The sequence below is a fragment of the Rhinopithecus roxellana genome, chromosome 13 (assembly GCF_007565055.1).
Source record: "Rhinopithecus roxellana isolate Shanxi Qingling chromosome 13, ASM756505v1, whole genome shotgun sequence".
Taxonomy (NCBI): domain Eukaryota; kingdom Metazoa; phylum Chordata; class Mammalia; order Primates; family Cercopithecidae; genus Rhinopithecus; species Rhinopithecus roxellana.
In genome coordinates this window covers 95548291-95692469 of record NC_044561.1, presented here as the reverse complement: position 1 = coordinate 95692469, position 144179 = coordinate 95548291, and the positions used below count along the sequence as shown (strand labels likewise).

The window sequence follows — 144179 nt, the reverse complement described above, 5'->3', positions numbered from 1 at the left end:
CAAAATTGACAAATGGGATCTAATTAAACTAAAGAGCTTCTGCACAGCAAAAGAAACTACCACCAGAGTGAACAGGCAGCCTACAGAATGGGAGAACATTTTTGCAATCTACTCATCTGACAAAGGGCTAATATCCAGAATCTACAAAGAACTCAAACAAATTTACAAGAAAAAAACAAACAACCCCATCAAAAAGTGGGCAAAGGATATGAACAGACATTTCTCAAAAGAAGACATTCATACAGCCAACAGACACATGAAAAAATGCTCATTATCACTGGCCATCAGAGAGATGCAAATCAAAACCACAATGAGATACCACCTCACACCAGTTAGAATGGCAATCATTCAAAAGTCAGGAAACAGCAGGTGCTGGAGAGGATGTGGAGAAATAGGAACACTTTTACACTGTTGGTGGGATTGTAAACTAGTTCAACCATCATGGAAAACAGTATGGCAATTCCTCAAGGATCTAGAACTAAATGTACCATATGACCCAGCCATCCCACTACTGGGTATATACCCAAAGGATTATAAATCATGCTGCTATAAAGACACATGCACACGTATGTTTATTGCGGCACTATTCACAATCGCAAAGACTTGGAATCAACCCAAATGTCCATCTGTGACAGACTGGATTAAGAAAATGTGGCACATATACACCATGGAATATTATGCAGCCATAAAAAAGGATGAGTTTGCGTCCTTTGTAGGGACATGGATGCAACTGGAAACCATCATTCTTAGCAATCTATCACAAGAACAGAAAACCAAACACCGCATGTTCTCACTCATAGGTGGGAACTGAACAATGAGATCGCTTGGACTCGGCAAGGGGAACACCACACATCGGGGCCTATCATGGGGAGGGGGAAGGGGGGAGGGTTTGCATTGGGAGTTATACCTGATATAAATGACGAATTGATGGGTGCTGACGAGTTGATGGGTGCAGCACACCAACATGGCACAAGTATACATAGGTAACAAACCTGCACATTATGCACATGTACCCTAGAACTTAAAGTATAAAAAAAAAAAAAAAAAGAATTGGGATGAAGAAGAAATTTATAGGCCAGTTGCCCAAGTCTTTGATAAATGAAAGGAGTGACCAAGATCTGGTTAGAGGAGAAAATCAGAGGATGGAGAAGGTGCTATGCCCGGATAGCATAAGTTCAAAGTGGCAATGAGAAGTAAGGTGTATACCAACACACCTGCAAACTCAGAGGCACATAGAGCCAGAGAAACGAAATGTCACTGCTTTAAGAGGCTTACAAGGAAAGAAGTGCCCTCTGAGGAATTACAGGTTATATTCAAGGCAAGGAGGTGGAAGAAACTCCATAGTGAAAAAACATTTTCCAAACCTAAATAATGTTCTTCTCAGTGTTCCTGAGTGTTCATCTTTTCCAGCAACCCTATTCATATGTACCTCATTTAGTCCTTAGTCACCCTCTCTCACTCTCTCACATCCCTAACAATCACATATTAATCTCTGTGGGCTTCTTCATGATTGTTTTGTCTAATTTTATCTGGTATTAATATTTTTGCATCACATGCCCATCTGAAGACGTTGTCTTCTTTCTTGACCTGAGTGCAGAAATCAGATCATGCCCTCAACAGAGTGATTCCACTAGAATTGCTGCTGATGATCCAGCTGCCTTTTAATTTGATTTAGAAAAATATAATAAAATAAATAAAATAAATGCAGAGTCCAAACAAAGAGCAAAAAGAAACCCAAGACCCACTCTGACTTACACAGCTATTAGCATGTCCCTCAGAAAGGTCTGTTTGAACCAAATACCAAAACCCTGAGTTCTGTTGCACAGCTTGTAAGCAAATGTTAGCGTGTGGATTCGATTTACATCTTCCTTGCAAAGAAAGAAAATAGGTTGTGAGGCAGAGGAGAGAGAATAACAAAGATTTATTTTGTAGAAATGGAATCACCACTGCCTAGTTAGAGATGGACTTGACTGATGAGTTTTCCGTGATATCCTCCCAGCACTTAATCTTAGCCAAATATGAATGTGCTGAATTTATTACAGTTGAGTTCTGAAATTAAAAATGACCATCTGTGGCACATGTGTGTGGTACATAGAACAGTAATATATTGTAGGCCAGCCCAACACGAAGCAAAGGATATCATGATTGTGACAAGGTGGGAAACTCAGACACCAAGACAGCTCAGTGAATCTGGTGGACACTGGTGTTGGTCCTCTCTGCAGATATCTGCTTTCTGAAACAATGCACAACATATATGAGATATTTATTAATAATTCCTTCAACATACGTCTATAACAGATGGTGCACTCTAAATCTGGAAATGCAGTTTGTTTCACTGAAACAGAGCAATCCATTGAACAACACCAAATTCTAGAGGAAAAGATCACAAGTGTCAGACAAAAAAAAAGCAGTTTTTGTTGTTGTTTTGTTTTGTGGAGATCAACACTGTAATGAAGCTCAACATGGCAAAGTTGACCCTCTAGAATTTTCATGTGAATGTCAGGATCAAATTAGGAAGTGTGTATATACATTTTTGACATATATATAAATATATATGTGCACATATATACACACATAAATATAGAGCATCTTCATTAGGAAATAGAATGCACCTGAAATTAGCTCTTCCTACAAAAAGAACAGGATTTATATTTTAAGGCTAAAGATGAAAAATCTTAATAGAAAACTTATTTTGTGACTTTTTGTAGAGGAAACCCTTATAGGAAAATAAAAGAATGCATTTGACCAGAAGTGGGAACCACAAAGCATAGATAAACATATTTATTTTGAATGAGTTTATTCATACTTTGGATTATCTGGGTCCAGAGAATAGAAAACAATTAGCTTACAATTGATATCATTATGCCATGTCCTACGTATCATAACAGAAATTAGGCTATCATTTGTGTGGTTTTGGTTTGTGCATACATGACTGAGTTTAGTTCGTTTGGTGAACTGACAGCTAGACAAGATAGTTATTATCAGAGTTCTAAAGTATTAGTGACTTGATAATACCTTCACAGTCCAAATACTGTCCTATTAGTTACCTGGGTCTCCTCATGGGATTCTTAAAAACGTTCTGCAGAATGAAAATTAGTGGACTAGGAATAAAAATATTTCCTTATTACTAGCTGCTCAATACCTTTGATATTGTCAAGTTAGTGATTTTCACACTCAGAATGTTCTGGAAAAAGTCAGAAAGGAAGAGATACCCAGAAAGATGTGACACGCAGTATCCACAGAGCAGAACAAACCTGAATTGCTTCAGTATTTTACATTATTCAATACCCTTTCAATTATAAGTGATTTAAACCCAACTCAAATTGAGCAAAAAATATGAATAGGCTACAAGAAATATAAACGACAAATGAAGCAATAAAAATATTTCATACTTTGAAAGAAATTAAAATTAAAACAATAAGCAATGAGATCTTTTTATTTCTGAAATGTGCAAGCTATTGATACAGGTTAAGAGGAATGGTCATTTTCATGCAATATGGTATGAAATGTTTTCAGAGATCAATTTGTCTAGAAAATGATAAAACTTAGAAATGTGTCTTGATGTTTATTTATTCATTAAATACATAATTTATTGAGTGATTATTATGTGCCAAGCACTTTGTAAAATATCTACCTCTTACAGTGGTTATGATCTATAAGACAAGATACACATTATCAAAAAAAAAGGCGTACTAATAAAGTAAACAATGCAAAACTGCCATTTTGGCAAGCACTGAGAAAGATTTATGTGGACTTTAAAATGCCTATAATAAAGGTAAATTGGGCAGTCCCAGAGTTTTGGCAAAATTTCCTAAGGTGCAGTGAGCCTTAAAGAATTGAGTAAGTAAATATTTACTAGTAAATGAAGGGAAGTGGCAGACAAATGTAATAATATGTACAAACAACATAAAGAAGGAAAAGGAATGAAGCATATAAAGGTCAGTGTATCAGCAGGGTAAGCCATGCTATGTTGCAGTAACAAACAAGCCTAACAGCCTAACATTTCAGTGATTTAAACTACCAAAATTTCTTTCTTTCTTTCTCTCTTTTTTCTCTCTTCTTTCTTCCTTTCTTCCTTCCTTCCTTCTTTCCTTCATTCCTTTCTTTCTCTCTCTCTCTTTCTTTCTCTTCCTTCCTTCTTTTCTTTTCTTTTTTCTTTTTCCTTTCCTTTCCTTTCCTTTGAGAAAGAGTTTCCCTCTTGTCACCCAGGCTGGAGTGCAATGACACTATCTCAGGTCACTACAACCTCCACCTCCCAGGTTCAGTTGATTCTCCTGCCTCAGCCTTCGAGTAGCTGGGATTACAGGTGTGTGCCACCACACTCAGCTAATTTTTGTGGTTTTAGTAGAGACAGGGTTTTACCATGTTGGTCAGGCTGGTCTCGAACTCCTGACCTCAGGTGGTCTGCTCACCTAAGCCTCCCAAAGTGCTAGGATTATGGGCATGAACCACCATGTGTGGCCCAAAGTTTTATTTTGTACTCACATTTTATAGCAATTGTGAATTGACATTGCTCTAATCAGCTCTGCTGATCATTCCTCTCACTCTGGATCCATTTGATAAATCAGCCTTTGTCTGGAGTATTATCAGTCACCATAGTAAGACGAAAAGGCTAAAAGGCCTAAAGGTCATTATGTTAAGTGAAATAAACCAGGCACAGGCATACAAACCTTGCATATTTTCACTTATTTGAGATCTAAAAATTAAAACAATTGAGCTCATGGAGATAGAGAGTAGAAGAGTGGTTATTAGAGGCTTGGAAGGGTAGTGAGGGTGTGGGGGAAGTAGGAATGGTTAATGGATACAAAAAGGATTTAGAAAGAAAAAATAAGATCTAGCATTGAATAGTACAATGGTATGACTATAGTCAAAAATAATTTAATTGTGCATTTTAAAATAACTAAAAGAGCATAACTGGATTGTTTGTAATAGAAAAGATAAATACCTGAGAGGACAGATGCCCATTTACCATGAAGTGATTATTATGCATTGTGTGCCTGTATCAAACTATCTTATGTACTTCATAAATGAATACATCTACTATGTAACTAAAACAATAATTTTTAAAAAATCATAATAAGGCTAGTCATGGGACCTCAACAAAAGGGCCCAGGAAATGCATTCTTACTAGGTGCCCAGCTGGAGGAAAATCAAACTCTCAATGAATGTCCAGTGTGACTGGAACTGAGTGGAGGAAATATGAGCCCAAGTGAGAAAACCTGACTTTATTCTATAGCCAATGAGAAATCACTGAAGGCTTTACACTTTCAAGAATTCTTCCTGAGGAGAAAAATTACATAGTTATGTAACATTTAATTTACAAACTGGTTTGTCATAGTAGTGTTGATTAATTTTTTCGAATGGCCAATAAACCTAAGTATTCAACAGCAAGTTCTTACTCAAAAGTCAGTTGCTGTATCTTTATAATAAAATAGGATATAACCAGAAGTAGTGGGCTTAGAAAAATGTGACATGAAAAACATATACTAACTGAAAAAGTATGCATAAAATACAGTACAAAATAAGATCTACTTAATTTATCTACTCAATATTTTTAACACGTTAAATATATATTTAACATATGTGCATAAAAACTCTTAGAAGTACTATATAGATTAGATATATTTTATTAGTAATTATTTAAGCAAGAATCATGATGTGCTTGGGTTTTACTTTTGTTGTTGTTTTATTTGTTATTACCTGTGCTTTACTGATGTCTAATTTTCTACAAAGAATGTTATTCCTTATTGGTAGAAATTTTTTAACTGGCCAGGACTCTATTTGTCCTCATTACAAAATAAATACCTTTTTTTTTTTTTCTTTTTCCATTAGTAAACATGACTGCACTTTCCGTAATCACTTGTAAATTGCATAAAAGTTATCAACATGTTGTTTTTCTTCTTGTTTTAAGTCATCTGAACACTGAAAATTGTGCATACATTACCACTATTTCAGATGCAGTCTCTAGTAAGAGGAAGTTTAACATCTGTTCCCATCTTTTCAATTGCCTCTTGCCATGAGAGACCCCACAACTCAGGTTCCAGATCCATAATTGTTACTCTGAGATAATGAAATGGCAAGTTTTTACCCGTCCAAAGTAACCCAATATTTTTCGGTTCACAATTCTAGAGACCAGTCAAACATTCCAAATTTATCAAGCAATAACGACCTCAGGAGAATCTTCCCTGCCTTCTCTTTTTTGACATTCTTTTGATTATGCTAATAGTATGGTCGTAACCACCAGTAATGATTCAAGAATAATACAGGATATGAGTTCCTGATGCTTTAATAAGAGCATATATATTGCTGAAAAACAGACTGCCTTCTTGTATATTCTTACTCCATCACTGGACATTTTACAGCAGTAAAGTCTCTGATTTTTCAAGAAAACATTTGACGCAAAAACTCAAACCATATTTCAGCTCTTTTTCAGCTTCCAAAAAAGTAAATTATCTATTTAACCAGACTGTGCAGACATTGGCCAAATGTTGGCCTGAACTCTGAGCGTATACCTGGATGGGTTGATACATCTGACACAATTGGGTTACCACAAACCGGGCTGTACATGAAAGGTCTGAAGAAGTTTAAAATTAGCCTGGGGTGGAAATATTCCACCAGAAAGTGTATTGGTGAAGAAGATTTGCACTTCTTGCAGGGATTGTTTTGTAGCTTTGTTGCAAATGAGTATGTTTTTGTGCTTTAAAGGGGAAAAAAATAATGAGATAAGAGTCTCATTACAATCCTTGAAATCCAGCATGTTGTTTATCCAGATTACCTATTTGTGAGTTCCCATCCATGGGGGCATTGATAAGTGCCATTTAGCTCTCATGACTCTTCACAGCACTTTGTACACCAAGGGGAAGTCCTAATTAAGGCAGTATTTTATAATAAAAAATTGTTATTATTTGTTTCTTCTGTCAAGCTATAGCTGGTGCTTTTTCTCACCTAGAGGTCTATTTTGGTCTAGTAAATGGAAGTAGGATTTGAAATAAAATTACAGTCAAACTATGAAAATATGAAGAGTATTTACTGTGCAAGTGGCAGATTATACTTTTTCAACAAAATCATCTTTGAAAGTACGGCTAATACCTCTTTGAGAGGTACAAGTAAAGCAGCAGCCAGAAATTCTGGGAAATATTCTGCAAACTATGTCCAAAAAAGGGCCAATCAGTGTAAAAGAAGATAATTAAAATTTGAGTCAGTAAAAAAAAAAAAAAATGGTAGAAAAGGCAAGTCATTAATTACTATTTCTATTTTCTTCATCTTAAGAGAAGATAAAAAGAGCAAAGAAAAACACCAAGAAAGGATTCAAGTCCGATCAACTCCACCAAATATTTAGTTGTTTAGAGGCTACTCCATAAAAACATAGATGTTCCTCCCCAAGTGAGAAAAAAAAATCTATGAGAAACAAAGTCCTTTTACTAGAATCTCTAAAGGGTAATTAGAAATAGGTGAATCTCCGGTGACTCACGCCTGTAATCCCAGCACTTTGGGAGGCCGAGGTGAGCAGATCATGAAGTCTGGAGATCGAGACCATCCTGGCTATCACGGTGAAACCCCGTCTCTACTAAAAATACAAAAAAAATTAGCCGGGAGAGGTGGCGGGAGCCTGTAGTCCCAGCTACTCGAGAGGCTGAAGCAGGAGAATGGCATGAATTCGGGAGGTGGAGCTGGTAGTGAGCCAAGAACACGCCACTGCACTCCAGTCTGGGCGACAGAGCGAAACTCCGTCTCAAAAAAAAGAAAAAAAGAAAAAGAAAAAAAAAAGAAATAGGTGATTCTCAGCAATGTGATAAGGGTGGGGAGATCGTCAGCACCTCCTAGGGACATCAAGGCAAATCCAGGTTGGGCTGGTGTCAGATGCCATTAAGAAGTAGAAAAAGGGCTGAAATCTAGTTATAGTAGTAGAAGTAGTGTTAGGGTATGGCAGGGTCAGGTATCAGGAGAAACCAAGGTCACATCAAACTCTAGTGGGCAGATGAGAGCAACAGGTAGGTATGAATCAAGGCCCTTAGAAGTTATCAAGATGATGAGTACCGGAAGCCAGCACATATATACTGTCTTCCGTGGTTGTTGGAATTGAGATTCTGTTAAGAGTTAGGTCTCCATCTGGATGAGCACAACTTCATAAGGCACAACTCTCCAAGTTTATCTGTCACCGAACACCGTGATTAAATTTAAATTTGGGGGGCCAGGCACGGTGGCTCACGCCTGTAAATCCCAGCACTTTGGAGGCCGAGAGGGGCGATCACGAGGTCAGGAGATCCAGACCATCCTGGCTACCACGGTGAAACCCCGTCTCTACTAAAAATACAAAAAAAATTAGCCGGGAGAGGTGGCGGGAGCCTGTAGTCCCAGCTACTCGAGAGGCTGAAGCAGGAGAATGGCGTGAACCCAGGAGGCGGAGTTTGCAGTGAGCAGAGATCGTGCCACTGCACTCCAGCCTGGGCGACAGAGTGAGACTCTGTCTCAAAAAGAAAAAAAAATAAATTAAATTTTTATTTCCAATAGATATTTCTACCCAACAAGGTAAGTGTAGAAGCCTCCATTGTCTGAGCTTGTCAATTGTATGCCTGGTCTTATCATGGCCTTACCACTGGTCTAAACCAGCTGAACTCTCCTGATGTATGTATTTATATTCATAATTTCCAATAAATGACTTTAGTTTTGCACTTCTCATAACATCCTGTATACGTGTGTATAAAATTAAACTAAAAATCCTTTATGTGATAGTACCAATGAATAATGTCAAGAAAGCTCAGATATCAACCCCAAACTTTTAGAAGATAACATCTACATTACCTATTTCCCTAAAAAACCTTACCATCAGTAATTAACATAAAATCAGAGGCTTCAAGCTGGAAGTTAAGAGATCATCTGTGGCAGTATTTTTAAATGCCCACAAATTTTGAATACTCTTTCTATCAAAAGTGGGATTACATCCCTCTTTCATCCATCTATAAGGGCTTCGGACTCACTTGCAAATGGTCTGAAGATGTAGCACAATTTCTGAGGCTATATTATAGTGGGTAAAGCAGCTTCTGTCTTGAGCACTGGGACACATGCTGTTATTTATATCCATGAGCTTAAATGTAAGAACCCCAAATATCTTGAAGAAACTATAATGTGCAGAAGTTGAGGACACAGAAAAAAAAATCACATATACATGCTCCAGTGGCAGCCCCAGCTAAGCTCTCAGCCAAGTGCCAGGAAAACCTGAGTGAGGTACCTTGGACATTCAGTTCAGTAAGCCTTCTTTATATGGTTGCAACTACTGTCAATACACAGCTGCAACTGCATGAGACACGCCAAGTGAGAACTACCCAGACAAACCCTTCTGAATTCCCGACCCATAAAAGCTAAGGCAAAATAAATTTTTAAGCCTATAAATTTAGAAGTAATTTGCTATGCAGTGATAGATAACTAACTGATTTACCATCTAATCCAAGTCCCTACTCTGGGATGAATCTTTTGGATTAAATGACTCTAGTGCAAGGTATCTTCCTTCACATTAGCCACAAACCAATAGTTTTGGACAACACGATTTTGCTCCTCATGTTAGATCAAAATTTTCATTTCTCTAACTTTAAACCAATATTCTAGATTAGCATTATATGACTTCTTAAACATGAAAGCTTGCCACGTAGACAAAAGCACTCTGTAAATATCTCCTTGGTCTTTTCTCCTGAAGGAAAACAATACCCTTTTACTTCTGGCCTTGCCTCAAAAGAGAATTTTCAAAATTCTGTGTGTCTTTTTCTGAACATATTCCAATTGGAGAAGTCTTAAAATATAATGTAACGAGTTTGGCACTTTGTCCCATAAATCATCTCACAGAATTTGGTGAAATTGTCTTTTCTATTGCCTCTATTGTACTACACACAATATTTCATTAATGCAACCCAAGATTGTGCTAGTCTGTTTTTTGAACAGCCACATCATACCATTGGCTTATTTTATGGTTGTCATCAAATGGAAATCCCAGACCTCTGCCATCTGTACTGTGGCCAAACAAGCTCACTCCATGCAGCTGACTTTCTGAACCTAAACAGAACTTGAAACTTGTTTCTGCTTAATCTCATTTCAACAGTTTTGGCTCAGTGTGTTGCTGTCAGTTGACTACTTTTATTCTTGAGTCTGTCACTTATAGTTTTAGCCATCTAAGCATCCTCACTTCTAAAGCTCTATCAAAATTATCCATAGAAATACTGAGTCAACAGGGCTAAGAGTACAGTCAGTCAAACTCCAATAGAAAACTACAAAGCCATTTGCCAACACATAGCAGACATATATTTAGACACTAAATATCAACACTTCTATCATTCAATCTACTATTTACGTATGACGTTCTTGCAAAAAATACTGTCACCTGCATTGATGTAATTGAAACAATTGATACGCATTTTATGCATGGAATTTTCTGTTCTCTAGAGGTTCTAACAAAATGAGAAATCATGTGAATTTGGCATGATTTGTCTTGAACAAATGTATGCTAGCTCCTAGAGATTAGCTATATTGTTTTTCAAAGGTTCATAAATCACATGCATGATGATCTATTCTAGAATATTATATTAAGCTGAAAAAGAAAAGACAGTAATCCGATGATAAGTCATCATCACCGTTTTTGAAAGCCAATGCATAATTTTTATAGTTCAGACTTCTATCAGAAATCTTCTCTGATACTTCTTTAAAATTAGCATGTAGTTATCTTATACTATTAGATAATACATATTTATTGAATGAATGAACTAATTAATAAGTGAGTGAAAACATACATGAATCATTCCATTATCCTGCTTTATTTTCTTCATTTCAACATATCACCCTATGGAGGTAATATTTTGTTCACTTTATCTGGAATTCTCTATCTACCCCTTCTCATGAGTATAGACCTTGATCTATCTCAATAATGTATTCACAGTGCCTAAAATATAGTCTAAGGCATACCATACTCACTGCATGGAGACATGTTAAATTAAGGAAAAATATTTAATCCAGCTAGGGCTTAGGTCTCAAACTCTCTCATCACTCAGTAGTTTTTTGCTGCCATATTCATTTTACTTCTTCCAGTTAGAAAAAAAATCTTTTCCTTAATGAAGAAGACTAATTCACAATAGGAGTTCCATTTTCTGTCTGTCATTTGTTAATGTATTTCCAAGAAACACTTAATTTATTCTTATTCTTATGCCAAATATTTTTTCAAAACTAGATGCTTTACTTTAAGTTCCCATGCAAGCAATTTATTTTGGAGGTGACCCGAGGCAGGAAACACTGGGAAGGAAGTTCAGGAACAAGACAGGCAAAAGAAGAATGAAGAGTTTAACTCTTCCATCCAGAACATTCAAGAATGCCTCCTTGAATCTTCAGAATTGAAGTAGTCATTCAGGTAGACCTCAAGAGGTTGGTGGCATGACAAATGTTTCAGTGACTTCACATTCAAGCATTTTCCCCACTTTTCCAAACCAAAGTTATGACTGACTTCTCCTCAGCAGATTGACATACATTAAAGTGAAACATCTGTATACATCTGACTCTTATTTCAAATAGAAAGATTCTCATTGTAACCTTTTACATCTATTATTTTCCCCATTTTGCCATTGACTCATTATTTCTCAAAGAAATTCTTCTAGAATTAGTATGCTAAAATTAGAATATTAATATATGATAAATCTGTATCAAATGTTCTAAAAACTTCATAATCATAAGTAACTATGTCACTATTGTGTAAAATAAGCATCAGACATTTAATGGCATGAAATATAATTACTTTTTTTATTTTAAATGAAGAATAATTTCAAGGTAGTATTATAATATATGCATATTCTAATAAAAGTGTGTGTGTGCATATGTGAGTGTATGTGTGTGTAAACATAATGGTATAGATGGTAGAATTTCGAGTGTTTTTTTCTACTTTTTTATGATACTAAGAAAGTTATTTATTCACTATACACGGAACATGCTCATGTCCCCTATAAAATGTACATGTAAATCACTAAAAAGTATAATTTGGTCAACATTTTCTCAAATACAATACATACTAAACCAGTTGAGATAACAGCTCTTCCTCAAAATAATCTAATTACAGCACCCAGTCTTCTTTATATCTAATGCAAAGTTAAGTACTTATTTGGGGGGTTATCTCCTAGTTTATGTTTGGTGAGGCAGAGTAAGCAATATTTTTTTTTTTTTTTTTTTTTTTGAGACGGAGTCTCGCTCTGTCACCCGGGCTGGAGTGCAGTGGCCGGATCTCAGCTCACTGCAAGCTCCGCCTCCCGGGTTTACGCCATTCTCCTGCCTCAGCCTCCCGAGTAGCTGGGACTACAGGCGCCCACCACCTCGCCCGGCTAGTTTTTTCTGTATTTTTTTAGTAGAGACGGGGTTTCACCATGTTAGCCAGGATGGTCTCGATCTCCTGACCTCGTGATCCACCTGTCTCGGCCTCCCAAAGTGCTGGGATTACAGGCTTGACAGAGTAAACAATTTAACTCTAATATATTGCAGTCACTGCACAATGAACCAGATTATTACAGATTAAAACAAATCATTTTTTCATTATTTATAATAATGGGATCAAAGAAATATGGGATACTTTTAAATGGCAGATAACCACACAATTGCTTATCTTTGATAGTATATTGGGTTCTATAATTATATTAGGATATGAGTGATGAAAACTATTGTTATGAATAATACACCTCAAACAAAACAACCGTGCCACACTGTAATAATTCTCTAGACTGTGCTCAGTAGACATTTACTGATTAAGGGAATTATCTATTTTTCTCAATTATCCAGTACAATGTTTTGCCCACAGTAAGGGCTCAATAAATATTTGCTGGACATAGTGACCAGGAAAGAGGTGAGAAGAGATGGGCCCTCTTAGCTGGATATCAAATATAGTTGGAATTTACCTGGGAAGGAGAGTAGTTAGGAAGATGTAAACTGCATGTGGTATACAAGTAAATAAACGCAGGTGCCAACACAGCAAATGATTAAACAGAAAACACTGGCACCAAAATAAACAAAAGCAAGATTTGCCAATAATGGTGGAAATGGAACTTTTATATTGGACCATTCAATTCATTGGACCCACTCAATTCAGTTTGAGACAGACCAATAGAGGCACTGAAAGACACTATGGCTATCTTCCTTGATATTGAGACATCCTAGTTTCCAAAAATTTATTATGGACCTGTTACCCATGAATCAATATAAACCTATTCATATTGAGGGAAAAGATTCCACAAGTACAAACTTGAATTTCCTTTTATTTGTCCTAAAATGCTTACTTTCAAATTTGAAGGGACTTCAATTATTCCATGTAGTTTTTGATAACATTTTTGTATCTTTTCTGACTAGAGTCAAAATATCCATACAGTATTCATACTGCAGCACCTTCCACCCACCCTTTGGTCACTTGAACCGCCCTTCTTTTGTTCTTTTTCCATTTCAGATCTTTCTTGAAGTGTAGTAAGCAGAACCTACTGGGTATTCCAGCTGCAGTTTGGTCTATCATTGCCGGAATGACTTCTGTTATGCCGTGGTCTTCCAGTCGATCTATTTCTAGATCTAAACTGTTATCAAATGACTGACTTCTTGATCTCCTTCTTTCATAACTTCAGCTTCTAGAACATCTGTATCTGTCATAATCATCATAGTGTGAAGACTGTGCTTCAATCTGCCATCCACAAATCCACTTTCCGTCTAAATTATGTAAAGCGTTTTCAGCATTGCAAACATCCTCAAGTTGAACATAAGCAAATTCTCTTGGACGGCGAGTGCAGAAATCAAGTGGAACATACACATCAACTATAGGACCATAGTGACCAAATTCACTCTGTAAATCTTAAGACCTGGGGTCGCGGCCACATTTCTGATGAGCAGAGATGTGTTGAGGGAACACAAGTAGTGAGACACGGTGACAGCGTGTCTCAGCCAGGTGCACTAATGGGCTCAGCAAACTGACCGCGGCTCTGGCGGCCAAGCGTCAGACACACACAGTCCAGAAGGCTCTGCCACAGCCATCCACCTCTTTTCATGAGACTTCACTCCCCACTCCTACCTCCACGCAAAGCCCATTTTTTTCTACTTTTAATTATCTGTATGTCTGATTTTTTTTCTAAAATAAAATCAAATTATTTTGTAATAAGCAAAAAATATTGGCAATTGGTATAAGCAAATGTCCGAAACAAGAAAGCCGATCAAGTAAAAGATGTTATTCATAGAAGCCTATTGGCAGCAAAATCCTTACTTTATCAAAGAACATGCCACTTACTACTAATTACATTAGCAATACATTCTTACCATTTTTCTTATTAAAATAACATTAGAGGATCGTAAACTCGTGTCCAGAATTGGTTCCTTCTGGTGGGTTCTTGGTCTTGTTGACTTCAAGAATGAAGGTGCAGACCCTCGCGGTGAATGCTACAGTTTTTAAAGATGGGGTGTCCAGAGTTTGTTCCTTCAGATGTTCAGATGTATCTGGAGTTTCCTCCTTCCAGTGGGTTTGTGGTCTCACTTGACTTCAGGAGTGAAGCCACAGACCTTTGCAGTGAGTGTTACAGCTCTTAAAGGTGGCGTGTGGGGAATCGTTTGTTCCTTCTGATGGGTTTGTGGTCTCACTGACTTCAGGAGTCAAGTTGCAGATCTTTGCAGTGAGTGTTACAGCTCATAAAGGTAGTGCAGACCCAAAGAGTGAGCAGCAGCAAGATTTATTGTGAAGAGCAAAAGAACAAAGCTTTCACAGAGTGGAAGGGTACCCAAGTGGGTTGCTGCTGCTGGCTGGAGTGGCCAGCTTTTATTCCCTTATTTGGCCCCGCCCACATCCTGCTGATTGGTCCATTTTACAGAGCACTGATTGGTCCATTTTACAGAGCTTTGATTGGTCCATTTTAACAGCGTGTCGATTGGTGCATTTATAAACCTTTAGTTAGACACAGAGCACTGATTGGTGTGCTTACAATCCTTTAGCTAGACAGAAAAGTTCTCCAAGTCCCCACTCAACCCAGGAAGTCCAGCTGGCTTCCTCTCAATCCCCCGCTTTAAACAGGACACCCCAACTGCTGTTGGGAATTGGGCGATGACTTCTTTAGCTACTTGCTGCTGGAAAGGAGCGAAGAAGGGGCCCTGTAATTGTAGTGTCCTCCAGAGGAGAACTCTTTAGGTCAGTGAAAGGGCCAGGCAGATTGGTCCAGGGGTCCTTAGTAGAAGTTGTTAGTTGAGCTCATTGGGGTAAGACCATCTGTAGCTTGATGGCCTCGATCCTAGAGGAAACAAATTTGACAAGGAGGTTAAAAATACAGGGCCAGAAGGCAAGCAATAGCAAGATGGCTGCCATGGGACCTAGAAAGGAGAGAAGCCATGTTGCCCAACTCCAGAGGTTGGTATAAGAGTTTGAAAGGTGTTATCTGATTTCAGAAGCCTTTTCCTGTAAATGCAGGGCAGCATCTTGTACTATCCCTGACTGGTTAGTGTAAAAACAACACTCTTCCCCTGTGAAGGTGCAGAGTCCTCCTTTCTCAGCAGTGAGGAGGTCTAGGCATCGGTGGTTTTGGAGAGTCACTGTTTCCAAAGAGTCTATTTGGGATTGCAGAGTAAGGATAGATATCATTATTTCTTGTAAACTGTCTGAGAAATCCTTTGAGAGTGTGTGGTAGTAGGATAATGAAGTAGATAAACTGGCTATTTCGGTTCCTGTAGTAGTAACCATTCCTAACCCTGTAAGTAGGGGTATTAGTCGCATGGCTCTGCACTGACAGACTTGAACTTTGAGGGGTACTGATAGGGCCTGATTTCCTGGGGCAGTGTTAATGTTGGAACTTAGAAAGACTAAGATGCAGGTACCTGTCCAGTTAGTGGGGAGGCAGATATAGGTCGATGTTCCACATAAGAATATGCCTTGACTGGTAGACAGAATTGGTTGTGTATATTAAAAAGGTGTGTGAGTTTGTTGTTTTCATTTTCCCCTACTCCTAGAGTACTTGCCAAGGTAGCTCCGGTGAGCAGCTGGAAAGGGGTATTGGGAGCAAACTGAATGGCTCCTTATGTTCTATTTTCCCACTGGAGAAAAAAATCATTTTGTGTCTACTAGGCACCATTCGAGAGAGTGATTGAAAGAGGCGATGAGAAGGCATTAACTAGTGGTGGGGGCACTGCTGCAGGGAGTCCAGGGGTGAATGGTCATACAGGGAGAATGTTTGTCATTACAAAACCTGGACTGTTTGTTAAGTAGGGAGGAGGTGATAATTTTGGGGGGCCCTGAGAAGCAGACAAACCATCTGAATGGAGCTGTTTGGGTGACTCAGAAGTTACTATGATCAGTTGGGGCTTGAAGCTATAGGGTGTAATTACACTGATAGGGTAGCAGGTGCCCCAGGGGCAGGCCTGATAACAGGTTGCGTTGGATGCATAAAGGGGCTTGGAAAGTTAAGATGGTATTCGTAGTTACAGGGCCGTGTATGGGCTTTTCATTGCTTGTGTAATAGGTGAGGTTGGAAATGTAAGAACGTAAAAGTTGGATTGCACATCCTGTTAGGGTATTCTTGGTCCTATCAGCGATGGGGAAGTCAGCTAATGATTGCATATTTAGAAGTCAGAAAGAGTCTTTTCCTTCATAACGAGGGTGGTAGGTTAATTTGGTAAAGACCCAATTTTTTGCTGGAATGGGAGTGGCAACATAAGCAGAGGTTGATAGAAAGATACAAAGCCAACAGTCATTTGCCAGAGAAGGAGTGGACTGGTTTAACAGAGAGTGGGTTAAGTTGAGAGTCTTGTAGAGGTAATTAGGAGCTAGTGGAAGGGGAGGGATGATTGTATGAGGTATCCAAGGAAACAGGAGGAATAGATAGGCAAAGAGTAAATAGGAAGGTAAAGAGGGTGCTCTGGAAGACGAGATCATTTTATTCAGGCTGAGTTAAAGGTAGGAGTAAATTGTGGTAAGAAGGAAAGAAGATAGAAAGAAGGCTGATGTGATTAGGATTTTTGTCCTGGCAGGAGCTACAGTATATAGTCCTATTGCAAAGAGTATGGTTAGAATGCTGCTCAATAATATGATGAAATAGTAAAAAGATTCCATTAAAGGGGCAAAGAGAGGTGTTAAAGATAAAGATTATGTAGGTTTTCCCTTATCTTTTTTAAGGAGGAAGGGGTTTGTCTTCAGTATCAGTGGTAGGAGCCTTTTTAGTCTGGGATGTTTCCTTCCGAAATAGGAGATGCAAGTCCTCCAGTGGTTCGCAGGTGTATCGAGGCTGGTATGGCTGATCTTGGGACTCCTGAATTGATGGTCCCACAGGTTCCTCAGGGGGTGTCCAAAATTTAACTCAGGTGTGGTGAATCCAGGATTCCACTCCTGCCACCTTAACTGCAGTGGGGATAGAGAGGATTACCGAGTATGGTACTTCCCACAAAGAGTCCATAGATGGGGAGGTAGAGGGGAGAGATTTGACCAACACTAGATCTCCTGGTTGAAACAACTCTGTTCCCTTTTCTCTGTGATATTCTTCAGGTAGGTTTTTAAGGTTTTGTTGATATTTTGCCAAAGAAGTTATATCTTTGACCAAGTTGGCCATTTCCTGATCAAGTAGGAGGTCATTTGTGAGAAAATATCGTCCATACAGCATTTCATATGGGCTTGGACTGAGCCCCATGTGGGGCTCCTTAAGTGCCTCTTGAGTGTTTCATTTGCCTTCTCTATCTTGCCTGAGGATTGTGGCTTCCAGGTGCAATGAAGGTGATATTTTATCCCTAGCACCCTGGAAATTCCCTGAGTTATCGTGGCTGTAAAAGCCGGACCATTGTTGCTCTGTAAGCTTTGGGGAAGCCCAAATCTAGGAATAATTTCATGAATTAGGACTTTAATCACTTCCTGAGCCTTCTGTGTCTTGCAGGGAAAAGTTGCTACCCAATTTGTAAAGGTATCAACACAGACCAACAAGTATTGAAATCCCTTTGACTTAGGCATGTGGGTGAAGTCTAACTGCCAGTCCTCTCCAGAATAGTGACCTAGTCTTTGTTCCCCCAACGGGGCCTTATGATGGACCAAGGGATTATTCCTGTGGCACACATCACAGGCTTCGACTACCTGTCAGATGGTCCGGAGGCTATTTGGCCCTGTAAATAGGGATTTGGCCATTTGATGAGTGTTTTCAATACCCATATGAAAAGCTTGGTGGGGGGTTTTAAGTATTTTCCACTGGCTGGCTCTGGGTATAAGTGCCTTTCCTTCTTCTGTCATTAACCACCCCGAGGGGAGAAAACAACTCCCCATGAAAGTCCCCATTCTGTTTCAGTTGGGGAATACTGAGGCTTAATCTCTTGGAGGGGGTTGTTCCATACCGAGAGTCCTTCCTTCCATAGGTATTTCTAATAGGAGATTCTGCCTAGCAGCAATTTTGGCCTCAGCATCTGCCTGACGGTTTCCTTCTGCCTTTTCTCCTTCACCTTTCTGATGGCTTTGGCAGTGTAACACTGCCACCTCCTTGGGTTTTTGCGCTGCGTGCAGTAACTCCATAATTTCCTTGTGGTATTTAATGGGAGTTCCTTCAGAGGTTAGGAACTCCCTTCCTTTCCATATTACAGCATGGGCATGTAGGATTAGGTAAGCATACTTGTTATCTGTAACATTTATTCTTTTTCCCTCTCCCAGTTCTAAGGCTCAGGTAAGTTAGCTAGTTATGCTAACTGGACACTGGTCCCTGGGGGAAGAGGCTTACTTTCAAGTACAGTTACATCACTAACTATGACATAACCTGCCCGTTGTATCCCATTCTCCACAAATGAACTTCCATTGGTATATAGCTTAACGTCAGGATTAGCTAAGGGGACTTCTAAGAAATCATCTCGGGCAGCATAAGTCTGGACTATAATCTGTTGGTAGTCATGCTCAATTGGTTCCCCATCCTCTGGGAGAAAAGTGGCAGGGTTGACGGCCACACACGTACATATTTGAAGCACTGGTCCCTCAAGGAATAGCGCCTGGTATCTAGGTAGGCAGCTGTCTGATAGTCATAAACTTCCTTTGGCCCCTAGTATGCCATTTACATCATGAGTAGTCCAGACAGTGAAATGCTTTCCCTGTATTATTTTGATAGCCTCTGACACTAAGACGGCCACTGCCGCAACTATCCGTAAACAGTGAGGCCAGCCTTTTGCTAGTACATCAATTTCCTTACTTAGGTATGCTACTATTTGTGGGGTTGTCCCACAAATCTGAGTAAGGACTTCAAGAGCTATCCCTGCTCCCACTGTGACATATAAAGAGAACTTTTGTCCTGTGGGAAGGCTTAAAGCTGGAGCTTGTACTAGGGCCTGCTTTAAGGTTTTGAAGGCTGTTTCTGCCCCCTGGTTCCTATTCTACTAGATGAGCATCTGCCCTCTGGGTCTCCTTGATTAGAGTACACAGGGGCCTGGCCATCTCGCTGTATCCAGGCATCCATAGTTGGCAAAAGCTGGTGATTCCAAGGAACCCCCACAACTGTTTTAATGTCTTAGGGTGAGGAAAAGCCAGTATAGGCTGTATTCATTCCTTGCTGAGGGCCCTGGTCCCTCTGGCTAAGATTAGGCCTAGATATTTGACCTGCTCTAGGCAAAGCTGGGCCTTCGACCTAGACACCTTGTACCTTTGATGAGCTAGAAAGTTCAAGAGATCTAGAGTAACCTGCTGGCATGAGGCTTCTGAACTGGTAGCCAAAAGTAAATCATCCACATGCTGAAGGACCAGAGTGCCTGGACTTGAGAAGTGACCTAGATTTCGGACCAGTGCCTGACCAAACAGATGAGGGCTATCCCTAAACCCTTGGGGCAAGACCTTCCATGTAGGTTGGGACATGTGGTCTGTGGGATCCTCAAAGGCAAAGAGAAACTGGGAGTCAGAGTGCAGGGGAATACAGAAAAAGGCATCCTTGAGGTCCAGAACCGTGAACGAGTCTGCTTCCTCTAGTATTTGAGAGAGCAGGATATACGGGTTGGGTACAACTGGATACAGAGGAATTACTGCCTCATTGATGAGTCTAAGATCTTGCACTAGTCTCCACTGACCATTTGGATTTTGTACTCCTAGAATTGGGGTGTTGCAGGGACTGCTGTATTTCCTTACTAAGCCTTGAGCTTTTAAATGTTTAACAATATCCTGTAATCCTTTAGGAGCTTCAGGCCTTAAGGGATATTGCTTTTGATAAGGAAAAGTGGTGGGATTTTTTAGCCTGATTTGGACTGGGAGGGCATTTTTCGCCCTTCCAAATTGTCCTTCCAATGCCCAGACTTCAAGGTTTATTCCCTCCTCAAGTAGGGAACAACAAATGGGTAACTTGTTCCCCATATTCATGTAGATAATAGCTCCAGCCTTGGTTAATACATCCCTCCCTAATAAGGGTGTGGGACTTTCAGGTATAACAAGAAAGGCATGTGAAAGAGCAAAGTCTCCCAATTACAACTGAAGAGGTGGCTGAAATATTTGGTTACAGGCTGTCCCAGGATTCCTCAGATGGTAATAGACCTTCAGGACAGTCGTCCAGGACAGGAGATTAACACTGAGAAGGCCACACCAGTGTCCAGGAGGAAGTCAATTTCCTGGCCCTCAATGGTTAAACGTACCCAGGGCTCAGTGAGGGTGATGACATGAGCTGGCACTTGCCCCAGGCACCCTCAGTCCTGTTGTTGGATCATCTGGTTGGGGGCTTCAGGCCCAGAGAACCATTGCACTCTGGAGCAGTGCACCTTCCAGTGATTGCCTCGGCATAGTGGACATGGACAAGGGGTGGCTTGTTTCTTGTTGGACAATTTGATAATGATCCCTATCGGGTGACTGGCCTGCTCCATTTTCTGTCCTCTCTGAACCACCAAGGTTTGTTTGTCTGAGGGCCATGACTGAGGCTGCAGCCTTTCTCTGATCTTGCTTTTCCTTTTGGGCCTGTTCCTCTTGGTCCCTATTATAGAATACCAAGGTTGACAGGCTTAATAATGCCTCCAGATTTTGTTCAGGGCCCAGGCCTCACTTTTGGAGCTTTCTCCTGATATCTGTGGCTGATTGCATAATAAACTTATCTTTTAGGATCAATTGACCCTCAAGTGAGTCAGGTAACAGGGCAGTGTATTTTCTTAAGGCCTCCCGTAGCCGCTTGAGGAAGACAAAAGAATTCTCTTCCTTTCCCTGAGTTATGCTAGACATCATTGAATAATTCATGGGCTTTTTCTTAATTCTCCTTAGTCCTTCTAGGACACAGGTCAACAGATGTTTGCGACTCCAGTCCCCATGATCTGAGTCAAGGTCCCAGTGGGGATCCATACTGGAGATGGCTTGCTGACTGGTAGGGAATGTGTCCCTTTCCTCGGCTGTCATTCTATCATTTACTTGACTAAGATACCAGGTATCTCCAAACTCTCGGGCTGCAGCTAAAGCTGCATTCTTTTCATTAAAGACCAGGGTTTGATCTAACAATAGCATGACATCTCTCCAAGTGAGATCAAAGATTTGCCCTAGACCCTGTAGGACATCTATGTACCTATCAGGATCATCTGAAAACTCCCCCAGGTCTGCCTTGTTCTGCTTTAAATCAGAGAGGGAGAAAGGGACATGTATGCGGTTTGGATCAAATTCCCCTCCCCCTACAGCTTGAAGGGCACATAACCGATAGCCTGGGGAGTTTTGTGGTCCTTTGGAGATTTCTTTGCTTGTTTCCTTCTGGGCGGGGAAGATTAGAGGAGGCTTATCATTAATAGGAAGGGGAGCTATAGGGAGGCTAGGATATGGGGGTAAGCTGAGAGGTCCTCCGTGTGGGATGTAAATTGTAAGTTTTGCATAGTTGTGGATTCTCCTTCAGTGAAAAGAAAGCTTGGACATAAGGTATTTCACTCCATTTGCCTTCCCTCTTACGGAAAAGGTCAAGCTGCGGGACAGTATTGTAATTTATATTTCCCTCAGGTGGCCATTTTTCCCCATCAGAGAGAGAATACTGGGGCCAGGCCATAGTGCAGAAAAAAATGAGCCACCTCTTTTTCAGGGTTTGTCAATCAAATTGGTCCCAATGGCTTAGGATGCATTTCAAGGGTGAGCCTGTTGATGCCTGAGTGTTTCCCATCTGAAAGACAAAACTGCCTGAGGTTTTGGTTTGTTTCTCCCCATGCCCAAGAACCCACGAGGGTCCCTGGACCCTGCTGATCAGAATAATTGCACTCACCAACGCAGCAGCAGAAACACCTCTTGCCCAAGAACCCGCAATGGTCCCTGGACCCTGCTGATTGGAATAGTTGCGCTCACCAACGCAGCAGCACAAACACTAGTTTTCCTCCTAGACCACAAGGAGGACTGAGGAATGTCGGATTTAGTGGCCCTTACCAATGCATTCTCGAAAACCTGCACCCTTGCCTGTCCTCCTAGACCACAAACAGAACCAAGAAAAATCCGATTTAGTGGCCCTTATCGATGCATTCTCAAAAACCTGTTAGAGTCCTAAGCATTCTTCTGTTAGTATTGGGACTTTACTCATGTCCTATAAAGATGTTATGCTCCAAAACTGAAGTGGAGGGCCATATCCTGAGGGAGGGAAGCGATCTCCAGAGTTGGAAGAGTGATGCCTTTTGTGCTCACTTATATGAATAGGAAGGAAACAATTTCTAAGCTCCCCGTATCCTAGCTTCAGGAATAGCTTTTGTTAGGTCTGCTTGTCTGAGGAGGGATCCTAAAATTCCAGATAGTCCCCACTAAGACGGGGCTTTTGGCAAAAATTATGTGTTTCTGATTTGTGAGCCTGGGTGCCTAAAGAAGGGAATCGAGTCCTGAAGTTTATACTAGAAATCATTCTTACAGGAGAAACTAGAAAAGCACCAGAGACAAGGAGTGGTTTTTAGAAGCGGGACTAAACTCGGAGAAGAGAGGCGAGAAGAAGTTTGTCTGACAGGCATCAGGACCCAGGAGGCAAGGGTCAGGATAGATAGGATAGATGGGCAAGTCTTGCTTGGGCGACATGACTCTGAGAGTTCCGCTAATTGTTGCAGGGTCAACCAACTTGTTGTCGGGACTCCAGAGCTGAATGGCTTTCCTCTCTGTCAACCCTCGGCTCAGCCCAGAAGTACAAGAAAAGCAGAAGCTGGTTCCAGGCAAACCAACGCTCCCAACTCTGAAGAATCGGGGGTTGTTACAGAGCCGTTTCCCAGAAAACCTGACACCCATGTCTTTAGTCCAGTGGCCGTGCTAGTTGTTTTTAGCTGGCCGACAGGTACCCAGTATTTTGCCCTTGAATTCTAAGGAAAAGTAGGACAGAATAGCAAGTGAAAGGGGTCTGATGGTGCTTACCGCTTAGCGATAGTTAATAGTCCCTTCATGGTTGGCAAAATGTGTCCAGAATTGGTTCCCGGTGGTTTCTTGGTCTCGCTGACTTCAAGAATGAAGCCGCAGACTCTCACGGTGAGTGTCACAGTTGTTAAAGACAGTGTGTCCAGAGTTTGTTCCTTCAGATGTTCAGATGTGTCTGGAGATTATTCCTTCTGGTGGGTTTGTGGTCTCGCTTGACATCAGGAGTGAAGACGCAGACCTTCGCAGTGAGTGTTACAGCTCTTGAAGGTGGCACGTCTGGAGTAATTTGCTCCTCCCAGTGGGTTCATGGTCTCGCTGACTTCAGGAGTGAAGCTGCAGACCTTCACAGTGAGTGTTTCAGCTCATAAAGGTAATGCGGACCCAAAGAGCTAGCAGCAACAAGATTTATTATGAAGAGTGAAAGAACAAAGCTTCCACAGTGTGGAAGGGGACCCAAGCGGGTTGCAGCTGCTGGCTGGAGTGGCCAGCTTTTTTTCCCTTATTTGGCCCTGCCCACGTCCTGCTGATTGGTCCATTTTACAGAGTGCTGACAGGTCCATTTTACAGAGTGCTGATTGGTCCGTTTTTGCAGAGTGCTGATTGGCATGTTTACAAACCTTTAGCTAGACACAGAGTGCTGATTGGTGCGTTTACAATCCTTTAGCTAGACAGAAATGTTCTCCAAGTCCCCACTCGACCCAAGAAGTCCAGCTGGCTTCACCTCTCAAACTAGCACTATTTCATGTCCATTTTAAGTAAAATTTAGGTTGCAATATTTAGTTTATCCCCAATTTTTCATAGATGTTCTACATCTCTAGAATAAGGTAGAGAACAAAAAAGGTGTCAGGAATTTGTATTACCTTATTTCTGTACCCTAATTTTGAGCATTTGTGCTGATTAAATACAAAAATATTACAGATTAAGTAAACCTAATAAATTCACTTGATTCAAAAATAATAATTGATTTTAATAGTTATCAGTGTTTTTATTATCATTATCATCCCACCATCATAAGTAAGTGACAATAAAATATTAGAAATTATAAACAGATTATGTAGGTGGTAGATTATGTAGAAATCTTCCTGAGCATATCTTATAGTAGTATCTAGTCAATTTTTATAAAATGAGCAAAAGAAATAAGATGCAAGCCAGCAAGGAAAAAACTTTTGAAAAGCACCTCATCAAGTACCTGCCACAGAGATAATTGTGCTTTGACAATATCTTAAAGTTCCTCTCAAATTCTAGTACAAAAGTTTTTGTTGTTACAGAGCCTGAATTCAGTTACGTCTTGGATATACACAATACTTTGTGATCTGTTTCTTTGTTTTTATCATTCATCACTCCAAATGACACATATTTGGGGGTAAAATAGAAAGAATTTTAATTCACTATTCCACAGATAAATTGTTCCCCTTACTGAGTTTTCCACTTCTCAGTTCATAACTTTACAAACTAGAGCAGAATATTTTTGTTATCTCTATATTCATCCCCAAAAATGTACAGAATTTTGCTATCAATATAGTAGCTGTAGTTTCAAATTAAATAAAATTAAAATTTCAGTCTAGCAATTGCACTAGCCAGATTTCCAGTGCTCAATAGCCAACTATAGCTAGTGGCTATCATAATTGGGGGAACATTTTTATAATTCAGCGAGTTCTATTGGATAGTGCTGAATCATATATCAAATGCTGTCCAGTTACTTGTTAAAACCTAATTTAAAGCTAAGATTTTAATAACAGTGTAGTTTTGCCATAACCTTTAATATTTGGCTTACAAGGTAGCTGATGTAATTTAAGGTAGAATTAAATGCAACTTGTTGCTAAAATATTCCACTCTGTTGCCACACTCTAGAAGTTATCTACAAATATACTCACAAACAGGCTGCTTTACTGGGTAACCAGGGTTTTGAATTAGCCATGCCGCATTATTTATTGCTGTGTAAGGAATCATTCCAAAATTTAATAGTATGAAAAGGCAATAGTCATTAATTATCTCCTATGAGCTCTATAGGCCAAGAATTCAGAAGCATCTAAATTGAGCAGTTCTGGCTCAGAATCTCTCATGAGGTTGCAGTCAGATGCCAGCTGGGGTTTAGCCATCTGAAGACTCAGTGGTGCTGGATGATCCATTTCTAAGGTAGCTCTCACAAATGGCAAATTGTTTTCTCTCCATGGGACTTCTTGAGTGTTTTCACAACATGGCTAGCTTCTGGAAGAGCTAGCAATCCCAAATTTAAAGCAAAAGCTGTTGTACCTTCTATGACCTAGCTTTGGATGTCTTATACCATCACTTCTACCATATTCTATCGGTCACAAAGGTCAGCCCCAAGTGATTCATTGTGGCGAGAAGCACACAAGGACATGAGTATCAGGGCACAATTGTCAATGGAGGCCATCTTGGAGGCCAACTACTACCCTACACTCAGCCCACAGTGTTTCTTGCTAGAGTATAGGGGTTAAGCACAAAAAGTGAAAAACATTACCAAGGAATTTAGTCACACTGTCTTCTGTCTGAACATAGATTTGTCTAGTGATTCCCCAAAGGAATGTTTCATTCACCCTTTGAGCTTTCCTCAAATGATCAAGATACCGGAACACTTCCTACTCACCAGCCTTCCCCACAAGAAACACATATACCACCTAAGGGCAGGAAACTTTACAAAATCGGACCATTAATTGTTTTGACCTTAGCTGCAAAATGGAATGTCTCGGAGGTCTTTTTTAAAAAATTACTGATACCTAGGTTTCACCAGAGATTATAATATAATTTGTCTGCATGCAACCCAAGAATTAGAAATCTGAAAAAGCTCCCCAGGTGATTCCAATGTTCAGTGACAATTGAGAACCACCAATTAGAGGAAGACCCTTCTGAATGTTCTCTTCTGTGACTCCTCTCCTTCTTTAAGAGCTTCATCATACTTCGCAACCCTTAGTTTCCAAATTCTGGCCCTTGTTTTTCAACACAATCCCTGCGGAAACTCTTGACTTCCCACAAAAGTTGGAGAATATCTTTGTCCCTTTCAGCATCTAGTTACCTCCATTAACCCAAGATGCAACTCATCCTTACAGAATCCCAAGGGGCAAAAGCTTGTTCTAGTTTTAAGACCAGAGAAGAAAGCAGAATGTTTGAATCCACTTCAGGCCTTGAATGCAGGATGCTGCAAATAATTTTCTCACTATTTACCTAAGAAATAACCACACCTTGTCAGAGGTAAAATTAATATTTACCTGAAACAACACAGTTCTAGCTAACATAAGAAAACAAGTTCATCCTGTTAACGAGACCTTAACCCTGCTCCTTGTGAAATAATAAATAAATCACTTCAAGATGATGATGTTAAGGCACATCTGATCCTTTCAAGACCTGGCTTGTTTTGCAAGAGAAACAACAGTAGTAGAAGAAGACTTCTATTTTGGTCATCTGGACTAGCGCTAGCAGTTCTATCTATGTGGTTTCAAACCTTCATAATCTGCTCTTATAAACAGAAGAGAGGTGTCTCACTTTATTACACCATCTCATCAAGCAGAGACACTCCATATGTCTATCTTCATAGGTATTTATGGAAAAAAAATGTCTAGCTACCAGCAATTCTCACAATTTTAGCTTGCGTATGAATTACCTGGGATCTTGTGAAAATGCAAATTCTGAGTCACGAGTGGAACCGAATTCTGCATTTTTAACAAGCTCCAGGAGACATCACGTTGCCAGTTCACAGACCACACTCAAGTATCAAGGATCTAGATATTATAGATAAATAAGAATAATGACTACAAAACACTTTTCATCTCTTCCCTTTGATCTCATGCTTGTCCACAGAATTAAAATGGTTTTATCTCACTCTTTCTCCCACTTTTTTATTCACAAAATCTATAATATTTAGAGAATTCTATTACTCTTACACTTTTCATTTCATCTTTTTTTTTATTATGGCAAAACGTCTTCTGAACTTCTTTGTGTTGTAAGAGTACAGATGAATTTGTGAAAGAAAGACTGATAGGAAACAAATCCAAGATCCCACAAAAAGGAACTAAATCTTTTTTACCAACCAGACTAAATATTTCACAAATATGTGTTCTTCTAGAATTGCTATCACAAAACATACAGAACATAATACTTACAAAATGACTCATGCCTGGGAATATTATGGTTACATGTTAGTCGGTAGTGTACTGGTTGTATTGCTTTGTTTTATTTTAGTAGCCAACCTATTATTCAGGTCTTTAGGACATAGGAAAAAAAAAATGCCATTAGAAACATAGTACCTCTTAGCTTTGGGGCGAGGAATCTATATGTAGTCTAATTAGCTATAAGAGATAGAAATTATATTCATTGTTCTAATATTTCTTTGAAGCATCCTTTGTCATTACGATCCTTGGCCATTCCAGTGTATTATCTTCAATGATAAAACCAACTAAAGTATCTTCTTGACCTTCTTTGTACCAGTTCAAGAAATTACTGAAATGTTTTCAATAGTAAATTATTGAGTTAATCACAAGACAGTGAATAAAATTTATACCTTTCTTTTGTCTTTTATAATTATAAAGAAAAAGTCGGCCGGGCGCAGTGGCTCAAGCCTGTAATCCCAGCACTTTGGGAGGCCGAGGTGGGCGGATCACGAGGTCAGGAGATCGAGACCATCCTGGCGAACACGGTGAAACCCCGTCTCTACTAAAAAAATACAAAAAACTAGCCGAACGTGGTGGCGGGCGCCTGTAGTCCCAGCTACTCCGGAGGCTGAAGCAGGAGAATGGCGTAAACCCGGGAGGTGGCGCTTGCAGTGAGCTGAGATCTGGCCACTGCACTCCAGCCTGGGTGGAAGAGCGAGACTCCATCTCAAAAAAAAAAGAAAAGAAAAGAAAAGAAAAAGAAAAAGTCTACTGAAAGAAAGAGCAGAACAAAAAGTTGAAAACAACTGAGAAGACACAAAATGTATCTTCGTAATCTTGGCTACTTACTACAACCAGGTTAAGCTTTTTAAAAATCCACTTTTATTCCAAACTTATTTTAAGTATAAAAAGGCACCGAGCAAACATAACTCAGTATTTAACAAATTATATCATTCTTAGCACTGTTAGGTTAAAGTCACTCCAAAGCATTTCCAATTAAAGTTTCTATAATTGATTCATATTTGAGCACATAGAGAAAACTTTACCCCCAAATTGCTCTAAAAGTAGTTCGGTACACAATGTATCACCCTGGAGGAAAAAAAAAAAAGTGACTGTTTCTTTTGCCTCCATGGTATCAGTCAGTCTAATCCTACAATATTTCCAAACCTCACCCATCCCAGAATAAATAAATGTATGAGATGACATTGCAAATTGGATGCCCAATGTTCACAAAAGCTGACTCTTTCATAAGAGTCACCCTTACCACAGTCTTTACCTTGGAAATTACATCTGAAGTGGCTGGATCAATCCGTTCAAGCAGCATATGTTGAAATTTTAGTCTAACTCCATGGTAACTATAGCAATGTTTATTTCATTACGAACTACAATAATCAACATAAAGAACTTTGGACATAAATATTTGGTAACAATAGTGAAATTTCCTAAATCTGGTGACTATTGTTCTGTTGGCTCCCGGAAGGCCATGAAGAAACACAAAGAACAAGTAATGACATCCCCAGTTAGACTCCAGAATTGAAAAATGACTTAATAGGATTCTTCCCATTTGCCTAGAAGTTAGAAGATGTGAACTCTTGTCCCACTTTCTCACTGACCATTCTTTTGAATTTGAGCAACACAATCAACATAAATGAGCCTTAGTAAATGTATTTATGAAATAACAAATGGTTAGTTTCAATATATCTGAAGTCCTCTACATCAAGAAAAATATAAATTGTTTAATTGCATTTTTTTTTTTTTTTTTTTGAGACGGAGTCTTGCTCCATCATCCAGGCTGGAGTGCAGTGGTGCGATCTTGGCTCACCGCAAGCTCCGCCGCCCAGGTTCACACCATTCTCCTGCCTCAGTCTCCTGAGTAGCTGGGACTACAGGTGCCCACCACCACTCCTGGCTAATTTTTTGTATTTTGTTAGTAGAGACAGGGTTTCACCATGTTAGCCAGGATGGTCTCGATCTCCTGACCTCGTGATCCACCTGCCTCCGCCTCCCAAAGTGCTGGGATTACAGGTGTGAGCCACCGCACCCAGCCGTTTAATTGTATTTTTAAAGCAAAATTATATTGTGTTCCTTACCCATTTCGCCTTCTCCAATGATCTCATTCTTGATCTGAAGTTTTTGGAAAATTTCAACCACTAACTCTGAATTATTAATTATACTCCTGGCCTTTTCCAGACAAGGGAATATACAATAGCCTACAAATGTGGTAAACAAATTATTAGTCAACAAATATTTACTGAGAAACTACTAGAGACAAAGTACTATATAAAACTGATTAGTATTAGAGCCTCACTGGAACCAACTATGGGGCATAACTGGTAATATTATTAAACAGTGAAGCTCCCAGGTAATGGATTAGAATAGAGATATACACCTTAAAGAGGCAGGAGAATCTCCATCTAAGCCTGGATAGTACCCAGAGGGGCAGTGTTAGCATACTTGAGAAAGAAATGCATTTGACAGCAACAGCATTGGTTAGCCTTGGAAGCGCAGAGATATAACCTTGAGAACCTGTCTCTAGCACAATTTAGATCCACTAGTACCCCTTTTGAAGAGTCCTCAAGGATAAAAGAGCTATAACTATCGGGATAACTTGTAACTAGAATTTAGTTCTTCCAACTAATTCCACTTTCATGGTATCCATGCCCACTAAACTACCCTCTGATTCTAATTTGACATCCCACATATCTGTCACTGTTAAGCATGGAAAATATGATCCCCCTAGAATAAAAATAATAGATTTTTCTGACTGGGATTAGCAGTCCTTGGTGCACTGATAAATCTGTATTCTGAGCTTCTTGAAATGTTGGCAGGAAGAAGGGACTGTCTATAATGAACTCCTTATAATAATGCCAGACTTTTCCAAGAAAATCAGAAAGCCCAGAAAACTGGGCTTCTTTCCCCTCAAACTTCAACACATTTATTTATTCTTTATCTCTGTTCGCTCTTATTTCTTCTTCTTCTTCTTGTCCTCTTCCATCTCCTTCAATTTGCCCCAACAAAGATAATGAACTGACGTGGGCTTGGGTTTTAAAAATATTTGGGATTAGATAGATGTTCGAAGAAGGCATTTCAAAGAGAGGGGCAATTAAATTGGGTTGGTGGATTAAGTAGACCAGTCCCAGCCAGTTTAAGGAGTGATGCTAAGTGAGGTGAGACTAGAAACTTAAGCCGTGTCCAGATCATAAAGATTTCCAAATGGCATTAAGGAATCTGGCCCCAGGCAGTTGACTATGAGAGTTCTTAGGATTTCTTGAAAAATAATGACATAGACAAAAGTTGAATTTTAGGAAGATTGTGTATATTAAAGACAACCATACATGAAGGAGTATGTGTGTAGTATTAACTATAAACTATACTTAACACAAAAGTACATAGGTCAGTACTTTGAACTTCAATCAAGGAGATTACACATTCCTCTTTAGTGAATGGAGGTAAGGAACTTGTAGAAAATGACTAATGTTTACTCACAAGGAGACAACTTTAAGGAGCTGGAGAGATGTGGGTATGTCCATGAGTAATGGAAGGAGGAAAGAAAAGAATAGAGATTTCTCTAATTCATCCAGTACCTTTCCTCAGGGGTAGAGTTTGGCTTTCAAATGACCAGCAAGTCAACGTTGGCAGCAACTCAGCCACCAGAGCAATATCCAGGAAGCCACTGGAATCACAGAGGATTTTGAAACACATGTGTCTGGATTTCAGTGTTATTCCTGAATAAATTTGTAGTCTTCCCTCAACACCTTCTATGAGAAATGGAAACTCTGGAGACACAAGGCAAGGAGGGACAACTGGACACACCAGCTGAATCACAACATCTGGTGAAGACTTCTCGGCTATCACAGAATGTGAGAGATGGCTAATACTCAGACCAGCTCCTAAGAGTAACTTTTCTACAGGAGGGTGAAACGACCTCAGGATTTCAGCTCAGGAGAAATATATCTGTAAGAGTATGGAGTTGTGTGTAAGCATATGCGTACGGTTTTCAAAGCAGAGGACAAACAAAAAATCACATAGCATCCTGGTCTGATGGGTTTCCCTGACTTGGATGTTTCAGTGATGCAGTTTGGCCCTAGAGCCTTCATCTGAGCTAAGGTTCCCTCCCTCCCTCCCTTTTTGCTTCAGCTCAGTGTTTTGCTTGAATCTGAGTCATAAGCTCCTTAAGCTGACAGGAAGCGGATAGTTGGGCTGGCAGCTTGCTCTCCCCCAAGCAGAGGGAGTGTCTTGGCTGACACCTAAGCAACCTTTTCCATCCCCAGACTCTGTAACAGAACCAATGAGCATTAGAAGAATGGAAGGCTGGGCTATACTCACAGAGTAGAAGAGAAAAACCATCCTATAGAAATCCAATAGCTCAAGCTATGGTTTTAAAAAAAAAATGGCTTACGGAATTTCCTCAGCCACTCGTGAGGTCCTTATAATATTTTGTGTTTATCCCACAAAGCTTGTCTATATACACTCTTAGTCTAGTTCCCACCCCAGCTCTACAGGTCCTTATTCTCCATCCAGTTTCTGAATGATCCCCCCAACTTATAAACTCCATCCTCCCCTGTACTTCTCCTAAACCACAGCCACTCTAACAGTTAAGTTCATACTCTCAAAGTTTTCCCTGTAGGGACTTAGAACAGAAAACTACCAAGTATGACACCTTGGCATACTTTGAAATGGTGGAGATAGAAAAGGCCTCTGCAACAAGGTCTCTCCAACCTTTTCCCTCTTCCTTCTCTCACCTAAGACATGTCATAGAAGCCAGATTCCTCTCCCAAAGGTGGGTCATAGAAATTAGAACTCCTCTATCTCAAAGCAAACCATAAAACTTAGAAAGGCCACTCTCTGAATTACCTCCCCTGAAAGTAGGCCATAAGACCTTCATTCCAGAGGGTCCTGCCCCATATCCAGGGAGAAATAATGCTACACAGAGAGAAGAATTGCTCTGGAAGAATCTGAACAAATAGATCTTGCTAGGGTCTCCTCTTTCCTCAAGTTTATTACCATTAGATCATACCTTTTTTGTCCAATCGTGTTTCTCCACAACTATCCACTTCTTTCATTAGACTTAGCATAATAACACACAGCTTTCTCTGGGTCTTCAGCTCTTCATTTCTGAAGGCTCCTATGTCATGTATAACTTTCTTAAATAAATGTGTGATGTGTTGCTCTTGCTAACTCGCCTCTTGTTATAGGAGTGTTAATCATGACCCTTGTGATGGATGAGGGAAAGGTACTTTTTTTATCCTTTCAGGCCCCATTCATGGGCAAAGTAATAAGCTGCAATCTGAAGGAATTAAGGAAAGGCCTCTCTCCTGCCCAGTTCCAGAATTCCCGCTTTACTGCATGATGAAGAGTACAGATGTGATCAGAGAGGAAGGAAACACTGAGATATTATCACTCATTGATACTCCAACTCCCATCAGTTGTCAAATTAACTTCAACAAAGATCAAGGGCACAAGCAAAGAAGGAACCAGATTTTGGGGAAGCAGAAAAACTAGGAGAGAAAAATCTGGCATATGAAGCTTATCATACCTAATGATTACTGCAATGTGGGTGACCTTGGAAGCTGTAGTTCAGGAAAAGGGAGGGTAGGGGTCTGAACACCTGGATGGAGAGAATCTGCCAAAAGAGCCAAGGGGTGTTGAAAAGTCATGGCAGAATGTTGGCAGCTATCCTTACCTCCTTCATAGTTTTTCCTTCCACCAATCTGGTTCCTTAAGTTTAGGACTGAGACTTGGCAGGCTTTTTGCATGCAGACCCCAATCGAAAGTCTGTCTCACCCAAGACAATTCCAACACTCTGTATGCCCCTTTCCCAACTCCTTCTGACTCCCTTGCAACCTCCCACCATCATATGCCTTTCCCTGGCCCTCATCCCAGCCTACTCAGACCTCACTTCTGACATGGGGTAAGACTTCAAGCCCAGGGCTCCTGGCCTTTTTTCTACCTGATGATTCTCTGCTTCTTCCTGTCTGCACCATCACCTGATACCTTCTGATTGCTCAGACCAGAGCTCTACCGTCAATCAAGTGTTTGACCTCCAGAAGGCAGTCTTCAGTCTTTGGCTTTCCAATTTAAGGAAAGTAAAAACAAAACAGAACAAAAAGTATCCCTAAAATATGTGAAACAGGTTCTGTTTGGAAAGTTAAAGCTGGTGAATGCTGAATGTGTAAAATAACGTCTCTCACTGTCCTAGAGAGAACTTTGCAAAGCAGCTATAGTTCCTATATTAGAAATATATGCAGTTTTGTTATGAATTGAGCTCTTTCTTTTTACAGACACTGGCTCTTTGTTTATTTCAGATATGAGCAGCTACACAGCTGCTCCCCCGTTCAATATTTGCAGCATATTAGTTATGAGAGATAACATTGAATTATTAATATAAATAATGTGTTAATACTGACCCACCTGCATGTGAAAAGAGTCTTGGAAAATAGTTTCTATGCTTATTTAAAAATGATATTCAGAATGAGATTTTCATAGGGGAGAAGAGGACACACATTCATTAGCACCAGGTTCAAGAAAGTCCATCTCTTTTTTTCAAATTTGTTCAGATGAGATTTGCTCTTTCAGTCTTTCCCCACATGTCCATTCTGAACATTTGAATGCCAGTCTCCTTGCAGACAGATTGATCTTAGAGGAACTCAACCAAACTAAGTTTTGTGGCTTGGTGTTGGGGCATTGCAGACCTTATCTGACAGTCTGGGTTTAGAAATAAAAGGAATAGAAGCAATCAATCAGAGAGCAAGAAACTTAATAACAAAATCTGGTAGGAAACAGAAGTGATTGCAAGAAAACTTCATTCATTCAAAGAGTTGAAGAAAGACTAAAATGATGAAATGTGACTTACAGAGGAAAGAGTTATGTGAGAATCTAAATTCTTACAATAATTCTGTCTCTAATGAGATATGTCACCTGAAGCAGAACTACTTATATCTAAAGTCTCTTAATATAATATCCCATGGATGATGTACTGTTCTATGTTCTTTTCTGAGTTCAGCCTCAGAGAGGGGATGCAGTCAAAGGGACATCATTTATACAAAAATAAGACTCCTCAAAATACATTCTTTATTTGCATTTTTTTGAAATTCTTGAAGAGAACAGAGAATCTCCAATAATACTTTTTAAAAAATCCTCTTTACTTGTATCCACTGAAAGACATAGAAGAGACTTCCAAGATACTTTCTTCAAAACAGCAAAAGAGTATTTCCCTCTGAACCTCCTGCCTTCCAGAAACTGACTCCTACTTTTGGCCCTTCACCACTTCACCACTTTATTATGACAATTGGTTGGCTGCTTTTTGCTAATCCTTTCCCCTTCTCCTCTCACCTCTCAGATCCCATCCTTTTACGGTCATGCTCTGGTTCCCCATCGCAAATGCCAGAAGGACTGGTCAGACCCTCCTCAGATGACAGAACCCAAGGGGGCCAGAGTCCTATTTGTCCTGCAGTGGATGTGAGAGAGTGAACATGCATAGAGGAATGCTTTGTATTGGCATGCCAGACCTCTACTGATTCCAATAGGGATGGCACCATGTATGAGAGGCTGAAGAAAAGACCGAGTCAGAAAATGAGACGTAAAATTTACTAGGGGAACTTACATACAGAGACAGTCCAGTGGCAATGACTGTACAAGAGAACTGCTATCATTTGTAAAAAGCATGCAGGTTGTATAGCATTTTCACATAGCAACTTCTGCCTAGCAACCTCCATTTAAGCCAAACAAAGGCCCTCTGTTCCCTGTATGGCCTGCATTCCAAGGGATGGATTGGGGATTCAGATGTCCTTCATAGATAAGGAGTGGATCTTCAGGTTGGCCATTGCTGGGTTCCCTAGTCTGGGACTCTGAACACACTTTCTTCTTAGACCATAGGGTCGTTCTCCTAAGCAGGACTCCTAAGAATATGCTTAAGTTATTACTGTCAGGTGCATCTGTCATTCACATGTCTGTTTTGACAATGGCTCATGCATGATCTTAAACGGAAATGATATTTTAAAATATATAGTATATTCCAAAGGATTTTCCAAATAGAAGCCCTAAACTTTGATGAGTTATTGTGAAGTATTCTATCTTGAAGTAGACTATATGGCATTCAATGAAAATTAATGCATTAGAGCAACATGCATTTGTGTGGATGATTCTCATGCATATCTTCCTCTCCTCCAGTACCCTGTTCTTTGAATACCTTGGTTTCCCCAGACTTTCAGCTATCTCTCCTCTACCCAAGTTGCCCACCAACCCCTGCCTTGGTTCTCTCCTCGTGAGCCTGGAAACTTTCTCAAGGCAGTAAGCTGTGGCAATTATAGGACTTACCACATTTTAATTTGCTATCACTTAAGAATCATTGTTCTGTGGCACTTGATGACCAATGTCTTAAAAACTTTTTTACCCACATATTTTTTCTGATTGTTTGTTTGTTTGTTTTTGAGATGGAGTCTCACTCTGTTGCCCAGGCTGGAGTGTAGTGGCATGATCTCGGCTCACTGCAACCTCCGCCTCCCAGGTTCAAGCAATTCTTCTGCCTCAGACTCCTGAGTAGCTGGGATTACAGGAGTGCACCACCACGCCCAGATAATTTTTTGTATTTTTAGTAGAGATGGGCTCTCACCAGGTTGGCCAGCCTGGTCTGGAACTCCTGACTTCAGGTGATCCACCTGCCTCAGCTTCCCAAATTGTTGGGATTATAGGCGTGAGCCACCGCGCCTGGCTGTCTGATTGTTCTGATTATTTCCGTTAAACAGGTAAATACAGTTCTTAATCCATCTCAACCAGAAGGAAAATTCCCACCAGCTATGGATGTAACAGAAACTCAGGCTGTATTTGAACTCAGTTGCTAAAGATCCACAGGTTCAGATACAAAACAGCCCTTCTGCCACCAAAACCAGATCTCAAAGAAAATCCCATAACCTTCACTATGATTTGTGCATCTGTGCTTTCATCACAGTGCACAGCCTTGCTCAGGGAGAGTGACCTCGTCTTGGGTGTGTTAGTTTCCAAGGGATGCTATCACAAATTTCCAGAAACAACAAAATTTCATTCTTTCACAGTTCTGAAGGCTAGAAGTCCAAAAGTATGGTGTCAATTTATAATTACCTGGAGGCAATTCGAATGTCTTCATTTTATTCTAACACACAGCATCCAGCATTGTACTTTGCTCCTCAAATAAGCTCTACAGCGTTTATATAATGTTTAATTTAATTGTAACAGCTAAAAGTCTTTTCTATGAAGGTGATTTCAGCCTCTAGTTTTCAATTTAGGAATTCCTAAAAAATAGCACCAGGTGTACCATTCTAACATACCTGTAAGGAACGCCTGACTAGGCAACAAACTATTTTTCCCACCTGTGTGGAAGTTACTGGAATGCTCAGCTGGAGAAATTTCACTATCTTGTAAGCCACAGAGAAAGAAAAAGTGGTCTGTATAAAACTATTAGCTAAAGCTAAGACAGAGTCAATCATAAAATGCATTCTTGACTTCTAAGATAATTAAAAAGTGGAAGACAGTGGATTCAGATTCAAACACATACAGTGTAGAAACATGCTTTGTTTGTGAGCAAATGGAGATTGCTATCTTGCAAGTGACTTTCACCCTGTCCAGAAAGTTTCCCCAACTTTCTACACTATAAGATTTGCCCATCTTCCAACCTCCTCACTCCCAGACATCCAGCTATACTACATCTCACAGGTCCAACCTAGCTTGGCCAGTCTTATTTAAAATTTAAAACAGAAATACTGAGGCTGGGATTCTTTGTAGCCAAGTCACATTAATGGCAATTGTCTGACACGTGGTGCTAGGGTGTCTCATAACTTTCCTTTAGACTACTCTTTCCAAAGGCTAAGGGGTTTAATCCTCCCTTGATTCTGCAAAATACCCCAACATCATTCCAGTAAACTCTTTTTTGTGGCTTAAGTCAGCCAGAGTTTATTTTTTGTGGCCTGAAACCCAGAGAACCTTAACTAACACAACGCCCTAAGAACATTTTCGGAAAGATATGCAAGAAATTAACCTTAATTATCTCTGAAAAATGAACTAGGTGTCCTAATGGTGTAGAAGGCAACTTCTGCTGTTACTTCATAATAATGTGTATGACTGGATGTTGCATTGTTATGGTTTGGAGCAAAGGGTTGTTGGAGCAAAGGCTTTCCAGTTCAGAGTTTAGTCTGATTTGGGGTGTTCATTTTTACACAGTGAGCATGTATTACTTGCATAAATTTTTCAGCTAGGTTTAGTGTGTGTGTGTGTGTGTGTGTGTATGTGTGTGTGTACTGTCATATTTGAAAAGGAATGATACAATGGTAGCTTTCTGATTTTTCATGGCTTGCGTTTGTTCCTATCCTGGTCCAGCTCCCTTATTTCACAGACATACAAATTGATCCTAGAGTAGTTAGGACACAGTCAACTATCTTACAGCTACCATGAGATCATTGCTTTAGACCAGCCTAGAATTAATCTTATTGATAATGTTCCTGTCTTAAAAATAATGATCTTATTTTTAAATGCAGTAGATACTAAGTGATCAAACATCTTCCTGTGAAGTTGCCTTACATGTTCTCCTTCTACGTCATACTCCAAATTTACTCAGCTTGAAGTTTTTGCTGGTTAATAATCTCCTACTTTGAAAAGAAAGTCAAGCTTAGATGGATTTGTTATTGAACACACTTGAATGTGAATTGTCTTAATTGGGGTAAATGTAGGCAGACACTTGGATAAAATCCCTCTCAGTGAATGAGCTGAGTGTTCTGATGGAACTGTGATAAATTTAGACTATTGGACGTCACGTAGGAATACTCTTGTAGCTCCTTCCTTCATCTTTCCCTGCCACTACCACCTAAAAAGAAAAAAATTAATACGGTCAGAAAAAAATTTATCCCCGGAAGGAAATTAGCACAAGACAAGACAAATAGACTAAATTAGCCATTTGTGGAAATAGTTCATTCTGGGAGTTGGCCTGCAAATGCCTTGTCATTGGAGCAAAGGGTTTCCAGTTCAGAGAGGGCTCAGGAAAATTGGACGGCATGTCATAATTATAAAGCAGTAAACTCTGCAGTTGTATTTTACCTTGCTTAGGATGATGTCATGGTGCTTTAGCAACTGAGTTTAAAATAAGAGAGTGTAATAATGTATTATTGTTCGTCCAGGACTGTCTTGAGAATCAGAGAACTACCCAGGATCACTCTGATTCTACACGAGGGATCACAGTAATTTAAACAGGCAACAGGTGCTTCCTAGACCACTAAACTTAGTGGAAATGGGGTCACAATGAGAGAGAAAGGAAGGAGGGAGAAATGAGTGAAAGGATGGAAAAAGGAAGTGACAAATGAAAGGAGGGCAGAGGGGGAAAGAGTAATGGCAAAGAAATGAGGCAAAAAGGAAGGAAAAGCCCCCTCTCCAAAAACAAACCTAATTCTGCCCCTCAACGTGTTAGAATGTTGAGGCAGGGTAATGATCCCCTCTTCTGGTATACTGTAATAATGTTTTTAAACAATTTTCCTGATACAAATTTACATTATTTTGTAGTGTGAATCTAAATATGGAAGTTATCAGCTCACTCCACCTCCTTTAGGACAATGGGGTTTTTCAGTTAAGTTTGCCATCCTGTCTCAGAACTTCACCTCCCAGCCATGACCCTTCATGGTGCCCTGGATTTTTGTTGGTATGTGCAGTATGCCTTGCTTTTTTATACCCTTGAGGTTTTTGGTATTCTATTCGCTCTAGGTAGAATGAAAAGTCTGCCTTTCAACCCCCCGCAACCATCACCCCTTTTGTCTTGCTGTCTCAACCAGTGAGACGCTGTTCAAACAATATTTCTTCTGTAGAACCACATACGCCTCTTCATAAGAGAATGATTCATTAAGATTCTATTGGCGTATATCAAATAAACTGTGGTTGTCTGAGTGAATCTCTCTCTCTTTGTAAATATTGAGCTCCTAAGGAACAAGCACCTTCTCATATTTACCAGCATGTATATATACCAGTCTCCCATGTATACTCATAAGTTTATCCTTAAAAGTACTTGAATTAATGAAGAAGGCAACAGAAACTATTTTCTGGAAAATGCACTCAAGACTTGAAAGTGACATAAAAAATTTCTTGGCTATTTTAAAATTATTTAGGGGTGACTGTTAATTTGCAGAAAATGAATAGCAATGTGAATGATTCCTGCCCATAGCAATGCAAATGAATTACACAAATCCCTGCAAGTCAAATTTTCATTTGAACCAGGGAAGATCTTACTGGTCCCCATGGCCGGGTGCGGTTGCTCACACCTGTAATCCCAACACTCTGGGAGGGCAAGCTGGGTGGATCACCTGAGGTCAGGAGTTCGAGACCAGCCTGGCCATGGTAAAACCTCCTCTCTACTAAAAATACAAAAAAAAAAAAATTAGCCTGACATGGTGGTGCATGCCTGTAATCCCAGCTACCTGGGAGGTTAAGGCAGGAGAATCACTTGAGCCCAGGAGACGGAGGTTGCAGTGAGCCAAGATCGTGTCATTATACTCCAGCCTGGGCAACAAGAGTGAAACTCCTTCTCAAAAAGAAAAAAAATAGATCTCACTGGTCTCCTCATTTATTAATGAGCCAAATAAAATCTTTGACATGCATTTGTTTTATATTTGGATGAGAGTCATGATTTTACTATTTTTGAAAATTATGCTTTAACACTGTAATAGAACATTTTTATTGAATATGTCTGTGCATAAACTACCAGATAGCATAGGTTGAGTGTGTATTAATAGAATATAGAGAATGTTTTCTATTAAACTTAACATAATAGCTGTAAAGCAATGTGGAAGTGAAATTAATGTATCTGTTAAAATCATAATACTACATTAGAACACCAACAGAATAATATAATAAGGCCCTTTAAAGCAAATGGTTTCCAGGTTTACATACACACACTCACACATGCACACACTACATATATACCTACAAATAAATACATGCATGTATATGTGTTAAAATGTAACTGATACGTTGAAGTCAATATGTTTTCCATAAAGTAATTACAAGTTTACAGGTTTCTGCATCACAAGTATGTATCACACTCTATTAAACATGTGGTCATGAGGGCACAATGTTAACTCTATTGCTTAACTCTTTTAATCACTCTTACTCATACTTCCCTGTTATTTGCTTTTCCATCATTTTCCTTAACTAAAGCCTATGTATCATCCTCCTGCCAGACATCCCCCTTCCACTTATTTGAGTGGAAATAGGAACTTTCCCAATAAAGGCAGCTGAACAGACGGCATTAAGCAAAAATGTTTCAAATCTAATGGCCCATTAGTCACATTCAACCGATGATCCACTGAAATGACTGACCAGGTAACTAGGTCAGCTAGCTCAAGGGAAGCATTTATGATTCAGCTCTCACTTTTCCAAACCCAAGGACCACAGCTTCAGCCTCCATTCACAAAAACAGGATATGGACCCAGGAGCCATGTGGCTCATTACCTGTGTGGTGGGAGTTTCTCATGGACACACGCATGCTTCAGAGGACTGGGAATACACCTTTCTCTAAGACTGAAGTTTAGATTCTCTCTAACTTTAAGAGAAGGGTACCGCAAGGTCAGCCTGGCAGTCTAGCACTTTGGTGTTTTGTTTTGTTTTGTTTTGTTTTGTTTGTTTTGTTTAAAGCACTACATCATTTCTTAAGATACATATTACATGTGATTAAAACTTTATCTTATTTTTCTCCCTCTCTTAGCTGACATTCCTTGGGAGTGGAAAAAAAAAAATCAAAGGCATTCCCACACAAAGGTCCACATTGAAGTATGTTTAAGTGTCAGATTAAAACTAACAAAAGGCAGGAAATAAGCAGTTAGACTTTAACTCAGTCCTGAACTCACCCTATTGTGCCTAGGTACCAAGGGGTCAGGAAAAAACCTCTAGGTTCAGAATTAGCTGCTTCTGTTTCCTTTCACTGCTGAGATATTATACTTCAAAAAAATATTAAATTGACAAGAAGCCCCCAAGTGCCTATAACCCCCACAGGGTGGTAATCTGTGCATATCTCTAGTTTTAAAAGGCATGATTCAACCTTACACCTCTTCAAAAGTACAAAAACATCTGTTACGTTGGTAAATCCCCTTTCCTATGTATCTATTTTCTGGATGTACTGAGTTATTTCCCTTTCAAAAAAATAAGTACATCAGAAAAAGAAAAGATGCCAGAAGTAGGAAAAAGCAATGATTTCTTAGCAGATGGCAACCAGCAGCTTATTTATTTCTGGGTTTCTCTGCTAAGGAAAGCACTTTATTCATATTCAAACTTAATTTTCTAATCTAGGATGACTTCCAGTACCAGGTATGATTCTGACTCTTCCTGGTCATTTTTCAAATTCATCCTATGGTAATAATTGCAACTGCCTCCAGCTTATTCTCACTTGGAGAGTGCACCTCCTCTACAAATGTAGACTGCCTTTGGGACCTAGAGCATATTTGCCTAGAGTTCTCTCACAGAAGTACTGGCATAGACACTACTCAGGTATGCGTGGAAGTCTGCTGACTGGAACTGGGAATGCATTTTGTATTTTGCATAATGGTAAACCAGAGTTAGCCTTCCATGATCCACAGTATTGCTGAGGAAATTGGCAAGGGTTAAGACTCCAGGTACCACGAGTAGCAGAGGACATCCTTGGGGAGAAATAGTCAGGGTTCTAACAACTCAGGGTCTGTGACACTCTTGTCCTTGGATGCTCTTCATCTCATGCTCCACAACTTGAGACAGATAGATGTTCTAGCAGATTCTCTCCAGATACTGAAAACTGCAGATGACTGGAATTTCCTGCTAGTAAAAATCTCCCAGATGAATTTGCAGAGCAAACCTGCACTTCCCACCGAAGAGGACAAGAAAACTTATCCTCTTTTCTCATTATGTCTGTCAGTTTATATCCTTCTTCAACCCCCCCAAAGAAGGGAGCAAATCATCATTCTTCCTTTGACCAAGAAAAATAATGCCTTTCTTTACTTCTAATAGTAGGAGCAACATTATGAGATAAAAATGAAAAACATCCAACCAGTCACAATGTTCAAATAAGAATTGTTGATGCACTGTCTCCATCAGTTGGGTAAAAGTTTAAAATTGTTTCCTGCTTGCCAGTTCACACCTCTCACCCCCTTTTCTCCACATGCAAACACACATCTTTCATTTTCACTTAAATCTTATAAGAGGGATTTCAGTGTAAGTGCCTCCAGTAAATAAATAACTCAGTACTTTCAGAGAATAATAAAGGCTATAAAAAAGGAAATAGTTAAAAGCGTCATGTAATTTATCATCCCAGCTGGTTAAGTTTTGAGAGAGACAGAGGTCAGAACAAATGCTAAACTGGACTGGGCACCAGGACAAGAGCCTCGATCTGGGACTCTCCCAGACAAATCTGAAGGTGGGAGGTCTCTCTCCAGGTAAAGTGATAATAATTTCTGGAGTGACTTTCAGAACTTTGTACTTAGAGAGGCAGTGGGAGACAGAGGATTGAGCCCAGTCTTGCCTGGCTGAAGTGAGCTTTGGAAAGAGCCACACAAAATTCAAATGCAGGCTGGATTTGAAGGGCCAGAGAAAATAGGTAGATATTTAGTTTATTGCACTAGACATTTGAGACGTAATAGAGGCTTATACTGGCTGGTACCAATAGGATGAATGTGAGGGATTATTGATGTGAAATGAATAGATCTCAAAACCTCATGTCTATAAACAGGGTGAATCAGAGGTGATTTTTCTGAGTAACTGAGTGATGTCTTTAGCAGTATTTTGGGAAAAACTAAGGCCAAAAGGTTGAGTAATATACACAGTTTTGCCAACTAATAATGTGACCTCCAGATCTACTTTTTAGTAAAAAGATGACTCTATTTCAATGTGATAAGGGCCATGAAGGGGACATGAACAAGAAACTCTGAGGTCGTAAGAATTGATTCTACTTTTGCAAGGTATGGTGAGACCCTGGACTACAATCTAAAGATGGACCCTGCTCGTTCAATCTCTAGTTTTATTACCTTTGGTGAATACTTGCCCATTTCTGGGCCTCAGTTATAAATCTGAAGCTCTCACATAGGTATGTTCCTTCATTGCTCTGTACCTTGGAATATGCAGCTCTCTCTAGCAGAGTGCCCTTTTCCATCTTGTCTACCCGAGAAGCCCTTTGTCATGCCCAAAGTTACCACCTCTATGAGAATTTCTCTGAAAAATCATCCTTTGGAAACATAGCCTACCAATCACCTGTCTGTTGATTTCTTGTGGCAGATACAACTTCCGCCTTCCCAGACAGCTTCCAGCCAAGGGATAGCCATGTAACATGGCTTAGCCCAATGACACATAATCAGAAATCTTTTGAAATGGGGATTCAAGAAGACCTTTTACTTCTCTGGTTAAAAGTAACAGCCATCACACTCTTTTGCCCTTTTTCCTTCTTTCTTCAAACCACCTTGAACACCATTATAATTTTGGAGATAAATCAGCCATCTGGCAACCATGTTGCTACCAATGACAGAATGAAATCCAGCAAACTAAATTGTGGAAGATGTGATCAGTAGATTCATTAATGTCATTCTGAAGCACTGAACCTGCCCTGTACCTAATTTTATTCTTCCTATTATAAAGACAAATAAGTCCCTGCTTTCCAACCCCTGTGAGCAAGTCTTTTCTTGAAACTGAAAGCATACATAATTGACACACTATCAGTTAGCTATTGCTGAGTAACAACCCCCAAATCTGCAGGTCACCTAGGTAGTCCTGTTGATCTGGTCCATGTTTCTGTTGAGCTGTCCAAACATCTGGAGGCCACATTGCCAGGCTGGCTAGACTAGGAAGGCCTCAGCTGGAACAGCTGATCTCTACTCCATGTTCTCTGTCATCTCCCACCTGGCTAGCCTAGGCTTTCGCACATGGGAGCAGAAGAGTTTAAAGAGAATGTGGAGCATGCAAGTCTCCACCATCACATCTACCATGTTATTGGCCAAAATGAGTAACTAGGCCAGCCAGATGCAAGGGGAGCCGTGGAGTATTGGAGGCATGACTGCTTGCACTCAATCTGTCAAACAATTGTAAAGTGTGAGAGTTTGAGAACAAGGATTGTGAGATATTTGTAACTCCTATATAGTAAGCCTTCCCTAACCTTATTTTTAGCCAAATGTTTGCTCTGCTTAGTTCACAGGGCTATTGAAAAAACCCTTTATTTCTGAGTCCACAGTAGATCAAGTGGGAGGCCTTTCAAGATGCAAGGAAACAGATTACCACACACTAAATTACTGCTAGTATAATTAGATTTTTGAATGCATACTTGCAGAGCAAGGTTTTCATCCATCTCCAGGGACTTTGGAAGAAGATAAAAAAGGAAACCAATACATAGAAGAGCTTTAGCTCCTGGATGAATTTGAAAGTTGAGTTAACATAGAGTGATTCTTATCCTTGCCATCCAGTTATGATTACTTGTTACCAGTGGATAGCATGTTGTACTTCAATCACCTATTTGAGATAATACTTATTTTTTTCCTGGGAGCAAACTCTCCCACCTGGTCTACATAGGATTCTTCAAGACCACTTTCAGCAAACCATCCTCATTGTTCTCCAGAATAAAGGATACAGAAGCTTAGAAAACTTGTGGGATCATGTCTTCTACAGGAAAATTTTTGACCTCGAGCAAGTTGGAAGTAGAGAACAGTGCGTCCACCATCTGGGAAATAATCAATGAACATCCTACCCCTAATATATGATGCATCAGAGGCAGGCTAAATTCTCACCAGTTTCTTAGGCACACAGCCACAATACATTCCCCTGACACTCTGCATCTGGGTGGGAACATATGACTGTTTTTTGCCAATGGAATGTGATTGGAAGACACACCTTTTGGTATAACGCAGGAGTCTGCAAACTATAGCCTACAGGGCAAATGTGGCCAATCACCTGTCTTTGTAAATAAAGTTTCATTGGAACATAGCCACCCTACTCATTTACATATTGTCTAAGGCTCCTTTCACACTATATCGGCAGAACTGTGTAGTTTTTAACAAAGATTAGGTGGCTCTCAGAGCCTAAAATATGTACTATCCTTTACAGAAAAAATTAGTTGACTCTTGGTTTAAGGCATATTAAAGTGAGTGCCTATTCCATTTGCTTCTCTTCTGCTATCTGAAAGATGTCAGGCCAGTTTTTGAAGCCACGACAGGATCTTGCAGAGCCCCATTACAAAAATAATTGTGTCTCTGAATGGATGCACAAAGCAGAGGCTCCTGTCCAAACAACAGACCCATCCCCATTCTCTTGGAATTCACATTGGACCAGGACCATGATACCAGCAAAAAAATAAAACTTTATTGTGTTGACGTACTGAGACCTGGGGGTTGTGTGTTATAGCAGCAAACACTACTTACCTTGACTAATATAAATGAACAAAGCACAATGCTCTACACAAATATGATATTTAAAAATTGAGTAATTGCAGCATGGAAAAACAAAGGCATTGGTCTAAGACCTATAGCAAAGCTTGGAAGCGACAAGAGTGGTTATCATTTCCCCCAGCATTGTGATGAATTGGTAGAGAATTACTGCAGATCAATTCTAGCACCAACCTTAAGGTCCTTCTCATGTGATGTGACTCAAGGAAAATTGAAGATTCAAACCCAAAAGAATATCTCCTTGCTGGCTTGTCACTGATACCTGCCTCATTTTTTTTATTGTTAAAGGTTGCCTTGTTGTTGAAATGTGAACACCCCAGAAAATCATTAGCTACTCAGTATTAGAAAGGATCTCATTATACTCTTTTTAAAGGAGAGTCAGACAAATAAGCCAGAAATATATTTTTATTCTCTCAAGATAGTTAAAATCCCAGACACCTGGAAGAGAGGGCTATAAAAAGAAAGGTAGGAAGGTCTTGCAAAAATAGATGGCCGTCTAACTTTGCCCCCTTCATTGGTTGGTATAAGGCATGACTCAGGAACCTGGCAATCATCTTGAACTCAGAGGCCAAGATGTTTTCCTAACTACAGTGCCCTATATTCCTTACCTGCTGTGTCACTTCCTCTTCAACATGAGTCACTTCCTCTGAGAATTCTTCAGATCCATTTCAGATCTATTCTTCTTTTGTCTTTCACAACCCCTGCAATTAATAAATGCCTGGGGAAAGCACTTATTATACTACATGGCAAGTGTAGTTTTACTCATCTCTCTCTCCTACCAGACTTCAGTGCAGGGCCATTTCCTGGCATAATTTCTGTAATACAGAATATATCCCATAAACATTTGTTGAGTTAAAGGTAAACTGTTCTCTAGACGAAAGGGCCTCCAGATCTGGATAAGATTTAAAATTTCTTGAGGAATACATAAATATGGACTCCCAGACCTGCTGAGTCAGGATCTAGAATTTAGACGATGAAACTGTTATTTTTCACAAAGTGATGGTGGAGCATCGAGTTTTACTCTGCCAGAATCTAGTCAAGCATTAGTCTTTCTTTGGTGGTTGGTACTTGCAAAGCCTCACACATACCATGAAAACAAGGTGGAGAATCCATTCATTTACGTATTTAGTCATAGTTATTGAGTGTTTCTTTTGTGTCAAGCACTCCTCTGGGCTTTGGAAGTAGAGTAATGAATAAAATAGACAAGAATCCCTGCCCTCATGAAATTCATATTCTAGAAAGTTAAGCAAGACAAATTAAGTGCAGATTATATTGTAATAAGTGCTGAAGAAAAAATTAAGCTAGGAAAGGATCAGAAAGCATTAGAGAGGGTCCAATTTTAGGTAGAACAGCCAGGGAAGGCCACAGTAAGAAGGCGTCATTGATTCAAGATCTGAAGGAAATGAGAGTGAGAATCATATTTGGGGGAGGAGCATTCAAAGATAAAGAACAAGTAAATAGATCCTAGGAGAGCAGCACCCCTGGAACGTCTAAGGAAGACTCAGGAGAATAGGAGTGAGTAAGAGAGGGTCAGTGATAGGAAATAGGATCCCAAAGCATGGAAGAGGTCACATCACACAGGACTGTGTAGGCCACTGTAAGGTCTTTGCATTTCCTCAATGTGAGATGAAAAGCCTTTAAAGGGTTCTGGGCCAAGACTTGACAAGGTCCAATTTACCTATTAACAGCATTTCTATGGCTACTGTGCCTAAATTAAAGTGGGGACAGGGGCTAAGGCAGGGAAATCTATTAGAAAACGTTTGTCCTAAATCATGTAAGTGATGATAGTGGAATAGACCAGGGTATACCCATGGAGGTGCTGAGAAGTTTTTGGATTCTAAATACATTGTATTTTAAAGGCAATTCCAATAGGTTTTGCTTGTAACTCAGGTGTAGAATAAGAAACAGGAGAATCAAAGGCAACTCCAAAACTTGGGGGCTGAACAAACGAAAGGATGGCATTTTCATGTATCCAGATGGAGGAGATAGGAAATTGAGTGGCTAGGGGGATGGATGTAGAAGCTCAGTTGTGTTAATTTGAAACACTCAATTGGAGACCTAAATGAGAATAGAAGTCATCAGTAACCTATGTGTTTCTTCCTCACTGATCTTCTCTGGCTTTGACCTCCAATGCCCTAATTCAAATATCTACTTTCTAAGCAAAAGCATAATTGCATATGTTGGTAAAATTACTTTTCAAAACCATAAAGCACTATCAAATGAACATTATTATTATTTATACATGGAAATACTAGGATGATGCCATAAACCCCAAGAAGGGCCTTTCATTTGGTATTTTGAAAATCAGGCTCTAAGAAACATGAGTTCACTGTACCTCAGGGTTTCTGGGCCAGAGGAATACAGACTAGATTTTTGCAGCAAATATAGCGCCCTTTATGGAAACCTTCACAGTTTGCTAAACTTTTGGAAAATTAAACACCCATCATTAAATTGTAACCTAAGGGGACATGAAGAAACAACTAACCGTGCACACCCACCTCTTCTCTCCTGGGAAGTAAAAGCATTATGTGCAACTAAAGGAACTACAAGTTCAATTGAGAATATGTAAAAACCCATGGGTTTCCTTTTTAAAGAAACCAGAGTCCATACTTGCAATCCATCTCCCACTTCCATCCCATCTCGCAACCACCAGCTCTGCCCTCATTCCCACTCGTCAAATCTTGGTAGAAACAGCTGTCACCACAAAAGTCATACTGGGCCAGGACAGACAGCTGGCTCTGTGATTCACAAACAAATTAACCTTGGGATTTTATTTTGAGCAAAGGGGCTTCCTATCCTATGTCCTTCATGGCCATCCATTTTTTGGCCTTTGGGTAAACACACACCAACTCAAATGTCACACACGGCTGAAGGACATTTGGAGTTTTCAGGGTCACTACCCACTATTGCTTTTAAAAAATATTTCTTCTTAATCAAAGGCCTTTATCTCTTGACAAATTTTCCAGTGAAGAAGTGTACCTAGTTTAAGTAGCCAGACTCATGCCTGGGGTTTCGCTTCTCAAAGAGGGAGGGGTGTGAACATCGTTGTACCATTAACAATTTAAGGATCAGTTCTCAAAGTGTAGTCATAAGGCATAGAATTAACAGATGACATAATGTGATATTTAAAAGTTTTAAGAAACCAGCAAATATATGTCTTGCAGCACAGCACCATCTACTGACCAGACAGAGAAAGAATATGGGGGTAGGAGGAGAAGGGAGAGAGAAAGAAAGGGTGAGAAGGACTGAGAAGGCTGAAGGGAAGAGGAAAGGGAAAAGAATGGAAGAGGAAAAGAAAGAAAAAACAGGACTTTAGATTTCTGTTAATGCAATTCCACATTCCACAGATAAAGAAACAGAGCTCAGAAAGTTTAGCTGAATTCGCCAAGGATACAAAAGGCTCTCAGTTCTCCTATTTATAAGGAAAATTATTTTCACATCTTTGAGGTTTAAAAAAGAGCTATCCTGATGTAGAATTTGAGAAATTAACCAACATATATCAATGGAACTCATTAGAGAGTGCAGATATAGACCCATACGTTGAATCCATTATTTTTCTACCTTTGTACAAAGGGAATTCAATAGAGAATCCTTGATAATCTTTACAGCAAACTTTATTGAAACAGTTTTGCAAAACACACGTAACCTCAACTCATAGTTCACATCTTGTGTGAAATTTTTATACACCTTGTATAAAAATTCAATATGTATTATAAACCCAGACAAAAAGTATAGAACCTTTGCCGGGTGTGGTGACCCATGCCTGTAATCCCAGCTACTTGGGAGGCTGAGGCAGGAGAATTGCTTGAACCCAGGAGGCAGAAGTTGCAATGAACTGAGATTGCGCCATTGCACTCCAGCTTGGGCAACAAGAGTGAAACTCCGACTCAGAAAAAAAAAAAAAATAATAACCCATAGAGCTGTAAAACTTCCAGTAGAAAACATAAGTGGAAAAATTCATGATCTTGAGTTAGGCAAAGAAATCTTGGATATAACATCAAAGAGAAAATCTTGGATGTAAGATCATTAAAGAAAAAATTATAGACACTATCAAAGATTAAGAATTTCTGCTCTTTAGCAGGCACTGTGAAGAGAATGAAGACAAGCTATGAACTAGGAAAAATATTTATAAATCATGCGTCTGATAAATAACTTGTATCCCCAACATATATTCAACTTTTAAAACACAGTAATGAGAAAGTCAACAACTGAATTAAAAATTGTTAAAAGGCTTGAATAGACAAAATGTTCAATAGCAGTAGTAAAGAGGAAAGTGAAAATTAAAACCACAATGGGATGCCACTACCTACCAGTAAGAAGGTTTAAATGTTTAATGTCCTTACAATATTAAAGTATTCAAAGTGATTGGAAATATTTTATATTGCTGTTGGTAATAAAAAATAGCACAAACATGGTGATCATTAAAAAGTTAGGAAACAATAGATGCTAGAGAGGATGTGGAGAAATAGGGATACTTTTACACTGTTGGTGGGAGTGTAAATTAGTTCAATCATTGTGGAAGACAGTGTGGCGATTCCTCAAGGATCTAGAACCAGAAATACCATTTGACCCAGCATTCCCATAGTAGCTCCAGTAATAAAGTTAGGAATAACTTCCTTCCACTTCTGAGTTCTGGAAGTAACTGAAGGGACTCCTCTGACATCCGGCATGCTCCTCCTCACATGACAAAAACTAGCCCCTATTTCAATTACATATCAAAATTTTTCATCGATAAATACAAACATTCTTCTTACTCTTTCAATCCTGTTAGGAAAGGATTATAAATCCCAAAGGATTATAAATATACCCAAAGGATTATAAATCATTCTACTATAAAGACACATGCACAGGTATGTTTATCGCAGCACTGTTTACAATAGCAAAGACTTGGAACCAACCCAAAGGCCCATCAGTATTAGATTGGATAAAGAAAATGTGGACATATACATCATGGAATACTATGTAGCCATAAAAAAGATGAATTCATGTCCTTTGCAGGGACGTGGATAAAGTTGGAAACCATCATTCTCAGCAAACTAACACAAGAACAGAAAACCAAACACCACATGTTCTCACCTATATGTGGGAGTTGAACAATGAGAACTCATGAACATAGGGCAGGGAACATCACACCATGGGGCCTGTCGGGGATGGGAGGCTAGGGGAGGGATAGCATTAAGAGAAATACCTAACGCACACGACGGGTTGATGGGTGAAGCAAATCACCATGGTATATATATACCTATGTAACAAGCCTGCACCTTCTGCCCATGTATCCCAGAACTTAAAGTATAATAAAAAAAAAATGGCACAACCACTTTAGAAAAGTCTGATAATTTCTTTATACAGCTAAATATACATTTACTATATGACACAGCAATCCTACTTCTAGGTATTTACACAAAAGCGATGAAAATTTATGTTTTTTAAAAAAACTCTGGGCCAAGTGGTGGCTCATACCTGTAACCCCAGCACTTTGAGAGGATGAGGCAGGAGGATTGTTCGAGCCCAGGAGTTCGAGAGCAGCCAGGGAAACATAGCTAGATCCCACTGTACAAAAAAAAAATTAAGAAATAGATAGTGGTGGTGTGCACCTGTAGTCCCAGCTACTTGGGGCACTGAGATGGGACGATCACTTGAGCCCAAGAGGCCAAGGCTGCAGTGAGCTGTGATCATACCACTGCACTTCAGCCTGAGCAACAGAGAGAAACCCTGTCTCAAAAAACAAAACAGAACAAAATAAAATTGTGTATGACCATTTATAATTCCTTTAGGTGTGATCACCAAAACCTTGTCTCTCAATAAGTAAAGAGATAAATAAACTATGGCATAAGGAATACTACTCAACAATAAAAAATGAAGGGACTAGTGACTCACCTAACAACATGGATGACTCTCAAAGGCACTACGATGTTACGTGAAAGAAGTCAGTCTCAAAGGGCTATATACTGTATTATCCCATTTAATGGCATTCTGGAAAAGGGACATCTTATAGGGATAAAAAACAGATCAGTGGTGGGTGGGGCTGGAGTGGGAGGAGACGTTGGCCACAAAAGGACATGTGGGAATTTAGGTGACTAGGGGGTGAGAAAACTGTTCCATATCTTGATTGAGATGATGATTACACAGCTGTAGGCATTAGAAAAAACTCTCAGAGCTGTACAACAGAAAGAGTAAATTTTGCTGTATGTAGATTACAACAAAAAAATGTTGAAAATGGTCTGTAGTCTGGAATACATTTTTCAAAAACATGGAATTAAAAGTATATTCTACTCTCATACACTATTTGTTTATATAAATAAATTTGTTCAAAAAAAAGAAATAAAGAAAATAAAATGAATAGTGATTCATGCCTCAAATATCCTATAGTTTTAAATAATGGAAACTTAATTGGTAAGTTTTTAGTGCAATATGCATAGTTGGTTACATTATGAATATTTTAAGAATCAAAATTTGTTATAAAGAGTAAGGCTAGGCACAGTGGCTTATGCCTATAATCTCACCACTTCAGGAAGCCAAGACAGGAGATTCACTTGAGGCCAGGAGTTTCAGACCAGGCTGGGCAACAAAGCAAGACCCCCATCTCTGCAAAAAATAAAAATTTTCCAGCCATGGTGGCTCATGCTTGTAGTCCCAGCTACTGCTTGGGATGCTGAAGCAGGAGGATTGCTAGAGCCCAGTAGTTCAAGGCTGCAGGGAGCTATGACCATTCTACTGCACTCTAGGCTATCTGACAGAGCAAGATCCTGTCTCAAAAAATTATGGACAGTGGATTGGGCTTACATTTGATGAAATCTTTGAAAATGCTTTTAACATGAATTTTTATCCATATGAAATGGCTCTAAAATTTTTTTCTGGTAGCTTACCTAATACAAATAAGTGAATATACAGTTCTGAGTGCTGTCTCTTTCTTTTCAAACTTAAAAATTACATTCCTATCAGCCTTCATGGAGCCATACATTTGTTTTTACAACCTATGTGACATCTCTGCTCCAAAGAGTTCAAGTGTTGCCCCATATAGGCAGAACATTTATTGACTTTAATTTAGGATGCCAGGAGTGATAGTAAACCAACGAGAAGTGGGAGAAAAACTGTTAAAAACTCTCACAACAATGAAAGCCAGTTTGCCACATTAATATTTATCTTATCAGTGGTTTCCTTGCTGCTTCCCAAGGTCTCTAGTCCACTATTAAAGTTTGCCTATTTCACAATTATTTTCTGCATATCTGTTATGTAAGGTATTGTGCTAAAAATAAACTCAGGATATTGTGGCAAATCGAAAGACAAAGGAACTATCCTAAAACAGCTCACCATCCTATGGAGGATACGTAGATACATAAATTCAGAAAGTATGGCACAATAGTATCAGAATGATGATGGGAAGCTTCAGGAGCACAAGAGAGGAAGTCAGGGTCACCAAAGGGAGGGGTATAGAACACGGTCAGTAGGAAAAAAACAATTATGAGGGTATAAGCATTAACCTGGTTTATGTCCACTAACTATCTATTCACCAGGTTGATTGAGGAAAACGGGCAGTAAGAGAAGAAAACATGAGTAAAGACTTAAAGGCTTAGAAGTCTTTGGCTTGCTGTAATCTTGTAATTAAAGCTTTGCCACATGATAAAGATTATGCTTGGAAAATATAAAAACTCAGTAAAACTTTTAAAAATTCAAAGCTTGGTTTAATTGATCTGTAGCTATCCATTTGAAGTCATCCAATTGGTGTTAACTGAAAACAGAGAGGCCAAGCTTTATCTAGAGAAAACGCTATCCCTAAATGATATAATTACTTGGTCTTTAATTGGGGAAAATACTTTGGTATTAGAGTGACAGTCTAGAAAACTGAATTTTCACAGAATGTTGTCAGTGGAGTAAAAAGCAAAGTGTGATAGTCTTCATAACATTTCTAGTTCTGACATTGTACATTTGAAGCTAGAATCTGACCAGACTGATTTCTGATAGATGTTGTTTTAGAAATAGATAGTTACTCTCTTACTTTTTATGAATTTCCTGCAACAGAAATATCTTGAACATTTAGACATGCCATTTCTTTACATTGAAGTTCATCATTGGTAGAAAAAATATCCATTCATTCAGAAAGTCTTTATTTACTGCCTACAATGCGCTGTAATTCAAAATCCTCATATGTATTATATACTTGAGTAATAACTCTCATCAGTCACATAAAGTCTTAAGATGTACACAAAATTTCTTAACCAGTAGCTTAATTGCTTAGATAAGCTCTCCCTCAGACCTCAAAAGCTATAATAAAACGAGAACTAAAATGTCGCAAAGCTAGCCGTATTTTTGATCTGTGCCATTTTTAAGATGGCGTTTCAATAAATATTATTATTTTATCATGCCGTAAATTCACCTCTCTATAACTTTAATAGCTTAGTCATAATTTTATCATTCTCAATTTTAGTGAATTTGTATGTCTTCAACCATCAGTATTTGCCCTTCCAAAATATTCATAATAAGTAATTCAGAAATAGAGTCTCCACACCTACAACAATCTGGTCTTCAACAAAGTCGACAAAAATAAACAATGGGGAAAAGGCACGTCAACAAGAAAAAAAAAATCCCATTAAAAAGTGAGTTAATGCCATGAATAGACACTTCTCAAAAGAAGACATGCAAGCAGCAAGAAACATGAAAAAAATGTTCAACATCGCTAATCATCGGAAGGATGAGAATCAAAACCACAATAGGATACCACCTCAAACCAATCAGGATAGCTATTATCAAAAAGTCAAAAAAATAACAGATGTTGGCAAGGTTGCAGAGAAAAGAGAATGCTTATATACTTGGGTGGAAATGCAAATTAGTTTATGCACTGTGGAAAGCAGCTTGGAGATTTCTGAAAGAATGAAAAATAGAATTGCTACTTGACCTAGCAATCCCGCTACTGGGTATACACCCAAAAGAAAATAAGTTCTTCTACCAAAAAGACACCTACACTTGCATCTTCGTCACATCTCTATTCACCATAGCAAACATCTCTATTCACATGGAATCACCCATGTCTTTGCCCATCATTGGTGGATGCCCATCATTGGTGGATTGGACAAAAGAAATGTGTGGTACATATATGCCATGGAATACTACACAGCCATAAAAAAGAACAAAATCATGTCCTTTGCACCAACGTGGATGCAGCTGGAGGCCGTTATCCTAAGTGAATTAACACAGAAACAGCCAAATACTGCAAGTTCTCACTTTTAAGTGGGCGCTAAATATTGTGTACACAGAGGCACAAAGATGAGAACAATAAACATGGAAGATTCCAAAAGGGAGGAGGGAAAGGCGGGGGAAATAATTGAAAAACTATGTACTGGGTACGATGTTTACTGTTTGGGCAATTCTTCTACAGCTTTTTAGCTAGAAACCATTTATTCGGGTCCTCATTTCTCCTCTGCAGTGACGCAGCATGGGGCTGTGTGAGATATCCTTTCATGTGGATAATGTATTGCTTTGGCAGAAGAAAGCACTCCTACAATAAATCCTCTACGTGAGCTCCTCCATAAGGAACTTGAAAAACTGGGCAAAATAATGCAAGAAGCAAGCATGAAACTTGAGGCCGTTATCACTGCCAACACACAGTTAAATACATGAAATCACTACCAAGTATGTCTGCCCAAGCCAGCCAATGGACCAACTTCTCACTCACTGTCTTTTATTTGTATAAGCCAAGAGAAAAACACAAGAAAAAACATCTCACCTTTACGTTTATAAGGCAAGAACAGAGGACAAGTAAAAGGTAAATTTTGACAAATATTTGCTATTTATTTTGGGTAGTTATTGTTAACTCTTAGAAGTTAAATCAAAAGAAATGTGGGATTCCGCCTGTCTTGGGCAGGGCTAGGAAATGTTCATCCTCATTTTCATTATATCCTTTTTGAAGCTACACACCCCACGTCCTCAATTTTCATTACATATATGTCATGCAGCTCCAGAACTGAACCTTGCAGTAGCCAGAGAAGCAGCATGTTGCGAGAGACTCACTGATGGGCAATTGCTTCATTACCTCCTCCCCACTCAATAACTACAGAGATTTTGTTCAAGTCCACTCTGTAAATGTAACAGTTACAGATTGGTACACAACTTAATTCAGTGCTAACGCCCTCTACAAATCTGCTTGGAAATCTTGACTGGTTCTGAACCTGAACCTACATATGGTAGTCCTTAAGTCCCACTAGGACTACAAACTTGATGTACAGAATGAAATGTATTCCTCATCTGCAACTCCTGCCCTCATTTCCACATCTACAATAGTCTCCATCGATCCCATGTTGTTTCTTAGAAAACTGGGTAGAGGATAATGCCTGCTACAGGGAAGATGGCTGAGCTCCATTCAGAGGCTCTTGTCATGTTGTATGCCCATCCACAAGCTTCAGTGGACTTTGTTTCACATTGCTTGCACCTGTGACTCCATTCAGAAGACTGATCTTGGGCAACTGGAGCTACTTTGCTGCCCAGGAAGTCAGAAGCACCTGGGAACTTACAGCCTTCAAGGATGACCAACAATTCCAGTTTGTTTAAGACTAAAAGATTTCTCAAGATAATTGAGTACTGAAAGCAGAAAAGTGCCAAGAAGACCGGGACAACTGGTCACTCAATGCACCCCCACACCAAACTCCAAAAATAGACAGCCCTCACCCTCAAATGGGGACACACATTTGGGCAAAACTCTACCCCAGAGCTCCTTGCAGGACCCAGCTGAGGCTGGCATTTCCTTTGCTTGTCATCTTCCATTCTGTGTCTGGTTTCCTCCCTCTCATCTCCCCATGTCTTCCTTCATAAGTCTTAGGCACCCATTCTCATCACAGGGGAACATTTCTGGGGATCCCCACTGAGGACACCTGCCTCTCCATGAATGTTAGAAAATTGCATGATGTATCTACCACTGAAATCCATAAGGCAGTCACCAATTTGATTTCAGCCGAATTTTTGAGCCTCCTCCCCTGAAACAAAACTGATAATGGAAATATTGGCAAGTAGAAAAATCCCTCATCTTATTGATTGTTTTTGTGTTGTTTCCATAGCCTCAGGTCAACCTGGATGTGGCAGTGATGGCAGCAGAGAGTGAAAGCAGTACTGATGGGCCAAGAAAAAGTAAAAGGAGGAAAACAGAATTTAAATAACAAACTCCAAGTGATCAAGACGTGATTATTTCTTCTACAGTGGGGCTTGAGGGCTATTTTTCCTGAAATAAGACTAAAATCTAGAGTACATTTAAAAAATTTTTTTTGCTTTACTATGATATGTAGTAGAGTAATGTATTGATATTATTTATATAGACTTTAAAATATTTTTAGAAACTGTAACTCTGTAAAGTATTAAACTGAACTGGAATGGCCCTCTTTAAAAAATATATAATTTTTTTTTTAAACTCTCCTTCACTAACTTGCTCTTTCAATGAACCACTGAAGTCACTATATGGTGAGGAGCAATTTGCAATAATTTACCAAAATAATAATAAGGTAGCTCTATATCCTGTGTGTTTGATTTTTTTAAAAAAGAGTTTCCCTTTCAGGACCCCATGAATGTACAAGGTTCAAACAAAGTGCGGGACGCTAATGAACAGACGGTATTTTCCTGTGCCGGGCCCCTGTACAGAATGACTTCATTCAGGGCTACTGCTCGCGCATGGAAAGTGCTGGTAAAAAATCCCACAGAGTTCAGACGACCTTTTCCTAACTTTCGGTTTTTTGTTTTTTTTTTTCCCCCTTGTTTGTCTTTCGGGCCTAAGCCAGGGAAAACATAAATATTCATCAGCTGATATTTGCAGTAGCTGTGAAGTTATGAATGAGGCCATGCGGCTTTCCTCCTATCCCATCTACAGAATGGCAGCTTCTCCACTCAGCTCCCGGCCAAACGACACTTTCCGAAATCCCCAAAGTGTACTAGAAGTCTTTTCAAATTCAGTCTTTTTTTTCCCCTTTAATGCTCAAAGCAGAAATGCTGTCTGCTTAATGTTTACCCTAGGATTATAGAAGAAGAAAAAGAAAAACATTGCTTTGCCAAGTTTTAAACTTTCAGATGCCTTGACGTAACAGGCAAACGTGCTAGCAGCTCAAAATATTGGTAGTATATACCAATGGATATGATAGTGTCAGGGTTTTTTAATATCAAACACTAGACAGATACCTGAGGCATTTATTGTGTGAAGAGCAGAGGAGAAAAAAAAACAAAACAAAACATTCTTCTATCACTTTGTTCACTTCTGGACAGCTGTTAGAGAGAGATGTTGGAAAACACTTTTGAATAAGATTTCAGATAAGTCCTCAATGATGAGATATAAAAAGAATGAAAATTGTGCCTGCCATAGGGTCTGGGATGGAGCTGGTCTTTTTGTAGTCCAGATTCCTCACAAATTAATGCTTTAAAATCTGGAATCTTGTCATCTTCCGGGGTCTGTCACTCAAATAAAACTTTAGTAGAAGGTGAATTGTGAATGGAAGAGACTGTAGGGTAACAAACGCAAATAGCCATCAGTGTCTGGGAACAAACAAAACCTGTTCTGGGCTCAGCATAACCATATGTCTTTGAACTTCCTGGATCTGGTTCCTGTAACACAGAGGTCTGAAGAACCACCTTCAGACAGAGGAGGCATATTTGAAAGTGGTGGTAAAGACTTTGTCAACAACACTTCTGAAAATAGCATTGTGCCAAGAGGCAATAAGTGATGAGTAACAGTGAGAATGCAACTGTGGAACAAATTGATTCAAATAGTACTACAGCCTCCTCTCAAGCATTCATTTCTACAGATGACTGCTGGACTGCTTGGTGAATCCACAAGTAACCAGGATTGTGGCACAACTTTTGATACCAGGAAGAAGTTTGTGATTCTAATAGAAAATGACTTTCAAATAATATTTTTAAAATGTCTAATTGCAAAATTAAAAAAGGAACAGCAAAAATGTCAACAACACAACAGCTAATTAATCAATCTCCAATTATTAGTGAACATAAACAGTGAGACATGTTTTTATACATAAAGAATATACGTGTCAATGTCCAATATTCTCCTTTTGACTTTGCTCATCAGTATGTTTTATTCCAAGTTCAATATTTGGTCCCTCCATTTCTCTGTAGAAATGTTACCTACGTGATGGGTTTATTGGGTAACTTTAGGGTTGGAAGATTATTTGTAAGAAGTGTCACTAACTACAAGGTCTTACTTGGCGAAATATTCTTAGGCATATTCTCTAGTTTTGAATTTTACTTCACTATTGCAGATCAGGATCTCTTATAATCATTGTTCCGTATTTTTTATGGGGTTAGCCATATTACCTATACCTGACAGTGGAAATAATTCTCTAAACCACCAAACCAAAGAGATGAAGAAAAGGGTCTCAGGTGTTCAAATAAGGACCAGTTCCCAGACTGGCAAGAGAGCTGACTAGAACAAATGCTTGTGGCTTGGTTGCTGTATCTTTCTCCATTCTGGAGTAGCCTTGCCAGGGCCAGAATGGAAGCCAGAGGCCAGTGCTCAACTGGGTTCTCCTTGGCTCCAACCCTCACCAGAATAAGGCCTGATGAAGAGCTATGGGATAGTGTCAAAGGCCGTGACCTTCTGCAGGAAAAACTGGGCAACGTACAGGAGTGATGGATTGTCAAGCAAGTCCAGAGACATTTGGGAGGCCAGCTGAGTTAGCATAGGCAGGAAAATATCTCCTCTCCCTCTATTCCTTGCCCAGGACTGAGTATTTTGAGCTAGAAGTAGCAGAGAGCAGAATTAGTTGTCCATCCTTCTCTATGAAACTCATTTTGCAAATCACATCAGATCACAATGTCAAAAAGCATTCCAGTTTGATACTCATTACGCTTATGTTATCAGAGAAGAAAGTCACCTGGTTCAAAAGTGGCCCATAAAATCTTGTTTACAAGCAATTCTATGTTTTGATCTTGTACAGAAGTAAACAAAATCTCTCATTTGGTGATTTTTCTTTGTTTTGAAAGGGATATTTACATGTTAAAGACCACTACCTAAGTTATATATTTTTTTCATCCTTCTGCCTTCTCTGGAAATACTGCATTTTCCCCCATGAATACCTCCCCTGTTCAAATACACAGCTAGAGTCTTCAACAAGACAAGAGAACATTGGATACCCAGAATCAGATCATTTGATGCATACCACAAGTATAGCTCATCAATGTGGTCTATGTAATTTATAACCTAAATTGAGAGATTTTTGACAGTAAACAGGACATTATTAATTACTCTGGGAGAAAGAGTATAAAACCAAGATTGTTATGAACACACTGTAACATATGACCATCCTACACATGGAATCTTCTTGCTGATTCTCTCTACTTTTATCTTCAGTTGCCACTTCTGCTATCTAGATAATATGTTGCTTTTCTATGAGGAGATTTATTAACACCTTATTTGGCTGCATGATCACAGCTATACCAAGTCATCATCAATATGCTTCACTTAGCCTGCATCTTCCTGAGATTGTATGGGAAATGTTATCTTCCTTCTGTCTTCTCCTCAATGATTTTAGTGATTTCAAAAGTATATCACATAGCATATCACATAGACAGTTGTGTGTTCTGCCTATGTGTAGAACTGACACTAACTCAAGAAAAGTAGATTGTTTATTTCCATTGCTTCGGAGAGACTACTCAGTGGATTCAAGGTACAGTGTTGGCTCTCTATACTGAAGTATGCTTGGCTCCTGATAGAATCAAGATGATTAGCAAGGTACAAAAGGGTCTCAGATCATTTCCATGGGGTCAATGTTTACACCTGTTAGAAAAGGGCACCTTTGTAGAACAACCACTTTAACACATTGGGTTTGGATTTGAGGGTTCCATGATGCCTGAGGATTTCCAACTCCTCTGTGGTGAATTCCTTTTACTGTTTGTTCATCTTGAAGTGTCCCACTGTACCTTTTTTGCCTCATATAGTTCCTTCTGCAATGTAATGTGGAAAACAAAATTATACCACTTCAAAGTTGATAATTTTTTGAAGTAATAATTGACTGAAAGTTTACAGTCAATTTAAACTGATTAAGATAATTCCAACAGGAATTTGCATAAACAAACTTTTACTTTTCTTACCATTAAACCTTGATGAATTTTGTTATTAAAACTTTATCAATTATCTCCAGTTCTGTAACCATTAGTTGACTGGCCTTGGGTAAGTCATAACCTTTCTGGTCAGTTCCCCAAACTACAGATGAAAGGGCTAGATTTTTAACATTTCTCACACAGCATTCCACAGAAGTCTAGCTATTTCCCATATTAATTGTACACATTCACAAAGGACTAATGGGAAATCCCTGGTTTAACAAATTAGATTTTCTTACTATAAGACTTAAGACACGCTAATGGGCAGAGTGTCTTTCCAAACCACAAGACTCAACTTTAAGTTTACATGATTAATTTATGCACTTCAATAATAAAGTAACCAAGAAGTTAAATTTCCAAGAATAAACACATTAACTTTGGAGTAACATGTTAAATTCCCATCAAACATTCTTGGTCTTAAACTGACATTACAGTTCTGGATCACTGTGCAAACAAAATAAGACACTACTCATAGTGGGTCTCCAGGCCATTTCTTCCAAAGCATGTAACTTCCCAGTTGCAACGTGATGCTGTATCCATCAGGTGTTATAAGACTAAGGTCAAAGAATATACAGGGTGCCAAGTACATTTAAATTATAGAAAAACAGGTTTTTTTTTGTTTTGTTTTTTGTTTTTTTGAGACAGAGTCTCTCTCTGTTGCCCAGGCTGGAGTGCAATAGTGTGATCTCAGCTCACTGCAACCTCCTCCTCCCAGTTTCAAGCAACTGTCCTGCCTCAGTCTCCTGAGTAGCTGGGGCTACAGGCGCACACCACCATGCCTGGCTAATTTTTGTATTTTTAGTAGAGACGGGGTTTCACCATGTTGGCCAGGATGGTCTCAATCTCCTGACCTTGTGATCCACCTGCCTCGTCTCCCATAGAGCTGGGATTACAGGTGTGAGCCACCGCACCCGGTGAAAAAGAGATACTCTTTTAGGACAAGTATGTCCAAAATCTTGCCAATGTCCAAAACATTTTATACTAAAAAGTATTTGTTGTTTCTCTGGGAAACACCTATTGTTTTGTTTCCAATAAAACTTTCCTACTCTGGGAAAAACGGTACCGCCTCTCTTCCCTCTTCTTCACACTACAACATTTAGAACTCATAGGAGCCCCCAATTCACATAGTGCCCTTTCTTCCTGACCAAGTTTGATTGGTCAAGAGATCAGCAAGAGACTCAATTAGCGTTCTGCTCTCAGATAATATTGAACTGGAGCTGGAACAAGAGAGTGAATTATTCCTTGTGGCAGAACCAAGAGATAGGAATCTGGGGAGCTGCAGATGGCCATGTGCTTCACTAGGAGGAGGATGCCAACCTAGTGTGGAAAAGTATAAAGCCTACATTCTGAGGGAACTAACCTGGAGAAAAGCAAAAATAGTCCTTGTTGCTTTCAAACCCATGGTCCCAAGTTTCCCTGGGCCCAATCACACCCATGCTTTTCCTGTGGCTTGGTATTTCAACACTTCCTGTGATTGAGACACTAAACACTCCTCCTTTTCCTTCACCTGGTTCAAGTTGCATTTTGTTCTTTCCAACAAAAGATCATGAGTTATGAAATTGTAGTTGAACATTGTTTAGGATGCTTAGATAACAACGAGCTTTATCACAAAGACTAAAGGAGTGTTAATTACTCATCACTTTTTAGGAACTAACTCTTGCACAGTTGAGATGCAGCATGTACCTTCATCCAACTGATGTGCCCACAGAATTCTTTTCTGAAAGACTGGATTGTAAGACTGCTTCATGGAATACACATGAGTAACTTCTAGTCACATAATCTGATATATTTTAACTAACTTTAAAATTCTATGACTTTGTGACATTTCAATTATTTATTAATTTCAATTTGATAGTTGTTTGCTATAAGAATAGAATTAAATAAGTATTTAAATGCTGAAATCTATACTTGAGAAAATCATACTTTCATATTATAATATTCCCTGTTTATTTCTGTTATGAAAATTAAGCACATTTTTACAATAGCAGTTTATGATCATGAAAAATTCTTATAAAATCGGTGTTCTTAAAATTTTCCATTAAATATTGTGATTTTACATTTTCTCAATGGCATACTTCTAAGTCTTTGCTATACTTGATTCTAAGCATAGAATGTTAGAGTTAGTTCTTTAAAAAGTCAATAATATCCATGACAAATTAAGTTAACAAATATTTCCATATTAGTTAGTTAACAAATATTTACTGAGGCCAGGCGCGGTGGCTCAAGCCTGTAATCCCAGCACTTTGGGAGGCCGAGACGGGTGGATCACGAGGTCAGGAAATCCAGACCATCCTGGTTAACAAGGTGAAACCCCGTCTCTACTAAAAAATACAAAAAAACTAGCCGGGTGAGGTGGCGGGCGCCTGTAGTCCCAGCTACTCGGGAGGCTGAGGCAGGAGAATGGCGTAAACCTGGGAGGCGGAGCTTGCAGTGAGCTGAGATCCGGCCACTGCACTCCAGCCTGGGCTGGGCGACAGAGCGAGATTCTGTCTCCAAAAAACAAACAAACAAACAAACAAAAACAAATATTTACTGAATATCTATAATTTTTATGCAAGGTATTGGTAAGACAGCAAAAAAGATACATTTCCTCCCTTCATGAAAATGACAGTCTAGTTTCTAGCACTATTTCCTCGTCTTTTTTCTATATTGATGTTTCTTACGTTCTTAGGACAGCATTAAGTTTACTCATATGTCTACTTAAGAGCATGTAAGGAAGTAAAGATCATCACATGTCCACCCCAAGACTAGAATGCATTCTACAAGCATGACTTGATTTCCAGGCATCTTTCCCACATGCTTTCTCCCCTCTGAAAGCTTTCAGTGTGGCCAGAATTGGAGGCAATGCCACATAAGTAGACAGACACCACTGAAGGATGATCTTTCTATTGTTCCAGACACTGTATTTCTGTTACCAAAGTGCAGAGCAGAAAGCAATGTACCCTGACAGAAAGAGCTCTTTGTCAGGAGTCCAAAGACTTGGAAGGCAGCTCTTACCCCAATACTCATCAGGGAATGACCTCAGTGCTCAGAGAAATATCTAATGGCATCTGGACAACCTCTAGAAAATTATAGGTTGTGTCCAAAAACTTCCACCCTTGCAAACTTTCCTGTCACTCTCTATATGAAACTGCCTACAAGTTTTTAAAAATAGTATATTGCTTTAACAATTGACATCCTATCAGGCGATAGCAGAGGACAGGCATAATTATTGATTTTAGTAAATGCTTTACTAGTGTAGACAAATTCTGATTATGAACATTTTCTGATATGGGCCAATATGTCTGAGTTTCAAATGAATCTAGACTGGAAAATAATGTTGGCTTTTATATTGAATAGACTACTAAGAATACCTGATTTATGCTTTATTCCTGAACAAGAGTCAAAAAGACAGAATGGTCAGGAGTACATAAAATAAATTATAATTGATAGGAGAGTTAGATTCTTGCAGGATGTGAGTCCTATTTTGTTGTTATTTTTGTTGCAGCTGTATCATCTCTCATTTCCCCTTCTATTGGGCAAGGTAGAAGACATTAGAGGATCATGTAAACCTTCATCGTCAGGAAGGTTTGAATAAGCAATAGGAATGTAAATATTTGTGAAAACAACTAGAGACTGAATAGTTGTAATTGATTCATCATATATAATTTTAATTAACATTTAAAATATATGTTGTTATTTTATTAACCTGAAACCTTGAAGAATTTTGGAAGTGGGAGTGTTAACAAAGAGGACGTTTAGTAGAGGAGGGAGAGATTCTCATTCCTGAACTTCTGAAAAAAAGACATCTCTCCAATGGTGAGGCAGTTTGGACATTAACCTCCCATGTTCTTTTAACCACTCCCTTCCAGAGAAAGGCCCAAAACTGTGGGGAGTGCTTTGCTTTCTGCAGACTTTCTTTATGTGTTTATTTGCTTGCACTTGCATCATTTTCTCCATCATTTGCCTGCCCAATAAAGGATGGACAAGAGATGGCAAAAGAGTTCAAAGCTAAACAAATAATTCTGGATAAATTGTTAACAGACCTGGAATAAGATGAGCCAAGAAAAATTTAGCTAAAATAAGATTTTGGGGGAAAATCTGTGTATTTCATTTAGATTGTGTTTACATGACAACAACGTATCTGATTAACTCAGTGGAAAGTAGGCAAATTGTTTATGCAGTTATGTAGACACAGCAGTTGCGTCAGTGATTACCTTTTCAAGTTGTGGATTCTGGCTTTCTTATACACTGCCCTGCCCATAATGATGAATTTATAATAACTGCATAAACTAAATTTTTTGATAGATTAACATTTTACTAATTTCTGAGCCTTCCAATATTTTTTGTGGTTTTGTCCAGTTGGTGGTGGTGGTGCTTATTTATTTATTTATTTATTTAGTCATATATGTGGCTGGGAATCTTGGAAACAGTGAATGTTAGCTTTATTAAGTCAAATAATTGAAGAATTTTTAAAAAGAGTTTCTTCCTGACTACTTTTGTGGTATATTAAAACCAAAATATTACTACTTAAAACAGGGATGTTCACACCATGACACATATCATATAAAATTACTATTATTCAGAAATTCTCAAAAAAAACTTGAAAGATATTGCTCCTTAGTATTTCAACTAGATAGTATGGTTATAGTATCAAATAATATTCAAACTAAAGTTCAAACCAACCCCTCTGTTGGGTATTGATATGATTTGACTGTGTCCCCACCCAAATCTCATCTTGAATTCCCACATGTTGTGAGAGGGACCCAGTGGGGGCAATTGAATCATGGGGGTGGGTCTTTCCCATGCTGTTCTCATGATAGCGAGTAAGTCTCATGAGATCTGACAGTATTATAAGGAGAAGTTTCCCTGCCCAATCTCCCTCTTTGCCTGTGCCATCCACATAAGACATGACTTGCTCCTCCTTGCTTTCTGCCATGAGTGTGAGGCTTCCCCAGCCATGTGGAACTGTAAGTCCAATTAAACCTCTCTCTTTTGTAAATTGCCAAGTCTCAGGTATGTATTTATCAGCAGCGTGAAAACGGACCAATACAGGTATATACCCAAAAGAAAGGAAACCAGTACATCGAAGATATAGCTGCACTCCCAGGTTTGTTGCTGCACTGTTCACAATAGGCAAGATTTGGAAGCAACCAAAGTGTCCATCAACAGATGGATGGATAAAGAAAATGTGGTACATATATACAATAGAGTACCGTGCAACCTTAAAAACAATGAGATCCTGTCATTTGGAACAACATGGATGGGACTGGAGGGTCATTATGTTAAGTGAAATAGCCAGGCACAGAAATATGAGCATTACATGTTCTCATGTATCTGTGGGATGTAAAAATGAAAACAATTGAACTCATGGACATAGAGCATAGAACATTGTGTACCAGAGGCTGGGAGGGGTAGTAGGGGATGCAAGGGGAGTTGGGAATGTGTAATGGGTACCAAAAGAGTAGAAAAAACAAATAAGACCTAGTATTTGATAGCACAACAGGATGACTATAGTCGATAATAACTTAATTGCACATTTTAAAATAACCAAAAGAGTGTAATTGGATTGTTTTTAACACCAAGGATAAATGCCTAAGGGGATTAAAAAATGAAACAAAATTCAAATCAAAACTGTATTTTTGTATATGGGATAGCTATCATCTACTATTATTCAGAAAATTTTTTAAAAACTGAGTGGTTTGCACAATAATAAAACTAAATAACATAATATCAAAAAATAAAGAAAAATCAGAGCTGAAATATGTTATTGACTTTGGCAATGCTATTTGTTCATATGATAAAGAAACCTGTGCTCTTATGTCAAGGAGATGCCAACATTTCTTGAGAAAGACTTCTTATTGGTGCCAGTTTGCTGTTTAGGATACAGGGTTTCATACACTCTGCTGGGAATATTTCATTATATCTAAATGTTTTGTTCATTCTTTCCAGATTTCCAAGATATAAGTCATTACATTATATGCCAAATATTCTTATTACTATTATTTTCATAATAGCTTACAAGTGCATTATTTTTACTGTTTGAAAGCGTATCACTACTTGTCATTACATCTTACTGATTAGCTATATTGCTATTCCACCTAAAGGATGAAATGTAACATTCAAGATTATTTTCTCAAGATTTGTCAAGTTTGACTTGAGATTTCTCAAGTTTGTCCATTCAATAGCTGGGCTGTGCCATGAACTCTAAACTTTAGACAACATTATTGTGTTTTTCTAGGTTATCCTTACCAACAAGGTAATGGTAAACTGAATGGAAAGACTGATAAGAAAAACAAGCCAAAAATAATTCCACAAAGCAGCTTTAGATCAATATAGCATTTATCCAAATAATTTTACAATTTTATTACATTTGTTATTGCAATTAATTTATGTGCTATATAGAATAACATAAATTGTATTACATTTATCATTGCAGTTTATATGTTTACCATAAGGGTAAGAGCTACTATAAAATTTTATTTTTTTAATTGGAAAGCTACATCAAAAAGACTTTATACGACTTCCCCAGGATAATCATGTAGCAGGGCTGGTCAACTTAAAGTAGTCTTGAGTCTATTAGATTAAGTTTCCCCAGTGCCAAATTTTATTCATAACATCTAGATCTGTGCTATTCAATACACACCCACTAGGCACATATGACTACTTAAATTTAAATTAATTAATATTAAATAAAAAGAAGCATTTGAAACTAGACACATTTCAAGCACCCAATAGCCACATGTGACTGATGGCTACTATATTGGCAGTGCAAGTAACATTTTCATCCTCACAGCACATTCACCAGACAGCACTGGTCTGGATAACAAAAACCTCTAAGGAAGTTTGTTGTCAAGGAAAAAATGTTCAATAATTTATAATATGATAACCATTGCTGCTAATGTCATTATAATGTGGTTGGTAAGGATAGCATAGAAAAGTCGAGAACAATGTTGTAAAAATAAATGTCAATAATTGATATGAGACTTACACTGGTTGTTTTTTGTATATTCAAATTTAAAATAAAATACAGTGGGTTAGGCATAGGTCTGCTTCACAATGGTAAGTCGTGAGACATTTAGCTTTAACTTAGCTTAAGTCATTGAAATTCAAAGATAAAGAAATAATTTTTAGACATTGGGTTTGGGAAGTGGATGTGGGGAGATTATGTTAAAACATCGTGAGCAAAAGAGTAAGCCAGTTTTTATTTCTTCACATAAAATTCAATGCCAGAAAGCAATCCAAAATGTCTACAAACAGAAAACGTGATCCCGAGTAGTATACCTATCCATGGTGTCACTAAAATACAAAAACATCAAGTAGATTTTTAAACATGCACAAACTGAAGGAACACCAGCTATTTTTGAAATTACAGTTGGCCAGTGAAATCCAGGGAACCAGGGAATCAAAGTTAAGAACCAGAGAATGGAGAAGCTATGAGAATTATAAGTACCAAACCCATTTATATGAAAACCAGTATTAAACAATTTTGGAAATCAGTGATAGAGAAGACAATGATTTATACTTTGATAATTTAAAAATAATATATTAATGGCCAGGTGTGGTGACTCATTCCTGTAATCTCAGCACTTTGGGAGGCCGAGGTGGAGGCATCACCTGAGGTTAAGAGTTCGAGACCAGACTGGCCAACATGGTAAAACTCCATCTCTACTAAAAATACAAAAACTAGCCGGACGTGGTGGTACATGTCTGTAATCTCAGCTGCTCAGGAGGCTGAGGCAGAAGAATCACTTGAACTCGGGAGGTGGAAGTTACAGTGAGCCAAGATCATACCACTGTACTCCATCCTGGATGACAGAGCGAGACTTCATCTCAAAAAAAAAAAAAAAGTGTGTATATATATATACACACACACACATATACATACACACACATACACACACACACACACACACACACATATATATACACACACACACACACACTAAAGGGGAAGAGAAGAGGAAAAAAGGAGAGTAGATGTAAGAGACTAATTACTTCATATCATTACTAATTACTAACGAGTTAACTGGTGCTAAAATTAAAACATGTGTATGCCATAAATCAAAAATTACTTTAATCTTTTAAGTTTTCATAATTTTCCAAATACATTGTGCAGGCACTCTTAATCTACAATATCTCTTTTTGAAAAAAATTACCTTAATTTTAAATGTTTCCAACTTTACTTTTCCTTCTACAAATTCATGTAAAAATAAATTGAATATCTTACTTAAATATAACATTTATTGTATAGGCCTATTTTAGTAAAGCTGTAACCATCCAACAGGTTCCTTTTGCCCACTGCACAGATAGAGCCAAATTTTCAAGACACAAATTGGCAATACAAAACGAGTTTAATACACATAGAGCCATCTAAACAGGAGACCAGAGCTTTATTATTACTCAAATCAACTTCCTTGAAAATCCAGAGGCTAGGATTTTTCAAGGGTAGTCTGGCAGGCTGGGGAATGGGTAATGCTGACTGGCTATGGATGTAATCATAGGACTGTGGAAAATGGTCCTTGCACACTGAGTCTGCTTCTGGGTGGGGGCCACAGGACCAGCTGAGTCAAGAGTCATGGATCAGTGTAGGGCCGCCCAGTCCTCAGAAATGCCAAAGCCTGAAAAGACATCTCAAAAGGCCAATCTTAGGGCATACAATGGTGATGTTATCTGCAGGAGTAAGTGGAGAAGTTCCAAATTTTGTGACCACCAGCCCCAGATCATCCTTTAGGCCTACATCTTAGCAGAATTTAGGCTCCTCTCATCCTCCTAACGTGGTGATCCTTCATTAGCTTTACAAGGGCTGTTTAGTTTTTAAGAAAGGATGTTATCATTTAAACTATAAACTAAATATCTCCCAATGTTAGCTTGACCCAAGCCCAGGAATGACCATGGACAGTTAGGAGGTTAAAGGTAAGATGGAGGTTGATTAGATCAGGTCTTTTTCACTGTCATAATTTTCTCATTGTTACAATTTTTGCAAAGGTGACTTCAAAACCACTTCTATCTATCCAGTTGCTACTGATTATTCATACACAGCAAAGTCTGAGATGATATTCACCCAATATAAATAACAATTATCTCTCTGTGGTAAAATCTTTGGTGGTGTTTCTTTTACTCTGTAAAATATTTAACTTTTCTCTAAATAAATACTATAAAATAAAATACTTTTTGGAATGTCTTTTATTCTCTTTCCTGATAATAATTATTATTAAAATATTAATATAAAATAATATTTTCCTTTGTTGATTTACAGTTCATGATAAATTCTCACATATCTCACCATGCTATGTTCATAATGACCCAGAGAGGTAAGCAAATGCTGCCAGCCTAATTTCTCAGCTGAGCATCTGAGGGTCCTCAGATTAAGTAACAATTCACATTGCTAATCATTCAGATTCTCGGGATTCTAATCCAGTGCTTTTGAGCAGGTTAGTCTTGATCTTCATTGAGTAAGTTTAGTAAGAAAGCTCTAACATACAATGTAAAGAATCTTACCATAAAAGACTCTACCAATAAGAAGATTCCACTGTTAGAAACAGACTCAGGATGTTGACTGTAATTGAAAATAAATGAGCATTAAAGACAGGTGATCTAACCAGAAAAGACAGAAACCAAGCAAGGCTCTTTTCCCCTGTGATGCTGAATCAAAGGAACAAACAAAATCAAGCCTATTGCTCACTTGAATTCCAGCTCTTCTTTTGGCGTCATTCAGGGTAACACAATTCTTAATTTTTAGAAGGCCCTGGAAAACTTTCAATAGAACTTATACTCATTATCTAAGAGCATAAAGTATCCATGGAGAAGCAAACAGATAACTGGATTCAAAATAAAAAAAGTATCTTTTTATTTCCTCCAACAATGGGCAACCACATTAGAGAGGAAAGAAGACACCTATTGCTCAAGTTTGATTTGGGTAAGGACAGGAAATTGCATCTTTTAGAATAGATGAGATTTCCCATCACATAAACATATAATAATAGCCTTCTATCATTTGGGCTAACATTTACATTACCTAAAATAAACTCTCATCCTGATGTTGTTCTATAATTGGCATGTGACAGAATGCACGCTGAGGCAAATATAAGTTCAGAAAGCATCTTCCGTCTTTATGTTAAAAGAAATATTTGGACTTTCCCAAACAGGCAAACTTTATTTTGTTGCTATGCAACTGACATACAACATAGTCCATCAGACAGTAAATAAGTTATGAATTTTACAATGAAGAGAAAAGTCTTTTCTCTCTGTTTGAGAACAAGCCACAACTTCCTTTCATGCTTTCCTAATCCACCACAGCCCTCTAAAGCTGTTTCACAAACGCCAGGGTTTTGGCAAGATAAACAAGCAAATGAATAACACAGCAATGACCCAAATGCAGTCTGCAAACATCACGCTAAGAAGCATCAATACCATTCAATTCATTCCTACAGACCTGGGAACCTGGGCTCCCCAAGCATCGTTAAGAGAAGAAAGTTTATTTCACACCCACATTCTTCCAGGTAGCTGAACATAAATAAGCTTAAACAAAGGAGATTCTGGCAATTTCTGTTGGCAGGCACCCATCACTGCTACAGGTCTCAGGCATGATTCTGTGTCAGGGCATAAGAGTGATTTCAGCCATGAGGAAAACATCTGTGAGGAAAAATATGTTTCAGGGTTGAGACTTGTGGCTTGTGGGCCATGTCCATGTTTAACATGACCTGCTCAGTGTTCAAAATGTTAAATATTGTCCAACATTTAAAATTTTTTCCATAAAAATCTAAATGTCTTGCGTTTCTTGAAAAATTATAACAGTGAATTTGCATTTTTGCAAAAATCAGTTAGAATCAGCTTCCAGCAGAAAAGGAGAAGAGATAGATAAATTGTGGTACATTCCTACAATGAATTACTACAGAGCAATAATCAGAACTAATTGCTGATACACTCAACAACATGAATGAACTTCACATATGCCAAGCAAAAGAAACTAAACACAAAAGTGCACACTGCATGGTTCCACTTATGTAAAGTTTAAGGCCAGTGAAAATCAATCAATGGGCCGGGCGCGGTGGCTCAAGCCTGTAATCCCAGCACTTTGGGAGGCCGAGACGGGCGGATCACGAGGTCAGGAGATCGAGACCATCCTGGCTAACACGGTGAAACCCCGTCTCTACTGAAAAATACAAAAAAACTAGCCGGGCGAGGTGGCGGGCGCCTGTAGTCCCAGCTACTGGGGAGGCTGAGGCAGGAGAATGGCGTTAACCCGGGAGGCGGAGCTTGCAGTGAGCCAAGATCCGGCCACTGCACTCCAGCCTGGGCGACAGAGCGAGACACCGTCTCAAAAAAAAAAAAAAAGAAAGAAAGAAAGAAAGAAAATCAATCAATGGCATCGGAGATCAGCATAGGTTTATCTCTGGCAGAAGGAGTACGTTTGGAGATGATGGAAATGTTCTATATTTTGATCGGGGAGGTAGACATATAGGTGTAAATGTAAAGTGTAGCCACCAATACACTCAGGTTTCAGCACCTTACACACCTCGCTGTATGAATTTCATATGTCAATAAGAAATAAAATGTAATGAAAAAGTATCAATTGGCTAAGGAACAGCTGGCCTTTTAAGGTGAGGCTTGGCCTCTCTGCCTGGAGCCCACACCCAATAGCTGGTTCACTTAGATGGCTGCAACAGAATCCATGGTGTGGGGCCCAGCAATCTGTTTCAACGAGCCCTGAAGTCGATTCTGACGCACTATTAAAGCTTGAGAAACTGCTCTAGAGCACTATATACATAAAATAACATATATGAAAGGCAGAGGCGGCCCTTATGAAGCCCTGTTACCCCTCCCCCCAACATATTTCAAGAAACCTAGAAGAGAGGACTTTGTTGGCTTCCTCAAAGAACTCTATCTATCAAGCCTAAGTTTCAAAACTCTTGGAAGGGATTGTACAACCAACACACACTATTCCTCTTTTAACCATTAGACACTTTTTATTTCAGCACTGTTACAATTGGGTCCATATCACTCATTAAAAAAAAGTAAAAGCAAACAGCTGTATATCTTTGATTATGAAAAAATTATCAAACAAAAAGCATTCAGATATATTCCAACTTTGAAAAAATAAATGAAAATCTACATTCAAGGAGTTATTGTGGCTCAGGGAATCTTAAAAATTATGAGAAACTCACGAATTAAGACAAGTAATCCCCATTCTCACCGTTACTTGCATAAACCTTACATAAAACACTACTTGGAGATCTCTATTTTCTGGGAAGTTATCAACTTTTAAGCAGGCGCCCACACAATCACACAGTGTGATGTAGTCAAACTGGAAATTCTGTGCCAACAGAGAAGGCATTTTGAATCTGTCGAGGGAATCAGAGGTGCTTATTATACACTTATTCATTGATTAATATTAATTGGAAAAGCATAAAACAATTACATGATATGATAGAAATATTTATTCTGTGTATTTTGAGAAAAAGTTAAGGGATAACTTTTCTTTTTCATAAAGTTAAGTGATAATTTTTTACCAGACTGGTATATAATTTCAGAAAACAGTTTTTTGTGTGTTCATGCTAATATTTAGGAGTGTCCTAGCATTTAGAAGGAGAAAGGGAAAGAGAAAGAGTTCTGGGAATAATAAAGCATAATAATAATAATAAAACATAATATAATAATTATATTTTCAGTGGTGATTCTCTGAATTGTTTCATTCAGTACCTCACAGTGGTTGAACAACCAGAGAGATGATGAAAAACCAACTTCAAAATTACTTTGGCTACCTAGTTCACCTCCAATTTGTCAAATACTTGGTTTGGGAATGAATCTAAAAGTCACGTGATCAGGGCTTCATAGGGCTTCATGGGTGTGCTCCTAGTGCGGTGGACAGGGCTCCATGCTCAGAAAGGGGACTCAGGCTTAGGGCTTGATGCTCTGTGGTTATTGGCTTGAAATACTTAATAACGTAATCATTCAATTTGTGTTTTATAAGTGAAGCATGATGCAACAATGAAACTTGTGCTGGGGACACTGAGAGCCTAGCATCATACATTGTTCCATCTCCTGCCACCTCCCCATGTCTGCTAAGTGAGTTCTTGGTTGCTGGCTCAGGCAATCTGCTTAGTATTTTTGCCCTTCAGCCCCAGCAGGGTTCTGGGCATGGGCACAGGTAAGATCAAGGCAAGTTACAAGGCAATACTCCAGGCACCTGAAAGGCTCTACTACTTGCCATGTGGGTATCCCCAATCCCAAGGAAGCATGACATGAAACAGCAAATGTCTCCATGACAGCTTAAGAGAAAAACTGTGGAAGGAAGGAAAAGGTTTTTGTCTTGCTTTTTGAAGAAGGGGCCCCATTTTAATGTGGCATAGTCCTCACACATTATGTAGCAACCCTTGCACATGGCTATCAATGGTAAAGAATCAAAAGAGTAAAGCAAGGGAAGTAGGAGGTACAGGAGAACCAATGAGGTATGCAGAAAGGAAACGAGGAGATAATTAGGGTTCAGAAAATAAAATTAAAATTTCATATTGTTACAAATGGACTAGATATATTCTTCCCAAAAATGCTTTATTTCTCTCTGATTAAGAAGTAACATACATCCTAAAACATTTGGATATACTCAGACACTAAAGATGTGATTGGAAAGCTGCATTCAAAGAAGTATCACCAGTTACTGCCACCCATTCCAATTCTATCCAGGGCTGCCTTCTCAATGTTGTAAATCAGGCATTTCCAACACTTTGAACCTGAGCTTACAATTTAAGAACCACTGTTTTAAAGACATCTAAACAGAATACAGGTTAATAAACAATGAGATCATTATCTTTTCACCTTAGTGTTTGCTACCTCCAATTTTACTGAAGGATACAGCACTTTAGCCTGCCAGAGGATGACGTTGTCTAAACACATTTTCAATGTTTTCTTTTTAACAGTTAATATATTTCCAGGATGAAAGTCCATTTCTTTCTAAAAGGTTCCTAGGACACCCATTGAAAAGTCAAAAGCAATGAACTAAAAGGGATTGCTATTTTGTTGGAAAAGAACGACACCCTTTGTATTGAAGTGGGGAATTACAGACTGTGGTCACCCTCTGCACAGTGTCTCTTTGTCAAGTAATACATGCTGAAAAAAAAATAATACAGATGGGAAAATATTGTGCACTGTCAGATCTTGGAAACGGCCAAAGGATTTTTCCTCACCAATGTCTTGTCGATGACTTTCACATTCTGGCACCCTGAAAAAATAATGCATACATTTAATATGAACTGAATGCAATAATAATCAGGCAGGTAATCGTTTTCCCAAGGAATGTAAAATTTGACAAATGTAAGGTTTATGATTCAAGGTAGGCTTGCCAAATCTTATGTGGCATGAGACCATTTTTTATTACCTAAACAGTCCTTAACACAAAATGACTGGCACATATTTTTATTAACACAAAGAGTATATTCTTTCTGCCACATTTAATAGAGAGTCAGTGACTGAAAGCTCTCTTTTAGGATATGTCTGTAGCAAATTAAAATGCGTAGTGAGGATTCACAGAATGGCATTCTTCTTGTTGAGGCTCTATCTGCAGACTGAGTACAGTAGTGAGTAGACCATTTATCTGGGGAGTTCTATCTATGGGGACAATACAGATCATATGGATTACAGAAAAGGAAATCCTCTTTACCTTCAAACATAGGGTAGCTGATAGTTAACTCCCGGCCATTCTTTTTAGCTACAGGTTCTTTCTAAGCCAAATTTGAAATTGTCACTATTAATATTTTAATGCTTATTTATTTATTCATTCAGTCATTCATTCAGCAAATATGTATTGTTTGTGTGCCAGGCACTGCTCTACGCACTGAAAATACTGCAGTCAAGACAACAAAGCCCCCTGCCTCATGCATCTTATGTTCTAAAGGGGAAGCAGACAATATATAACACATATAATTTTAAAAGGAAATTCTATGATAGATGATATATAGGAAACAATAGGTGCTATGGAAAAAGCATGAAATAAAACTGGAAAAGAAAACTGAAAGTTGAATAGATCGGTGGAGGATAAATTGCTATGTTAAACACAGTAATCAGGATAGGCACCTTTAAGCAAGTGTAATTTATATGAACACACGAAAGATGAGAGGAAGTTTTTCATGTAACTATCTGGAGGAAGAGCATCCAGGCAGAGGGAACAATTGTTGCAAATACCCCAAGGCTAAAACATATCTCACACAGTCAAGGGACATCATGGAGGCAAATGTCACATGGGTAGAATAAGTAAGGGTGACATTATTAGAAGTTGGGATCAGAAAGATGATGGGAGTCAAACCATATGAGGCCTTGTAAACCACTATAAGGACTTTGGCATTTACTCTGAGTAAACCAAGAGCCATTGGGGGTTTTCTGATCAGAAAAGTAAGATGATCTTAATTAATGTTTAAAAGAACCGTTCTGGCTGCCATGATCAGAATAGACTGGGAGAGGGGAGGTACGTGAGGACAGACCTGCCCACTTGCAATGTCCACGGGATGAGACACAATGATGGCTCCAGCCAGGGCAGTGGCAGTGGAGATGACAGGGAGGTCAGAATCTGATTATATTTTGAAGATTGAGCCCCTGTGAGTAAGAAGGTGTGAGAGAAAAGAAGAGGCAAGAATGACTGAAGATTTTTGGACTCAGCAACTGAAACTATGGGATTAACATGAACTGATGGAGAAACTGCAGGTGGAGCAGGTTTAATGTGGAAAGTTAGCAGCTTAGTTTTGGACAGGTAAGAGTTTGGGATGCCACTTAGATGTCCAAAGGGAGCTGTTGACTATCTAGGTAGATGTATGTGTTCACGTGTTATGAGATGAGGAAGAGTATGATGTTGCAACCACCTTTAAGTAGTCGTACTCACCAAAATATTCCTAATAAAGCTGTGAAATATTGAGGTTAAGTAATTACTAGAGACTATGCACATGCAGAGTTCCTCAAAACTGTAGATATGGAGTCAACGTCAAATTTAACATACTCAATGATCCCACACTCTTCTCTTTCAAATTCACTTCTCTCCACCAAGGACCCTGACTTAAAGATCATAAAAGAAAAGAAAGTTGTAAACAAGAATGAGTCTTACCACTCAAAGCCATGGCCAACCGGAATTCTTCCGTTAGTATCTCAAGGACATCTTGAACACCTTTCTCCCCCTAACCGAGTGAAAAAAATACAGAACTATTGTGTAAATCAGTCTGACTTGTTTTATTCATTTGTTTTACTGTCAAATTGTCTATTTTATATATTTCTTTCTTTGTCCAATTACCTGGAAAGCTAAGCCCCAAATGATTGGTCTCCCCACAAACACAGCCTTGGCGCCAAGAGCCAGAGCTTTCAGAACATCAGTGCCTTTCCGCACACCCCCGTCCAGGAAGACTTCTACCTTCCCTTCCACGGCCTCCACAATTTCTGGCAGAACATCAATCTGAGGAAAGAAAAGTTCAATAATGTGACTCTATTAACACTGAATTGTCATTCAACTCCACCTCCAAAAACCATGGACACATCCAGCTAGGGCTTAGAGTGAAAGAAGCCAAGTAGGTTTGGGGTCAATGGTAAAATTATTTCCTCCTGAAAGAAGAGAGGTACAAATGCTAGTAACTAAAACACCAGCTAAATTTGGAAATGAGTAGCTTATTTTTCTTTTAAAGTGCAGGTTTGCTTTTTATCTGTTTCTTATATTCAAAGATTGTCATCAAAAAATTATAAACATAAAACACTTGATCTTCCATAACTTTTTTTGTTTTGTTTTTGAGACAGGGTCTTGCTCTGTCACCCAGGCTGGAGTGCAGTTTCATGACCTTGGCTCACTGCAGCCTCCATATTGAGAGTTCAAGTGAGTCTCCTGCCTCAGTCTCCCAAGTAGCTAGAATTACAGGTGCCCACCACCATGCCTGGCTAATTTTTGTATTTTTAGTAGAGATGGCGTTTCATCATGTTGGCCAGACTGATTTCGAACTCCTGACCTCAAGTGATCTGCCTGCCTCAGCCTCCCAAAGTGCTAGAATTATAAAATGTATAAAAGTAAATGAAGTATTTTATTGACATAAATTATTCTGAACATTACTCATTGCAAGTCAATTGTTAAAATTCATGCTCAGATAACAGTGCAAGCAGTGTGTAAAATGCAAATGCAACTAATAATAAAACAACTTAGTCTCTTATTTTCTCATCCAACATATTTTGCATCCAACTGTATATTAAAGAACACTGCGTGAAAACATTTTTCTTGCTTTTAAGGAATATGACCACTTGCACCATGAAGATCTTGGTCTTGATTGGCAATTGGTGATGATGGACATAGGTTGGCATCAAAGTGCACTTGCCTGCACCTTAGCCTTGGCCACTTTGGCTGATAACATGTGAGCAGAGCTGGCAGAATGTCATTTCTGAGCATAGGCCTTAAGCAACCTCATGTATTCCCACTTACTTTTTTGCACCTTGTCATTTGCCATGAGAAGACCATCCACCAGGTATTATTTCCCCTTCATCTTTGGCCCTAGGATAAATATTCAGGAAGCAGAGCCAGCACAGCCAAGCCCAGCTGGAGCTGACAATTGGATATCAGTCACCTAGCTAGTACCAAGCCTAGATCGGTAGACACTAGTCAACACAAACTTTCATGGAAATAAGTGATTGCTGATTTAAATCACTGAGTTTGGGATTGTTCATTTTACAGTGTCACATGGCAGTAGTTAAATAATACAATTGGCTACTTTAATGTGAATCTGCATTTGAGAATGAAAACAATTTACAAGGTGAGCTAGAGGTCGAAATCTGTAGAAATCACCTACATTCATCCCAAAATGTAAAAATCTAAATTAAGTACAGTTCCTATTTAAAATGTATGCTGAGGAAGCTGCCATACACTCAAGTCCACCTTTTCCAGAAATAATTGTGCTGAAATCACTCAGAGGTTATCCCATTTCTACCCTAAAATTTTAGAGGCTAAACTTAAAGAGAGTTTTATATATGAGGCTGAAGACCAAATAGGGCTACAGATTGGAAGGAAGTGAAGGTAACTCTTGGCATGTGGCCCCTAAATGTTTGGCAGGTAATGTGATTTTCCTCTTTTCCTTTTGGCTTTTCTGCCTTGCCAAACATGCTTTGGATCTATTTACATATGTCCCTTTTCCTATACATAGTCCTCTTTTTGCATTCAGGCAAGTTACATCAACATATAAATGCTACAATTTCCAAGTGATGATGCAAGCTATAATTAAGCATATTTCCCCATTTGAAACCAGAACCAAAGAAAAATATTAGCTAGCTTGGGTTCAATACACATTTTCAAAGTCAGTCAAATCAAGTGTGTTTAGGTAATTTCCAATGCCTACCCTGGCCTAAAAGTAAACTAATAAAGATATTTAAAAATGCGAATCCTGGGTTAAAAAACAGAGCCCAGATTGGTGTTTCATGTGTCTGTGAACAGCAATGTTCCATCTGTTGCTAGGCATTTCAATCCTCCCCTTTTTCTTTCAATAGCTGCAGTTTTTACTAGGTGTATATTACACAAAATAATTCTGATCAAACAGATTAGATAAATACAGTAGACAGACTCACTATGTTATGGCCCTGTTTATGTTTCCTTCTTTTCAGCTTTCTATACATCTGTGAGATCATTCATTTTAGCTTTTCCCTTAGTGCTTCTTCGGGCAAGTAATTGTGGGCTTAACTCCACTGGAGTTAATCTCCAGTAAAATATGGTAAGATCCCTGTATACTGTTACTCATTCATCCCTCTATTTGCTGTTTTGTCAAACACTTTATAAAGGACCTGGTATATTTAAGGCACTAATGTCAGGCAGAGTAGGGGATGCAGAAAGAAACCCACAGGGATCTGACTCGCAAAGAGAATAGTCTTTTTCATTTGTGTTCGAGTCACACTCTTCCAGAATGCTCCCTGCGCAACTTGCTCCCCCAACCCCTCCCCCAAACAGAACTTCTACTGGCAAGGAGCTCTCACCTTTCCATCTTCCTATTGCATCCATTGTTATACTCTTGATTTCTGACATTTTAGGTATGGAAACCTTTGTTCAAATCAAAATAGTTTAAAATAAACAAAAGCAGATGGAACCAGAGGTGCTTAGTTAAACGCAAAGGAGACAGAGTCCAAGTCACTGCCCATAACCTAAGCCCACTTACAAAATCACTGGTCCGTATACATTTTGCTGATTGCTTGCAATTGCAAAAATGGCTGCAATGATTTCCTCTTCATCTTCATTTCCTTGCAACATTATGGGACAGAGGGAAAGGAAGGAGGGTTCTGTTCCGCCACACCTTAGATCTGAATTGAGCTTGTGATTTGCTTTCACCAGTGGAATATGAGAGAAGTGACAGGATGTCCATTCTAAGCCTAGATCTCAGGAGGCCTTGCATGCTTACACTTACTCTCTAGGAGACCTGCCACTTCATGAGAATGCTGGAAGATGTGAGACAATGCAGAGCCATCCCTGCAGAGCTCATCCTATGCCAGCCTCCTAGTAGGCCTGGTAGCTGGCCACGGACACATGTGATTGAGTCCAGCCAAGACCAGAGAAACACTCAGCAGATCTCAACACAAATTGCCAAACCACAAAATTGTAGAATGTAATAATGATGATTGTGATTTATCCAGTAAGTTTCAGAGTGACTTGTTATGCAGCAAAAGCCAGCTGATACATTAAATGTTTCTCCAAGATGGAATTGCATGGACTGTTTATATAGAAGAAAATTCAAATCCCTTGTAGTACTTCACAGAACATCCCCAAGAACTTAACAACCCAGATGCTTATTCTATAAAAATGTTTTGCTGTTGATAATTTTCACTGTGAAAGAAAGTCGTATTTCTAAGCTTGAAGTAGTTTGTGTACAGACAGCATCAAAATGAAACTGCAAAATTGAAAAAAAATGCTCTTAGGAATCAAATATTCCAGAGAATCTAATTTGAGAAGATCTAATGCTATGTGTTTCAGAAATCAATTTGATTCCATCCTGTTATTCTCTAATTACTTCAAAGCCAATCTGGATCGCATTATAACCACGAGGTGATAAGTGTATTTTTAATACGATCTTATTTTTTAGTTTTCTGGGGTGTAGCAGAGGCCTGATAACTCTTCTCAGAAGCAACATATTAAGATGAACTGAAGTTAAATTACTGTTCTAGGACTCCTAGTGATATTAAGTATTTCTCCATATAAGCAAATTCTGTGATTTATATTAGCCTGGTGCAAAAGTAATTGCAGTTTTTGCCATTAAAAGTAATGGTGAAATGACTTTTGCATCAACCTAACAGAAATGTAGAATTCATATTGTTGTCCACTTTCTTTTTGTAAGCAACACAATACTGTGAAGATGTTTGGGCTAAAAGTCTCAGTGACTGACTCACTTAGCTCTTATCCCCTAAGAAAGGTGAGACAAGACTCCATTTCAGTGCTCTTCCCATGACATCATGCTGCCTCCGTGGCTCTGACTTATGACATAACAAAATCTGCAGTACAGCAAGTTCTTCTGTGCAAATACTGAGACCTGAACACCACAGCCTCCCCCAAGCCTTTTGCCGCTCACCACAAAACCCACACACTGAGAGAACTTTGTACTGTGCCATACACCGAATCCTTTCTCACATTTCTCTCATCATTATGAGCTTTAAATTTGCTCTAAAGTGTGAGGCAAAACTCAAGCAAGTATCTCCTCTCATGTATATGACATGCAAAGAGGAGGGTTATGGTTTGTTTTGTTTTGTTTTTGAGATGGAGCCTTGCTCTTGCTGCCCAGGCTGGAGTATGATGGTGCAATCTTGGCTCACTGCAACCTCCGTCTCCCAGGTTCAAGTAATTCTCCTGCCTCAGCCTCCCTAGTAGCTGGGATTACAGGTGCCCGCCACAACACCTGGCTAATTTTTGTATTTTTAGTAGAAGCAGAGTTTCACCATGTTGGCCAGACTTGTCTCAAACTCCTGACCTCAGGTGATCTGCCCGCCTCAGCCACCCAAAGTGCTGGGATTACAGGCGTGAGCCACCGCACCCAGCTCATTATCAGTTTTTGTTTGTTTTGTTTTTAATTTTAATTTTTTATTTTATTTTCCATAAGTTATTGGGGTACAGTTGGTATTTGGTTACATCAGTAAGTTCTTTAGTAGTGATTTTTGAGATTTTGGAGCACCCATCACCTGAGCAGTATACACCGCACCATATTTGTTGTCTTTTATCCCTTGCCCGCTCCCTCACTCTTTCCCCCAAGTCCCCAATGTCCATTATATCATTCTTATGCCTTTGCGACCTCATAGCTTAGCTCCCACATATCAGTGAGAACATACGATGTTTTCCATTCCTGAGTTACTTCACTTTGAATAATAGTCTCCAATGTCATCCAGGTCACTGCAAATGCTGTTAATTCATTCCTTTTATGACTGAGTAGTATTCCATAATATATGTGTACCACGGTTTCTTTGTCCAGTCATTGATTGATGGGCATTTGGGTTGGTTCCACGATTTTACAATTGTGAATTGTGCTTCTATAAATAGGCCTGCGCAAGTATCTTTTTCGAATAATGACTTATTTTCCTCTGGGTAGATACCCAGTAGTGGGATTGCTGGATCAAATGGTAGTTCTACTTTTAGTTCTTTAAGGAATCTCCACGTGGTTTTCCATAGTGTCTGTACTAGTTTACATTCCCACCAGCATTGTAGAAGTATTCTCTAATCATTGCATCCACACCAACACCTACTGTTTTTAGATTTTTTGATTATGGTCATTCTTGCAGGAGTAAGGTGGTATTGCATTGTGGTTTTGATTTGCATTTCCCTGATCATTAGTGATGTTGAGCATTTTTTCCTATGTTCGTTGGCCATTTGTATATCTTCTTTTGAGAATTGTCTATTCATGTTCTTAGCCCACTTTTTGATCAAATTGTTTGTTTTTTTCTTACTTATTTGTTCGAGTTCGTTGTAGATTCTGTATATTAGTTTTTTATCAGATATATAGATTGTAAAGATTTTCTCCCATTCCGTGGATTGTCTGTTTACTCTGCTGACTATTCATTTTGCTGTGCAATAAGCTCTTTAGTTTAATTAACTCCCAGCTACTTCTCTTTGTTTTTATTGCATTTGCTTTTGGGTTCTTGGTCATGAAATCCTTCCCTAAGCCAATGTCTAGAAGGATTTTTCCAATGTTATCTTCCAGAATTTTTATAGTTCCAGGTCTTAGGTTCAGTTGTTGTTTTTTAAAAAACAGTCTCAGGGAACACAACTCAAAAGTCCTTCTAGATGTGTCCATATTCTCTCAGCGAGAAGGAAACAAGCAACACCATTTGGCTATTTTTCCCTTAAAATCTAGTTAGATTTGATTTCCGTAGATTTATATTTTATTTTTAGAAAACAGTTTGGCCCACCCACTAAGTCTGCATATCCATATACAAGTGAGTCATAAATCTGAGAAAAAGCCTTGTGCTGTGACCAACCTCTCCACCCTACAAGGAGGAGGTCTTCACTTTCCACCTCTGTTTACCTGCAGCCAACATCTAATATCACCGAAAATGGTGTGTCTCTGGGAGCAAAACTGAGTTGCAAAGAGCTGACAACTTCCAGTTTCATTACTTTTCATCTTTTGTGTGTTTGTTTTGTTTTTTTGAGACAGAGCCTCACTCTGTCGCCCAGGCTTGAGTGCAGTGGCATGGATCTCGGCTCACTGAAACCTCCACCTCCCTGGTTCAAGCAATTCTCCTGCCTCAGCCTCTCAAGTAGCTGGGATTACAGGTGTATACCACCATGCCCAGCTGATTTTTGCATTTTTAGTAGAGACGGAGTTTCACACATTGACCAGGCTGCTCTTGAAATCCTAGCCTTAAGTGATCCCCTTGCCTTGGGTTCCCAAAGTGCTGGGATTACAGGCGTGAGTGTATAATCCTACAATGTACAAAGACTTACTTGGTTCCTACCATTAGTGCTTTAGGAAAAACTCAGTGCAAAATGCACACCCAATATTCCCTGCCATCATTTACTCCACCATCACAGCCACACAATTGGTCTATGAATGTCACTAAATCAACCTGCTAGTGTAATGAAACAACAGACCACTACTAGCTGGCTAAAGTATTTGTTCTACTCTTCTTCTGTGGATAAATTCAAATGGTCATCTCAATTCCAACTATCTATATAATAACTACCACTGAAGGGTTCCGATAAAAGGGAAAATATTTATATAAGCATCCAGTTCTGAGAGAGGTGGTGGTCTGGAAAGTTGACCCACATTACTTAGTAAATATGGGTAGATAGATAGATAGATAGATAGATAGATAGATAGATAGATAGGAAATATATATATATATTTAGTAAATATATTTAGATATATAAAGTTTTGTTATATGATGCAGTTACTTTGCCTATGTAAATCAAATTATAAAACATTACAGCTTAAAGGTTTAAATTTTAAAAGTTGAGGAAACCAAGGTAGGGAGCAGAAAGCAATTCCCTCTGTCCCTCTGCAGTTCAGGCCCTCCTTCTCTCTTTCCTTGGCTATGGTAATTATAAAGGCCACCTCATTGGCCTTTCTGCTTCTTGTCATGATAAAATCCACTTTGTAAGACTCATTGCTGCTAAGCCAAGGCTCTTCTAGTGCACACCCAATGACTCATAATAGTCAAGGATCTCCTTCCTTATCTATCCAGGCAGATGCATTTTCCAGAACTCTCCCACTCCCACTGAAACCGCCTTTGCAAAAATTACAACTGAGAAAATTATGTCAGTGAAAGAGATCTCACCTAACTGACGCCACCTTGATTCTAACTGCCAAGCTTTCCTTGTTCATTCCTGAGTGTAGACCAAACTAACTTTGGGAGAAACTTAGTTCATACTTTAATTTTAAAACAAAGATGATAACAGCCCTTTCCCAAAGCAAACTCCCTTCCTGCCTGGTGACTAGGTTGCCTTTGCAGGACTAACAAATTAGTCACAAGAATAGAAATTGTGGTTTAGGAGTCATGCAGCTGTAGGCTGCAAGATTCTGAACCTCCCCAAATTGCTCCTGGGGATAGCATCACCATTGTAAAACCGAAAATCAATGCCTGAGATATTTTGCAGACCCTGTACCTGAATCAGTTGGCACCACACAGACTGATAAACTGGCTCATCTGGTGGTGTGGCCTCCAACGAAGAACTGACTCAGAGCAAGAGGACAATTCGACTCTCTGTGATTTTATCTCCGACCTGACCAATCAGCACTCCCCAGTTTCCGACTCCCTCCCCATCAAATTATCCTTAAAAACCCTGAACCCCAGGTTTTCAGAGGGACTGATTTTAGTAATAATAAAACTCCAGGCTCCCAGTACAGCTGGCTCTGCGTGAATTAAACTCTTCCTCTATTGCAATTCCCCTGTCTTGATAAATGGGCTCTGTCTATACGGTGGACAAGGAGAGCTGGTTGGGCGGTTACAGCATCAGACACTGCAAACAAGATGGATTATTTAGTATTCCCTGAGCACATCTCACTCTTTGCCATTTTACACTTAGGCTTATCACACTGCAAAGAGGGGGCCACATGGGGCCAGAGCAGAAGCAAAAAGTATCTGCAACATCATTGCCCCATCTACAAGAGGCTTGGCCAGATCCCCACAAGTGGACAGCACGTGAGGGAACCACTTGATAGCACTCCACCAATGGCTCCTGGCCCCCATTCTGGATCACGGATCCATAAAATCCACCCCAGGAAATGTGTCCATCTCCATGGCTTTGCATCCATTTCTGGACTCCCAGTCCCTGATCTTAAAATCTGCTCTAAGAGTCTGTCAGTTTTCATGGTTTTAGGATCTTCAGGTTCTAATTGCTCTTCGATACAGTTCCATTCAGTCCCACACCTTTCAGGCCAGTTTGGTTCACTTTTATACCTAGATTTTGGATTCTGATTTGCCTACTCCAGTGCATAAAAACCAAAGATGCATGTTGGAAGCTCCTGATAGCTTTAAAAAAATACTAGTGCCTATACACTCCCAAGCCCCAACCAGAGATTCTGATAAATAGACCTGGGGAGCAGATCAGGAGTCTTTAAAGTTCCCAAATGATTCCAATATGCAGCCAAGGTGGTTCACAACCCAGCCAGAGTAGCCTGCTTACAGCTCACTTCCCCTTGCCTGGGCCTAAGCTTTTTTCTCCTTTTCCCAACTCGCCACCGTTTCTCTGCAGCTTTTCAACCGCCACCCCACAGGAAATTCCAATAGGTCCCTTCTCCTGATTTCTTGTCTCAGTTGTACCGATGATCTCAGATTCTACCACAGCCTTTGAATTCCCACAGTTCTCTGCTAGTTCATGTCTTTGGACATTCATGGCATAATCCTTTCTTTCACACTCCAGTTTACATAATTACTGGTGTATCTGTGAATTCCAGAATAATCCTTGCCCACAAATGTCTTATTATTTAATAGAGACTTTCATAGGTTACAAATAAATGCACTGGGCTAATTAAACATAAATATATTTGTTAATTTGGGTAGTTATGTGCCACTAAACTTAAAATCCAAGATCTCACATATTTGCACGTATTTCACCTTGACTGATCACACAAACTACACACAAAGAGGAGGCAGACATAGAGATAGTAACAGTGATGGAAATGGGAACTCCAAAAGGAAATTGCAGCATCTGCCAAAACTCACAGTGGCTGGCACCCCATCGAGTTGTCGAGCCCCATGATTCGACACCAAGATCCCATTCAAGCCATGTTTAACAGCCTCCCTGGCATCGTCACCTGGAGAGAGTAAAACAAGCATCTTAGGGAAACTGTAACTTAACATGCGGCTTGGGTTTAGAGGCCTCCACATTCCAGTCAAATGGAGGCTGACTCCCACCTGCATACCTGGGTCAATAATCTTAGCATAAAAGTATACCCTAGGGTTAGCGCTAGAATAGTAGTGGTAGTTTTCTAGGCCAAGAACAACAAAATGTTACCACTGACGGCAATTTAATTGTAAAATATATAAAAGTATCAATAGATAATACATTGACATAAAATGTATTTATCTTTATAAGGGTGTACTCTTGCTAAGTATTTTTAATAAATAAGATTATACCACTTTATCATTTAGCAAAATTATTCCTCAACAATTTGGATAGCAAAAAAGCACATAAAAATGGCAAGCACTGTTAATGTAACAGACAGTGGACAAACCTATTTCAAAAAACAATCTTTAATACAAAGTCGTAATAGCTTTAGTAACAATTTTAAGTAATATTGTTCTATAATTAAATATATGTTTGCTCATTTAAATGTATAAAAAATTGGCCAGGCACGGTGGCTCATGCCTGTAATCACAGCACTTTGGGAGGCCAAGGTGGGTGGATCACGAGGTCAGGAGTTCAAGACCAGCCTGACCAACATGGTGAAACCCTATCTCTACTAAAAATACAAAAAAAAAAAATTAACCAGGCTTGGTGGCAGGTGCCTGTAGTCCCAGCTACTCAGGAGTCTGAGGCAGGAGAATCGTTTGAACCTGGGAGGCGGAAGTTGCAGTGAGCCAAGATCACACCACTGCATTCCAGCCCGAAAGACAGATAATGACTCCATCCCAAAAAGAAAAAAAAAAAAGAAAAGAAAGAAAGATATAAAAAATGTAATATTAAATCTCTAATCATATTTTAAAATATATTAATTTCTGAAAGTTCGGTTTAAAATAGATTACTGTTCCCTTAAATCTATTTGCAACATTTAAAAACATATTTTATATTCTAAACTATTATTTTTAGCATGTCCTAGTAACAAACCATTTGCTAAAAGAATCATGAAAACAACACTGGTTCTCAGGTTTAACATTCAAAATGCAATACTAAGCAAAACCAATCGGTTCAAGAGTGTAGTAAAAATCAGGCCTTGGAAATTTAAGCAAATGGATATAGGTCATTGCTAATCTGTACAAATTCAGCAATGGAGATAATGGGCACACTTGACTAAGAATTATTTTAAAAGATAAGATAATTATTTTTTATATTATATGCTATCATTTTCCAAACTTTGTTTTATACAAGGCTATTTTTCAACTATTCTTACTTTTTTCGAATGATGATAGTGATATTTTTCTTCTAAAATTATAGGTATAGGAAACTGTTAAGCCTATATGTTATAGACTAAATAATTAAATCCTCTCAAAATTTTCATGTTGAAGGCCTTATCACCAATGTGATGGCATTTGGAGATAGGGTCTTTGGGAGGTGATTAGGATTAGATTAGATTTCTAATTGCCTTTCTTTTCTTTTTTCCATTTACTGTCAGACTTCAGAATATTATCAAGTTCTTCAAAATTTCAATTATTTGATCTGACCTATTAGGTCACTTTATTCTCCCCCTGGAGATAATCCCTGGAGCCCTCTGCCTTGCTGATCCATTCTGTTGTGGTTACTCACAAGACATAATGTCTGCCTTCAGCTTTGAATTTGCTCTTATTCTCACTGAGTTGAATATCTTGCAGTCTGAGTATGCCCTCATTTGGTTTATATTCTCATTTGTTTGTAGTAGATTCCTTTGTAACTTTCTTAAAAAGGACCCAAGGGAGGTAAACTTACAGACCACCTAAATAGCTTCTCTTGTGTGTGAATGACAATTGGATTGGGTATAATAATCTAGGTGGAAAAACGATTTTCCTCAGAACCTTAAAGACATCAGTCCATTGTCTTCTAGTACCCATTGCTGATGCAAGGACTGATGCCAGTCTGATTTGAATTATTTTATAAGTAAACAGTTTTATGTTTAGTTTATCTATACACATTATTTTTCTGAAATTTCATAACCAACGTGATAAGTTGTGATTTGTTTTCTCACTCTAATGACTTACAACAACAGCATTCAGAAATTGTTGGTCTTTAATAAATTCCTTTAGGCCTCTTTCTTTTACTTTTCTACCTGAAACTCCTATCAGTTGGATATTGTACATTTTAAAGTGGTCTTCATGTACATTCATGTAATAAGTTTTTCTTTCTATTTATCTTATTGTTCTCATTGTTGTTTTACCCTTTGGGAAATGTCATTGACTTTATTGTTCAGCCTTTCAGTTATTTCAGCAATCATGTTTTTAATCTTTGAGAGCTCTTTTATATATTCAATTTCCCCTTTTTAAAAAAAAATCAGAAGTCATTTTTCTAATCATTGGGAACTCTTCTTTATGTTCTAATTTTCTTTTCATGGCAGACTCTTCCTATTTATATTTTCAACTTTTTTGAGTCTCTCATTTGGATTTTTTAAAGTTCCTTTTCTTGTTTCATCTCTTTTTCCTGGAATAAGCTTTTCTATAGATTCATCTTGATTTTTTATGTTTTGGTGTTTCTGATATGCCTAGTGATGCTAAATTTTCCATTTATATTTAAGGAAGAAAGATTGAGGAACTGCCCTGTTTTGTAAATTAGTTTCATTCTTGCCAAGTCCTTGGCTGGAGTGGAAATTCTTTCTTGGAACTCTATGTAAGAAAATGCAGGGAATGTCAACTAAGAGGCAATTAGACTGTGAGCTCCTCAAGTGTCAGAATGAGGACAGCATCACGTCATATTGGAAATGTCACCCACCCACATTTCATCCCAGTCATTCATTCATTTCTTTAGAAAGGATCAGCTACTTTATTATTGAGAAGTCAGTGCCAAGTGTCCATTGTTGCATAAGAAGTAGACTGGGAGCAGGATTGCTGGCAGGCATGATCGCTTCCTATATTGATCTTCAGTCAGTCCCCTTGCATTTAGTCTTCACTACCCTCTCTGCCATCCTTGAAGACTATATACCTACAACCTCTCAAGCATTCTATTACATAATCAACCCCTACGTCCTCCAGGATTTCCTGAAAGCCTATTTCAAGGTACAGATTTCTGTATGTTTCCTGCTATCAACATGCTTTCAAAAGTTTCCTAAATTTTCTCTGCTGTTTCTGTCCCTCATCTTCCTTTGCTTTGCTGTCATTAGTGTATACATATTTGCATTTCCATTCTTTAATTTTAATGGGGTGTTGGCTTTAATGAGAGGATTCATATGTACTCAGTCCATCATTTGAAACTAGAAGCCCAATACATTTTCATCTCAAACATATTTCATAAATGATTCCCTAAAGATAGGGCCTCAATGAACTACCACAGAACTTTCTGTGATAATAAAAATGTTCTAGATCTGTGGACTTCCATCATACAGTACCACTAGTCATGTAGCCACTGACCAACTGAAATGTGGCAGTGTGACTAAGAAACTGGAATTTTGCCTTTATTTCATTTTAATTAACTTATATAGCCACATGTGGCTAGTGGCTGCCATATTGCACAGCTCACCTTCAATGTTTCCATGAGCTTACCTATCCTAATAGACATAGCATGGTATTTATTTTAAAAACCTAGGTGTAGTCATAAACAACCTTAGTAAACAGTGTAAAATTATATTCTGAATTGCCATGGTTTGCTCTGGTTATCTAGTTATGTACATGATACTAAACTTCAAGTCAAATTAAAAAAAAAAAAAACACTTAAAAAACATAGACAATGGTATTTTTTCAAACCTCATAATTGAGCATATGTATAGTTCTCCAGTTTATATTCCTATGTCTGCCACCATGTAGCTACAACCTGCATTATGAGAAGTCAAATATTACCAGTAAACAGATCCTGTACAGGAGGAAGAAGTGATTCACTGTTTAGACTAAGTCATCGGACCACCTGGACTTAAATCCCACATCTGCTGCTTGCTTGCTGTGTAAGTGGCAAGTTACTTAACTTCTCTGTGCATTATAGTCCTAAGCCACAAAATGAGGATAGCGATCCACATATGATGAGCTTGTGGATTTAATGAGTTGAATGTGTGTTTAGAAAGTGCCCGACACATGTCGAACACTCAGATAAATATTAACTATTATTACTCTTTTCCTCTGATGGTGTAGGGAGTATAAACTAAGATGATGACTAGGTGGAGAAAGATTTATTTGCAGGATGCATTTAGCAACTCTGTTTGAGTTGTGTTTATAACAGTTTCATCCTAGTTGGGATTACAATGATAAAGTGCCTCCCATTTGAATTAAATGTTTCTTAAGTAACAGTCTGTTATCTGCCATCATTTCAAGTGGTTTTTTATATTCTGCAGGTAGTATTGGGAATATAGGGAGAAATGACAGAATGATTTGCTCAGAGGATAGGACTGTGAATTTCTAGAGAAGCAAAGACAATAAGGAAAATTTATAACCAGATATAAGGCCCTTTTATTAGCTGCTTATGCAGCCTTGTCCACAGTTTTACATTTTATTTTAACACAGAGAGAAAAGCAATTTTGCCTTAATGAAAGGGCCAAAATATTCCCACTTAGCAAAATGTTCATGAATCTTGGATATTTTTATTAATTCTTAGAACTTAAGAGTGTGGCATTCCATATTTATGAATTTGCCATTAAGTACATTGATTGAGAAACACAGTCATCAATGGGCAGTGGCACTGTTTGCTATCTCACTAATATTTTATTTCCATATTTAATTTAAAATATAAAAGTGAAATGTAAGTACTCAAGATTTGAGCTCAGCCTTCACACCGTTGGAGATTTTGGTCTAGAAATCTGTTCTGACTTAGAGGAGAGTAGTAACTAAATCCCAGACACATGACAGCAATTTTAAACACAATCCAGGAACATTAAGTGAATTTTTTTTAAAGTATCTTGAACAATGTATACAGGCATACCTTGTTTTATTGCACTTTGCTTTATAGCAATTTGCAGCTACTGAGTTTTCTAGAAATTGAAAATCACCACCTTGATCAGTTAGCAGCCATCAACATCTAGGAAAGACCCTCCACCAGCAAAAAGACGACAACCCACTGAAGGCTCAGATAATAATTAGCATTTTTTAGGAGTAAGGTATTTTTAATTAAGGTATATACAATGCTCTAGTGGCGTTGTGGCAACCCTGCATCAAGCAAGTGTACCAGCACTATTTTTCTAACAGCATGTGCTTGCTTTGTATCCCTGTGTCACAGTTTGGTCATTCTCACCCTATTTCACACTTTTTCATTATTGTTACATCTGTTGCAGTGATCTGTGATTAGTGATCTTTGATGTTACTATTGTAATTGCTTGGGAGTACCATGAACCATCGCCTTTAAAATGTGGAACTTAATAAATATGTGTGTTCTGACTGCTCCACTCACTGGCCATTCACCCATCTCTCTCCCTGTCCTCAGGCCTCCCTATTCCCTGAGAAGCAACAATATTGAAATCAGGCCAATTAATAACTCTACAATGGCTTCTAAGTGCTCAAGGAAGAGTCACATACCTCTCACTTTAAATTAAAAACCAGAAATTATTAAGCTTAGTGAGAAAGGAATGTGAAAGGCCAAGACAGGACAAAAGCTAGGCTCCTTGTGCCAAACAGCTAAGTTGTGAATGCAAAGCAAAAGTTCTTAAAGGAAATTAAAGCTACTACGCTAATGAACACAGGAATGATAAGAAAGCAAAGCAGCCTTATTGCTAATAGGGAGGAAGTTTGAGTGGTCTGGATAGATGATCAAACCAGCCACCACACTCCCTTAAACCAAAGCCTAATCCAGAGCAACACCCTAACTCTCTTCAATTCTATAAAGACTGCGAGAGGTGAGGAACCTGCAGAAAAAAAGTATGAAGCCAGCAGAGGTTGATTTCTGAGGTTTAAAGAAAGGAGCCATCTCCATAACATAAAAGTGCAAAATGGAGCAGCTGAATGCTGATGGAAAAGCTGCAGCAAGTTATCCAGGCGATCTAGCTAGGAAAATGATGGAGGTGGCTACGTTGAACAATATATTTTCAGTGTAGATGAAACATGCTGTATGGCATCTTCTTCCAAACAAGCCTTCCTCATACTGGAAGAAGATGCCATCTAGGACTTTCATAGCTAGAGAGGAGAAGTCAATGCATGGCTTCAAAGTATAATCCAAAAATTTTACCAAATCTACTCTGCCCGTGCTCTATAAATAAGACAACAAAGTCTGGATGACAGCACATCTGTTTACAGCATGGTTTACTACATATGTTAAGCCCAGTGTTGAGACAGCTGCTCAGAAAAAAAAAAAAGATTTCTTTCAAAATATCACTGCTCACTGACAATGCACCTAGTGACTCATGAGCTCTGGTGGAAAAGCACAAAAAGATTAATGTTTTTATGCCTGTTAACACAACCTCCACTCCATAGCCCATGGATCAAGGAGTAATTTTGACTTTCAAGTCTTATTAGTTAAGAAATATATTTCATAAGATTATAGATACTATAGTTAATGATTCCTCTGATGAATCTGAGCAACATTAATTGAAAACTTTTTGGAAAGGATTCACCATCCTAGATGCCGTTAAGAACATTTGTGATTTGTGGGAGGAGGTCAAAATATCAACATTAACAGGAATTTGGACGATGTTGATTCCAGCCCTCATGGATGACTTTGAGGAGTTCAAGAGTATGGTGAAGAAAGTCACTGCTGATGTGGCAGAAACAGTAACAGAACTGAATTCGATGTGGAACCTGAAGCTGTGGCTAAATTGCTGCAATCATGTGATAAAACTTAAATGAATGAAGAGTTTCTTCTTATCAATGAGCAAAGAAAGTGGTTCTTGGGATGGAATCAACTCCTGGTGAAGATGCTGTGAACATTGCTGAAATAACAACAAAGGATTTAGATATCACATAAACTTCACATATAAAGCAGCGGCAGTTTGAGAGGACTGACTCCAATGTTGAAAAAGTTGTACTGTGGGTAAAATGCTATCAAATAGCTTCTCATGATACAGATAAATCTTTCCTAAAAGGAAAAGTTAATCAATGCATCAAACTTCCTTGACTTATTTTAAGAAGTTACCACAGCCACCCTAAACCTTCAGCAACCCCCACCCTGTTCAGTCAGCAGCCGTCGACACCGAGAAAAGACCCTCCACCAGCAAAAAGACTACAACTCGCTGAAGGCTCAGATGATGATTAGCATTTTTTAGGAGTAACTTATTTTTTAAGTAAGGTATATACATTTTTTTAGGCATAACGCTATTGCACAAAATAGATTACAGTATGGCAAAAACATAACTTTCATATGCACTGGGAAGACAAAAAATTTATGTGACTTGTTTTACCGTGGTGGTCCGGAACTGAATCCACAATGTCTCTGGGGTATGCCTGTATATGAAGAGCTGACTAGAGAAAAGTTTCTCAGAAACACAAAACCACAATGGAAGTGAGACAGCCTAATTCAAAAAAAATTAAAAGAAAAAGAAAAAAACTCTAAAAAGCACTATGCTTTTGCTCAAAAAAGCCATTTGTTTGCTAGTGTGAGTTCTGACAAAGACCAAATCCTGTCTCAAGTACATGTTAGGAGCTTGCATTGACGTTCTCTAAGGTCAGTTTAACCACACACAGTAAGAGATTACATCTTCCATTCCAATTTGCATTCATTAAAATATAATTCTTAAAATGGTGGGACAGTCAGATGTTTGGTCTAGATCTTCACAGTTGCTCATGGCTTCATGTTCCTGCAAATATAATCTGTACTTTTCTGAAAAAGGAAAATGAAAGAGGATGGGTGACTCTTAGTCAACCCATGTGATTTCTGGATGAGGACCTGTGAAATGGAGAAAATTGGATTTCCCAGAACTGGCCCCGCCACCGCTCCCTTCCGATCCAAATTGAGCATATGTGTTACTTGGTGCAATTGTTGTCATAGAGATGATTCTTGTTTGTTAAATAAAAAACCAAATGGTTACAGAAAACTAGACAATGTAAACTGTACATGTATAAATAAGTTATTTCCCTTTAAATGTCAAATGTCCCATCTCTCCTTTTTTTTTTTTTTTTTTGAGCTTTCTCTAATTAGATAGACTCATAGTTTTCATCAAGAAGTTCAGTAAATAAATATTTGGACTATCTACTATGTGTAAAATGTCACAAAAACATTTAGAAACAAGCAAGAAATCCATATGGATGAGAAGAAAAGAGAGGTGATGGTGATGGTGGTAGTGGTGGTGATGGTGGTGATGGGAGTGGTGGTGGTGGTAGTGGTGATAGTGGTGGTGGTGGTGGAGGTGGTGGTGATTGTCTTGGTAATGGTGGTGTTGATGGTGGTTGTGGTTATAGTGCTGGTCGTGGTGGTGGTCATGGTGGTGATGGGAGTAGTGGTGGTGGTGGTGGTGATAGTGGTGGTGGTTGTTCCTGGTAATGGTGGTGTTGATGGTGGCTGTGGTCATGGTGATAATGGGATTGGTGGTGGTGGTAGTGGCAGTGGTTGTCCTGGTAATGGTGGTGTTGATGGAGATTGTGGTTATGGTGGTGATGGTGGTGGTCATGGTGGTAATGGGAGTGGTGATGGTGGTGACGGGAGTGGTGATGGTGATAGCAGTGGTGGTGGTGGCAGTGTTGGTGGTTGTCCTGGTAATGGAGGTTGTGGTAGTGGTGGTGATGGTGGTGGTAGTGGCAGTGGTCCTAGCTAAAGTGATAGCAGAATGAAGTTCTAGAAACCAAAATATTTTTCAACATAACATGTGATGGTAAATCTGATTCAATTGTTTGCATCATATCTTAGGGGACAAAGTTGTAGAAAATGATATACACTGGAAATCCTAAATTGAAAAGGTGGTTAAAAAATAAAATGACTTCCTTCTTATCTTTGTTCCTTATTTGAAACAATTATGGAACAAGACTAAAATTTTATTCTTCCCTAGTGTTTTAAAGCCAGATCCCCTGGGCCTTCTCTGTGATTAACTGTCTTAATTTTCTAATTTAATTATACCTTCTCAGTCCCCTCCCTGCCATTACTCTAAGTCATCTCTACAATTATCTCTTTTCTGGACAACAACAGTTCCTAAATGTCTTCCCTGACCACAATTTTGCCACCTCCATCCATTAGGTCCATTGTGCAAAGCATGATTTCTGTAAAATGCTTATTTGATGAGGTTGTTTCTCTGATCAAGACACTTCAGTGGTTCTCAGCCACTTTAAAGCCTAAATTCTCTAAATGGTTTACATGTTTTATAAATTGTTATGCATAATTCCTTTATTCTGCCAGTACTTCAGTCTGAAATAGAGTCTATTGGCTTGATATCATGGTAAAATTCAAGCATCATCTTTCATTCTGAAAAGTGTTTTCTAACTCACTCTTATATTATTGTCCATATTCTTTTTTAAGCCATGCCCTTACATTGCACAGATTTCTATATAACATTTTATTCACCCAAAATGCTTGCTTATATATCTGTCTCCTACAAGAATAGACTGTCTTTTTATCCAAGGATCTAAGATTATTTTATTTTATAAAAATATTTTAGCACACAGTAATTATGATATTTATGGAATGAATGAGTGAGTGAATAAGAGAATGGATGAATGGATACATAAATGAATGGCACAGAACCTTCAGGTTAATATTATTTAGTCCCCACAGTTGAATGCGACCACAGTAAGTAGCACTAGTAATCATGGATGACAACACGGATGCAAGTAAAGGAAGTGAAACCATTGTTTAAAGGTGTCTGTAAACCAAACCAATACATATTCATTGAAGCATAATCCACAGAAATTTTGAACTAGTACAATGATCAGTAGGAAACAGTGAACAATTTTTTTAGAAGTACAGAATAATGTTTGAGATGATGGATATGCTAATTACCCTGATATGATTACTATACATTACAGGTATTGAAACATCACTATATGCTCTGCGCATATGTACAACTATTATATATCGATTTTTAAAACTACTTTAATTTGTTTGAGCACAGAATAAGAACATCTGGATTTAAACATATCTCCACTACTTAAATGCTGCACTGGGCTTATTTCTTTCACTTTTATAAGCTCATTTCTTCAGACATAAAATTAAATAGTCAAAGTAGGTAGAACTTTATAAATAGGGATCACATAACTCAGACACGTTCAAGTAAAATCTATGAAAAAGTTTTGATTCAAAGTCATTTAATAGACATACATTAATGGACAGACTCTCATCCCAAAGTCACTTACTCAAACATTTCAGTTAAAAAAAAAGAAAAAAGAAAAAAGTTTTTGGCAGTTATCTATATAAACACACTAAAAAAAAAGTGTTTTCAAACGCAAGAAAACATTTTTGTGGGTAAACACATTTACACTCCAAAATTATTATAGTCATTGGTACCTCCCTGTGGGATCTGAATATATGGGGATGCTGGAGGAAATAGTTAAGTTTCTTGTTACCCATGGCTTGATAATTGAGCATTTGACCATACTAGTCAGCCATTCTCTTCAGAGAGGTGATGTGGGTTTGACCACACTCAAAAATTAGTCCTAGCCATTTGTACTGGAGGGAGCACAAGGAAAAGAGGGAAAGCTCTTAAAACAAGTCTGTCTGTCAAAATATCTCCTTGGGGTTTCTCTTTGGTCTGAGAGCAGCTGTTGTAGCTTTCAGGCAAAGCAATGAACTCGTGATGTTCTACCAAGATCTTGCCAGGCTTTATGCTTCAGTAACAGCTCTGAAATAAGGCAATGGCATCCCAATTCTTTGACAAGGCTAACTTTCTACTTCATGAGAGTTTAGCTCTGCTTCAGAATATTACCTAAGAATGAAGAAATATTTACTCACTAACATGAAAAGAGAGAATTGAGAGTTGGAATGTCTCTCTCAATTTCCATGTTAATATTTCCTTGTTATTTTCCTTTAAGAATATGAAGACCATATCCACAAAGGATCATAACATCAGTACGAATTCAAGTAGAGAAATAAACGAACCTCTCAAAATGCCCTTTGCAACAATTGGCAATGACGTCAGTCTTCTCAGCCATTTGATATCTTCCCAGCTGATAGATGGGTCTATCGCTTTAGCCACATATGCAGCAAGTCCACTGTTGTCTCCAAAATTTTCCTCAGGAGAAAATGATAAAGTACTGGTTTCAAAATTTTTCATCCTAAAATAAGCAATGCATAAAACAAGAAATTTGCCAAAGTTAGAAATATCTTTCCAGTGATTCAATGAAAAATGTTACCCTTTTCAAATCAATTCGCTGTTCACTCCTCATTCATCTATAAGTCAATTGCATGCATATTTTCCATATTTTAATGTAGGACTCTAGACAATGTTATACGCTAGTGGTCTTAATCAGTGACGTAAATTTTATTTTACATCTTAGGCTGTGTTTATACAAACAAATGTGTTTCAAGGGAAAAAAATGTGTTCATATTCAAATATCCCTTTTTAAGCCAGTTTATAGGTATAGACAATAGAGTTGACACTATTTTTAGCCAGCAATGCAAATTAATCACAATTTTAAAAACAATTTTTATGGTGCACTATAATTTACAAAGGGTTTTGTATGCCAAAATTATCACAATTTTTCCTTAAAAGACTCTTAGAAAGTAACATTGATACTCTATGATTCCCATAGAAAATAAAAACAGCAGTACAAAATGAATTGCCTCAAATGAAGTCTAGTTAATAGCAGTATTTGAGTTCCAATCTGGGTCCCTTGACTTTATTCCTAATTATATTCTCTTGGCTCAGATCTCTGTTTGCTCCTGGCTATTGCACCTGACCTCATGAAACCTTCCAATGCCCTTGTAGAAAATTCTAGAAGAGGTTGCAACTGAGTAACAGGTGTTAGCATGACTGTCTGTTGCCCCTGTAGACTCCTTCTTGCCCTGCTATTGCAGTATTGATGGTGGTGGTGGGCATGGGAGAAGTGGGAACTGTTTCCCAGCAGATAAGTTGTCACCTCTTGCCTTTCCCTCCCCCTTTTAGTTGTTCTCTCTGAACCTCTCGGTCTGCTGACTCAAAACAAGTTTGACAAGGACATGAACTTTTCAATTATCAATACCTTCATTTCTCTGACAGTGGTTTTTTTTATTTGGTCCTGGGCCTGAGTCACCACCCACACAGCAGACTGGAAGCATTAGGGATGTTGAAGTGTAAATACCCCAGCTCCCTCACCCCTAGGTAGACTAACTCTGAGATAAATTCTGCCTAAGCTCCCAAAATTTGCCAGCAGGGTTGAGCTTCAGTTGCCCAAAACTGTAGCTGTCTTGGTATTATGCCCTTTGTTCAATGCCTTCCCTCCTTTGCCTCACTTTCCTACTCCTCTAGCAGTATTCCCTTCACCTTCCCTATAAACTACTTGCACTGAAATCACAGGCTCACAGCCTGCATCTAGGAGAACCCAAACTGAGACAAAGTACCACTGAGTTGCTTCCTTCCTGTATGTCTATTTTTGTTGACCCAGCTTAGCCCAGTATTTCTCTAACTCACCTCTAAGATTCTGCAGCTGGCTTCCCCTGTGCCTGAGGTCTTTTCTCTTGACCTAACATCCTGGCTAGACTTTGGCAGTTCCCCACTCTAGGGGCAATGTCTTTTCAGCCTGCAGCTGTGACTGCTAGCTGGATGGATGACTTCAGGATGCACAATAGAATCATTCCTGTGACTTATCTGCCCACAGCCCCAAATCCAGTTGTAAAATTCTTCTCCTGAAACATTGTTTTTGAATAATGACAGTGACCAGACTCACTTTGCTCTTCTGCATGCTATTAATTCCCCTACCAGTCAATCTCCTTTTTTTTTGGGTCAAAGCATAGTAGTATGTATATTGATCTCTGGCTTAGTCCTATCTCTTTCTTCCCCTCCACCAGCTCTGTCATTAAATGTAGAGAAGATCATGGAGCCACATAAAAATTTATATATCGGCCAGGCGCAGTGGCTCATGCCTATAGTCCCAGCACTTTGGGAGGCCAAGGTGGGCAGATCACCTGCGGTCAGGAGTTCAAGACCAGCCTGGACAACATGGTGAAACCCAGTCTCTACTAAAATTTCAAAAAAATTAGCCAAGTGTAGTGGTGCGCACCTGTAATCCCAGCTACTTGGGAGACTGAGGCATGAGAATCGCTTGAACTCAGGAGGCGGAGGTTGCCACTGCACTCCAGATTAGGCGACAAAGTGAGACTCCATCACAAAAAAATTAATAAAAATAGTATATCATACTAGAAGAATCTAGGCACAATCATGACTTCCTTTAATAGAAAACTATGATTTTTTACACTTTAGTGTATTTTAGCTAACATAACTGGTTATGTAGCTTGGGTGGCATATATTATCATAAAGATATGAACATTCATATCCCATATAACTCAATTCAAGCTATTAACAAAGTTTTCTCAATAAGGATTGAATAGTTAGTCCTATAGTTTCATGGACTCAAATGGCCATTTAAGATCATAGAAAATTTCAGTGAGTCATATGGATGCCCATCTAGTTGTTGGCCTTTGGTGGGGATTTTAGCTGAAATGCCTGGACTTCCTTTTTATTTAAATCAAACCACTTAGGGTTGTACGTTATGTTATAGTCCTTGGTCTTCTGTGGTCACCCTAATTTGAATAAAGCTAACTGCTGGTCAATAAACATATCCTTATCATGGAGACCTATTTCATTACTTACAAATGATTAAATGATAATAAATTCCAAACTTTTAAATAATATTAATAAGAAAAAGTCCGGTCTGTCTATCCCATAGCAAGACCAGGGAAAGAAAAAGAAAAACATCTGTATGTGTATATAGTCTGCATGGCACCCCACCCCCATCCCAAACAAGCTCCAGTGTTTCAGCAGGGGTGGGGTGAAAGGGTGAAATGGATAGGAAAAAACAGAAACATGGATAAAATTATATAAATAACTGTTGTTATTCTTGGATGGTGAAATGCGGATCAACACTTGAATGAATGTTGCCTTACAGAAATTTCAGTGCACAATGAAGCCTTGTTGTTACTCTGAAACTTTGTTCAAAGTCAGAAGCCAAGAAAAAGTTTTTGGATATCTTGACAGAGACCCACGATGGAGTGTTTTACCAAGAGCTCCGAAAGAAACCTCCATGAATGCTATTTTTATTCGGATTATGACATACATATATATAAATGCTTAAAGTGGCTTCTGATAACCAAAGTATTCCATTTTGTAAGAAAAAAGGGGCGAAATCAAAATAATAACATGATTACTTAGGGCTTAATTCTCCAAATCCTGATCTGTTTAATGACGCAAAGGTAAGAAACAAGATTTCTTCTTTGTAAGGTGCTCATTATCTCTTGAGTGACACTCAAATATACTTTTTAATATAGAAGTTGTTTTAGCTGTTAGTAATTTAGCATCATAAAAAAGTAACAACTGCTAATGTAAGTTAAACATTATTAAATAACCAACAGTAACACTAATAATCATGAATATTGAGTAATACATAATATTATGTATTATAAGTATTGATAATGCAGCATTAAAGATAAAGCCACATAATTCTGTCTTGGGAAACAAAAAATAAAACGACCAGTAGAGGCTACAGTATCAACACAATATGAAAAGAAAGAGATTGAAAGAGGGGCTCATAAATACAGACACTGATACATGGGCCACCAGCCTTTAATTCTGTGGTTAGGAGAATACTTGTGTTGAGAACACAGCCCTGGTAATTGCTTCCTCAATGTGGCCGCTAGAAGACGGTTCAGGGGGCCGGGTGCGGTGGCTCAAGCCTGTAATCCCAGCACTTTGGGAGGCCGAGACGGGCGGATCACGAGGTCAGGAGATCGAGACCATCCTGGCTAACACTGTGAAACGCCGTCTCTACTAAAAAATACAAAAAACTAGCCGAGCAAGGTGGCGGGCCCCTGTAGTCCCAGCTACTCAGGAGGCTGAGGCAGGAGAATGGCGTGAACCCGGGAGGCAGAGCTTGCAGTGAGCTGAGATCCGGCCACTGCACTCCAGCCCCAGCGACAGAGTGAGACTCTGTCTCAAAAAAAAAAAAAAAAAAAAAAAAAAGACGGTTCAGGGAATGAATTTTGAGTTCAAATCCTGGTTCAGCCTCTTGCTAGTTATGTTACATTGGGAAAATCTTGTATGCTCTAGTACATTTTGTTGGTTGAGTCAACAATTACTTATTGAGCATCTACTACGTGCCAGTGTTTTCAGTGTTTAAGATACATCAATAAATATCAAAACAGTTGAGAATCCCTGCCCATGGTAAACATCATCAATAAGTAAATTACAATAAGTAAATTACAAAGTGTATCAGAACATAAGCACTATACAAAGTCAAGAAAAAAGTAAAGCAGATTAAGAGGGATGTGAGTTGTCAGAGACTCAAAATGAAACTTTAAGTATGTTTGGTAACCAGTATTGGCAAAATTGAGAAGCTATCTTGAGGAGGAAATTAGTAGAACTGTGTTGTGGTTATTTGTTACAACAGCAATAAGAATAACATGAAGGCATTATATTACAGTTCCAAATGTCAGAAGTCTAAAATGAGTCTCACTGGACCAAACTCAAGATATCAACAGGGCTACATTTCTTCTGGAGAATCTAGGGGAAGCCCTATTCCCATGTATTTTCCAGCTTCTAGATACCCCCTGCTTTCCCTGGCTCCTGACCACATCATTCCAACCTCTACATCCGTCATTTCATCTCTTTCTCTGACTCTGACACTCTTGCTTCCTTCCCTGTTATAAAGACCCTTTTAATGACATCAAGCCTACTGAGATAAAACAGGAAAAATCCTCCCACCTCAAGCCCCTTATGTTAATTACATCTGCAAAGTCCATTTTGCCACATAAAGTAACAGGTTCCAGGGATTCATTTTCCTGCCATACTTATCGATGTGAATGATTTCCTAACCAAAAATTTAAGAGGCTATTATGCCATTTAAGAGGCTATTGTGCCAAGTCCTCCACTGACCTCTCTCCCTGCCCCTGCCCCTGCCCCCACCCTGTTATTCTGCTCATATTTGCATCTCTACCATCAGTTTTTATTGTGGCTTCCCAATATAGAGACATGTATATCCATTCCTAACATCAAGACTCAATGGAAGCCAGGCTATTAGTCATGCGTGGATGCTGGGAATTACTGTTACAGGCAGAGGGAACAGCCAGAGCAAAGGCTCCGGGGTTCCAGCATGCCTGGCATATTGAAGGAACGGCAGGGAAGCCAGAGTGGAAGAGTGGGTGAGGATGTGAGTGCTAGGCAGTGAGGCAGAGGTCATGGAGACCTATTCACATTGAGTCTACTTTAAGGCAGGCCACTTTCATCATGAGAGACCTGAGAAGACAGTGGCAGGCCAATCTATTTCAGTATGATATATTCTGGCTACTGTGATCAATAAATCACTTCTGGGCGCCCGGCGCAGTGGCTCACGCCTGTAATCCCAGCACTTTGGGAGGCCTCGGCAGGCGGATCACGAGGTCAGGAGATCGAGATCATCCTGGCTAACATGGTGAAACCCCGTCTCTACTAAAAATACCAAAAAATTAGCCAAGCGTGGTGGCGGGTGCCTATAGTCCCAGCTACTCGGGAGGCTGAGGCAGGAGAATGACATGAACCTGGGAGGCGGAGCTTGCAGTCAGCCGAGATCGCACCACTGCACTCCAGCCTGGGCGACAGAGCGAGACTCCGTCTCAAAATAAATAAATAAATAAATAAATAAATAAATAAATAAATAAATAAATCACTTCTGGGTTTAAGAAAACATGTCACTGGGCAAATCGTAGAAAGGGTAAGTGTCATGATTTACCTTGATCTTAGTCAATGATCAGAAATTACTTTTCTTCTCTTTAAACTGCGTTGGCACTGCACTGAAGGGTCAAATCTTAAATCAGGGTAAATGAACCATCTCTGTGGGGATATAGAGAAAGAAAAAGTTCCTGCCCCAAAGCCTCAGGAATCAGTCTACTGAACTAGTTTCATTCCTTGCTTCTTCCAAGAGCATATGAGAAGTCTCCTTACTCCCTCTCAGTTTCAGGAACCCCCGTGCCATTAATAATGTATACACATGCATGTGTTTTGCATATGGACCAAGCAGAGACTACCAAACCTCTGAACTCTTGCTGGGCCCAGATGCCAAGAGTCGGGACCCTCCCCTACACCCGGGCAGAGGAAGTAACAAGGGCTGGAAGGAGCCATGCTTTACAGGCTCATTCTCCTCTGGATTTCCTGCCTCCCTTGCCTGCCAAACCTCACTTATGAAAAGCCAGGCTTCACCTTCTGTGAGTCAGGTCAGTTGCGGAAAGAAACCGATTTCATATCAGGCTATAACAGATGAGCTTTTTGGGTGTATGTGGCCTCAGGCGGAAGCCTGGACCTCCCATTAGCATGCTCTGCCTTTGAGAGCTGAATGTGGACCACTGAGGAACTGACCAGAAGGCACTGGCCTACTCCGAAGTCCACTAGGACAAACAACGCCAATGTGCACTCTGAGGGGCTGGGGGTACACCCAGCTGTGGGTGTTTCCCGTGTTCCCTATAACCTGGATGTGTTGCTCATTATTTGATCATCTTCAGACCGGAGATGTGACAAGCTAGGAAGCCGCAGCCAGTTCCATGCACACCGACAGCTGAAAAGGGTCTTTGTTTCATGGCCCTTCACGTCATCTGGGAAGGAGCCCAGGAGCAAAAGAAAAGGGGGGAAAGCAAATCAAACTTCCCGCTACTCACTGAGTAGCCCCAGTCGTGAGGAAGCAAGAGGTACCAGCCAGAATTAACAACTGTGTCATCCCCAGTAGATGCCTCTGTGAAACACGTTTTGCTATCCAGAGCAAGAAAGCATGTCTTAAGTTAAAAACAAAACAAAAAACCCTACTGTACTTATTATTGTTGTTACTATTGTTAGTAGTACTAGTATTAAGAAATGCAGGAAAAGGAAGAACAAATTCCTTTTCAAATGGCCAAGGGGAAATAATGAGGAATGTTTCCTGTCAGAAACCTCGATAGTGGGAAACTATTTAGAAAGTCTTTAAAAAAAAAAAAAAAAAAAGTAATCAAAGTAGAGAAATAATGTAAACATGGGTTTCATATTGGGGGAATTTGAATCCATCAGCTTTCTGATGAATTTGGCAAGGAATAAGACTATGCCAGAGGCTTTTGTTTTTGTTCTCTTTACACACAGGGTGTTTAGGTAACCCTAAGTCTGGGATATGTGGAACACTTTTATTGGCAAGTTTGGCGGGGAGAGCACTTTCTTTTTCTGTCATTGGCCGAATCCTGGTGCCACATACAGAAATAATATCCTAAACTGGCCTGGTAGTAACAGGGAGGTAACACCACACAGCTAATTCACACATGGCTCAACAGCAAGATTTTACGCACAGTAGTTTATTCTCACATAGGCACATACACAGTAAAACTATGTGAGACTTACACAAGGCCGTGCTCCAACTTCCATGGTGAGATACACTCTGAAGTCACTGTAATAGATATGAAATTCCAGGCGAATATGAATTTGATTGTGGATCTTTTCATTTTTGAATATTGTAGAAGAGCAAACACAGTAAACCTGTGGCTTCTTTCGTCTTTTATCTTTTTTCAATCTTGCTAGCGCTAGGATTTTTTTTCTTTTTCTTTTTTTTCTTTTCAAATACAATTCAAACATAGAATAAGTAAGGGTCTCTGTGGCATGAGATCTGGGAACCCAGGAAGACATTCCTCATAATCTTACATATTCTGATGGATGCTGTAGAGTCCATCATAAAAATGTCCGCCGTTAAAACTAAGATTTTGATCCCTTTTCAAATACTTATAGGCCTGAGGGACATAATACGTCCATATGAAAAATCCAAGAGCACATTTTGGCAGAAACTAAAGGAAGGAAAACATGATGGGGAAAAGAGGTGTGTAGCTTAAGGAGGTTTGGGTCTTTCCCAGAGACTTCCGCTCGGTTTCCAGCTTTGACTCAAGATGATTGTAATCCTAGGCCGGGCGCGGGGGCTCAAGCCTGTAATCCCAGCACTTTGGGAGGCCGAGACGGGCGGATCGCAAGGTCAGGAGATCGAGACCATCCTGGCTAACACGGCGAAACCCCGTCTCTACTAAAAAAATACAAAAAACTAGCCGGGCGAGGTGGCGGGCGCCTGTGGTCCCAGCTGCTCGGGAGGCTGAGGCAGCAGAATGGCGTGAACCCGGGAGGCGGAGCTTGCAGTGAGCTGAGATCCGGCCACTGCACTCCAGCCTGGGCGACAGAGCGGGACTCCGTCTCAAAAAAAAAAAAAAAAAAAGATGATTGTAATCCTAAAATACTACCAGAAAAGAGATAATAATTCACTGCTTGTGAACAGGGTGAATGAATGACCTGATGAAACCATTATAGTTCAACATCAGATTATGTGATACATTGTTTTTGCTAAGATGAATGATTTGAGTGAATGAATGAATGAATCTTGACCTATGGACAAACCACAGTGAAAGGAATATTGCTGAAAGAAGAAGTAGACAATGAGGGATCAAAGATGTGGCTTTTTTTAAATCTCCATTATTTTTTCTTTCTTTAATCTTCTTAGCCTTAGCTGTTCCATGTACAATTAAAAATAAAATGTAAAGGTGGCTCTTTGACTTTAACAGAGAAATAGGGCACCAGGATGATCATAATAAACTGTTGCTTGGGCAGAATTAAGTATCTGCCATCTGTAGAACAATTCATATTTCCTAAAGCCAAAGGCCTTAATGCACTCTGGTCTGAAAACTTATTTGACTTTTGTAAGTATAGAGGCCATTTCTGTTTCTATTGTGTAGCTCAAAAAAGTGACATCTACAAAAGAGATTTGATTAGCTGAGGATTAACCAGATATTTAGCAATGATGGTATCAGTAGAATCCAGACCCTATCATTCCCAGACAAGATCCCTTTCAGCTCAGTTCAGGGCCCACATGTTCATGTTTACCTGAGTTGTGGTGGCAGCTTGAATCTGTTACGCACATCATCAAGACGGTTGCCCAGGTAAGGTGTATCCACTGTCACAAATATGGCCTTGTAGCCCGTCTTCTCTGCCCGCCGCACTAGCTTCTTGGTGACTTCTCGGTCCTTATAGATATACAGTTGCAACCAACGAAGTGCCTCAGGACCAGCTTCCGCCACTTCTTCAACTGAGGAGGTGGCCCAGGAACTCAACATCATGCCCGTTCCCAGGGACTGACAGGCTGAGAAAGAAAGGGGATAATCAAGCCAGGCCTGGCATTGCTCATCCAAGCCTTTGAATTGCAGTTGGATGGAGTAAAGACATCTAGAAGGGCAATTTGGCAATATGAAGTCAAATCTTTTAAAGAGAGAAGCAAGTCCAGTCCATACCATCTATTTCCTGATTCTACCTCCTCTGGTACAAATGGCTACTGGAGTTATTGCTGCTCAGTGTTTATTTTCCAATGATTAGAAATATACATTTCTTTCCACACTTTGTATATTGTTCCTGAAGAATAAAATGAGTCCAATAGTCAAAGGTGCCTGTAAATACAGGCAAAAAATATTAAGAACCTGAATGCCCAGCACTAGGGAATTGGTTAAACTGTAGTTCATATATAAAATGAAATGAACACACCCATTAAAATTAACATTATTGCTAGGCACGTTGGCTCACGCCTGTAATCCCAGCACTTTGGGAGGCTGAGGTGGGTGGATCACCTGAGGTCAGGAGTTCAAGACCAGCCTGAACTGTGTGGTGAAACCCTATCTCTACTAAAAAAATACAAAATTGCACATATACACCATGGAATACTATGCAGCCATAAAAAAGGATGAGTTCTTGTCCTTTGTAGGGACATGGATGCAGCTGGAAACCATCATTCTCAGCAAACTATCACAAGAACAGAAAACCAATACCACATGTTCTCACTCATAGGTAGGAATCGAACAATGAGATCACTTGGACACAGGAAGGGGAGCATCACACACCAGGTCCTATTGTTGTGGGGTGGGTAGGGGGGAGGGATAGCATTAGGAGATATACCTAATGTAAATGACGAGTTAATGGGTGCAGCACACCAACATGGCACATGTATACATATGTAACAAATCTGCATGTTGTGCACATGTACCCTAGAACTTAAAGTATAATAAAAGAAAAAAATACAAATTAACCGGGTGTGGTGGTGGGCGCCTATAGTCCCAGCTACTCAGGAGGCTGAGGCAGGAGATTCTCTTGAACCTAGGAGGCAGAGGTTGCAGTGAGCTGAGATCGTGCCATTGCGCTGCAGCCTGGGCGACAAGAGTGAAACTACATCTCAAAAAAATAATAATTAATATTATGATAATCAATTGTCTGTGTCAATATGCTAAACCATAGTGCCCAGACATTTGGTGAAACATGTCTGAATGCTGCCACGAAGGTGTTTTTTAGATGAGATTAACATTTTAATTAGTAGACTATGAGTAAAGCAGATTATCCCTCATAATGTGAGTGGGTCTTATCTATTCAGCTCAAGGCCTTAAGAATAAGTCTGTGAAGGAGAAGAAGGGGAAGGAGAAGGAGAAGGAGAAGTAGAAGGAGAAGGGGAAGGAGAAGGGGAAGAGGACTGGGAAGAGGAAGAGGAAGGGGAAGGAAGACTGCTAAGAAAAAAGAATTCTGCAAGAAACCTGCCTTCATACTGGAGCTGCAACATCTCTAGCTTGCCCACCAACTCTGTGCATTTGAACTTGCAAGCTTCCACAAGTATATGAGCCAATTCCTGAAAATATCTATCTGTAGATAGGTATTGTAGAGATAAAGATAGACAGAGATAGAGAGATAGACATATGTATGTATCTATCTGTATCTATCAAGAGAGAGAAAAAGATGAGAAACTCCAAGAAGGAGATCCTATTGATTCTGTTTCTCTGGAGAATTCTGGGTTTTACAATTATGAAATAATATAGACATAGAAAGATGTTTATAATATATAGATATATTAAGGAAAGAAAAAAGTTTACAAAATGGCATGTATTACATGATATCAAATTTGTACAATTGTACTTATTGGTAGATAAATCTAAACAAACTACATGCTAATGGTGGGTGGGAGAATTATGGGGTTAGTTTAATTTTTTTCTTCCTTTTTAATTTTAAAATTCTATCTTTCAAAATTTTATTAAATATATAGTCTACCATTTACATTGTCTTTTAAAATCTCATAAAATGTGTGTGCTAGATATCCCAAGCAGACACATCCTTTTGAGCAAAGTTGCAGTTACATTTTGGGGGGAGAGGTAGCAAGAAATGGGCAAATAAATGGAAAATTAAATAGAATTGTCTAACTAATAGTTTTACAGGGTACCTGAAGGAACACGGGTGATAGGTAGGCTTTCTTCCAAAAATTGGTAGTAAAATTAGAGTCAGCCTTAGTGGAGGAGAAACTGATATAATGTTTATATGCGTTTATATGCAATATATAAAAGAGTCAAATCTGTTATAAAGTATAAATATATAAAAGTATATTATGTAAAACTCTATTCCTCCCAGTCATTTGACTCATCTGCGTGCCCACCATGCATCAAATGGGTATAAATATAGTTGTCCAAGTGACACTCATAGGATGTTGATGGGAATCCAGTGAGTTGCTCTTTGTAAAGCTACAATGAGAAGTTAAAAAGCTTCCATGATTCTCGGGGCCAGGTGCGGTGGCTCAAGCCTGTAATCCCAGCACTTTGGGAGGCCGAGGCGGGCGGATCACGAGGTCAGGAGATCAAGACCATCCTGGCGAACACGGTGAAACCCCATCTCTACTAAAAATACAAAAAAATTAGCCGGGCATGGTGGCAGGCGTCTGTAGTCCCAGCTTCTAGGGAGGCTGAGGCAGGAGAATGGCGTGAACCCGGGAGGCAGCGGAGCTTGCAGTGAGCCGAGATCGCACCACTGCACTCCAGCCTGGGCGACAGAGCGAGACTCCGTCTCAAAAAAAAAAAAAAAAAAAAAGGCTTCCATGATTCTCAAACTTTAGTAGGACAGTCCCCTGGAGGGCATGTGAAACACAGACTTCTGGGTCCCACCCACAGAGCTTCTGGTTCAGTAAGTCTGAGATGGGGCCCAAGAGCTTGCATTTCTAACCAGATGAGGCTGATGCTGGATCACACTTTAACATTTGAATAGTACCATAGCCATTAGATAGTAAAGGTCTAAGTTCAAATGTAGTAAAATGGATTTTGTGTTTGATAAATGTTAACTTGTCAATGCCTTTGAAGATGTTTTTCATACATGTTCTCCAGGTCAGTGGTTCGCTACAGAAGATCTGAGTTGGAGGTCATCATGTCTATAGATCACTAGTCTGTTCTCCCAAAGAGTGCCTTTGGGAATTTATTTTATGGGCACTCATGACCGGCAAAATATTGTTCAAAACCCACATTTTGTTAAGTAACAACACAAATGAACATCGAGACCATTGTCTGATTTTCATTAAGATTTGGAAATGTGGAAAATAAATTCAGGTCACTTACTGCTGTTTGAAAGGAACATGAAGGGACATTGATTGCTTGGATCAAAATACTCTAACAATCAATTCACCTGAAAGAAATTATGTCCTGGCCAGGTTTGCTGGCTCCTGTCTGTAATCCCAGCACTTTGGGAGGCCAAGGTAGGCAGATTACTTGAAGTCAGGAGTTCAAGACAAGCCTGATCAACATGGTAAAACCCTGTCTCTACTGAAAATACAAATATTAGCTGGGCGTGGTGGCACATGCCTGTAATCCCAGTTACTCAGGAGACTGAAGCACTAGGATTGCTTGAACCCAGGAGGCAGAGGTTGCAGTGAGCCAAGATCACACCACTGCACTCCAGCCTGAGTGACAGAGCGAGACTCCCTGTCTCAAAAAAAAAAAGAAAAAAGAAAAGAAAAAAAGAAAAAAAAAATATGTCCTGAAGAGGATGTTACCTAAGGTCACACAGAGATGAGCAACAAAGTAGGAGAACTCAGCATGGAACTCACCACTCTCCAAGGGCAATGATCTTTCTAGACTCCCTGCATGCCTAAATGACTCCCTGGTACCAAGCATAGATAAATATACTTCCTCAATATTTCAGGGCAATGACATCCAAGAGAGTAGGTTTGCCATGTGCATGAGAGACACTGCCATGCATTGGGAAGGCATGGAATCTTAGAGTCCAGTGGGAAGGTCCTCCGTATACTGGAGGTACAGAGTGTGAATGCACAAAGGAGTCTGGCAAAGAGAATCACTCAGATGACTGGGCATGTTTTTGTAGTTAATACAAAGACATCATGTAGTCTAGCAGCAGCTCTGCCAACAGGAACATCAAAATCCACAAAAGGATTCCCTTGAACTCATAAGAAATATCTACAGACACTCCACACAGATTGCTGAAATGCCACAAAACACACATAATTTCTACTTCTCTTAAACCATCTGACTTGCAGGAAGTGTCAACCCTCACAAACATTTTACCCAAATCACTTGGGTATGCATATTTAGAGAGAAGCAAGTCTGGTCCATACCATCTATTTCCTGATTCTACCTTGATACAAGTAACTGCTGGAGTTATTGCTGCTCAGTGATTATTTTCCAATAATTAAATCATACATTGCTGAAATGTTGAATTGGGATCCCCAAAATTACTCCAAGAGAATATTCCTGCATGTAGCGGGAAATATGAGTCTGTGCTGAGGTGTTATCATTTGAAGCTAAGATACTAGTCCGAGGAGAAAACAGAGGAGCAAACAGCTGGCTCCCTTCTCCCCAGAACAAATATGAGTGATCACTCTTATCTCAGTCCACTTGTGACTATTTACTGTGACAATGGAAAATTATTGATGAATTATATTCATTATTTTTAATACAGTTTTATGTTAGAACGAGCTAAGGGAGCCTGGGAATTTATATGGACCATTCAGAGAGGCAATAAAGAATTTGCCTATTTCTTAAGGACAGATCTGAGATGAAGTTGGTACATACCAGAATGGCAATTATGTTTGTTAAAATATTAAAATACTTACACTCCAATTGGTAAATAGCCACAGCTCTGAAGTTAATAACCCCAGCCCCTGAGTCTCTTCAATATGTCACTGTGCTTCAATGTGTCATCACTTCCTTTTCTCCCCAAGGAACCCCCAGACTTCCTGACAATCCAGCAACTTAAACATCAGCGCCTGGCAGAATGGAGGGCATCCACCCTGTTAGAGCCATAGAGACCAGCAGCTGAGTATCTCTTCCGATTGCTCAAAGTCCCGCTAAATAGTTCAAATATTACCTTTGCCTGAGAGACAAATGATAAACCCTTTGAGCTCACACTGCTCATTTTGGGATAAAAGTTACAAGCTTCAAAATTTTATAAATGACATAGCACGATCAGACTTCATCAAAAAGTTCTAATTATAGTTATCCTAGTCTACGGCTTGAAAGCACGAATGTTTTAAGCCCTTTTACTCTCCTTATCCATTGTCCACGAGGAAATTCGACTCCGCCTGCTCTCAAAAGCAGGCACTGTCTGTTTGCATTTTGCAAAGGAGAGGGGTTGGCTTTCATTCTTCCTCCCAATGTGTGACTATGTATTAGACTGTAACAGAAGATTACAATGATATGTGTTGCAGTTTTACGATGCCTGGCAAAATGGAACTCACAGCTGAGGTCATATTAACATAAAGGCAAAGCCTGGCTCTTGCCCAGAATGAAGTTCCCTAATGTTGATCCAAATCTAAAAATCTTGACTTTTGTAATAGTTGGTATATCCTAAAGACGAAATATCTAGGAGCCTACACCATCAAGCAAACACTGATCTTGTATGAAATCCCAGGACTCTCTTATCTTACTTTTACTCACTGACTCTTTTCATTGTCCTTAAGATACATCTTCAAAGATAGACACCTACACTTTTAATGTTACAGATATACTCAGACTTTATTCGTATGTTTGGCATTTATTTCTCTTCTTTAATTAAACAGTTATACATTATGCCATTGCTATAAGGAAATTGCATATGACACACACACACACATACAATCACTAAAAGGGACACTGGTCAGGTCTCAGATATTGAAGCATCAAAGATAAGGCTACGTACATAAGCTGGGAGATAAAACTTCCATTTCAGAACAATAACAGGGTAGAATGGATTGAGAGCCTGTCCTACAGTCCCAGTCTTGTCATCCATGAAGCACTTTCTATCTGCACAATGGCTATAGCCACAGCTGTTCTGCCCACTTCATTGTATTGCAAGATCATCTATTGGGGCAATGTTTGTGAGCGTTTTCTGTGTAACCCCTGACGCCATGCAATTGTAAAGGGCTAGGTGAGAGGATACCTAATGAATTTGGAAAAATAAGTCCTGGATAGCTTTGTATGTTTTTCTAATTTCGCCAAGGACCTGGATTTCTTAATGTCATTATTTATTAATCTTCTCCAAAGCCAGCTTTCTTTTGCAATTATTTTAAATCTATTTATATTTATTTTTAATTGAAAAAATAGTAATTGGACATGTTTATGGGGTAAAATGTGATGTTTTGACCTATGTATACATTGTGGACAAATTTAGACAAGCTAATGACCATATTCATCACCTCACCAACTGGTAAGGTTTGGCTCTGTGTCCCCACCCAAATCTTACTCAAATTGTAATCCCACATGTCGAGGGAGGGAACTGTAATCCCCATGTGTTGAGGGAAAAAGGTGTTTGGATCATAGGGGAGATTTCCTCCATGCTCTTTTCATGCTAGCGAGTGAGCTCACACAAGATCTGATGGTTTTATAAGGGGCTCTTCTCCCTTCACTTCACACACAGGCTCTCTTACCTGCCACCATGTAAGACATACCTGCTTTCCCTTTCACCATGATTGTAAGCTTCCTGTGGCCTCCCCAACCATGCAGAACGGTGAGCCATTAAACCTCTTTTCTTTATAAATTACTTAGTCTTGGGCAGTTCCTTATAGAAGTGTGAAAGTGGACTAATACACCAACTTATCATTTTTTTGTAGGGAGAACATTAAATATCTATTCTTTCAGTAATTTTAAAATATAAAATACATTACTATTAACTGTGATCACCATTCTGTACGATAGATCACTAAAACCTATTACTCCAGTTGCACTGAAACTTTATACAACCTTGATCAATATATCACTTTCCTCATTCTTTTCCTTCCTCTCCCAGCCTCTAGTAGCCACCTTTTTACGATCTGTTTCTGTGAGACCTACCTTTTGAGATTCCACATGTAAGTGAGATCGTATAGTATTTGTCTATCTGTTCCTGGCTTATTTCACTCAGCATAGTATCTTCCAGATTAATCCATGTTGTTACAAATAACAGAATTTTCCACTTTTTAAAGGCTGAATAGTATTTCTTTGTGTACATACACCTCATTCTTTATCCATTCATCTGTCAGTGGATACTTAGGTTGACGCCACATCTTGACTATTGTGAATAATGCTATAATGAACATAGAAGTGCAGATACCTCTTCAACATACTGATTTCAACACCTTTCAATAAATATCCAGAAGTAGAAATGCTGGATCATATGGCAATTCTATTTTTAGTTTTTTGAGGAATTGTATGAAACTAAAAATTTCTGCACAGCAAAGAAAACAACAGAATCAAGAGACAACCCAGGGATTGGGAGAAAATATTTGTAAAGCATATATCTAATGAATGCTAATATCCAAAAAAATAAGGAACTCAAACAACTCAATAGCAAGAAAACAAATAACCCAAATAAAAAATGTACAAAGCACAGGAAGAGAAACAATCAAACAGGCAACTTACAAAATTGGAGAAAATATTTGCATACTATGCATCCAACAAAGGTCTAGTATCCAGAATCTATAAGAAACTTAAACAAATCAACAAGAAAAAAACAGATAACCCCATTAAAAAGTGGGCAAAGGACATAAGCAGACACTTCTCAAAGACATAAAAGAGGCTGATAAATATATGAAAAAATGCTCATCATCTCTAAGCATCAAAGAAATGCAAATCAAAACCATAAGATATGCCATCTCATACCAGCAAAATTGCTTTTGTTAAAAAATCAAAAAATACTATGTTGGTGAGACTGTGAAGAAAAGAGAAGGCTGATATACTGCTGTAGGGAATGTAAATTAAATAAGCCACTATGGAGAGCAGTTTGGAGATTTCTCAAAGAACTGAGAGTTATTCTACCATTCGACCCAGCAATCCCACTAACTGGGTATATTCCCAAAGGACAATAAATCATTCTACCAAAGAGACACATGCACCAGCATGTTCCTCACAGCACTATTCACAATAGCAAAGACATGGAATCAATCCAGGTGCCCATCAATGGTGGACTGAACTTTTTAAATGTGATACATATACACCATGGAATACTATGTAGCCATAGAAAAGAACAAAGTCATCTCCTTTGCACCAACATGGATGCAGCTGGAAATCATTATCCTAAGTGAATTTATGTAGCAACCAAATACCACATGTTGTCACTTAAAAATGGAATCTGAACATTGGATACACATGGTCATAAAAATGGGAACAATAGATGCTGGGGAATACAACACTGGGGTTGGGAGGGGGAAAAGGGCTGAAAAAAACTACCTGTTGGGAACTATGCTCACTACCTAGGTGATGGATTCATTTGGACTCCAAACCTCAGCATCATGCAATATACCTTTGTAACAAACCTGCACATGTACTCCCTAATTCTAAAATAAAAGTTGAAAAAAGAAAATAAAAATGGGCAAAAGATCTGAACAGACTTTTCTCAAAAAAAGAGATATAAATGGCCAATAGACATAATGAAAGAAGCTCAGTATCATTAATCATAAGGAAAATTTAAATTAAAATCATAATGAAGTATCACCTCCAACTGTTAGAATGGTTATTATCAAAAACACCAATGATAAGAAGTGTTGGCGAGGATGCAAAGAAAAGGGAACCCTTGTGGAGAAAAGGGAACCCACTGATGGCAAGAAAGTAAGTTAGTACAGCCATTTTGAAAACCAGTATGGAGATTCTTCTACAATGATTTTGATGCTCAAGAGACACATTCCTCTTTTCCCTTGCAAATATAGTGTCCAATGCTCAATACCTTTATGGAGAAAGCTCCTAAAGGAGAGTGGAATCTTCTCCAGGTCCAAGAACTCCCTGTGGGGACCTATATAGGGAAAGAATATCTAAGGAGGTAATTTCTGCATTCCCAGGGTACACATTACTTTGGAGAGCCTGGAACAAATAATCCAAGAAGTGCAAAAAGAACATGCTTTTCCCTATCCCCACCCTAATCTGTTTACAAATTTCCATGAGGGGAACTGCAGAGTGAGTCTAAAGGGCTGGCAGCACTTGCATAATCCAAACATCAATCAATAATACTTGGAAGAAAAATTGTAAAATTCTCAGTATATGTTTTTGGTTTCTCTACTCTTCCATTTGCAATGTAACTATAAATATAATAATATAAAAATAAGTGAGATTAATATCCTTGTTTACTATCATCCATTCCCCCGCTCCATCTCAAAAAATGAGCTACGGCCAGTGGCATGATTTCTGTTTTACGGAATAAAAGTTAATCTCAGACCCACCCATAATGAAGATTCCTATTAGAGTTAAATCACATGTCCTAGGGTGGAAAAATGCCACAAGGGTCTGCAATAACCTGACGTAAGGTAAGTGTAGATCGACCTTTCTAAACTGCCATTCAATAGAGGGTTGGAAAATTTCCTATACTATGGAACCTATAATCAACTGCTGAGATTAAAAAGAACTCATCAGGTATGAATGCAGCTACCTCTGGAGTTGACACAAATCCTAAACTCCAATGTACAGTGATTTAAATAAGCTAGGACCGGTAAATAGCTTTGGAAAACAGCATAAACTGGCAGTGTTCTCCCTGTGGCTGAGAAATGCAATTGTTCTTCTAGAGCTTGGCAGCGTTTTGTTTTGTTTTGTTTGTCACATCAAGCCTTAACGAAAACATTTATTTCTGATCCAGGTAATCTGGATGTGAAGAAGCAAAAATAGGAAATCCATTGTATACATAAATTTTAGGGGCCTGGATACTAAGCCTGCCCATCCCAGGTTTTTATCAAAGACTACTGTGAACACATCTCTCAGTTATCTAGAGTCTCCTTGTGACTTCTCACTCATTTCAGGCAGTGATTCTAAACTTGACAGGCTCTCAAAAGACCTTGAGGGTCTTCAGAAGGGAACAATATCCATCTACATCTAATACTGTTCATGTTTGAAGAACTGAACCATGCCTTTGACTTGGAACCAACAGGAACTTTCATCCCAGGCTCTGACCAGGGCTTCTCAAGCTTTGAGGTGTATAGGAATCACACAGGTATGTTAACAAAATTCAGTTTCTGACTCAGTAGGTCTGTAGTGGGACCTAAGATTTGCATTTCTAACAAGCTCCAGAGTCCTGCTGACGCTATTGTTCCAAGGACTATGCTTTGAGAACCTTGAGGTAGATATTTTCTTTCAAAAGGACTCATCCAAATTAGTAGAATATGTGTGATGTCCTGAGCAAAGTTGGGGCTCATTGAAAATGAAAGGGAAAGATGGAGCAATGGCAGTGAAGTTGGTAGTGGTTGTCACATGGTTTGCCAATGCCAGCCATGCCTTGCTGATAAATCACCTTTCTTCTCTGCTGGCACCCTCTGGAGAGGGACACAGGTATATGTGCCACATTTTTTAATGCATTCTTCTCTTACTAGTTTTAAAGCCAAGGAATTAAACTGTGTTCGCATGATGGCCCCTCAGTACACTTAACCGTTATCCCATGATTTGGGTTTGTTTGCTTGTTTGTTTGTTTTAGCTCACTTCTCTGGGATTTATCCAGCTTTCTAGATCTCAGATCAGAAGTGGAAGTGAATGGCAAATAAAAATAAAATGGTACAAGATGAAGAAGACGAGAGCGCTTACTCAAAGCTGAGAAAACACAATTTACCAATTATAAAATAGTTTCCAAATGTTTAATGTCAGGTTCAACAATCTTACACACAGAAATAAGATGATGAACCATCAAGCAAAACTAAAGTTTGTCATGCTGGGCTTGATGAGGAAGGGAATTATAATATATTTGAGAATGATGCTCATCCACGGCCACTACCACCACCACAAAACAACAATGGAGGGAAATAGAAAATATTAGTTATTGATGAGAGTTAATTATTTGGAAAATTAATTCATGTGGGACTAATCATATACCGAGATTCAAACAGAACAATTAGCAACGTGTTACTTTAGATCCAAATAATTTCTTTGAAAATAACTCTCTTTTATGGGAAGGCAGAGTCGAGTTTCCAAAATTATGGTTTTAAGGAAAAAGAGGAAAGAGGAAGCAAAAAAGGGTAATATGTTCAAAGGGCCTAAAGTGTTGGGGTTTTCTTAGGTGCATTTGATTAAAAAGCTCCTACAAAACTTAGTCATCAAAACAGCTGCACTGAAAATAATTTTGTTGAGAAAATGCATTTTGTCATCTGCACAGGAAGTCATTACGTAATGGGGAAAATATGCAATGACCAAGTACCAAGCAGTTGTGTGGTTCTAAACTCAGGGCCTGTCATAGTGAAGTGATTGTATAACTGTGCACCATAATGTCCATTGAGTGTGTCATCCTGTCTTCACAGAGAAGCTACCATCATATAGATCTTCACAGAGGATCTACCGTGGTATAGACGCAATCAACACTGTTTCATGAATGTCTAAAATTACAATTGAGATTAACCAGAAAAATAAAGTTCTGAAGTCAGTGATCTAAAAGAAGAACAAACCTTCAACTACAATTATGCTTGAAATACTTAAAAGTTGTCAAACAAATCTTAATTTACAATTTATAGAGCTGAACAAATTTAAACACTGCCAAGAAAGACCAGGAAACCAGACTTAATCTTTCCAGTGCTTTCATCATGGTCCATTGAACGAATCTGGAGCTATATAATCTTGAGTGATCACACTGCCACTATACCTCTAGATCTCTTTTTTACTGTATGAAAATATTTGCAAGGAACAATTAGTCCCAGTGACATCTTAGCTCTCCCTTCCTTGTTTTCACTGTATTTCTAGAGCAGAACTCTGCATTAGACTAAAACATTAACTCTACTGTAGTGATTCCTGTGTTATTATTCTGTCATTTTACTGAATTGTCAAGTCTTGGCATAAATGGCAGATCATATGGAGACCACAACACAGTGATAGGCCCTTTAACAATGGTTTTAAGGAGTATTGAGTTTGCGCACAACAACTTCAACCAACCTCCCAGTATTTAACAACTTCAGTGTTGGGATACACACGTGAGCCTCTGACTCTTTTCACTGTCACATTTTAATGTCATCAGGTACATTAATAATTCCAAGAAGAAGCAATCTCATGCTCTCAACAAAACCACCCAATAGCTTAAATTTTGGTGCAAAATCCTAGAAATCATACCATTTGATGACTGTCTTTAATATGGCTAGATTCTAATTTTTAATAGGTGTTTTAATTAACAATCTTGTTTCATTGCAAAGTGATTTTAACACTGAAGTCACTGTTTATATGAAAATACTTTATACAATGAAGTATATATTTTACAATGAATTATATGAAAATACTTTATACAATGAAGTATATATTTTACAATGAATTATACAATGAAAATACAGTGAATTACACATTTTAGTATATGTATATATATATATATGAAATGTCCATAATCTTTTAGTACATATATAAGCATATGTAATATGGATGTGTGTTTGTGTGTGCGTGTGTGTGAGTGCTTACACATAGAAAGAGCATGTCACTGACTTTTTATTGTTAGAAAAGCAAGTCTAAATCATAAAATTTGGTTACACTTTAGAGTGAAACAGACTTCGATTCAAACCCCATCACCATTACTGGCACTAGGCCTTGGTCAAGGGCTTCCTTCTTCTCCACTGTCAAACAGAATGAGAATTACTTCACAGGCCTATGGTAAGGATTAATCACAAGAACATAAAGTCCAAGCATTGCACCTGATACATGACAGGCACTCCACTTCAGAAAGAGTAAAAATTTTCCTTAAAGCAAGTCCAGTGCTTTGCCTGGATTAGGTAAAATTGAGAATAATGGGGATACTTTCCTAGTAGGTATGCTGAAACATATATCTAGTCAGTCACCTAGCACAACACATAAATATATAAATCAATAAAGCTTTCAAAAAATACATCGTTTGGGTTTGGAGCAAAGGAAATGACAGTTTTTCCTGTTGAATGGTCTTTCACTCAATGTTAAGGTTGATCACTTAATCTTGGAAAATCCAGAAAATTCAACAGCTAAAACTCTCACCTACACCCTAATGCAGTCATCTGGGGTCTGTGTGGCTCTTTGTATTACTCTGCAATCTGTTCCACCTGCATCTTAATAGGTGGTCAAGTCATAGCTGAGTCCCAAAACTTCACTTTGGAATGTTCTGGCCTTTTAGGCTCAAAAAAAAAGTGTTTAGATTTAATGGTTTTATGGCCCATCAAATCCTGTGTGGTAGCCTCTAATTGCATCCAGGGGCTGGAATTTCTTTTAACCCCCCCCCCCTTTTTTTTTTTTTTTTTTTTTTGACAGTTTAATAAGAATTTGCTAATATGCTGAGCATTCCTGGAACGCATTAGGTAGGTTTTAATTTTTCTTGATATGAGGTCCCAGCACTCCCTCATGTGGCACTTGCCCACATGACAAGTCAGAAGCAAAAGGATAAATGAATATTTAATCATTTTTTCTCTTTCTTTTTGATTTCTCATGTTTAAAGGGAGAAAAAACCATCTCAAGCAGCTCCATGAAAGATGAAGGAAAATATTATTACAGCTACTGTGCAAAAAACCTGAGAGGTTTCCATGATAATGTTCTTAAAGCACCAAGTGGTATAGTAAGCATTTTATTAATTGGATATTTGAGAAGTCAGAGATTTCAGAGATGATCTACTTATCCTGGAAGACAAAAATTTAGCCTAATGATGCTACCTATTTTATATGTGTTAGCATTTATGTTTATTATTGCTATTTCCTTCAATATGTTAAATATTCATAGAAATAATTTTGTATTCTTCTTTAAAGAATATAAAGAAAAAATTTCAAAAACATAAATAAAAATTATCTGCTAGAGTTTCAAATGGATGTGCCATTATAAGTAGAAGCACTTATAAAACAGCTTAAATATTATGAGATTTACAACTATTAAAAGGTTGATTAAGTAATCTATTGAATCAAATTTTTTATTCATAACACAGTACGTGAAAAACTGCCCTCCATTCAGTATTTTTCAGATATTTTTCTTCCACTTTAAAAGACTTCTTAGAATTTTATTTTTTGTTCGATTGTACTTCATGACCCATTGTTTACGCTCCCAAATTTTGCAAAAAGCGAGTATTTCCTAATTAATTTCACTTTCTGTGGCTTGCTTTATCTATTCAAAGTTAAAAAGATAAAACAATAAAATATAGGATGTTTGCAACAAATATTTTAAGATGATAGCATGGTGCTTGCCTTAGGATTCTTGCTATAGTTAATGACACTTGAAAATACCAGTAACGGAGCAGGATGTTATAGGTAGCACTGCCTAAGTGATTAATAACTGGAGCAAGGCATTTAACCTTTCTAAGCCTTGATTTCCACATCCACAGGAGTTGGAGAAAGTTTCTTAGGGTTTTGCACTCACACATTTTAAGATGGTGGTAAGGATAGGTGAGTAAACAATAAAGTCAAATTGCGTGGCACGTACTAATTGCTCTAGAAATGCTGGTGATCATCATTTTTCACACGACTTTGAAGTATCACTTTCGGAGTTTATGCAACATTTATTAAATACATGTTTATGTTTTTAGCAATGGTCAGAGATAGTTACATATCTTGTTCCTCTCCTATAGACCAAGAATATACTTTGAGAAATGGACATCAAATGCACTCAAATGCTCACTGCCTCATCTAAACCCTCCAGAGCTGACACAGTTCTGTGGAAAGAAGTGGCCTGACATAAAGTGCATCTAAAACCTCAAGGGCTGACATAAAGTGTAAATTTCAGAAGTGTTAGAAAAGGTAGCTCTATACTTTCAATTGTCTCTCTTTTTGCATTTGATAAAATTTTAAATGGGATCAAAATCATTTATTTGTATACTGAAAATATTGCAAAGATCATCCTCCACTTCTATGCCAATTTTCTGGGTTTCTGTTTTTGGAGATTTTTGTTGTGAACGTTTTTTCTTGTGTGTGTTTCTTTTTTTTTTTTTTTTTTTTTTTTGTCTTACCAGCAGAACTATTTAAAGAACTTTTCTTTTGAACGCCAAAATGCAACACAAGTAGCTGCATGCTCAGTGTCACACCTAAGTTCTGTAAGATCCCTGGGAACAACCCCAGCCTCCTTGGGGCGTGGCATTCAAACCACTGGTCTTGCTCAAGTAGCTCACTTTATCAATGAAGAAACGTAATCCTAGAGAGTGAAAATGACCTGCCACAGAAATAAAACTAGTTCATGGTAAATTTCCACATAAATCAGATGTCCCAGATGGACAGCCCAGGGGACACTTGTAGCCCACAAAAGTATTTACTTTGGCCCACACATTGTTGCCCCAAACAGTGTTTTAGGGAATTTTGATTTATTTGCCCACATTTAAAAACCAGGAGATTGTACATAGAAATCAAGATTTCTGGCTTCTCTTAAAATTTTGGAAGATTTGGCAGCCCCACATCCCTGCTCCCTTGGGTCGTCAAGAGCTAAGATGTGGCTGCCCCCTTCTGATAGAACATGAAATCTCAGATTCGCTGCAGTCTCCACCCAGGGGCTTGCACTGTTGTTTCGTTTATTTGTGTGTTTGTTTGTTTGTTTCAGTTTCATCTTTTTTTGGACATTTACATTACAAGCCTGGCTCCTAACGGTACCCTTTTTTCCCAAGGTTTCTGCATAAAGCTTAAAATAAAAATATTTTTAGCAAAGAAAAAGAACAATTTTTATTTCCACTAAGATGTAAATGGAATATTCTTTACTGAAAGTGAGTTTTTGTGTGTGAAAGATAAAGATTTTGGGGACTTTGGGCTCTGAGGGCCAAATAAAGATAGTATATAAGCATTTCTAGCATTTATTTCATGAATCCTCACAAGAATTCCTACAGGTGAGAGCTCTGATTGAGCAAACATACAGGACATCTATGATTTGTTGTTTATCTGAAATTCAAACACAATGGGCCCTCTGTGTTTTATTTGGTAACCTTGTATTCATCATCATTTTGAAAATGAAAAATGTATAGCTTCATTGGTCACTCTACAACCATGCAGCAGTGTAAAAGAGTAGAGTTCAGGCCAGGCGCAGTGGCTCACGCGTGTAATCCCAGCACTTTGGGAGGCAGATCTTGAGGTCAGGAGATCAAGACTATCCTGGCCAACATGGTGAAACCCTGTCTCCACTAAAATACAAAAAATTAGCCAGCCGTGGTGGTGCGCACCTGTAGTCTCAGCTACCCAGGAGACTGAGGTAGGGGAATCGCTTGAACCTGGGACCCAAAGGTTGCAGTGAGCCGAGATAGCACCACTGCACTCCAGCCTGGTGATAGAGCAAGACTCCGTCTCAAAAAAAAAGAGTCAAATTCAGTCCTCAGTCCCAGTTAATAAGGTGGATGTGCCCTACAGTTGTGAGAGGAAGGGCAGAAAGGCCCTTGAAGTTGAACTCTGAATAAATCTGGAGAGTCAACCGGGAAAACGAGACTATGGCACCATAGCAATTCCCAGAACTTTCTGGAGGCCCATTCTAATTACTCAGGCCAGACCATTGCCTGTGGACACCAATGGGTTTCACTTACTCTCACTGACCATGCTGAGGGGGACACTTCTCCAGAGAGATCGATAACCCCTGTTTTCTGAACCTGGCCCCAACTTCTCTTCCTTGCTAGGGTCTAAGTCCCTGGAGACAGGAATGCTTAGGGGCCAGATATTTAGGAGGGTAACCAAAAAAAAATACTCCACAACAAGTTCCATAGATTTCACCATATTCCCAAGGATTGATTTGCTTGAGAGGATTTCCATATTCTTTCTGGGAATGATGGAATAAATCCAATAATAACTTCATAATTCCATGTAAATTTTCTCAGTTTTCATAAATAAATCTCTGCCAAGTATGAATATTCTTACACTGTTACTTAAATTTGCCTATGGCTATCTATAGCCTTCAGTTAGCTATTATCCTGGTTTGCATACTTCCAGAAGCCAAAAATTACACAGAGATGTGAGAGCAAGCTATCTTATTTGGAAACGATCTCAGTGAATTGAAGGAATGGGGAAGTGAGAGAAGAATGGGAAGAAAGCCAGTAAAAGAGGGTATGTTCATGGGCAGGGAACTACTGTGGACAATGTGACTCAATCCTTCCGAGGATCAGTGGGTGACCATATTAGAAAATGCTTCCATTACCCTGATCAAAGAGAGCTGGGGTATTTATCCACCTACTGCTGTACATCATTAGCTAGGGAATGCTCTCTCCCATTCCCCTACTTCAAACACACCTATCCATGGGTTCATGTTGAAAGAGATAATGTCAGGCAAAAAGTGGTAGGTCTGATGGAAAAGGGAAGTAAGACGGGAATACATCCAGAGCACAAGCACCATCTACTCCAGGCATTCATTCTTTTCTTGCAAGTAACCTACTGTCCCACAACCAAAGCACACCTGCCAAAGAGCACTCTACTATTAGCTGATGACCGTCAGCTTTCTGGATATACCTAAATATTAAATAGACTAATAACCTATAGATGGTCTTTGAAACATAGGAGAAAACTTAGAAACCCTGGAGAAAGGTTTCTAGTACAAATACAGAATAGAAACTCTGATGTTGCTTCCCTAATAGGAACCCAATGGAGGATCCTAGATTTTTGAGGGCAGCATGTGCACACTTCCATTGCCTTCTCCAATTCCTCTGTGATCTCGATGTCACCACCCTCTCTTTGTTCTGCTGGATCCACCTTATCCAAATGTCTATTGTGTAACTTATTCTGCCAAGGGGCCTGTTTTGCATGCTCCTAAAACTGTAATTACTTCTAGGGGATCATAATGGGCTTCTCCTCATGACACTTCATAGGACTTTCTGAAATTAAAGCTCTTGCAAAGTGGTAAGGAGCCCAGATTCTGGAGACAGAATAACTCTATCTGAATCCCATCTCTATCACTTATGAATTGTGCATCCCTAGGCACGGTTATTCATCTGGTGTGTGCCTCAGTTTCTCCTGTGTAAAATAGGTTTAATAATATGACCTATTTATTTGGGTTGCTCTGAGGCTTCAATGCTATAATACTCATAATATACTTAAAATAGTGTCTGGAACATGATAATTGCTTTATAAGTGTGAAATAAATCTAAGGGGATAAGCCTGTAATAAGCATTTAATATCCTCTTATGGTTACTTCTGAAGGAAATAGTCCTACTTACACTGTCAAATCATAGTTTCTAAAGAAGCTTTCTTTTCTGCTTTCTTCTCCTCTTTCTTCTCAGCCCAACTCCACCAAGAATAAAGACTGGTCTTGGAACCATCAGAAGTGACTTGGAGAATAAATCTGTCATTGATGAGCTATGAAAAACTGTTTTCTCTGTAACTCTAGCTACTTGCCCACAAAATGGGGACAGAAACACCTGTCAAATATCAAATAAAGTAACATGTGTTGGTATGGTTAGGCTTTGTTTCTCCACCCAAATCTCATCTTGAATTGTAATCCCAGGTGTTGAGGGAGAGACCTAGTGGAAGGTGATTGGATCGTGGAGGTGGTTTCCCCCATGCTGTTCTCATGATAGTGGGTGAGTTCTCATGATATCAGATGGTTTTATAAGTATCTGGCATTTTCCTGCTTGCACTTCTCTCTCCTGCCGCCATGGGAAGAAGGTCGTTCCTTCCCCTTTGCCTTCTGCCATTATGGTAAGTTTCCTGAGGCCTCCCCAGCCATGCAGAACTGTGAGTCAGTTAAACCTCTTTCCTTAATAAATTACCCAGTCTCGAAGAGTATCTTTAAATCAGTGTGAGAAGGAACTAATACATGTGGTAAAAATAATCTGCTGGTTCCAGGGTGCCTTACTAAGTGAGCTCTGCTTTTTGCCTTCTCTGCTTCCTTTCTTCATTTCCATTCTCTTCATGGTCCCTTGTCCCTTTATCTCTACTCTTTCAAATCTAATTTTTATAATTTCCTCCTTACAAAATAATTCAAAGAAGAGTTTATAAGATTGAGCCAAAAATCAGAAGAGTATAAAGTCAGGAGTAAACTCATCACTTATAAATAAACATTTGTAAATTGCGATATTTGAAACTAAATGTATTTTAGGACCTGACTATTGTTCGCAACTGATTTCTTACAATTTTAAATTAAAATATCATTCTATGTTATTGCACTCTTCCTATAGTATAATTTTTTAATTTGATGCCATTTTTATGCATCATATTTTTTGCAAACTATCTCTAATTATGAGATGTTTGGGTATTTTTTTCTAGTTATTCTCCTGCTAAAAATAAGAAGCACGAAAATCCTTGCAGAAATGATTTTTTTTCCTCAAAAATCATAATTATTTCCTTGGAATTCCTAGAAGAGAATTTTTAGCATCACATGGAATTTACATTTTTAGAGCTTCGATATGCAGTGCCAGATTATTTTCTAGGAAGATTATTTCACTTTACACTTCTCTCAACACTGTTTGAAAATGCACGTTTTCTCCCTAACCTAATCATACTGCCTGATCTTAAAATAAAAATTCGATATCCAGAAAATAAAACAGATGGTCATAATTTACATGTCTTTGCTTATTAATGAAATTGAATATTTTTCATATGTTTATTGGTTACTTTTATGTCTCCATTTGTAAATTTCCTATTTATATCTTTTGTTCATGTATTTCTCTTTGTCCCTTTGAGCAATATATTATTTTATTCTTCAAATATAAGGGCTTTTTACGTGGAAAGGACATTAACCCTTTACAGTCTCATATTTTTTTCCATTTATTTCAGTTTACCATTTACTTTTTATTTTCATTGAGATTTAAGAACACTAAAGTCTTAGTTTTTTAGTGTTCATTTGTTTTCTTTTGTTCTAAGGTTGTTGCCTATAGCTTCAAGCCTGAAAGGGCCTTTATTATCTTGATTTTGTATAGATATTTACCCATTTAGTATTTTCCTTTTTTTTTTTTCTTCTCTCTACTTATGTTTCAGGATTACCATAGACAAAAGGCTGGGGCTCCAAAGCCACTTATTTGTGTGTGGTCCTAGAATTAAGAAAGCTGCTAAGTCTGTCCAGCAAAACCTCATTGTGCCATTCTGATATCCCTGACAGAATTTTATGTCAGACATTTCAAGAAGGGATGTGAATTCACAAGATCCTTAATTCTTAAAACTAAAATGTTTTTAAATATTATATAGTCGTATTCTTTTTCTGCCCTGCTTAGCATCAAAAGAATTCATTTCCAACTTTTGTATGAGTTTCTGAAGCAGAATTTGGGGAGAATTTTTACTCTCCACAGCCTTTCAAATGTTCACAGTTGCTAGAGAACTGGAAATTAATAAATTAGCCCTAATAAGAGATTTCTTTACATCTTATTTGATTTTCTCATCACTCCCTCCTAAGGCAGCTGGAACTGCTCTATTGGGAATATAACTCATCCATAACAAAGAATCATGATCCAAAACCATGGAAGAAAACATAACCAACCACATTGCTCCATGTACTCTTTGGCTGTGAGAACAACTTTGATTTGGGGGAAGCAGGAGGGTTTTGAGATACAGTAGCCACAGGGCTGAATTCCAATTCTGTAACTACCTAGCTGTGACCTTGGGCAAGTCTACTTGTCAGAGATCCATTTCCTGAGACAGTGTTATTAATACCCACAATATAACCAACAGTTACTGAGCCAGAACTTTGTATACCTGAACTCATTCAATCCTCACCATAACCTAATGAGGCAGGTAGAGTTTTTGTCCCCATTGCCAAGGAAACCAATGCAGAGAGAGAGTATCTTGCCCAGTCACACAGCTGGAAAGAAGAGGATCAGGACATGTAAGAACAAGCATTTTGATGATAGAGTTTATGAGCTTAATGTTTCTGAGTGTAAAAACATCAAGGAACGTGTTAGCTTGGTGCATTCAGAGAAGGAAGTTGATAAACGTTAGCCCCCTTCTCTCCCTGTGGTGACAATCTTCCTCCTACCTCGCACAGTGGCAAGCTCGCCATCCACATGAGCCATGCGCTGCATGGCCGTGGCCCCCACGCATATTGGCATGCTGACCCTCTGTCCTAAAACAGAAGTCGACAGATCTGTTTCAGCAACATTCCGGAGCATCCTTGGATACAGCTTCCATCTAGAATTAAAAAATAAATAAATAACATAAAAGGCTTTAGAGTTTCAAAAATATAACCAAAACTTTGACATTACATTTTAGTTAAAAAGAAAAAATATGATTGGATTTTTTCCCAACAAGCAAATGACTTTACAAAGTTAATGGAAAAGAGGCAATTTTACTGTTGGATAGAAAGTTAACAATTAGAGGGTAATTAATTTTCCAAGCAATTATTTATTTATTTATTTATTTATTTATTTTTTTTCCCGAGACGGAGTCTCGCTCTGTCGCCCAGGCTGGAGTGCAGTGGCCGGATCTCAGCTCACTGCAAGCTCCGCCTCCCGGGTTCCCGCCATTCTCCTGCCTCAGCCTCCCGAGTAGCTGGGACTACAGGCGCCCGCCACCGCGCCCGGCTAGTTTTTTGTATTTTTTTAGTAGAGACGGGGTTTCACCGTATTAGCCAGGATGGTCTCGATCTCCTGACCTCGTGATCCACCCGTCTCGGCCTCCCAAAGTGCTGGGATTACAGGCTTGAGCCACCGCGCCCGGCCGCAATTATTTATTAAAGTATAATTAATATATAATAGTATTCACTCATTTTAGTCTGTACTTTTGTGAATTTTGACAAATGCATACAAATGCATGGTGTAACTGCCATCACAATCGAGATCTAGAAAAGTTCAATCATTCCCAAAAATGTCTCCATTTTCTTTTGCAGTGAAACTCTCCCCAATTCAATCCCCTGACAACCACAGACGTATTTTGTTTTTGTCCCGATAATTTTGTTTTTTTTTTTTTTTTTTTTTTTTTTTGAGACGGAGTCTGGCTCTGTCTCCCAGGCTGGAGTGCAGTGGCCAGATCTCAGCTCACTGCAAGCTCCGCCTCCCGGGTTCACGCCATTCTCCTGCCTCAGCCTCCCGAGTAGCTGGGACTACAGGCGCCCGCCACCTCGCCCGGCTAGTTTTTTGTATTTTGAGTAGAGACGGGGTTTCACCGTGTTAGCCAGGATGGTCTCGATCTCCTGAGCTCGTGATCCGCCCGTCTCGGCCTCCCAAAGTGCTGGGATTACAGGCTTGAGCCACCGCGCCCGGCCTGTCCCGATAATTTTGCTTTGCAAGAATATCATGTAAACAAAATCATACAGTATGTCGCCTTTTGAGTTTGGCTTCTTTCACTTAACATAATGCATTAGAGATTTTCTCATGTTGTTGTATGTATCAATAGTTTGTTCCTTTTGGGTGATGAATAGTATTCCATTGTACAGGGGCACCATCATTTGTTCAATCATTCCCAAGCTAAAAGACATTTGGAATACCTCCAGTTTGGGGCAAAATTCTAAATAAAGCCACTACAAACATTCACGTACAGGTTCTTGTGTGAACGTAGTTTTCATTACACTTCCCCAATCTTGAAAATCAAGATGGTATACAAATGCATAGAGTTTAGATTAGAGTTTAAGAAGATATTCTATGTCTAGTTTGTCTCCTTTTTATGTGATCAACAGCAGCTTCAGGCAATTACTTTTAAAATTATAATTTGATTTCTTCAAAATTATTGAGCTATATGCTGTATTCATTAAAGTCTAATGAAGAGGGAAGGATTTTTTATTAGTTTAGCTTAACACTTTTCTCAAAAATATTATTTGACAAAAACTGAAATTTGGGGGTTGAAAAGTTTTTGACTCCTGAAAATTATTTTAAATGACTGTTTCTGTGCTTCTTCTGCGTTGGAATGAAAATTACCAATAAACCAGCAACCAAAAATTCACCAGTAAGATTTACAGGAGAACTAGTTCTCTTTCCTTCTGTTAAAACATATATCTCCTATTTGTTTTGATTTATTATTCTCCTCATTACTGCTGATTAAAATTGAAGAAAATACAGCCCTATTTCTAATATGCACCAGTATAATAAACATGTTGTTCAGGCACACATATATTTCTAACCAGCATTCATCTAGTATTACCTAGATTTAACTCTGCTTCCAGAAGCAGCATGACTTTTTAGTAAATATAGTGAAGTATGATATAGTAATGCAGTAACTTGAAAACAAAAAAAAAGAAGAAGAAGAAAAAGAAAAAGCCCTTAATTGAAGTGTACTTCCTGTAGCGGAAGAAGAAATTCTGCCTTATAGTGCTTTGTGGAATAGCTAAGGGTCTGTAATCTAACCCTTCCTCACATAATAAAGTAAAAACATCCAGTCCCTGAAAAGCATAATAAAGAAGTTTTACTGTGTGATTTCTATGCTATTCCTTTGAACATCATAATTGTCATTATTTTATGTCACACCACATGCTCTGTTGCTGAAAGTCTTTTCTTCTTGACAGACCCTCACAGCATGATTCTTTGATCTCCATTTTGAAGGGGGAAAAGCAGAAGCCTTGAAGAGAGTTTTTATTACCAATCATCTCTAAGTGTGTTATTAGAATGAGAGAAAACGATCTTAATAGCAGCCATTGGCAAGCCAGCCTTGGAAGGCATTAATATTTACTTAGAGCTAGAGAAACAATGAAAGCTTTATGACAAGAACACACAACGCTGCAGGGCAGCAGCTGTGCGTGTGTGTGTGTGTGTGTGTGTGTGTGTGTGTGTGTGTGTGTGTGTGTCAAAAGGGACATTTTTAAAGGTCAAATTCCCATTTATAAAGCAAGGCTAAATCCTTCCATCTCCAGACAGTGGCTTTACGCTTGTCCACTTGGTGGCGCAGTCACTTTAATAACTGTGGGCTCTTACTTTCCCTTAAACAGTATTTTCTGTTCTGAGGATGTTACAGAGGTTTGTCAACCAATGCACAAAACGTAATTCCTACGTAAAATTAGATAAAATCAATGGAATGGAAACATGCATGTTATCTAAAGAGTCCTCCATGTTTTGATATTTTTCAAATAGTAATAACAGCAACTATGTCAGATAGCTCACTAGCTTTTCAAGCCTTGCCCAACCCCCACCCCAAATTTAAGTAACTTTTCCACAATCATACATAAAATAACACCTCACCATATTCTCGGACTGTGTTCTCCTGGACCTCCACTTTGGAAAAAGAATGGGCTCAACTGGAAACAGTTGAACCAATTGAATAATAAACCGTTTTCAAAGGATAGAAAATGAGATGCCAGAGTAAAGGAAGTGGGGTAAAGATGAGAATCTGTTCACAGGAATTTTGGCCCACCCCTCACATCTAACAAGGGCTTCAAATTTAACTTATAAAAAATCAAATGATATACACACTCCTCACAAAGTAGCTGCCCTATTGAAGGAAGACACCCATGCCTCACCCAGCTTTATAACTGTATGCTATTTCTGAATCACACCAACTAAACATTGTGGGTTCATGTTTTATAAGTTGTGTAATACTATAATATTGCATTCTGATTTTCTCCACATTAATTTTTTACTCTAAGCAGTTAAAATATATAAAGCAAAAACACCTTATTCACCTGTTGTGGATACTAGATAAATGATTTTGTGACATTTATGCCTATGAGAACACAATGTCGCTGGTAAGTTTATATTACTTCTCAAATATTGAAGTGAGAGAATGACATCACTTTTACCTATCTGTTATTTAAAAGAAAATGACACAATCTTCAGTATCAATAGGTGACGCAGCAGAAAAGAGTTTCCTTTTCTGAAATCATGAGGGCTTCCAAGTGTTCAAATTGTTGAATTATCTTCCATCAGTGATAATTTCAGGAAAAAAAGCTATGACAAATGTGAAGACCATTGTTGAGAAGGCTACTTTGAATTAATGTGTAGGAGAAACAAATTACTGTTCTTCCTTGAATTAATCCCAATCAATTCCAGCCATGCAAAATGTAGCAACTTGACATTTGCCCTGTTTTGTTATAACTGCAATAAGAAATTTTGTTCTTCTGGGTGGTTCCATTTATTTGTCCTTTTTAACATTTTTTTTTCTATTGCCACAGTAATATTAAAGTCTCAAGTCTTACCCAAAAATATCTCCAAGCAACTGCTGGGTGACATGAGTGGCCCATGTCCCTAGAACTCCAAAATGTGGTTATCAGAGCTGAGTACAGAGAAATAAAAGCTGTCACTGTAAATGACCTTTTGTTGTACTTGTGAGACAGGGAGGTGTATAAATTTTGTAAATGCGTTTGAAATACTCTGACCTTGCATCACAACGGGTTATCTGAGGTTTGATTGTTTTGCACTTTTCATTAGAATCAGAATGTGAAATTTCAGGTTGTTTTCTTTCATGCCACCAACCCAAAGTCTCCACAACCCTGGCAGAAATTCTATTCTTGGTGTCACGTGACCAGCTACATGACGCAGTGTGAAGAATCAAGGGTCACCTAGCGAGTCACAAAGCAAAAGAGGAATTGAGATATTAGCTAGGTAACGACCCCTAAAATGTGTTGCAATACAAACTCAAGTAGTTGATAATAAAATAGTATCAGCTGTCCTCCAAAGAAAGTTGATCAATACTTTTTTTTTTTATTTAAAGCTGAACAAAAGAGAATGATCAAGGTTCATGGAAAAGGTGGCACTGCAAATTCATTTTCATTGTCTGTGTCCTATCCCTAAGTCACTCAGTACACACATAGGATGGGAATACTCACTGGAATACCATGTAATGCACATAAGGCATGAGGCGCTTTTCCAGTTCACAACTTAGAAGTCACCAAAGTTTCTATGTCTCCCAAAGTTTCTACAATTTATAGGGTTGCATAGGTGATCCATCTGCTTTGGGGCACCCCTTTGCATCCTCTCTGAGACCTTCACTTGGCCAACTCTTTGGGGCCCATTTTGCATCAATTCAATCCAACAGTATAATGGAGGTTGATAGGCATCCAGTGGAATGTAAGCTCCTATGGACAGGAACTTTGTCTGGCTCACTGCTTTTTCCTCAGTACGTAGTACACAGTGTAGCTCATGGAGACTCCTAATTAGCCCTAGTTAATTAGCTAGCACGGGACAAAGGGAATTAAGTAATGAGGAAGGCTGTGTATACATGGAAATAATTACTTGAGCACTGGAGGCCTAGCAATGCTGAGACACTAACCATATACATCTGTCAAGGGTCTGAAATTTCCTTGGTTGTAATAACCTATTTAGATTAAGGTGTTTTCAAGAGACCACTCACAGGCAAATTTTGGTGGACAAAGTTAACGTTGGCCCAAGAAGGGGCATCTTCCAAGAGCAGAAACTTTTAAATGAGTCCAAAATAGTAAATAATGGTGCAGAATTTTAAGCCCCTCTACTCTCAGTCAACTTCCCTTCCCCTGACTTCCCTGGCGTTTGTTGAGCTCATTTGGGTTCCAGGCAAAACTTGAGACAAAGTCAAGGCTTGAAAGAGTTGGGGAGAGGCCCTGTCCTTCACCCCATCGCCATTTTCAGTCTCTAGATGAATTTGTGGGTGAATCAGTGATGGATACCAGAGGCCACCTTGGCCGGGATGATTTTATTTCTCTTAATTTAAATATAGAAAACTGATTTTGAGTGATTTTGTTGTAGACTAAAGAAGAAATCAGGGAGGAAAGCTGATTGCCTCCCCACTGCATATTTTCTGCCTTTTTGTCTTTAATTTATCACCATCAAGGAGTACCCACAATACTGAGTGACTTTACTAAGAGCCATAATGTTAGATGGATGAGACTGAGTGGAGTGGAGTGAAGGCTCTCCTGTCTTGCTCCAGCAAATAAACCATTTTTTATAACTCCAAAAAAAAAAAAAAAAAAAAAAACCTTTGGGAAAAGAGATGAAGTGCTTTGAAGGAGAGATGAAACAGCAAGGTTGAAAGATTAATGCTACATAGACAAATTGAAATCTAAAGTGAAAGTTTAGACAACAGTAATCAAAATGAATGATAACATGAAAAGCCAGCAGGAAAAGAACATTTGAGCCAACAATCCAATCTGGTTCATCCGGATAAGATGGTTATCTGGCATTGAATGCTGTTTCCTACACCATGAACATAAGCACTTACTGTCATACTAAGAAAAAGAAAAGTCATTCGAATTTATCGCTATTTTTATATGTAGTTAAATTAATTGTTATCATACTTTCAAGTGAAGTTAACATAGGGTTGGCTCTTGCAGTCAGTTGTTCAAGATTCACAGGCTTGGAATATTTTTTAACAATTTAAAGGCCCAAGATTTCTTACAGCCCCAAGAACTTTCCCCTCTCTACCAAGCATAAATCTGAACAAATAATTTCCCACCACCAACGTAAAACTAGGAGATCTTATTTTGGTACAGTCTTTGTGTAATTTTAAAACACGATTTAAAAAAATAAATTTTCTTACCTGGAAAATGCTGCAATATTATCAGCCAAAGTTTCTTCATCATTTGCTCCAGACCTATAATAGTCATATATAGACTTTGGAAGTACTGATTTAGCATGTTGTTCATAATCATTGATACAAATTAGCCGGGGGAGCATTTTCACAGGTTATTATTATCCCAGATGGAGTTGTTTTTTTTTTTTTAATGTATTGCTTTCTACATCCTCACTGTTCTGTTGTCAATTATTAATAGACTTTTGCCAAAGTTCAGATTTAGTTCTCTGTTGCTTACATTTAGTGAGCAAACATTATACGCTTAGCCTTTGAAATTCATTTGTAGGCTATCTTCCAAAGAACACCGAAGTCACTATCTGCCAAAGAACACCGACGTTGAGGTTGGGGAGGCAGCAGAAGGTGATTAGTTGTCTATCACATTAAAAAGGGCAAAGGAATAAGCAAAAAATTAAAGACTTAGAGGAATACCTGTATGAAACCACTCTTGGTTCAGTTTTGCCTAAGGCTGCTTCTTACACATGGTCTGTGCCTGTGCTGTTTGCTTGATACCCAGAATGGGCTGCCCACTCATTTTCTTTCCACATTTGGATCATGCACAAATCATATAAACAAGAGCTTATGATCAGAATGAGGCATCCATGAAATACAGTGCATCCATGCAATTCAGGACTTCTGTACAATAGAATATTTAGCTGATTACAAACATAAACATTTGGCTTTAACATGGAACATTAAGGCCAAATTTACAGCTAATTTTTTTACTCATTCTATATATTTCAGTTTTACAACATGATGTTATGAGATACATACACATAGAAAAATGGTTACAATAGGGAGGCAAATATATCATCTCATGTATTTACTTTTTTGTGTGTATGACAAGAACAGCTAAAATCGACTTATTTAACTAAAATTCCTACTATGTTGGTGTGCTGCACCCATCAACTCGTCAGCACCCATCAACTCGTCATTAACATGGCACAAGTATACATATGTAACAAACCTGCACGTTATGCACATGTACCCTAGAACTTAAAGTATAATAAAAAAATAAATAATTTTTTTAAAAAAATAGTATAAAAAATTACTACTATGATACAATTTTATTAACTTTAGTCCTCATGTTGCACATTAGCTCTCTAGTCCCAAACCCCCCAGCATGGACTGGTACCCCTCCGTGGCTTGTTAGGAACCAAGCCGCACAGCAGGAGGTGAGCAGCCGGTGAGCAAGCATTACGGCCTGAGCTCCGCCTCCTATTGTGAACTGCACATGCGAGGGATCTAGGTTACGTCACTCCTTTTAAGAATCTAATGCCTGATGATCTGAGGTGGAACACTTTCATTCCAAAACCATCCACCTACCCCCACCGCCTGTGGAAAAACTGTATTCCACAAAACTGGTCCCTGGTGCCGAAAAGTTAGGGACCCTGTTGTAGACTCATGCATCCTACATGTCTGCTATTTTGTATCCTTTGACCTGTATCACCCCATTTCCTCTTCCCTGCTTCCCAGTAGTGGTATTCACTCTCTCATTCTCTAGCTCTGTGAATTTGAAGTCTTTTTAAAAACAAAATGCCACATGGCCGGGCGCGGTGGCTTAAGCCTGTAATCCCAGCACTTTGGGAGGCCGAGACGGGCGGATCACGAGGTCAGGAGATCGAGACCATCCTGGCTAACATGGTGAAACCCCGTCCCTACTAAAAAATACAAAAAAACTAGCCGGGCGAGGTGGCGGGCGCCTGTAGTCCCAGCTACTCGGGAGGCTGAGGCAGGAGAATGGCGTGAACCCAGGAGACGGAGCTTGCAGTGAGCTGAGATCCGGCCACTACACTCCAGCCTGGGCGACAGAGCGAGACTCCGTCTCAAAAAAAAAAAAAAAATGCCACCTATAAGTGAAATAATGCAATAGTTTCCCTTTTGTGCCTGGCTTATTTCACTTAGCGTAATGTTCTCTGGGTTCTCCTGCAAATGACAGGATCCCCTTCTCTTACAAGGCTGAATAATATTTCACTGTGTATATATCTATACATTTTCCTTACCCATTTGTCTCTTAATGAGCATTTAGGTTTCCCATTCTTTTTTTTTTTTTTTTTTTTTTTTTTTTTTTTTTTTTTTTTTTTTTTTGAGGCGGAGTCTTTCTCTGTCTCCCAGGCTGGAGTGCAGTGGTGTGATCTTGGCTCACTGCAGCCTCTACTTCCCAGGTTCAAGACATTATTCTGCCTCAGCCTCCCAAGTAACTGGGACTACAGGCATGTGCCACCACGCCCGGCTAATTTTTGTATTTTTATTTAGTGAAGACGGGGTTTCACTATATTGGCCAGGCTGGTCTCAAACTCCTGACTTCAGGTGATCCAACTGCCTCGGCCTCCCAGTCTGCTGGGATTGCAGGTGTGAGCCACTGCACCTGGCCTACCACTAATTCTTAGAGTCTTATCTTGCTCTGGAGAGGGTATAGGGAAGTGCTATTCCAAAAGACCTGTGGTCTCAATCTACAACGTCACTCAATCATGGAACACCTGGGGAAGATTCACATTAGTAAGACGTGCTCAAGAAAGCAATGATTGTAACTACAGTTAGACCTGAGTTTCAATCTAGGAGCCTCCACTTAAAGCTGTTGCCAGTTATTCACTATCTAAATTCCAACCACCTACACCTGTAGGAGAACTTGCTCTTGAACTTGGAGCCTGTTTTTCATAAACATAGCCTGCCAAGTAGTATAGTTCCATGCCCTGTGGAACAGCCCTCAACCACAAGCCCAAGAAAGTTGGTGCATTAAATACCCCAAATTTCTCATTCTTCTGGTGGGATTACTTCTAGGCTTATCCTTTACATTGCGGGTTTCATTTGCCCACAGTGTGAGCTGGTTGATAATCTACATAATCTATGCTGTGTTGGCTATCTTCCTTTTTTTTTTGAGATGGAGTCTCGCTCTGTCATCACATTGGAGTGCAGTGGTGCGATCTCGGCTCACTGCAACCTCTGCCTCCCAGGTTCAAGCGATTCTCCTGCCTCAGCCTCCAGAGTAGCTAGGATTACAGGTACATGCCACCACACCAAGCTGATTTTTGTGTTTTTAATAGGGATGGGATTTCATCATTTTGGCTGGGATGGTCTCCATCTCTTGACCTCATGATATACCTGCCTCGACCTCCCAAAGTGCTGGGATTACAGGCATGAGCCACCGCGCCCTACCTGGCTGCCTTCCCTTCCAATCAGACTTTCCTGCTGCTCATTAGTGCTTCCTTCACCTCCCAGATAAACTCCTTGTGTTTGAATGCTTGCCTCTCGGTCTCCTTTTGGTGAAACTCAAACCAAGACAAAGAGAAATATTCATCCCTACCCTGAGGAGTGACTGTGAGGACAAAGGATATCTCGTTGGTAAAACACTTGGCATACAGTAGGCACAGTTGACCTTTGAACAAAAAAAAGAGTCCACTTACATGTAGATTTTCCTTAGATTCTTCCACCTCTGAGATGGCAAAAACAACTTCTTTTCTTCCTCTGGCTCCTCATTCTACACAATGTGAAGATGACAAGGATGAAGAGTTTTGATGTTCCACTTACACTTTATGAATAGTAAATATATTTTCCCTTCCTTGTGATTTTCTTAATAACATTTTCTTTTCTCTAGCTTGCTTTAGTGTGAGAATACAGTACATAACACGTGTAACATACAAAGTATGTGTAAGTTGATTTTGTTATTGGTAAGGCTTCCAGTCAAGAGTAGGCTACTAGTTGTTAAGTTTTGGGGGAGCTAAAAGTTATACACAGTGGGTCTGTACCTCTAACCCCCATATTGTTCAATGGTAAACTGTATTTCATTAATATTACCCTCATCTTCTCAATATACTTTACCAACACATTTTTCCAAAAGACATTTGTTTAATGTCAATTATATAAGGACAATTCCCTAATGTATAAGAAATTGGACAAAGGGATTCTTGGGCTTCTGGAAGGCCACTGCCATTTTTCTTCAAGTAAGTTAATCCCTTGGAGTATTTCTTTTTTCTTTTTCTTTTTCTTTTTTCTTTTTTCTTTTTTTTTGAGACAGAATCTTGCTCTGTTGCCCAGGCTGGAGTGCAGTGGTGCTATCTCGGCTCACTTCAAACTCTGCCTACCGAGTTCATGCCATTCTCCTGCCTCAGTCTCCCAAGTAGCTGGGACTACAGGCGCCCGCCACCATGCCTGGCTAATTTTTTTGTATTTTTAGTAGAGACAGGTTTTCACTCTGTTAGCCAGGATGGTCTCGATCTCCTGACCTGGTGATCTGCCTGCCTCGGCCTCCCAAAGTGCTGGGATCACAGGCATGAGCCACCGTGCCCGGCCTCCCTTTGAGTATTTCTTTGGTAGATTTGCAATTAGTCCAATTTATTTTCTACACCCTCAAGAGAAGTGCCTTTCATAAATAATGTAGATGTATATAATCAGACCTTTTTGAAAATTGCCTTATCCCATACTTCAGGAGGCTTTATATGGTAGAAAGGATAGGGTGTAAAATCATATCTTACAGTGGGTAAGTACCCTTTGAGTTTATTTTGGAGAAGGAAAATCATCTAAGATGAAGAACAATACTAAGGGGTTCAGTATGTAATCTGTGACTTAGTTTTGACCTGTGGCCACAGAGTGAACACAAAGCATAGTCACCTGTTATATGAAATTCCCATGCCGTGGGTCACCAAAAGGAGCAGGAGAGAGGATATGGATTAAATCTGTTTTTCCTACTGACAAAGCAACAAGAAACGAAAGATGCAGACTCCATAGCAGCCTATTGGGCAAACTGGGAATGAAACCAGTATCAAAAATATAAGCCATTAGGTCTTTCCCAGCTGTAATGATAGATATAGTATATAAAAAATAAAGGGTTTAAATTAATCAAAGGGTCATATGCTGTTAAAATTGACATTGAATTTTATAGTACATAGGTTTATTCTCAAAGTTCACAAATGCTGACTTTTTGCATCAGTGTAGTGACAGATAAAATGACATATTAAAATTGCTATTAGGAAGTAGAAAATCTGCTAATAGGATAAGCAAGTTCTAAATAACTCAGTCTCATAGTTAACAAAATTATTATGAAAATGTAGTCAAAGGGATCTTAATTATGGCTTATAACTGATTCAAAATTTAAAGATTAAAGCATGACCTTTTATTTGCATATTTATGTACAAATTTAGCATTTATTAAAACAATTAGCATCCTGCAACTAAAGTAATTAGAATGAAGAGGCAATCTAATATTCTTTATCAGGTCAAGTCCTGGTGAAACTAAAGAAGACACATAAGGGCCAGTGGTTCTCCAAGTGTGGCTTTGAACCAGCAGCATCAGTATCACCTAGGAAATTATTAGAAATGCAAATTCCAGGCGTCATCCTAGTCCTACTGAATCAGAGACTCTACAGCTATTTGTGCTGTAACAAGCCTTCCAGGTGATATGATGCCCAATATTGTTTGAGGACCATGGTTTATGCTAGATGGAATGCAAAGGGGGATTTTTTTCTTAAGAGGCTTATTCATTTTTATAATTTCAACTTTTATCTTAGATACTGGGGTACATATGCAACTTTGTTACCTGGGGATATTGCATGATGCTGAGGTTTGGGGTACAAATCCTGTCACGTAGGTAGTGATCACAGTACTCCATAAGTAGTTTTTCAGTCCATGCTCCCTTCCCTCCCTCCCCACTGTAGTAGCCTGCAGTGTCTGTTGTTCTCATATTTATGTCCATGTGTACTCAATGTTTAGCTTCCACTTCTAAGTGAGAACATGCAGTATTTGGTGTTCTACTCCTGGATTAATTCACTTAGGATTATGGCCTCCAACCATCTCCATGTTGCTGTGAAGGACATTGCTCCATTCTTTTTTATGGCTGTACAGCATTCCATGGTATGTATGTACCGCATTTTCTTTATCCAATCTACCATTGAAGAGCACCTGGGTTGATTCCATGTATTCGCTATTGTGAATACTGCAGCAGTGAACATATGAGTGTATGTGTCCTTTTGGTGGAATGATTTATTTTCCCTTGGGTGTATACCAGTAATGATATTTCTGGGTCGAATGGTAGCTCTATCTAAGTCCTTTGAGAAATCTCCAGACTGCTTTCCACAGTGGCTGTACTAATTTACATTCCCACCAACAATGTATAAACATTCTCTTTTCTTCACAGACTCTCCAACATCTGCTTTTTTTTTTTTTTTTTGACCTTTTAATAATAGCCATTCTGACTGGTATAAAAATGGTATCTCATTGTGATTTTGATTTGCATTTTTCTGATGATTAGTGATGCTGATAATTTTTTTATGTTTCTTGGCTGCTTGTCTATCTTCTTTTGAGAAGTGTCTGCTCGTATCCTTTGCCCATTTTTTAATGAGGTTATTTGTTTCTTGCTTGTTGATTTGTTTATATCCCCTGTAAATTCTGGATATTAGGCCTTTATTGGATGCATAATTTGCAAATATCTTCTCTCATTTTGTAGGTTGTCTGTTTACCCTGTTAATAGTTTATTTTGCTGTGCAGAAGCTTTTTAGTTTAATTAGGTCCCACTTTACTATTTTTGTTTTTATTGAAATTGATTTGGGAACTTAGCCAAAAATTCCTTGCCAGGGCCAATGTCAAGAAGAGTGTTTCCTAGGTTGTCTTCTAGTCATTTTATAGTTTGAGGTCTTACATTTAAATCTGTGATCCATGTTTAGTTGATTTCTGTATACGGTGAAAGGGGTCCAGCTTCAGTCTTTGGCATATGACTGGCCAGCTATCCCAGGACAATTTATTGAATAGAGAGTCCTTTCCCCATTGCTTGTTTTTGTCAGCCTTGCCAAGGGTCAAATGGTTGTAGGTATGTGGCATGTTTCTGAGTTTTTTTTTCTGTTCCATTGGTCTATGTGTCTGTTTTTGTACTAGTACCATATTATTTTGATTACTGTAGCTTTATAGTATAGTTTGAAGTTGAGTGGTGTGATGCGTCCAGCTTCGTTCTTTTTGCTTACAATTGCTTTGGCTATTTGAGCTCTTTTTTGGTTCCATGTGAATTTTAGTTCTTTTTGTTGTTGTTATTGCTGTTGTTTTTTCTAATTCTGTGAAGCATGACATTGGTAGTTTGATAGGAATAGTGTTGAATTTGTAGATTGCTTTTGGCAGTATGGCTGTTTTTATGATATTAATTCTTCCAATCCATGAGCATGGAATGTTTTTCCATTTATTTGGGTCATCTTTGATTTCCTTCAGCAGGGTTTATAGTTTCTTTGTAGAGCAATTTCACCTCCCTGATTAGCTGTGTTACTAGGTATTTCATTTCTTTTGTGGCTATTGTAAGTTGAATTGTGTTCTTGCTTTCACTGTCATCCTGGACATTGTTGATGTGTAGAAATGTGACTTATTTTTATACATTGATTTTGTATCCTGAAACCTTGCTGAAGTCACTTGTGAGTTCTAGGAGTCTTTTGACACAGCTTATAGGATTTTCTAGGCATAGAATTATATCATCAGTGAACAGAGATAGCTTGACTACTTCTTTTCCTATTTGGATGCCTTTTAGTTTTTTTCTCTTGTTTGATTCCTCTGGCTAGGACTTCCAATGCTATGTTAAATAGACAAGGTGAGAGTGCAGAATCTTTGTCTTGTTCCAGTTTTCATGGGGAATGGTTTGAACTTTTGCCCATTCAGTATAATGTTGGCTGTGTGTTTGTCATAGATGGCTGTTATTATTTTGAGGTATGTTCCTTCAATACCCAATCTGTTAAGGGTTTTTGTCATAAAGAGATGTTACATTTTATCTCATGCTTTTCTGCATCTGTTGAGATAATCATATAGATTTTGCTTTTAATTGTATTTATGTGGTGAATCATATTTATTGATTTTGCATGTATTTCCTACTTGATTGTGGTGTATGAACTTTTCGATGTGCTGTTGGGTATACTTTGCTAGTATTTCGTTGAGAATTTTCACATCTATGTTCATCAGCAATATTGGCCTGAAGCTTTTTTTTTCTTTCTGTCGTGTCTCTGCCAGATTTTGGTATCAGGCTGATTGTGCCTTCATACAACGAGTGAGGAGCCCCTCCTCAATTTTTTTTGAATAGTTTCAGTAGGATTGGTATCAGCTCTTCTTTGCACATCTTGCAGAATTTGGCTGTGAAACCATCTGGTTCAGGTCTTTTTTTTTTTTTCTTGGTATGTTATTTATTACTCATTCAGTTTCCGAAGTTGATATTGGTCTGCTCAGGGTTTCAATATCTTCCTAATTCAATCTCAGGAAATTGTGCACTTTCACAAATTTATCCATTTCCTTTAGATTTTCTAATTTGTATCCCAGAGTTGTTCATAGTAGTCTCTGAGGATCTTTTGTATCTCTGTATTTTTGTATTTTGTATTTCTGTAGTTGTAATATTGCCTCTGTTATTTCTGGTTATGCTTATTTGGATCTTCTCTTTTTCTTTGTTGGTCTAGCTAATAGTCTATCAATCTTTTTTTTAATTTGCTTTATTGTATTTTATTTTATTTTTTTGAACAACCAACTCTTGGTTTCATTGATGTTTGTTTGTATTTTTGCATCTCAATTTCATTAAACTCTTCTCTAATTTAGCTCTTCTTTTCTTCTGCTAGATTTGAGGCTAGTTCATTCTCTTTTTTTCTAGTTCCTTTAGGTGTAGAGCTAGTCTGTTAATTTGAAATCTTTTTAACTTCTTGATGAAGGCACTTAGAGCTATAAACTTTCCTCTTGACAATGCGTTGGCTGCACCCCAGAGATTTTGCTAAGTTGTGTCCCTATTTTCATTAATTTCAAAGAATTTTTTTATTTCTGCCTTAATTTCAGTGTTTACTCAGGAGTTTTTCAGGAGCAAGTTGTTTAACCTCCATGTATTTGGGTGGTTTTGAGAGATCATTTTGATATTGATTTTCGTTTTTATTGCACTGTGGTCTGAGAGTGTGCATGGTATGGTTTCAATTCTTTCAATTTATTGAGACTGGCTTTATGACTGAGCATGTGGTCAACCTTAGATCATGTTCCGTGTGCAAATGAGAAAAATATATATTCTGTGGTTGTTGGGTGGAGTGTTCTGTAGATGTCTATTAGGTCCAACTGGTGAAGAGTTGACTTTTTCCAGAGTTTCTTTGTTGGTTTTCTCCCTTGATAATCTGTCTAACACTCTCAGTGGGGTATTGAATTCTCCCGCATTAGTGTGGGGTTGGTAAATCTTTTCTTAGGCCAAGAAGAACTTGCTTAATTAAACCGGGGACTCCAGACTGGATGCTTATATATGTATGATAGTTAAGGCTTCTTATTGGATTGTACCCTTTATCTTTATGTAATGTTCTTCACTGTCCTTAATATTTATTGGAATAATGTCTGTTTTATCTGATATAAGAATAGTGAATCCTACTCTTTTTTGTTTTCCATTTGCATGGTAAACATTTCTTCTTCCTTTTACTCTGAGTCATTGGTGTCGTTACATGTGCAATGGGTCTCTTAAAGGACAACAGATGATTAGGTCTGATCTTTTTATCCAGCCTGCCACTCTGTGTATTTTAAGTGGGGCATTCGGCACATTTGCGTTTAAGGTTAGTATTGATAGGTGTGGTTTTAATCCTGTCATCATGTTGTTAGCGGGTTGTTACATAGACTTAATTGTACAGTTGTTTTATAGTGTCTGTGGGCTATGTGCTTACACATGTTTTTGTGGCAGCAGGTGTCATTCTTTTGATTCCATGTTTTGCACTCCGTAAGGGCCTCTTTTAAGACTGCTCTAATGAAATGTACTCCTTCAGCATTTGCTTATCTAAGAAGTATTTTATTTTTCCTTCATTTATGAAGCTTAGTTTGGTTGGATATGAAATTCTTGTTTGAAATTTCTTTTCTTTTAGGTCACTGAAAATAGATCCCTAACCTCTTCTGGTGGTAATGTTTCTTCTGAGAGGTCTGCTTCTAGCCTGATGGAGTTCCTTTCATAAGCGAGCTGCCCCTTCTCCCAGCTGCCTTTAAGATTTTTTTGTTTTGCATTGGCATTGGTGAATCTGATGACTGTGTGCCTTGGGGCTGGTCATCTTGAATAGTATCTAGCTGGGGTTCTCTGCATTTCTTGGATTTGCATGTCAACTTCTTTAGAGAGATTAGAAACATTTTCACAAATTCTCTCTTCATTAAATATAGTTTCCAGGTTGTTCATTTCCTC

At 38.8% G+C, this 144179-nt stretch overlaps 1 protein-coding gene and 1 pseudogene across 1 annotated transcript; both read right to left on the bottom strand.

Annotated features, from left to right (window-relative positions):
* Window positions 1-13449: 13449 nt before the first annotated feature.
* On the bottom strand, window positions 13450-50455 carry LOC115892846 (annotated as a pseudogene).
* A 23722-nt stretch (window positions 50456-74177) lies between these two features.
* Window positions 74178-134245, bottom strand: HAO1 (hydroxyacid oxidase 1). The gene is made up of 8 exons (XM_010387776.2): window positions 134019-134245; window positions 127624-127775; window positions 106457-106712; window positions 97522-97697; window positions 86475-86566; window positions 77116-77274; window positions 76933-77002; window positions 74178-75063 (listed from the first exon to the last, which is right to left on the bottom strand). The coding sequence occupies exons 1-8, from the start codon at window positions 134153-134155 to the stop codon at window positions 74993-74995; spliced, it is 1113 nt and encodes a 370-aa protein (XP_010386078.1). The 5' UTR covers window positions 134156-134245; the 3' UTR covers window positions 74178-74992.
* Window positions 134246-144179: the final 9934 nt, after the last annotated feature.

Bases quoted from the DNA above. Each gene is read 5' to 3' on its own strand.
- HAO1 (XM_010387776.2), bottom strand. From the start codon at position 134,155: ATGCTCCCCCGGCTAATTTGTATCAATGATTATGAACAACATGCTAAA. The intron at 77,275-86,474 runs GTGAGTTTTGGC...TTCTTTCCTCAG, and splicing joins TCGATGGGGTGCCAGCCACT to ATTGATGTTCTGCCAGAAAT. The intron at 75,064-76,932 runs GTAAGACTCATT...TTATTTTTTCAG, and splicing joins GTTGGCCATGGCTTTGAGTG to GGTGCCAGAATGTGAAAGTC.